This window comes from Sciurus carolinensis, chromosome 5 (genome assembly GCF_902686445.1).
Source record: "Sciurus carolinensis chromosome 5, mSciCar1.2, whole genome shotgun sequence".
NCBI classification, from domain to species: domain Eukaryota; kingdom Metazoa; phylum Chordata; class Mammalia; order Rodentia; family Sciuridae; genus Sciurus; species Sciurus carolinensis.
The window spans coordinates 168,947,127-169,091,305 of NC_062217.1; the positions used below are offsets into that span (position 1 = coordinate 168,947,127).

At 49.8% G+C, this 144,179-nt stretch overlaps 1 protein-coding gene across 1 annotated transcript; it reads right to left on the bottom strand.

Annotated features, from left to right (window-relative positions):
• Nucleotides 1–8,544: 8,544 nt before the first annotated feature.
• On the bottom strand, nt 8,545–118,440 carry Cpxm2 (carboxypeptidase X, M14 family member 2). The gene is made up of 14 exons (XM_047554543.1): nt 117,992–118,440; nt 108,719–108,817; nt 94,360–94,469; nt 76,291–76,430; nt 48,871–48,955; nt 47,820–47,970; nt 36,985–37,073; nt 29,546–29,669; nt 28,086–28,282; nt 26,943–27,122; nt 21,293–21,590; nt 17,404–17,543; nt 15,467–15,566; nt 8,545–9,895 (listed from the first exon to the last, which is right to left on the bottom strand). Exons 1-14 carry the CDS (start codon nt 118,302–118,304, stop codon nt 9,642–9,644), a joined length of 2,280 nt encoding a protein of 759 aa, XP_047410499.1. The 5' UTR covers nt 118,305–118,440; the 3' UTR covers nt 8,545–9,641.
• Nucleotides 118,441–144,179: the final 25,739 nt, after the last annotated feature.

Below are 144,179 nucleotides of genomic sequence, written 5' to 3' on the forward strand. Positions count from 1 at the left end.
TAGTTTGATTTTTTTCCCTACTATTCTCTCGACACTCAATACAGAACATCTGTAACCAGATGTGTGAGGGTTTTCCCCCAACCAAATAATTCTGCGATACCTGCTGGGCCTCTGTTGTTTGGAAGTCCCCAAAAAGCTCATATGTTGAAGTCTTGGTCCCCAGCTGATGGCCCCACTGGGAGCTGCTGGACCTTTTAGCAGGTGGGGCCTAGTGGAAGGAAGTTGGGTCTTTCTCTGGCTTCCTAGCCATCATGGTGCCGGCAGCTGTGCTCCAGCCCAGGATCCCCACTGTGATCCTCACCTCCCTGCAGGCCCAAAGCAATGGGGCCAAGCAGCCATGAAGCGAAACCTCTGAAACCACGAGCTGAAATAAGTCTTTCCTACTTTTAAGTTGTTGATCTCAGGTGTTTTGCACAGCGATGGAAGGCCAACTGACACTTTCCTACCGTTTAATTTAATTCTCACACTATCTACCTGAAGACAGCACCAGGTCCCATGGGTGAGTGCTCAGTCCTACAAGAAGGCTCACTTCAGATGCCAACCCCACACAGTAGGTTGCCCACGACTTGTGTCCAACATGGCTGCAAAGCAGAGGTTCCCAGAACCTCCTTCTGGGGTCAATTAATTTGTGAGAGTGGTTCACAGAACTCAGACAAGCCCCTTTATTTCCTGGTTTATATGTTGCTAAGGGCCACGTGGCAGAGCAGATGAGCAGGTAAGGAGGTGCCCAGGGAGAGGCCTAGGAAGACCTGGGCACAGATGCCTGGGTCCCTGTGGCCTCAGGGTGCGCCAGCCTCCTGGCACAGGGGTCGTTCCCCACCAGGAGGCTGAACTCTGAACTCTGGCTTTCAGAGGTTTTTATAGTGGCCTCATGGGGAAGGCATGAGCCGTACCACAGTTCCCCACCCTGGTTTTGCTTTCTGTCATTGTCCTCTCCACACCAACCATGTTCTGAGAATACTGAGTGAAAAATCCAAGAAATAAATAATATGTTCTGAGTAATTTTATTAAAATATATTGCTATGATTATTGTTTTCTTATTATTGTTAATTTTCCTGTGCCTAATCTATAAATTAAACTCTATCATAAAAACATATATAGAGAGGGGCTGTACGATCTGTTCTTACAGCCTCCAAAGATCAGTGGGGTTAGTGCAGTACCCAACCCCCAGCTCCTCTCCCCTTGCCGGAGAATGTGCTGGTGCTGAAAGCTCTAAGCTGCTGTCAGGGCTTGGTCTTTCTGGTGACTTGCCCATCCTGCCCAAGAGTCACCTCAGTAGAATAAAAGGTGCCCCTAACCCCCAAGGAATTAGGAGCTCTGTGTCAGCACCTGGGGACGGAGACCACAGAGCTCCTAATTCCTAATCGCGGTATCACAATATTGTTCCCACAAACACACCCAGGGTCCTGTTATTAAAGATGAAGGTTTGTGAGGTACGACCCTGGGTGGGGTTCCCCAGAGCAGCTCCTGGGATAAGGATTTGTGGGAAAGGGATTATGGGAAGTGAGTTCGCAAAAACCTGGTAGGAGAGTGGCCATCTTGGATTAGGGAAGGAAGAGGTCAAGCAGAGGCTTGATCCAAGCAAAGTCTCACCAAGGGTAACCTTGACTTAGCCCCCCGGAGACTGCAGGGACAGTGTTGGCCATGTCCCAGAAACACCCTGACCCAGGAGGGAGGGAGTTGGAGGTTTCGCCTGCGCACGCCCAACTCTTGGTGCTGGGATGCGCCAGGAAACAGCACTCTGCACGCACGGGATGAATAAGCCCCAGGGCCTCGGCAGCCCGGACTAGAGGCTACTACTGGGAGCAGAGCTCACCTCTGAACAGTCCTGCCTGTCCACTTGTCAATGTTGAACAATTCAAATAAGAGGTTTATGCCCCCCGGGATGAATGACAGCTCTTTGGTATTTGGACCTGGGTGTTTTTGTGAAGAGTGGATAAAATGTAAAGAAGAATCTGTCAGCTCTCTATGGGAGACATGTCCAGGTGTCTGTGGACATTGACATTTATTCAGAAAGACATTTACCTTTTGGGGGGGTGTGTTTTCGGTGCTGAGAACGGAACCCAGGTCTTCATGCGCCAATGCTCTGTCACTCGGCTTACCCCAAGCTGCCCCTTCCATTGTGTATTTACTGTTCTCTAGTGTCCAGAGGTTATGAATAATATACATTTAAAAGCCTTTTAAATTAAGGAGGTTATCTTCTGATTGGTGTGTAGGGATAAACACAGAAATTAAATTTCCTAAAATTGTCAGAAAACAAGGACATTAACCTTCTGATACTTTAAATGTATCAACAAAGCTAACTTAGAAGTACTTTAGGTATCCACATAATTAAGGTAAATCTTTGGTAAATGAGATTAGTTGACTGGTTTGGATATGATAAAAACAGCAATGTCTTCTCTAATTAATGCTATAAATAATATGAGCAATATTTCATTCTACTATGTGTGCTTTTTCCTAAACTTACTCATATTTGCTGATCAAATAATGACATTAATCAGTTAATGTTTAAAGCTACAAAAAATAAATTTGTTTCCAACTAAACTGACTCATTATCCTGAGAAGCCCCATATTTCCATAGAAAATACATTTCATGACGTGTTGGCTTGAAGATAATTTCTAACATCTTGAAGCAATTTAAATCTTGGACTGATATTAAAGTGCATTGATTAATGGATCGTCATCAGATGCCCAGACCATTCCTTGGTAAGATGCATACCGAAGCATCAATTATTAAGCATAGACTGGAGTCTGTAGGCAGTTGCTCCTTATGTGTGTACGCTTTGGGTCATGTTCATGAACGTGTGGGGTTTTGCTACTTTTAGAGGTTCTATAGGGCGGGTAGGAACGTGGAGTTAGAAGGTTCAGGGAAATGACCAGCTCTGTCGGGCTGCTGAAATGCTGGCATGGGGTGGCAGTTCTCCACAAAGAGAACCCTCCCTGCAGTTTGCTCTAGGAAAAAGGGTTTACTTTGATCAAAATAATAACTGATGTAGTGGTTCTGACTGTACTAGACATTGGTGATACCAATACAACTGCGTATGTGCTTCTGGTCTTCAAGGACAAACCAAACAGTAGTTTTGTCCTAAAGTGACCTTTCTCAGAGTTTTAAAATTTTGAAATACGGTTGCATTTGAAATTTATGGAGGACTCAGGGAACTTTTGACTTTTGGATTATGACTATTAATGCTTTCTACATGGGAAACTGAAATTGAGAATTCAGTTTTTAAATATTTATTTATGGATGCATTTGAAGAGAACAACCATGAATGCTCCGCATGTTGATAACATCTTAGAATTATTATGAAATTACTCCTGGCCTCACAGAATCCCGTGACCTGTTCTCAAGCAGAGGGTCAGTTTATTCCAGAATATGCCGGCACCAAAGAAGGACCAGCTTGGATAGGGATTGTATTTGACTTGGCTTTTAATCTTGACCAGAACCTCTCCTGAGTCTCCTTGCTTGGGATGGATTTGTGTGGTTATTTGTGTACATTTAATAGGAATCTGCTCTCATCTTCACTAGGATATAATCAGAAAAATTGCTTATGCAACCACGGTTTTGCCTAGAATGCCTTATTTGAAAATTATTAGGTATGGCTCTATTTTAAAAAAGACAGCTCTATTGTAAATTTATGCAGTTTAAAGTATATAAATTTATACATTAAAAGTGTACAACTCCATGTTTTTTTTTTTTTAACCACAATCAACTTGGAATATTTACCCAAAGGAAACCCCTTGTGCTAAGTAGTCTGCACCTGCCCCAGTCTCCCCTTTGCCCTGGAGAGCCGTTGGCCTACTGTGATCCTGTGGCTTTGCCCACTCTGGACATTTCATAGAAATGGAACCATACAGCATGTGGCCCTCCGTGATGAAATTCTTTTGCTCGGCTTGATGCTTCCCAGCTTCACCGGGTGGCTGAGGTGACAGCATTCCACTGCAGGACGGCCACATCTTGTTTATCCAGAGCACGGTGCTGCTGGGTTGTTGTCTGCTGTGAACTGGGTTTTGAGGTCACGGCGTCCGGCTCTCCAGTGTGCACCCCGGGGTAGAGCTGTGGGTCTCCAGGCGCCTCCATGGTTAACATGAGGAGACGCTGCCTGTCCCTCTAAAGCAGCCGCCCTCTTCTGGAACTACAGCCCATTTCGCTTCTAGGTCACTTCAGTGCTATAAGTTCTCAGTGTTTAAATTAGATCACCCTCAACTGAACCCACACAACCACCCCCAAAGTCAGGGGTGACTGCGTGCACTTTGGAGATGGGGAGTCAGTCCTGGGAGGATGATATCGCTTGCTCAAAGTTGCTCAGATGGAGAAGAGGCCTGGGGTTCGAGCAGATCCATCCTTTTGCTCTCAACCCACTGACCCCCGAGCAGTGCGGGGACTGGTGGGCTTCTTCCTTCTCTGATCACCTGGGACTGCCTCTCTTCAAGGCCTCTGTCTCCTCCCCAGGCTTCCCTGTGAGGTCAGTTATTCTGCCCATTTTACACATGAGAAAACTGAGGGTCATAACTCACCCTCGGTGGTGCAGGAGCAAAGCAGGGCTGGGACTTGAACCCAGATCCCCTAGTCCCAAGGATGAGACCCTCAAACACCTGACTTCATAGAAGGCCACTCCAAAGACCTGGGGGCAAGTGAGGTTGGTGGAGCGTGGACTCCCGGGATGGACCCACACTTCAGGCCCTCCCCGTTCAGGCCTGCTCCAGAGCGGCTGCAGGCAGCGCCAGGAAGAGGCCTTCTCCACAGATCCCAGCAAATGCACCAGGCACAGTGTCCCACAACCCAGCACCAATGAGCACTGAGCGGGCCACTGTCCCCTTCCACGCCAGGTGGTGCTCACAACACTGCCGGTATGCAGCTGACCTCCCGACACTTGGGAGGTAGACGGGGCAGTGAGGGATGCAGAAGCTGCACCTCTGTGAGTGTCACCAACGGAAACCCAAGAGGGGCAGGCAGGCGGCATATCACTAGCTATCAGGTGGTCCCACCCTGACAGGGAGCCGTGACGCGGGAATGGGGTCAATCAGCTTCTTCAGGGCTTTGCTGCGTGTTGAACCAGCTCCTGGCTTGTTTCCTGCACACGCCTAGCCAACAAGGGCTCCTTCCTCCTTCCTATCATTTCCAGAAGGGGCATGTGGCTCACAAGGCTCTCTCTCTGCCTGAAAATCCGGGCTCTGCAGGCCATGATGTCAACCCAGGGCCGTCAGGACCTAATTACAGCTTCCCAGGCTGGCAGCTGTCCTGCCAGGAGTGGAACATGCCCCTGGGTGCACCCCAGCTCTGCCAGGGGCTCAGTCTTCATGCTCTCACCCAGAGTTGGACCTAAAGGCCAAGGGTGGAAACACAGGCATGCCTGCTCCCAGCCCTTCCCATACCCAGAGCACAGGGCTAATCAACCCAGCCATCTTCCTCACCGAGCCAGGACTCTGCCTCAGGATCCTTCTGAGTAACGAGGCCTGACAACCGTCCTGCAAGAGGAGACCCGGCGGCTATGCTTGCAGTCACTGATCTCAGAAGGGCCCTCAGCTCTAACGAAGACCCTCTGCTCTCCTCTGCACACACCAGAAGGGACTGGAAGATTCTTCAACCCATCGGTTTCCATTCTTAGATGTTTATTTTCCTGATTTTCTCTGGACTCTCTGTGCCTGGGACAACCTGGGGATGTGACGGGAGATGCAGTCAGCAGGAAGAGCCACCATGGCCTCAGAGGAGGTCAGCCCGGAACCCAGAGCTCAGATGGAAGAACCAGTCTCTGTAGCCCCCTGACCAGTCCTGCTGGATTGTGGCTTTGTGGGTAGCGGCCACCCCCACTGTTGTGACTGCCCACTGGGTATGGGGACACCAACCCAAAATGGTATAGAAACCCAAGCTTCTCCAGGCAGGGCGTGTCACCCAGAAACAATCCCAAACCTGCAAATCTGGGATGCCTTTCTGGGCTTGCCATGCAGATACCACTAGAATCCAATGTCACTCACACCCATCGTGACTGTATACATTAACCATGTGCTGTGGCTCCACCGTTCTTTGCAACATCCCTTTGTGCAAGGATTGAGTACTCCTGGGACTTCCTGTGAAAGACTGTGTCCCAAACTCATAGAAAATGAGCTGTGATCATTGAACAGTTCTGATGTGAGCTTCTGTTTCACGCAGCCCCTCAAAACCCTTCAGCCGTACATGCCTGTGATCCCAGCAACTCAGGAGGCCAAGGCAGGAGGATCACAAGTTCAAAGTCAGCCTCAGTAACTCAGTGAGGCCCTAAGTAACTTAGTGAGACCCTGTCTCAAAATAAAAAGTAAAAAGGGCTGGGGATGGGGCTCAGTGGTTAAATGTCCCCGGATTTAATCCCTGGTACCAAAAAAACAATCTCAGCATCAAACAGGTGGAAGTCAAAGGGCAGTGTAGCCGGTTGGGACTTGAGTGGGGAATACAGATGGCAAACAATACAGATTCTCTGCAGAAGCAGCGGCATTGGCTGATCTTATCCTGTAAAAAGACATCTGAAACAAAATGCCCTCCATCTCCTGAATGGTTAGGGTTTGTACTCAGTGAAGTCCAAGATTTGCTTCTAAAAGTGAAGACTCAAGAGGTAAAAACATGTTCAATAAATTCAAATGACACTTTCAATATTTTTTTTCGGGCAGGTACCAGGAATTGAACTCAGGAGCACTCGACCACTGAGCCACAGGTCAGCCCTATTTGGCATTTTAGTTAGAGACAGGGTCTCACTGAGTTGCTTAGTGCCTTACCGTGGCTGAGGCTGGCTTTAAACTCATGATCCTCCTGCTGCAGCCTCCCAAGTCACTGGGATCACAGGTGTGCGCCACTGCGTCGGGCGTCAGCTTTCAATTTCTAAAGTCACATTTTCTTAACTTGTAAGGGAATCTTAAAAACAATGGCACTGTGCACACAGAGTGTCCCACACACATTCACTGACACCTGCTGTGAGCAAGGCACTGTGTGGAGGACACTCAGGACGTCGCTGCTCCTGCCCTTGGGAACCCAGACCTGGCTGGAGGTCTGAGTTTCCAATGCTTCATTACCGAAGGCTGTTCTGAAGGACTCCAGGCAAGAGGGGCGGAGGGACTGCTGACTCCCAGGGACAACCCACAATTCGGCAGACCTTCCTGGCTCCGCCTTGCTTCCAGACCCAGGGCAGAGAGGCCGGCAGGGGGCAACTCCTCTGAGAGGTGCTGAGGGCGGATTTGTTCAGGGCACGAAGGTCCTGAGAGGGAGGAAGCTGCCTGGGAGAGTCCGGGGCACCGTCCTGGAGGATCATTCTGCCTGAAAAGCAGAGGAGGCAAGTGGGAGCAAAGCTGCAGGAACCGGGCCCAGGGAGCTGGTCTGGGCCTGAAGGCCTTGTGCGGAGCCACTGTGCATGGAGAGGCCCAGAGAGGCGACTCCTGACTCCTGCAGAGCAGAGCTTTGGGACCCATGGCTTCGGGCTCTGCCAGAAACCACCAGCATCACCTCTAGCCTGACCTTTGAGCCGGGGTTTCACTTTGCAGGAGCCAATGAGAGACACAGTGACTTCCTGACCCGAGACCACAGGCCCAAGGACAGTGCCAGCCCTGGAAGCCAGAGCTTCTGCTTAGCGCCCGTGGCCCCTGAGGAAGGAGGACTGCAGGGAGGATGGGCGACTGCATGAACACTGGCGACCGCAAGGTGGCCCTGCACGTTGCAGAGCTAAACCCTGATCATGACACTGAGACCCGGCAGCCCCCAGTGCCAGGTCTCGGCTTCCAGGTCCGGCAGGGGAGAGACTCGACACATCCTCCATTCCTGAGCAAATGTGGAACTGTCGACCTTCTGGACTGCAGGGGCGGGTGACAATTTCAGATGCTTTGTAGCAGCACCGTCCAGCTCTAATGCTGAGGGGTAAGATTTTTTTTACCATGGGCTGAACTGAGAACTTCGTGGCCCAATATGTAGCCTGCAGCCACAAATGGCTACGGAAGGTTAAATTTAGATTAACTAGAAGTAAATAATACTAGAAAATCCTATTCCTCAGTTTCACCAGCCAGCGTTCAAGTAGCCCACGTGGGGCTAGTGGCTACTGCGCCGGCTAGCACAGAACAGAACTTTTCCACCATCTCAGAGAGGTCCGTCAGACACCACGGGTTTATAGCAGGAGTCAACTATATCCCAGCCTGTGGGTCAAATCCAGCCACCACATGTTTTGGTAAATACGTTCACAGGACCACAGCCACACCCAATCATTGACGTATGTGCACGTCGGAGCTGAGCAGTTATGGCAGAGACCACAGAGCTCGAGAACTCATCCGTTATCAGAAGTTGCTGAGTCCCGGCGCAGATTGTCACGAAGCCGCATGAGGGTCTTTACTGTAGAGACCCTCTCTGGCATCTCCAGGAGGCACTGGGGTGTACTGGTCACTTGTCTGTCCTGGGAAGAGGACAGGGAGCTGTCAGTGCCGTTGCTAAGTTTTACAGGGGCCCAGGCACCTCTTCTAGGATGACCAACCTCAGAGACAGGCAACAGCAGTAGCACATGGGTGGCCACAAGATCACTCGGAAAAGGCACAGAAGACTCTTATCATTTGCTTTCTTTATTTTTTCCCATTCTTCCCAGATCAATGAGGCAGCAACACCAATAAAAAGGAAGACACAGCGGTTTTCTTGCTGGTTCCTGATAACCCTCCCAACCTGATGTTGCATGGGTAATCCCCAGGGTTTCTCACGGACTTCAGTCCCATGTGGAAGACCTGCATTCCACACATCAGAAACGACTCCCACCCTGACAGCTCAGCTCGGGAGCACTCGCTGCACAAGACGGTTGACAGCTGGAGTAGAGCAAGGCCGGCAGGTCGACCTCCTCCTAGCTAATTCCAGGTCCCAGCAGGCACAGAGGAGACCCAGGCTAACTCATCTGGCCCCTTTGGAAGGCCAGCACCTGTGGTTCTCCCCACCCGAACACAGACCCCCATGGCTACTGGGCCAGCAGGGAGCTGGGGGCTCCAGGGGCCCAGCGTGCTCGTGACAAGCCCAGAGCTGCCTGCTTCCCAGCAAGCACTCCCGAGTTGTGGCTGCTTCTTTCCCCTTTGGTGGACACAATCCTTTGCTGAGAAGGATACTGGCCTGACCCCCGAGGCCCACTGATGCTCACTTGGTAATGTCCCTATTGTCATCGGAGTGCAGCATTTATTTGTAGCAGCTCAGCATATCCTGGGGCCAGTCAGAGAAGGTGGGTTCTCTCAGGGTGCCCAAGGGCATCTTGAGTGGTAGCACTGGGGACAGCTCTGGGAGGGCTGCAGTATCAGCAGTGCCAATCGCAAATGCAGGGGAACCTGCTGTCACGCAAGTGGGGAAGCCCATCCCCTCCATGTGTAGCCGGAGGGCCTGACCCTGGAGCTGCTCCCTCAGCTTCCGGGGTGAACTTGCTGAACTCTGCTCCCCACCAGCCTTTCTTTGCTGCTCTGTCCAAGATATGTGGGTAAAATGGGAACAAAGGAAAGAAAACATCCTAAGCCTCCAGCGGCGGACCAACCTTGCAGCACACGCGCTCCCAGGCGCTTCTTGAATTACAGAGAAAACGACGTGAGCGCGTCCTCTACAGAGCTACTACTGGGGTGGGCCTCCTCGGCAAGCGTCTGCAAGCGTCTGGGACGCGTCTCACGTGTCCAGAGGGTCACCCGTGCTGTCGCCTCTTTCTGCCCCTCAGCCTCAGCCGCCTGGCAGGCAGGTTGACAGGCTGCTTCCCGAACTTCTCCATGATCTCCCTGATCCTGGCCAAGTTGGTCTTACTGAGTGTGAAGTCGCAGCGCGTGGCCCCCATGTCGTAGCCGACCATGCAGGTCTTGGTGGAGGTGGTAAAGCCCTCGGCCTTGGCAGTGACCACATACTCGCCAGGGTTCAGGAGGCGCCAGTAATCCCCATCGCTGGCTGTGAAAAGAAACCGGGGGCTCAGAGCAGTTCTCTATCAACACAAATGCCACCAGCCTATTCCAAGACGGTCCCTGGCAGCCAGCCTCTGAGACCCGCCGTGGAACCTGAGCTGCCGCAGAGCAAGTCCTTAATGTGTTCTGGAAGCCAAGACGCTTCCCTCTTTTAGAAGCTGCCATAATGGGTTTAACAGGAAGGGGATTGGGGTACAGGATCCCCTTAGAGATCCTGAACACTTCTTTCTCTGTGGCAGTACAAGCCATTCATTATGAATTTGAACTCAGTGTGCCCTCACCACAAAACACCACCGGGCTCCTGATTCCTCGGCATGGCTACGAATACAAAACATCAATGTCTAAAAGGGAGAGAAGAGGAAAGGACTACCCCAGGAGGCAGGTACCCCCGGAGGAGGGCCTGGTACCTGCCACCACTCCACAGCCCTGGTTCCATGGCCAGGGCTGAGAGGGCCGAGAGAGACAGAGCCACCATGAGGCACAGATGTCCTGAGCTGAGAGGCTGAGGCTGGACCCCAGGGGAATCCCCTGATCCAGTTATGCCACTGGCCACTCACCCAGCTGGTACCTCATTGACCAGGGTCCACTCTTGGCTTCCTGTGCCTTAGAACAGCCTTGGGCAGGGGTCAGCTTAGGCCTCAACGGGTCCCTGTGAGCACCCGCAGTACTGTTGACTTCCCATATCCACCTGCGTGAGCTCAGGTGGCATCTGGCCCTGTTTCCTCATGTCTCTTCATCCCATTCGGTGAGGATGGATCTCCCCGGGGGACTGGGCAGAGAGCCAAAGAGTGAGACACACGCTCGGAAGGATGCTCCAGCCCAGCAAGGAGCCGAGACGGGGCGGGAGGCTGCTCTCACCTCCAAGGACACTGTTGGTGAGGGAGAGGCAAGGGGATGGGGGACATGTGGAGCAGGAGCTTGCTTCTCTCAACCCAGGAAGTGGGGGAACCAGAGACGCCTTGCGGGGGACCTGCCTGAGCTCAGCGCCGGAACAGCCCCAGGGATCCCTCATCTGCGGAAGATCCAGGAAGGCATTCTGTTTTGTAGAAATCCCTGCACTTCCACAAAAGGAAGACCAGGGCACGCTCTGGGGAACTGGGGAGCCACCTCCCTCCTGTGCTGCAGGGGGGCACCTGGTCTCCCTCACGGAGCCACCGTGCAGCAGACTGTATGCACCTGCCGCAACAAACACCCTGCGATCCATCTTCCAGAGAAGCTGTGCTCCAGAGAGCTCACTGCACGGCCCAGCGTCCTAATGACTGGGATCTAAGGTGGATTCAAACCTGGTGCTGCCAGGTGTTCCATACGTACGCATGACTTGTCAACTTAGTCCTCGATCGAATCCAGCCTTTGTTCTCAGAGCTGTAGACTGGGTGTCCCAGGAGCGAGATCCGCTAGTGACTAGCTGTGTGACCTCATGCAGAAGAGTTCACCTCTCTGAGCATCAAATGATGGCATGTAGGAAAGGGACTGACCCTGCAGCCTCCACCGGGAGTGGCCTGGAGGGTTTGAGGAGTCAGCGCCAGCCCTGTCTTTCTACGGCATTCCTGGGGAGTCCCTGGCGTCTCCTGCCTCACAGCCTCTAAGGTGTTCCCACCAGGCTGGAGGCTCCTTGGGAGGCCTGACCTCAGCCCAGAAGCTACGTCTGTGCAACAGGGAGATCAGACAAGCAGGTAGGGACTGGGAGACAGGGCCCTGTCACCGAGAAGTCCCCATTCACGGTAGAGCTAAGCACTCGGCAAAGCCCCACTCAGGCCTGGGGCCCGGCCCACCTCATTGCCTGCCACTGCCCACAGCCGCCACTCCACCACACACAGCTGCTCTTTGTTCCTGGACTCTGGACTCTGAATCTTTGCATCGACCTTCCCCCAGCTGCAATGCTATTCCCGGCTCTCTGCATTTCCCCCTTTCCTGGCACTGGTTGGGTCTGCATTGAACTCTAGTCTTCCCCTCACCCTCACTGCAGGTCTCTGTGGGAAGGCACACTCCCCGGGAGAGGAGCCCCCCTTCCTTTTGTTCTGCAACATTTCCAGCTGGCACCTAGTAGGTGCTCAATAAGACACGCCGGAAGACCGAATGGAATTATCAGGACAATCAGAACAAGAAGTGTTGACTCTGTACTTTCTGAAACCTGATCTGCCTGATTTCTCCTCGGCCAGCGGAAGCTCCTGGCTGGGGTTCCCCCACCTTATCCCCGGGGCTCTGTTATTTCTGCTTCTACCCCTGACAACCAGAAATTATCATATTCTTGACGAAATGTAGGGCACAGCAGGCAGGTCCCTGTCCTGCTGAGTGATCAGCTGGTGTTCCGGGGTGAACACTCCAAGCAGCCACAGTGGAGGGGGATGCCGAGTGACATGCTCAGCATTTATGGACAGCAGGGGCAGCCCAGGTCTTGGGCAGGTCCATCCACTAGGAGGTCAGGTTGTTATCAACCAATAAAGACAGTCCACAGTGGAATTCCAAGTCAGGTGTTTAGCAACACGTTCACAGGCATCGAAAGCATCCCCAGGAGTTGGCTCCCTGCAGAATTCTGGTTAATATTTATTTGTTTTATGCAAAATCCTCCGGAAATAAAACTTGTCAGGTCGAATAAGCCTCAGACAGAAATCAAGGCAAATTCAGAGCTTTTGTTGAGCACCAAAAGACTCAGAGACCAATAAAATAAGGAGCCACGTGTTAAGTATGGAACACGCCTGTCAGGAGAACACACTGGGAAATTGCTGATGGGGGAATAAAGGGAAAGAGAAGCACTTCCCATTAGCTCATCCAAACTGCCTCCTCGATTACAGGGGCTTGAAACTCAGAGCCCATTAGGCAGAGCGCTCTCATCTAGGCTTATGGGACCCCAGGGCCTCTTTCCCTCCCACTCAGTTGAAAACCCTGGTGTCTTCTCACATTGCTACCAGGCACTAAATAGTCCAAGGAATGATCCAGACTCCTTTATGCATCACTGTTTTACAGGAGCTCTTAAGTAATATTTAAGATGCAAATCCTATGCAGGACCAGATCGAACAGGCTGCCTTCATTCCTAAGGATCACCAGCATCCCCACGGTCTGCAGCACCTTACGGTCCTCAGTCCACATTTGCTGAATTAACAGAGGAACGAACCAACGCCGGTGCCCCCGCAGGCTGCTGTGTGCAGAACTCCATGCAAGGCGGCGTGAAGCCTCAGGATCAACAGCTATCAGATCAGGACACACGGTAAAAATGTTCCCAAATATTGAGTGTAGAAATTGGGAACTAAATGGGAAGAATGCATTCACGGCACAACACAACCGTCTGCCATGCTGTGGTGTTCTCGTCTAATCATCCATCTAAATAACGCACTGAACTCATGGCCGGGGTGGGCCTCCGCCTGTCCTCCTCCTGTGTCCAGAGTCTCTGTCTCCTGGCAGGTGGAATGGGACCATGTGCTGGAGCTCGGGGTCTGTGGACAGCTGTGATCAGTGAGGACGGCCAGCGGGGGTTCTAGGAAGGCGCTCGGGGTGGGCAGCCTCAGAGCTGGGCTCCCTCCCAGCTCCACCCTCACTGCGCAACCCTGGAAGAGGCAAGGCTCCTCCTCTTCATTCATTCCTTGGGGAATAGTTACTGAGCGCTGGTGGCCAGGCAGCGTGCCCGGGATGCACCAAGGAACAGTTGGGGATTCAGCCCTTGTGTAGGTTAGGGCAGAAACGACTGTTGAATCGTACGTGGGAGGAAGACGTTCCCAGACAAAGCTGGGTGCTTGGAGGGACCATGGGGTGGTCGGGCAGGTGCTCAGTGCTAGGTCGTGTGGTCACAGCTGGCGGCCTTAAGTGGTGACGTCTGAGTAGCCTGGACGGGGATGAGGGAGGGCTCCCAGGGAAGAGAGTCCAGGAGGAAGGAGGGGCTATGGCGATGACCCTGACATGGGCTCCGTCCACAGGAAATGGCGAGTGGCTGGGAAGGAGCTCATCACCCCTGCTTGCCAGGGACTGGGGGTTCCCGGAACCCGGCGTCTCCAGTTTTAAACTGAGGTCTCCTGGGGGATGATGGAGCTCTAAACCCAAGGCCTGTGGGAGCACCGTCCTTCCACATCACCTTCAGGCCGGGAGGCACCCAGGCAGCAGCCCGTCCCCGTGTGGACGCTCCGGCCCACCCTGGAGTAGCAACCTGAGTGCAAACCCAGCTCACCTCTTGAACCCCCATGGGGCCAATTAGCCTCTTGGAGCTTCTGCTTTTCGCCTGAACAGGGGAAAGAATGGGCTAGCTCCCTCAAAGGGCTAACGCGAGAAAGAAGAGAGAAAAGATGCACGAATGTTCTCGGGGAGTGGGGAACAGGTCACACCAGACAGCACCACATCACTGCTGCGACTGAGTGACCCGGGACCGTGGGACAGTCTTTTGCTCTCCTGAGGCTGTGTGGCCACACCGTGAATGCATTTGAAAGTGTGAAGTTAGGAGGGAGCAATAGTGCACACCTGTAATACTAGTGGCTCCAGAGGCTGAGGCAGGAGGATCGCAAATTCAAAGCCAGCCTCAGCAGCTTAGCGAGGCCCTAGGTAGTTTATCAGGACCCTGTTTCAAAATAAAAAATAAAAAAGGGCTCATGGTTGAGCACTCCTGGCAGGCAGGTTCAATCCCAAGAACCAAAAAAAGAAAAAAAGTGTGAGGTTATTTTGATATTTTAGGAACTGGAGACCAAGTTTGTAAGACTCTGGGTATTACCAGAGAATTGGAATAAGATTTCAGCATTGCCTTTTAGAGATCAACTTCTGGCCCTTGGATTATCCAATGTTCTGGAATTTTCTACCCTCCACTCAAGTGGAGGTCAAGAGTTAACATGCCAGCCCCTTTGCCGTTCAGGAGGTGGGAGCTGGGTCTCCCTGCTGCATTTTTCCATGTGCCTCTTTTCCTCATCTAGCAACAGCACTGGGAAGACGGGAGCATTGTGAGGAATGAGTAAATCAATCCACACAAAGCCATGAAGAGTGTCTGCGGGCAGGAGATGCCAAAAACAGCATGCCGGCTCATGGAGAGCCTCCGCTTCACATCAGAGACACTGGAATCTCCTGAAGCGTGTTTGATGACTTCCCGTGGAGCAACAGAAAAACTGCATCCTCTCTGGATCTGCAGTCAAGGCCAGGTCCTAACGCTGCCCACCCCGCCGCTCCCTTGAGGCCGTTCCCTCTGATGGCTCCACCCCAGCCCCACCAAATCCCCGTGAGCAGGAACACCCAAGTCTACAGCTTCTCCTTCTCAGGGCTCCTCCTGCCTGGCCTGGGTGCTAAGTTGCCTGCGCAGGTAATGACCCGGGCCCTGGGAAGGGCAGGGCTCTGCTGCTTCCCCAACCTCTCAGAAACTTCCACTGCAGCCAGAAGCTGAAGGGCTGCTCCAAGCCCATCTGGGGAAGTCAGAAGCAGAGGCAGAAAATCTGCTCCTGGGGGGTCACTTAGGAAGGTGGACGAAGGAGACTAATTCAGTTCTGAGAAAGGGGTTTCTGGCACTTGGGTCATGATTAGAACTGAAGTAAAACACTTCAAGAACACAAGTTATTTCTTACTGAGTGACGGTTTTATAGAAACGTGCTCTTACCTGTTCGGACGTCATGGTTAACACCTTCTACAGAGATGATGGCATTTGGAATTCCTTTTCCGTGTAAATCTCTCACCAGGCCTTTGATACCGCGATGAACCTGCTCAAACATGGTGAGACACAGTGAGGTCACCACCAGCTCTGCACGCTCCAACACAAGGAAGTGGCCCAAATCTCCAGGCAGCCTGTTCCGTGCCAAGCAAGCAGGCTCACAGCACCAGGTTCGCTCAAAGGTCCCTGGCTCTGCATGGACTTGGTGCATTTTCCTGCACTCCATTTAGGGGTCGATGCACCAGAAAGTTTCCCATTGAACTGCAAACATTCCAGAGACTTAAAAAACATCCAGATCTGAGATTTCATAAAAATATACCCCAAACTAAAATTTAATGTTGACATGGCACATTTACTTGGATTTCCCCGGGCTCTGTGGAATTAATGACGAAGAGTCAGAGAGGAAAGAAAAGAATCAAGGCCCTTCTAAAAATGACCACTGCTCGTGGGCACTTCTGCTCATCAGCTGTGTCAGGAGACACACATCAGCTCCTGCCTTGGTCTCCCCAGGTGTAGAATGGGGTGATGATCCCAGGTGACATGCCCTCGTTTCCAGCAACATTCTTTACACATATGGCTGTGCCTGGCATCTTATCCATGGGAGGCACTTTGGCTAAGTCAGATCATTGCTTCAGAATGACGTGTTGCTGCGGTCAAGTCACGATGACAAAGGGGAAGGCACCACCCCTCACGACTCCCCAGGTGGGGGCAGAACGGGTCTTCACGACCTCCCAAGAGGGCAGACTGGTTCACGCGCTCTGTGCTGGGGAGCTGACGGGGCTGTGCTGAAGCTCCTGGGGCCTCATGGGGCAGATGCAGAGGTTAGCTCCAGGTGACCACCTCTGCCACCTGCAGAGGTGCAACCACAGGCACCAGGAAGCTGACTCCTCCACAACAACCCACGGGAGGGCATCTCCGTGCAGCCTCAGGATCTTCCTTCCCCTAGGGGGTAAAGTGGCGTGGCCTCATGGTAAGCTGGCGGAGGCCTGAGGCTCGAGGTGCGTTCTGGCTCATCCCCCTGACCCCTAGGTCGTCTGCTCCTTCGTGGGGCTCTTTATTATGCAGCTAGTCTTAGCATTAAACCAGAACTGGCTAACTCATTAGTGCCACCACGTGGGTGTGTCTTGAGAACTCGAGGCAGGGAAGGTGTCCAAGGGCCCAGTGAAGACACAGGGCCTCACCAGTTGGCCGTGGGACTTTGGCTGGCCTTGGTAAAAGTGCTTCCAGGCATCTCACGCTGCTCCCGGCAACAGTGACTCTGAAGGCCCAAGGGTGTCATGGGCTGCCCTGGAGCCTCCGAAGTTCATCCTGTGAAGCTGAGTGCCTCAGAATGTGGCCATTCGGAGACAGGGCCTTCAAAAGGCAATTACGTTCAAATGAAGCCATGGGTCCTACTCCAGTGGGACTGATGTGTCGACAAGGGGAGATCTGGACACACAGATGCTCATGAGGAGGGACCTCATGAAGAGGCAGCAAGAGGGCGGCCATCTGCAGGCCACGGAGAGCAGCGTCAGAGGAAACCAACCCCATGAGCCCTGCTCTTGGGCTTCCGGCTTCAGAACTATGAGAGAACAGTCTGCTCCTGGAGCCGCCGGTCTGTGGTATTTTCTCATGGCAAAAGCAAACTCAGACGTGGGAAGCGGCACAGTGGCTCAGACAATATCACCCGCTCCCTGCAGATGGTGCAGAGCGTGGCTCTGGCCAGTGTGCCATCAGCGGGTGGAGGAGCCGCCGCTGGCTTGGAGCGTTCTCCCGTGGTTCTGGCCGAGTGCAGACAGACCAAGGTTCTGGGCAGCACTGTGGCCGGCCAGGATGAGGACCTGGGCCTGAAGCACTAACCCAGCCCACTCCCCAGCTGCCCCATCCCAGCCACGCCCCCCGCATACCTGCTCCAGGAACACGATCAGGGACTCCCGGTTGTTCTCCCACTCCTCGGGCAGCTCGCTCTCGTGCGGGAACTTATCGCAGCCCACGTAGATAGACAGCTCGAAGCAGTTCGTGTGCAGGTAACTGAAGTCGTTCAGACCTGCCAAGCCAATGGACATTCACTGAACAATGCTCCTGGTGGCGGGAATGTTCCCACGCACTAGGAAGCCGTCGTTAGACCCAGAGGCGTCAAGGGTCCACCACAGACCAACGCCTGCAGGATGGCAGACGTCCGCGGTCTGGGGAGACTGGGAAGGACGTGGAGGAGTGGCCCGGGGAGGGGGGGCATGGTGGCAAGAGGCGTCATCCACAAAGGAAGGGCTGAAATAGGTGCTCTTTAAGTATTTAACGTAGTTTAACACTCCGTGTTTGGAATGATGCTATCGTTAATTAACACGATGGGGTTTTGAAGTGTTGGACTGAGTTTATAGCTATGCTGACCTCAGCTTCAGCTCGCTTCCTACTCTGTTTCTTAAAGTTGGCATAATTCCATGCCATGTTTTGCTGAGTGCCTTCTGTCACCTAGGGCCTGCCCAAAGCCCCCTGCGTCCCCTAGAGTGGTCACCGCACTCCCTCCACTCGAGCGCAGCAGAGGCACATTTTTACACATAAGAAAATTGAGGCCACAAATGATAAGAATCAGATCTAGAAGGTGGGCTGGGAAGGGCCGGCGAGGGGGTGTGAGCCCAGGACTGCTTGGTGATGGCCCTTCCTCTCATCTCTGGACAACATGTCACTTCTTGTGGACTGTGGGGCAATCAGGCACACCCAGCAAGCCCCAAGCAGAAACCCCCACATCCGGCAGGACCACAGCACGCCCAAATGGGGACTCTGCGTGCGCTTTCCGGGCCTGCTACTGCTGCAAAGCACCACCGTTCAGCTTATGATGGACTGGAACTCACTCCCCGTAGCCCCAGAGGTTGGAAGAGTGAAATCAAGTGCTGTGCTCCGGGAAAGCCTCCGGGTGCGCCCCTTCCTGCCTCTTCTGCTCTTGGTGGCCCAGGTATTCCCTGGCTTGGGGCGGCTTCCCCATCTACGCCTTGTCTCCACATGGTCTTCTCCTCTGTCCCTCCTAAGGACACTTCTCATTGGTTTTACAGCCCACCTGGGTGACCCAGGATGACCCCTTCTTGAGACCCTTAATGTGATCATAACTTCAAAGACCATCATCCCAATAAGGTGACATTCACGGGGGGATGGGGAGGAGGACCAGAGAAGCCACTGCCCTACCCAATATTTGTGCAAAAGTCACTCTTTACCAGCTTCTGGTTCCAGTCACCCAGAAGCCAGCAGCAATGGGCTTTGGACGCCGCTTGTGATGAAGGAAGGGAGAGCAGGAGGGGGCGGATGGGCGCGGCGTCGTCAGTGAGCGGAAGCCCCTCACCGGGGCCTGGTCTGGCTGCCGGAAGCTGGCTCGGTGCCTGGTCAACTCATTCAGGCACATCCGCAGAGGGACTGCAGAGGGCATGGGCCCCGGGTGGCGCCCCCTCAGGTAGGCACAGCTCTCCGCCCCAGGGGCTAGATTCCTCAGGCCACATGGAAGAGTCTGTTGCCACCCTCTCGGTCTGGCTGGTACCGACATGAGGTGATAAGGAGACGTTCTGCAAGTGTCTCTAAAGCACGGGGAGCCTGAGCAGTAGGATGAGAAAGCAGAACTCGGAGGAGCTCAGGCGGGGCCGGCTTCGCTGCCACCCAGGGTGAAGCCCTGCCGAGAATGGCTCCAGTGGCCAGCGAGTGCACAGCGATGAGGAGCTGCAGCACCACCAGGCAGCGCCTGTCACGCCTCAGTCCCAGCTGGGCCCAGGACATTCCCCGGTGTTCTCGGACTGGACTCTCCCAGCCGCCAGCCGCTTGGGGCACAAGAGGCCACGTGCTCCTCAGAGGTTTGTGTGCCTCCCCCTGGAGGACAGGGTGCAGGGACCGCAGGCCTGGCACAGGCAGCCCACTTCTGTCACGGTGGAGCTCCATGCACGCCGTGCCCACGGTGGCACTTTGAGTTTACCGACAAGTGCACTGCGGAGGGAGGCACCAGACAACAAGACGGAGGGGCGCGAAGGAAAGGGGAATCCTGACTCGTTACTCTTTAGAGGACAGGCTGCAGACTGCACCGCACTGTGGAGGGAGAATGAGGAAAGAGGCCCAAGCCACCGTGTGGCTCTGCCACCAAGTCCCGGGGACAACGCGAGATACAACTGAGAGAGAATCACACCCCGATCTGCTGTGTCCGCAACCAGTGAATAGCCCCCCCAAAATACACCCATTGCACGAAAGGTTTTGTAGGTAGGCTTTTGGGGCTAAAACTGAACATGTGACATGTGTCTTGCCACTAAGAAATTTTCTTGATAGAGAGGGATTTACAGTTTTAAAAATTTCATATGAGGGGCTGGGGAGATATCGCAGTCGGTAGAGTGCTTGCCTTGTAAGCACAAGGCCCTGGGTTCGATCCCTAGCACCCCCAAAAAAAAATTTCATATGAGGCAGAAATCACGGCGGAGACGACAGGAAAGACCTCCACTTGGTCTATAGTCAGGAGAAAGTCGGGAGGGAGGCTTTCTGTGTTTTAAAATGACATGGGAACATGTGTTCCTACTTTTTTTCTGAGAGAGGAAACATACATGAAAAGTGTGTGAAGGCTGAATTTCAAAGTGAAATATTAAAGTTCACACTGAGCAGAGAATAAGAAGATCAGCAGAGATTTCACAGTGCACCTGCCCTGACAGAGGAAATGGCAGGGATGGCAACGCACCCTGAGGGTTCCGAGAAGCCAGACACTGAGCACCCCACATCCCCACCTCCTACGTTCCACAGGGAGACTTTGCCACCACTAGCAACATCATCATGCCAATTTTACTAAAGGAAAAGTATAGGGGTTCAGAGAGGTAAACTAACTTGCTCACAGTCACAAAGCATCTCAGAGAGAGAAAAAAATTTGAATCCAGGTCTCTCTGATATAGAGTATTATTCAAAGTCATCATTGGCTTAACCAACCCTCACAAAGTCAAGGAAATAAGCAATAAGCACTATGCTGGGGTCTTGCAATCCAACCCAGGGGACCTTAGGGAATACATCATCGTATCCCTCTGGATTAGGAGGCTTGGCTGAGCACAGCCAGAGTCAGGAAACGAAACAGGAATCGCCCGTGTGGACCGTGGGGTTTCGTGGCTCCAAGCAGTTCTCCAGGTTTCTGGCGGCGGCGTCTCCTGCCTGCTGGACTCTAGGAGCAGCCCCTTGGGGTCCCCACTCTGCACACAGCCTGCTTTGACCACGTGCAGTGGTGAGTCTGGGCGGCCAGGCCTGCTGGCCTCCCGTGGACAGATGTGGCCTCTGCCACCCAGGACCTGCCCGTGCAGCCCACTCACTCCACACCTGAGTGTGGGATCACCGCCCAGCCCCTTCATGGGTTCTCAGCAAGCCCCAAACCAGAGTGGCTCTGGGTGACAAGCCCCAGCTTTGTGCCGGTGCCAGCACACTCTGCTCCTCATGGGGTTTTCTTTGGGGTCCAACATCACCGCTAAATCCGCTTTTGCCCATCTGTGATCCTGTAACGTCTGCACAGCTCAGTGGCCAAGAGCAAGGTCAAACAGACCCCAACTCACCCCTTTCCGGCTTGGGCAGATCCCCGCCAGCTCCAAGGCCCAGTTATCTCGCTTATAAAAGGAGGGAGAACCACCTCCAAGACCCAGCCCCCTGGGGGGGGCCATGCCAAGCCTACTGCCGCAGCTGTCACTGGCCACGGCACTGAGCTTGACCAGAGGAGCGGCTGGGGGGAGACCCCCTGCCGGTCCTGCTGGGCCCGCTGTGGTGAGAGCTCGGCCTGGCAACGCCCGGCGGGGCCCCCCTGAGACTTACTTCCGGCGACGGTGTGCCAGGAGGCCCCGTTGACGGTGCCCTCCTCCTTCTGGAAGTCCTCCGCATGGCACACCCTCCTCCGGGCGTCAGTCATGAGGCGGTGCGTGGAGGCGTAGGAGTAGGCCAGCCAGCGGAACACGTGGTCGTCGGGCGTGGGGCTGTGCTCCTGGGTCTTCCACGGGGAGCGCACCATGTCGTAGGGGTAGGCCACCACCAGCTCGCCCCCCTGCAGGTTGCCGCCCAGCACAAAGGGGATCTTCTCCATCCAGGCGATGACCGCTCTGGTCTCCACGGCCACCTGTGAGCATGGAGAACCCACCGGGAACATAAGACGGAGACTGCTTCACCCCCCGCTTCAGGACAGGGACTTGTCTTTTAAAAAAAGCAGCCATTTCCTGGAATAATCTTAGCAATAGTTAGAATTTCAAAATCTATCCTGGGAAACCTGGACTTGTGGAAATAGTAGATTAAGAAAAAAAAATGGGAAGCCGGGGAAGTGTCTGATTTCCATTGGTAGGAATATCAAAGAATATCCATTAATATCGAAGTTACTATCAAAGAAGGCAGAGTGACATTCACTCCAACACCACCGAATCACTCGCGGGCAGCACGCTCACCCAGGCCTGCCAACCGCACCAGAGACACAGAAGCCAGACCTAAACTCCGGCACCCCCAAGCGTGGCCGCGCCCCGGCCCAGGGGTCTGCAGTCTCTCTCTGCAGAGGGCCAGAGAGTTAATATTTTAGACGTTGTGGACATCAGAGGTTCTGGCACAATTATTCAGCTGTGGCCTGCAGCAAAGAATCACAGACAAAAGGCAATGTGCACCCGCACAACGCCATTTTCCACGGCAGCCCCGGTGGCTCTGGCTCCGCTGAGGCCCGCCAACCTGCTCTGTCTGGGCGAGGTCAGCCTCAGGCCACTCCAGCTGCCAGGAGGTGCAGGGGATGCCTGCGTGACATCACGGGACACAATGCGGCACCCAGACCACAGAACACGCCACAGAGAACGTGGTGGCTCGCAATCCAGCCGTTACAGACAACGGACTCACAGGGAAACCCCACAGCTTAAGGAGACTCGCAAAGACTTACAAACCCATGAAACCCAGAGCTTCACGTGAACCTTGATTTAAGCAAGCTGAGGGGTTAGGTGGGATGAGAGGGTGAAGGAGGAAGAGACAGACCGAGAGAGGAGGATGGAGGAAGAGAGGAAGAGAGGGAGAGAGGGAGAAAGAGAATTCACTGGCCAGTAAAACAGGGGAAATGTGAGCACTGGCCAGTAAATATTAGTAATTTATTTGACATAATGGTAATATTTATGGCACTTTATTTCTCATTATCATTTAGTTTACATAGGCATGGTAATATGGCTTTGAAAAAGAGTCCCTATTTTTTACAGATGGCTGTTGAAAAATCAATACATGATTGACACAATCCCTGGGACTCACTTCAGTCAGAGGGCAGAAGAGGACGGGGTGAAGGTGTAGACGAGACCTGAACTGCCAAGTGGCACCTGAGGGGCTTTACGACTCTCTCAGCGGTGCATGCTGCATAAGTGTGTCGTCATTACTGCAGCACTGTGGACTGAACCCAGGCCTCGTGCACGCTAGGCTAGCACTGAGCTACATTCCCAGCCTTTTTATTTTTAATTTTGAGACAGGACCATGCTAAATTGCTGAGGCTGGCCTTGACCTTATGATCCTCCTGCCCCAACCTCCTGAGTCCCTGGGATCACAGGCTTGCGACACTGCACCTGGCAATGTTTAACATATTTTTGTGAAAAAAAAAAAAAAAAAGGTGAAGAAAAAAGAAAGCCAACTGTCACTATTAAAGCTGGAAAGTTTGATACGGTCAAATACTGCTAAGTGAATCGAATATCTAAGATAAAATACTCATCCCTATGAAGATCATTTCAGCAAGATAAAATTGATCAAGACAAAGAATAAACATTGGCAATGATTTAACTGTGCAGGATAGAAAACTGACTAGGGATGGGGCGCCCTTGCTAGGTTGCATTAAGCTTTGATTTTGGATTTAAATCCAGCAGGGGCCCTGGACTGGGGGAATCATGGAACTGGGTAGTCATCAGTCCTGGTCCCTGTCGTGAACCCATTGCTAACCCAAGACCTGGAGCTCACCCACCTGCTGCATCCCACTCGGAGTGCACAGCCTCCTGATATGGCCCTACTCTCTCTGCTTCATCCCATCTGGAAATATCTAAAGAGATGGTATTTGGTTTCATTTGCTTTTGATCTAAAGAAAAGGCGGGGACCAACCATGCGGACGGTTGTTTTCTGCACGCTGTTTCCACTCAGCTCATGTTTCTACTACTCAGCCCTGAGGTTGAGTAAAGCTGTGCTTCAGTCTTTTCCACGTCAGCGTGAAGACCTCATTTATGTATGCGCATGATGGTGGCATTAAGTAGTTTTCAATCCTTTGTTGTAATGATCAGTGTGCTTTGACCTCTCCTGCACTGTCTCCTGACACGTGCTGAGATTTCTCTTGCCTGTGTCACAAGCAGTGGAATTATATGCAGCACCCCAGGATGTCCAAATTGTCCCGTTTTACAAGGTAATCAAGCTCGTTCCCGAAGTCGTGACACTCACCAACAAGGTATGGTACCCAGTGTCCCCATCCGGTCTGACATCGGGGTGTTGCTGACCTTCTTATTTTTGCTGGTTGACGGAGGTGCAAGGTTCTCTCATCCACCCTTCCCTGTGCCCGTGAGACGGAACACCTTTGTGCTCACCAGTCTCCCGTCTCCTCCTCTGTGAACTGCCTCCCTTGTCTCTTCTGAGTCGCTTACAGTTTCTTGTTACTCTTTATATATTTTTAAAAATTCTAGCTCTTTTCAGCAATACAATTTGCAAATAACATCTTCCAAGTTGCAGCTCATCCTTATAGTTCATTAAATCTTTGGATGAGTAGACTTTCTCATTTTGATGTAGTTGAATTTATTAATCTTTTATTTTATGATTATGGTTGTGTACATCTTGCTTAAAATAGGCTTTCTCACCCTAAAAGCTAATCATGTGTATCCAAAGGTTTACTGAGACTTTACTGTGAATTATTGTCAAATTTTATCAAATGCTCATTTCTACAGACAAATCACTTCATATTTTTGTTCTTTATCATTTCATTAACTTGGATTTCATGTTATCTTAAATTAGTTGATTTTTGACCTTTCTTCTTTTGCAATAAATTCATTTAAAGGTACGTGTTTCTTTAAAGCACTATTTTGGGCTGCACTCTGCAAATTTTGATATGGAATGTTTTTGTTACCATTTTTCTAAATATGTTTTTAGTTACCAGGATGATTTTTTTTCCTCTGACCCATTATTTAGAAGATTTTAAAACTTTTTTAATACACAGTAATGTTTTCATTCACCTTATCATTGCCTCCCTGTTTAGGTGTAAGGTGGTGATATTGTTTGTCTAAGTTCTATTCTCTGAAATTCTTGAGATTTCCTTCATAGCTCCATTCACCCTCAATTTTTGAAAATGTTCCCAGATTATTGAGAATATTCTCCAATTGTTGGTTGTGGAATTCTAATGGGTTTTTTACATCAAGCCTGTTGGTCTCGTTAACTAAATCTTACTATTAATGATTTCTTATCTCTAATCTGTCCATAATTGAAAGAGAATAGTGATGATGTGTACTTCCCCTGTATTTCCAGAGAATGAGAAGCTTAGGAAACTAAATTCCAGGCTTAAAGCAAAGTTGGAACTCTGGGGAGCTTAGCCTGTTTGTGCTGAAGTAATGGGGCATCTCTATGGCCTCGGTGGGTGGGGTGATAGGGATGAGAGCTGGCAACCAAGTTCCAATTTTGATCCAAGAGTTCCCAAAATATAATGTCACTTGAATTCTCAAGTTTGCCAGGTCAAGATGTTTGTTGGAAAGAAAAAGCAAACCAACTGGGTTGGACCAGAAACCATGAGAAAGGATTCAGAAGACCCAGAGTCCAATCCCATCCCAGCATCAGTCTCCGTCAGTGGACTCTGCTTCCGGGGACCTGATCGGCACTGGGCTGTAGGGCACTGAGTGAGATCGCACGCTGACTTTCCACCAGTAAGTGGCCCCGTGCGCAGTGCTGCCTGGGCTGGGGCTCGAGGTGGCTCAGACAGCCGCCCCAGCATCTCCTGGACTAGCCTGCAGCATGCTGCCGAAACTGCAGCTTCCCCAAGGGGTAGATGCCATGTGCAGAGAAACTCTGCCCAGTGAGATTTCAGCAGAAATGTGTAGGGATTCTAGGAAGGCTTCCTACAGGAAACCAAGCTACCTGAGGTGGGGACCATTAAAAAAAAAAAGAAAAAACAGTCAAAAACTTTCTCTCCTCTTCCTTCACAGCCATGATGGTCTCAGTACCAGCTGCCAACTTGGATTATGACCTTAAGAATAAAAGTCATATGCCACCATGGTAGAGACAGAAGACAGATGAATGCTGGGTACCTGATCATGGGGTTTTTATCTGGCCACCCCAGCCCTCTGCCTTCAGGGTCCTGTTATGTGCAGGTGCCTTGTAGTTGAACCTAATAGTAACTCAGGTACCTATCCATCAAGGCAGACCTGGAGAAGGACGTAGGAGATCCAAGAATAAGGGAAAGGAAGTGGGTTTGTGATGGGCTGACAGATCTGACTCCACGAGAATGTTCTAGGCCAGACTCTAAGGGAAATGACTAAACAGACTCCATTTTGCTCTGAGACTCCATGCCATGTAGGAAATAAGCTTCTCCCATGGGAACACCCCACCTCTGTACCCATCATTAGTTCCTTGGTGTGATTAATAATATACAATGGCAACTCCTATGTAGTAAAGAATTGCTCTCTTTTGATCCCTATTGCTCCTAAACAATATACCATGTGAACAGTGATTGTGTGGATATTAGTAACCATTCTTTAGTTTGTGGCTAGGTAAGGGTCATTTTGACCCACTTTCCCCTCTGTCGATGATCTCATGATGTTAATGTGTAATTTCAAATCATAGCAACAGACACTTATGATTGATGTGATTTTTGGTATAAGAACCCCTATAACCCTGTGGTCGGGGCTGTTCTCCCAATAGCCATTTTTTGGGGCATTGTGTGAGACAGTCAGCTGGCCGGCTTAATAAAGACTCTCAAATCTGGACTTCCCAGTGGTGATGGGTCTGTTTTTAAGTTGCACCCCATAACAGGTTACCACAGGGCACTCCGATGCACAGTGATTTCATGAGAACACATTTGTGAAACAGGAACTAAGAAATCTGGAAATGACATTTCTCACCCAATTTCATTTTTCTTTTCAAAGATGTGACACATGTGATAAATCCCCAGGGACTTATTCAAATAAAATCGGAAGCATCGTCAAGCATTCACCATGCATAATGTCATGGAAGTAAGACTGATGGCGAGGACCATGACAACAGCGACCAGCTGGTACGGTTTAGAAGGTGGGCTGTGTTTTGTGCAGCACTGTGTGGTTGGGAAGAAATACAATTAAGTGGTTTTTACGAGGAATCTCCCGAGTACTGATTCTGAGGTGGCGTTTCCTAGCATGCTCCCCTGCTTTTGGAGACAGCATGGAGAACGCGGCTGGTAAAAGCCAGGCCTCTGCCATGGCAGGGTGTCCTCTGGCCACCCGCTACTCAGCAGGTCAGGGATATTTTTACTCACTGTGGCATTTTCAGACAGAAACCACTCAGGAATGGCAACGTAGTGATTGGGAACTTTCCTGGGGACGCTCTGCCGATCCTCTGCCTCCCAGAGCAGCGTGTTTAAATCTGGGAAGTTGTTGTTGATGTCAATCCCGTCGTGGGTCCAGCGTCCCAGGGACCAGCCTCCCAGCTCTGAGCCCTGAGAGGAGATTCAGAATGTGACCCGAAGACTACAGGAAACCCTGCAGCACCCGCCATCGGAGACGCTCCTGTGTCTACCTCCACCCCAGTGTGTCTCGAAGCCCCTGGACGCTCTCTGACTGAAAGACGGCATCGCAGGAGAATACTGAAAACCTGCTGCTGGCATTTGATAGGTGATGGTGGATAACAGCAAAATCCGCCCCCACAGGGCACCCAGAGAACCATCCTGCCACCTGGCGGGGCCTGAGAGGATGAGACCCCTCCTCCAGCTCCTCCCCCTCTCCTACACAGCTCGGCGGAACCTCTGAGGGACCACCAACCTAGGATTCCACCCTGCAGGTCCCCCAAGACTGGCACAGTGTGCACTTGTTCTCCCGCCCTGCCCGCCATCCCCACTTCCCATGGAGCACAGCAAGCCCCCACCAACTGTCTGCACCGCTGGTCAGAACCGAAGCTCTGGGTCTAACGTCTGCGTTTGACAGGTGTCCTTGTTCATATGGCTGCCCACTTTATTCCCAGATACCATGGTAAATCCCTGTGGCCATGCGACATAATGTCGGCGTTCTAAGTAGAGCCAGCACATATTTACACACACACATATGTTTACATATACCAATGACTGACGAAAATTCCGCATTGTAGTTAGGACATGAAGCCTAAATAACTTCTCAGAATAATAAAAACTTCTCTCCTTATGGGCTGCAGAGAGGATCAAGGTGATGAGCACGGTTAGCACCGGCTTCAGGGCGTGGTCACTGTCTTCTGTCATTATCGTCCTATATATATAATCATCGTGCTCACTCTGCCCAGTTTCTGGGCATGTCCCTCTTTCAGGGTCATCGTGGTTTGCATCCCCCATAAACCTGTGGCTTCTCAGCCACAGCAGGAAGGCACCAATGAAAAGCCTCCCAAGGGGGGATGCCCCTGAGCTGGTGGCCGCGCCCTGGGCTGGCCCCCTTACCCCCTCGTAGGCCTTCTCATAGCCGTCAGGGTTGAGGGAGGGCACGATGTGGATCCGGGTCTCCTCCACCAGGCGGACGATGCGCGGGTTCTGGGCCAAGTACTCCTGGCACAGGAACTGCAGCAGCAGCAGTAGCAGCTCGCGGCCCAACACCTCGTTGCCGTGGGCGCCCGCGATGTAGTGGAACTCCGGCTCCCCTTCGGAGAGAGAGGCACAGCGGGGCTGGCGAGTGCGGCCCAGGGCGCCTGTCCCGACTCTGAACCATAGACCCAGTCTGTTCTTTCCAACCTCCAAAATCATAGGGGGACAACTTTTAAAGTCCCAAGTAGTCAGGGATGTAGGCAAAGGCAGAAAAATCCCGGACGACCCAGCCACGGGCAGTCCTGTCCGCCCTCACTAGGTTTACTGTTTACAAGTCACAGGGACTGTATTATCCTTTAGGGAGGAAGTTGTTTTCCTTAAAGGAACATCCCATTGTCTTACAAGGACACAAAGGTGAAGGGACACAGCAGGAAAGAGCCCTGTACCACTGGCAAAGGGCTGAGCATTTTCTCTTTTAAAGCTCGGTTTCCAAAATATGAGGGGTGCTGTGGTTTAATTGTGTCTCCCCAAAATTCATGTTGGAACTAAGAGCCACATGATAGTATTCAGAGATGGGGCTGCAGCTGATTAGGGATTTGCACCCTTTAAAAGGGCCCGAAGGAATCAGCAAGGCCCCTTTCCCCTCAGGCTTCTGCCCTGAGAGGACATGGCAAGGAGGAGCCTTGAGAGAAACAGGCCCCCCCCAAACACTGAATCTGCTGGCACCCTGATCTTGGTCACCCAGCTTCCAGAACTGTGAGAAATAGAATCCTGTTGCTTGTATATGATCCAGTCTCTGGGATTTTGCAATAGCAGATGAATAGATGCAGACATGAGGCCATCTGTGCTGGGCAGAGCTGACACTTCTCCGTCCCTTAATGTGATCTACCAGCAGAGCTGGCATCTACAGTTTAAAAGAAACCTCCTGAGATTCAGCTGAAGGCTAAGGTTGAGTGAATCCCACCATCTCTGCACCTGAATGTCAGTGGATTTCTAAGGAGCTCTCAGATTTACCAAAAAGGAGTCCAGAGAAGCCACTCAACTTGCAGGGTCTCAGGATGGGGAGCAGCTGAATGGACGTGGCTGGGGGCGGGAATGGTGAAAGAGAGGACTGACATATGAAGAGGGACTTGAGCCGCCAATGTGCAGCATTTTCTCCTGGAAGAGCAGACCCGCCACTTTCTCTGTTGTAAAAGGCCTCAAAGGAGAACAGGACTAGGCCTGGACTCTAGGGAGCAAAGGAAGGGACGTCCAGCAGCCCATGTCACAGGACGGGAGGCTCACAGGCCTCCAATCTGTCCTCGAGGGGCAGTGTTCTCCCTGCTGCCTGAGGCGGCACATGGATAAGGCCCACCGCCACCACCCCAGGGGCTCCTCACCGACTTCATGCTCGCCAGGGTGGTCGGAGATCTCCACAGCGTAGAGCTTCAGGCCCTGGTGGCTTTTGCCGATGTTGTAGATCCTGGTGATGTTGGGGCACATTTCATTCACGACCTTCATCAACTGAAAGACAAAGTCAATGGTTTCAAGTAACGATCGGGCAGAGTCCCAATAGGACATCCAGTTCCTGCTCCCCAAACCGCCCTGGAGGATGCTCCTCCCCACAGCGGGGCTGCTGCCTCTGCCCAGCTGCCCTTCTGATGCTGACACCCACCTTTCCTGCCAGCACCTGCCCTGGGGTCATCTCCTCTAAGGAGATGCTCCTGGCCATCGCCCACCCGGCCCTGGACTCTGAGCACCCTTCGCTGTGGTACCACCTTCTGCTGAGGTCTCAATGCTCATGTCTCCCAAATGCATATGTTGAGGCCACCAGAGCCACAGTGTCCAGAGGTGAAGCTGTTAGGGGTGATCAGGTCACAGGGAACAGATCAGTGACCGTGTAACTTGGGGAGCTCGCTTGCTCCTCCTGCCGTGTGGGGACACGGGGCGCGGCCGTGCCTGTGAGCTACGGGGCGAAGCCTTGCAGACAGCAGCTCTGCGAGGGCCTTCCTCCAGACCCACCGCCTCCCTCCCGCACGCAGGCAGCAAATCCCTGTTGTTCAGCGGCAGCACACTCGTGGTATCTGCGTTATGGCGAGCCTATGAGCAAAGACGTCTTCCCTGGCTGTGGCCGTCACCTCCTTGAATGGGGCTGTCTCCTCCCTCGAGGTGGATGTTACCTCCCTCAATTGTGTTTGTTCACTTCCTGGTTGTGCATGTCACCTCCCAGGATGTGGTGGTCACTTCTCTGTTTGTGACTGTCACCTCCCTGGCTGTGGCTGTCACCTCCCTGGTTGTTCATCCCTTTTGTTATTGACTCCTTGATTGTGGTCATTACTCTTTCACTGTGATTTTTCTGCTCTTTTAATAAATATCCTTGGACATCAGTTGTCCACATAAATATCTCCTGAATACGATTTCTCATAATTTATGTACACCTGCGCTAGGCTGCAGGCACACTCCCTGCCCGCCCTCCTGAGCTGGCTGAGAGCACCCCCTCCTGTGAGTGCTGAGTGAGGACATGTGACAGGTGTCCCCAGGTAAGGGCGCAAAGCAGCGGCAGCAATGGAAGTGAGGTCCTGAAGTCCGTCTGCGCTGCCTTCTGGATCATGCCTTTAGAGTCAGCCCGTCAGACTGACAGCTGGGGTCGGCAAGGACGACACAAGTGCCAGAGGAGTAACCAGGCCCTGCAGCCTCGGGAGCGAGCGACCCCTGCTGGGGAGGACAGAGACACCCTCTCCCTAGAGGCTGCCTGGTCTCACACCACTGAACGAGGGCCTGCAGGTTAGCTCTGAAGTGGCTTTGATTTGCTGGGTTGGTTAAACCTGTTTAGCCGTCCCAAGGGCAAGAAGCCCTGATTCGAAGGACACTGTCCACTCACTTAACGCTTCTTGAGGAGCCCGCTCCCTGCCAGGCATCTGCCAGCCCCAGCACTCAAGGTGGAGGCTCGACTCTCCGTGGCACAGCTCAGGACCCTGCGCTAACGGCAGGAAGGATGTTCAGGTGCGCCAGAGCAGGAAGGAAGCCGTCCCAGCCAGGGCGGTTGGCAGGCAGGCGCCATTAGGAAGGGCTCTACCTTTCTGAGTAAGAACAGAGGAGAGGCATGGTGCCACGGACAGCAGGGGCCTAGGCACTTGAACGATCTTTCAAAAAATCCTCCATTGACGGTCCTTATACACTGTAAATAAACCACGCTGCAACTCTCGTGGTGGCTGAAATCTGTTCAAACTGGAAGATGGATATTACAGGGTTTATGATGTGGGGCGGTTGCCATGCTGTGTGCCTAGGCACCCTCCTAACACCCTCCTAACACAGCATTCTGCCACAACCAGGCAGAGCAGGTGGAGGAGCATTCCTGAGGGGCGGAGAGATATGTCATCACTACCGTGACTTCTGTGACACCTGCAAGGGGTGAAGGTGCTCCCTGGTTAGGAGTTCAGGGTCTAATTCTCTCGCTGATCCTGGGGAAGTGCACTCTACTCTGCGGTGACTCACTTTGTGTCACAATATTCGGTCGAGAGAAAGCCAATGACTAAAGACTCTTGTTTGCAAGACAGCTGAGGCAGAGCCTGCCACACAGGTAGGAATGACATGCGAGGGAAGTGCATGAACATCCCAGGGCACCACACGTAGGCGGCACCAAAAATGACTACAAGAAAGAGCAATCACATCCCTGCCAAAGGAAGGAAGAGAGCAAGACTGTTATTTCACCATCAAGGTCACCAGGTGAGGAAGAGAAGGCAGAAGAGATTGCCCCCATTCTGAAGATAAGCAGACTGAGGCTCAGAGAGACACAGTTATCTGCCCTGAGTCACTGAGCTGGTGTGGGTGGAGCTTTGTGTTCTTAGGGCTCTCTCTTTCTGCAGCCTGCCCACAAAGGTGCACAAAAACAAAGATAACTTGCATATCCCTGTTGCCCATTTCACCTGGCGCACACTGCAACCTCCTGAAGGACGGCCTCCTTTGAAGCCCAGTGTGCTAGTCTTTCTCGGCCACCACCCTAGATCTCAATGGGTCCTCAGCCTGTGAGCCACTGTCTAGGGTCCAGGTGGGTGACTAGCCTGCAGACACAGAGTCAGGCAGTCCAGCCCTGACTAGGCAACCGGGGCCAGTGTTTGGCACAGGCCTAGCTGCCCTTCAGTGGTACCTTCCTCCCCCGTTCAATCAGCCACAGCAGCAATGTCTGCAGGTACTGGAGGCCATGACCTTGACCATCTTCGCTCAGGATGTGCACTTAGGCCATCGGTCCTCAGAACCAGCCCTCCATGACCTTAGCCCTGCTGTAAATCTACTCCAGACACTTTCCCTCCAGGGGCACAGTGTCAGCTGTTAAATGAACTTCAAGCCACTGTGTCACACCAGCAAAAGCAGCTTTCTCTCAGTGCAACGTGACACTGGAAGAGTCTTCTGTAAGGCCTCCTACAGCTCTCTGCACAGTGAACGCTGGAGTACCAGGAAGCACTTCTTCCATGGCCGCCAGGGCCATGTACGGGGGGTGGTCCACCCTGCTCCTCCCAGTAACACGACAGAAGTCCTGCATTCAACCACTTCCTCCCGAAAAGGCCCAGATCCTCTTTTTCAGAACCTGGGCCTCTGTGGTACATGTGTGGGTCCTGATGAAGAGAGGGAGTGGGGTTTTCATCAGAGTCCAGGGCACGCATCTCAGTAGGGTGAGGACACGGGTCCTCCAGGTCTAAAAAAATCTAAGGTATCACGATGCCTTGTGGCCGCCAAAGCTCTACCTACCTGGAAAAAGTTTCTTTCTTAGAATTTAATGGACTGGAGGGGAGAGTGAGTAGGGAAAAAAGGATTGAATGGCCCCGAGGGAGGAGCTATAGAAAGGCAGGTGGAGGAACATCACGTTAGCAGCAGGTTTGCAGGACCTCTTCGCTGGTGGAACCGCCTTCGCAGTCTGGGCTCCCCTGCTTCCCTCCTCTCCTGGAGGAGATGGAACAAAGAACCTCTTTTCTATAAAGCCAATTTCTTAAAACGTATCAGATGAGTTCAGGAGCATTCAGGTGGTATGGCTGTAGACTCTTGACACATATCAGAAGGAAATGAGTCATGGAGATGGTAAAATTAAACACACAGTGGGACTTCCCATGAACTTTGTCACATTCATTAAAAGTCAGGAGATATCCAAAGGCTCCAGAGCAGGAAAGGTACTAAGAAGCTGACGCGGTCCTCCTCAGACCTCACAGTAAGACTGCAATTACTGCTAGCTCAGAAGGAAGAGGTCAATGGTCCAATTGAACTGGCAAAAATGTGACTGTCTTCTGATCAAAACGATATGAATTCTGTGAACACAAGTTGAAACACTGGATAGATATAGGGTGCTATAGTATGAATGTGTATAGACCCCAAAATTCATCAGCTGGAGCCGAAGATCCAGTGAGATGGTGTATAGGGATGGGGCCTTTAGGGGGTGTCCTAATGAATGGATTTGATATCCTTTAAAAAGGTCTGGAGGGAACTAGCTAGGTCCTTTCACCCTTCCACCTTCCACCACAGGAATACAGAGCAACAATATGCCATCTTGGAAGTGGACAACAGCATCTATCAGACACCAGATCTGCAGGTGCCTTGACCTTGAACTTCTAGGCTCCAGAACTATGACAAGTGAACTTCTGTTGTTTGTAAATTACCCACTCTCTGGTCTTTTGTTATCATTAGTATGAATAGACTGAGACATGGGGGAAAATGAACACTGCTGGTTCTTCAGTGCAGAGTTTGAGAAGGATTTATCTACAGGGTCACGTTTGATGCTGATACACAGTGTTTGTGAAAATAAGGCAGAAGAGAAAAAGTTCTCTTTTATCGTCTTCATTTGCCTGGGAAACAGACACTGTCCCTGGTCCAACGGGAAAGGAATTCCACAGAGAGGGAAGAGGGAGAGAATCACCGTGGGAGGACTTGGGTGTGTCTGGACTCACAGGCCTGACTCCCTGCCACCATCACCTCCCCCAGGGTCAGGCTCAGCAAGGAGCAGGTGGGCACACTCAGCTGCTGTCCTTTCAGACTGATGCCCCTAGCCATCAGCTGCCCTGGATAGCAACACCAGTAGCTGGCTGCCCTTAACTTCTGTCTACCTGTACCATACCCTCTACAGATCAGCCAAGCAACCAGGAGGTCCTGAGCATTTGGGACCTGGTAACACTGTACCCCAAACAAGTCAAGTTAGACCTAGTCCTCAAAATCACTTCTTTTCTGGGAAAGCACTCCACTTTCTCACGGGACAAGGACAGAGTCCTCTCTCCCCAGTTCACTCCACCAGGTGGCCGCAGACTAGCCAGTTGGCCTCAGAGATGCCTCCCCCATTTTCCTCCATGCCCAGGAGGTCCCTGTCCTGGGGACCCCAGTGGCTCTTGTTCATCTTCTCTCCACACAGAGAAGAGGCACAGGCCTGCTCACTGCCACAGGACCGGGCTCACTGCCTAGCACACTGCCCCCCGTTTCAGACACACTCCGAGCTTTCCCACCTCCACACCCCTGCTCTTGCTGCCCTCTCTACCAGGCATGCCCTTCCTTCTGCTCCTGCCTGGCCACATACCCTGGCCACATACCCTGGACAGCAGCCAGCCCCAGCCATAGGCAACTGGACCTGTCACTCCTGCCTCCTGCACATCATGGATTATGATGGACTGGCAGGGCCTCTGCCCTCATGGTTGCAGATGAGGGGGACAACATATTTGTGAACAAATATCGGCTAAGTGATGGTAAACTGTGACAGGCTCGGCAGGTCCTCCGCCTTCTCTGGCACAGCTCTCCCACTCTGCCTCCCCCTCCTCCCCACACCTCTGCTCCCCCCCGCCCCCCGTCTGCACCTCCCTGGGCCTGGGCAGTGCTCCTGAGTCTGTAGGATAAGCTGACCATTCTCGCCGAGGCAGAGGGATTTCTGTGGTAACCAGCAGAGGCCACGTGGGGATTGCTAAGCTGCTGGCTTCTCCCCATCCCCAGAGCCGGGAATCCAAGCGGCGAGTCACACTCAGAAACACACCTAAGGATGGAGAGCTACACCCTGGATGGTCTCCAGTTGAGCACCACTGGGCAGGGGGCCTTAGAGGACGCAGTCAGTGTCCCCTGAGGCAGCTGACTGTCCTCGTAGTGGCTTTGACACCCAAGTGACAGTGACCTTGCTTGATGAAGGCTGCTCTAGAGCTGTCCTTGCAAGAGGTGCCCCATAGTCCATGTGGGCCGACTACTTAAAGACACCAATACTCACGCCTGGTGCAGCATGCTGCCTTTTAAGTACACTTAGATTTATGGCTCTTGACATTAATTACACCAACTAAATTGACATTTGCTCACTTCTGGGCTCAATGGGATGTCCCGAGATGTCTAGAAAGCAATGCTGGGTTAATCCACAGTGTCCCTGTGATGGAATGGGGGGCAGAGTCATATAGACACCCCAAGAACACGGAGCTGCAGGCGTGAGTCATGGACCTCAAGTCCCGGCACATTATCTCCGCTTCTGAGGAGCAAGACAGCAAGAGAAGGCTCAGCACATCCCACCTCCAAGTGAGTGCTGACAGGCGTCCAAAAGCTGCCTGTCAAGTTAAATGACACTGGACTGCCAGGGCGTGCTCATTCATGGGACTGGGGCTCAGCCCAGAGGCTCCAAGCTAAGACCCATCTTCCACATTGCCCCCCTCCACGTTTGTTTGAAGGTGTCTGGCCCCTTCCCTCTGCTCCTACAAGACCTCCTTTGAGCCACAGCAATTTGACTGAGTGAATCCCTGTTCTATAAATATATTCTACAGAACATTCCTGCGTGTTCTGACTCTTCAAACAGATTCTTGGATATCCAAGGATTCCGTGTCTGCTCACGACCCCTCGTGCTTCCTAGCACATGCCTGGGGCAGATGTGGAACAGGATTCAGAGGCAACACACTTAGCACAGGGGGCTGCCTTTACCTTCTTGTAGTTAGTGGGTGGCCCTACCCCCTTCCTCAGCCAGCATGCACAGGCTGCCATCGCCCAGACCCACTGGGCCTCTGTGACTCAATCTGGGGAAATCTCTGACTGTCTTTGCCTGCCAACTGCACTCAGGATAAAAGGTGTCATGCAGAAGCTCTGAGGCTTGGCTATGCGGCACAAGTACAAGGCCAGTTTTTAAAAACCCAGATCCCCAGGTCCTTCTCCTGAGTTCTGCTTTACTTGGTCCAAAGTGAGTTCAGGCAAATGTTTTTTATAAATTTCCCCAGGTGACTATAACAGGCAACCAAGATAGAGACTGAGAATCTGCCTAACACAAGGAAATGCTGTGTAGTGTCTTGGAGAGTCGGTTTCCCATGTGTGAGAAAGGATAACCACAGTCCTACCCTCCTGGGGTGTTAGGAGGACTGAACGCAGTGACATTGGCCAGCACTGGACTCAACAGAGACCAGGCCCGTGTGAAGGCTTCCTGTGAACAGCAGGGTCGTTCACGTCCTCTCTCTTCTTTGACCCTGCACATGACTGATTTCCTTCAATCCCTGAGCTGGCTCGCACACACAGTGGTTCCTAGGAACTAGAGTATTAAATGAGAAAGGTCTGCATTTCAGTCCTGTTTCAACCACGTGCAGTGGGAGAACCTTCCTCTGGTCACTGAACCCCAGAGAGGCCCCTCCGTCTTGAAGCCACAAGCACTTGGTGTGCTTTCCACAGCCCAAAGGAACCATTCGGGTTTCAGTCTCTTGAGCAAGAACCTAATTTCTTTAAAAACATATATGAAGTGCTTATGGCATTGGCTCTGTGGCTCTTTGACAAACCCCAAGCTCTGTTCTTTTTTTGTTTTGTTTTGTTTTTTGAAGTGCTGGAGATGGAACCCAGGGCCTCCCACCTGTGTTCCGGGTCTTACCTGCCGCATTTCCTTATAGTTGTGGTGCTTAAAATCCAGGTCATCGGTGGTGGTCATTTCATTCCTTCGGTGATAATAGTTATTAGGATCTGGGGACAGAGATGACCGTGAGTTCATTCACATCGTTCTGTTACTGTGGCATCCCTGTTAGGGCCTGATTCATGCAGGCATCATGGGGACTGCAAGGCCTTCCCACCCAGTCCAGCCTCTAGCTTCTAACCTTCCTCAGAGGTGACAGAACCAAGACGCAGGAAGCCAGGTAGGAGTTGGAATTACCCAGTGGCTAGGAGTGTGGAGCCACAGTGCCTAAGACCAAATCTTCTCTTCTATTTATGTGTTGTGTGATCTTGAGCAAGACACTTGGACAGTCTTTGCCTTAGTTTTCCACCCATAAACAGGGAATAGAGTGGTACCTGCCTCAGCAGTCTACTGTTATGTGCCTAGCAAATAGTCACCCTAAACAAATAGATGTGACATCAACGTCATGTGCAATGCAGAGACTTTACTACGTGTGTGGATGCTGTTGGCCTCTTGGTGGGGACACATTCCTTTAGGTCTTCCTAACAGAAACCCTACATTTGGAAATCCTTCTTCCCACCTCTAGAAAACTCAGGGCCCCAGCTCCAGGGTCAGGCCATCAGAGCACAGCACCCTCGCTACTCAAATTGCTCCAGAAGCACTTGGGCATAGAGGAGGAGAGAAAGTACACAGAAGCACATCACCCGCTACTGAAATGGGCCTCTGACCACAAGAGGAACTAGCCCTAGGAGGACCTCAGGGACAGGGACCACCAGGAGCAAAAGACAGAGAGAAGCCCAACTACATCAAGAGCTACTGAGCAACCAGTCCAGCACCTGGCCTTCCTTGGGACTTCCATTCACAAGACACAGAATTGCCAGAAGACTGAAGTCAGTGGGTTCCTGCCGTGCGAGCAGAAGTCCCCTGGTATTAACCAAGGTGACCCTGAGGAGTAGGGTTTGGGCTTGGGAAGGGTATGCTGGCTCTTCACTTGATTCCCTTCCAGAAGAATATATTGACTTTTAACCCTTCAATTCTTTAAGCTTGTATTCTTTATATCATTATAAAACCAAAGGACACACAGGAAGAACAGCACACGGAGGAGGAAGAGCAAGGAGGACACAGGAAGGAGGGACCCTCAGTTGGTGCTGAGGTCCTTCTCCTCATCCAATAATGAGTAAAAAGGAGGGTCATTGCCCCTGGTGGCATCTCTAACTGGAAGATGCAGCCAGAAATTACACCAGCACCAGCTGCCCCGACATGGAGAACATGGGGGGCTTTGGAAGGTTGACCTACAACCCTAGGAAACATGCAAGCAGCCTGAGAGCCACAGCAGCTTGGCTTGATGCAAGTAGTTCCTAGGCCATTCTGGAGGCAGAGCAGGGGTGGGTGGTGGAAGAACTGGCACTTGTTCCCTCAGGTGGCAGGGTGAGCCCTATCTGTGCCCCAAATGTGCAGCACTGGCTCCTTGTCAGACTTTTCAGAACCAGCCCTGACCTGCTGAGTCAGAACCGCACTTTAACAAACGCCAGCTGACTCTGTAGGCTGGAGTCTAAGAGACGCTAGCATGCCGGCCTGGGGTGGAGGCATCAGCACATGCTCCACCCGCCCGGCCAGCTGAGCCGGCCCAGTGCCCTTGACTTCAGACAGCTTCACCCTTCAGAACTGAGGTCACCTGCCACAAGGTAAGAATCACATATGGACCCAAACACTGAAAATACAATTTTAAATCTTCACAGAAAGTTTTCCAGTAGTATAATTAGGTAGAAGTAACTGAGGAGAAAAGGGAGTATCTCTAGGAGGGCAAGCTGGCATACTGGCCAGACAAGAATAGAAGAGCTTAGCGAGACGCCCACTCATTTCTCCAGCACTTTCCTTTGGGGAGTGGGCTGACCACACCTCTGGCAAGCTGCCTTCCTTTTGAATTCCAGACCTGCAGATTTCAAAGCAAATGGAAAGCATATTTTTCACATTCATTTACACTGAACTTACCCAGTCATTTACACTGAACTTAACCAGTGCTGTGTGCTGAGAGCTATTCAACACCCCCGCCCCAGTCTCTGGGGCCTCTTTCCAAAGGACTTGAAAGCCCCTTTTGTTTTCTAACACAAGTTCTGCCTTCAAGGTTGTGAAAAGGATTGAAGAAAAACTGGGAGCCTTAAGTACAAAAGAACTCTGTGTCTGGCAATATTCTCCCTTCCTTAAGACTAATCAGTTTGCAGAAGAGTTCAGGTACATGTTCCAGAACTGTCTCAAAACCACGGGTGGTTAGCACAACTTTCAGTTTCCCTATTTTGAACAAATACTTATTCCTTGCCCATTTGTTCTGACTGGCCAAGGTTTTTACTGAGGGTCTCCTAGGAGCCCCTCATTTGGAATTGGGCTGCACACACAGAAATTAACCTCTGTGGACAAAAGAATTCCTTTCTCCTATGGGTTCAGAGGCAACTGCCCTGTCATGTGACTCAGGCCAGCCCATGAACAGACTGTGGCTCTGGCCACAGTCATTGGTTTGAGTGGCCCCAGAAGTCACTCTGGGCCACCAGAAGACTCCTACCCCAGAGCTGTAGGAGTCTCTCCTACTGGAGTCACTCTGAAGAGAGGATGAGCTCGGGTTGTCAGTGGTCACCTGTCTGTCTGCCAGAGAGTGAGCGAGGCCTGACCCCACAAGGAGGCCCTCAGATAGTAGACCTACCCTGTCCTGAAGCCGAAGCCAGACCTGCCCCTGGGATTTCAGATCAGCCCAGCTCTTCTCTTAAGCTAGCTGGAGCAGCAAAGCCACAGCTGCCTCAGTCTACAAGCCCACTGTCTCAGGCAGAGCTTTGGCAAGTCAACCTCCTGTCTCCTTCCGTGTGGTACGTCCCATATGCCGAAAACCAGCTAATTCCTCAGAGACACCCTAGTTATAGGGACAAACTCCAGACATGGTGCCTAAAGCCATCTTCCTTACTAAACTCCCCAAATACTCTGTTCCACAGATTCTGCTGACTGAGACACCCTCTCTGACACAGGTGCTGGTTTACCTAGGGCTGTCCTAGTTAATAAACTGAAAACCCCCTCTATCCCAGACAACTGGGATGGGTGGTCACCCCATCTAATCAAACAGCTCTAGGCAGCAGATCTCCCTTTACAGTTTAATTGTGCAGCTTAAAGGCTTAACTCTCAAAGCAGATGCACGCATACAGATGCTTTCTGATTAAACAATTAACTGTTAATTCACTGGCCCATTGTTCCCTACTCAATGATCACAGTAAATGGGAGCAACCTCGTGACCCCATCTTCGGCTGGATCTGGCCAGCATCCAGCTAATGCCAGTGCTTGATGTGGCTTTCATCTTGGAGAGAAAGGCCTTCCCCAGCTTCATTTGGTTGTTAGTGAACACTGCTTCGTGCCCAGCCTGCACACCATGCTGGCAGCACTCAAGGGTGCGAGATGCAAGTCCTGATGGCAAGGGGCTCCCTCATGGCTCGGGATGGGCAAAAGCAACCAGAGACACTCGTACTCAAATGGGTGAAGGCTGCGTCCTGCTTCCGGAAGGATATGAGAGGGAGTGAGATGACAGGCTGGGGGAAGAAGGGGGTGGGGGGGGAGAGAGAGAGAGAGAGAGGAGAGAGAGAGAGAGAGAGAGAGAGAGAGGAGAGAGAGAGAGGAGGGGGGAGAGAGAGGGAGGAGGGGGGGAGAGAGAGAGAAACAGCAGGCTCAGCTGCCTTCCCTTGAACTTCAGGCAGCTGCTCTGTGGCTTCCAGCAGCTGGGGCAGGAATCCACGCAGACCTGACAAGTCATTTCACATTCCCATGACAGGACCTCGAGCTTGCTGACCACCAGGAGAAAATGAAGACGGTGATGGGAAGGGACAGGGTCAGGCCTGGAACGGGAGATGCTGGAAAGGCAGGAAGTGGACCTGGTAGAACCAGAACCCCAGCCCTCCTGCCAGCGCCAGCACCCACACCAGTCAAAGCTGGGTGCTTCCAGGTCCCCAGTCGAGCACCAGCTCACTGCACAGGGCTGGAATTAGGAAAGAAAGAGGCCCAGGTCAGAGCCCAGCGCTGCAAACAAGGGGATGGCCAGACTCCTGACTGCGGTGCTCTGGGCTTGCTGCTTTCAGCGGGGACCCTGGCTGAGAGGGTGGGTGCTCAGTCAGAAGTGAGCGGCCTTCTCTGCTGCAAGGGTGCTCCCCTGCCATCAGGAGTCTCTGGGCTCCCGATTCCTTTGACAGGCTGTGTCCAGAAGACAAATCCAGAGAGATGGCATGGAGGGATGAGGGGACAACAGGGATGGGGAGGTTACCAAGGCTCAGAGTGATTTTAGGGGGCTATGACAAAGTTGTGGAACTAGAAACTAGAAAGCCAGCGTGTTGTGAATTACTGAATGGTGCTTTATTTCTTTTGCTGGGTTTTGATCTTTAATTTTTGATTAACATGTGCTAACTGATATCAATGGGATTCAGTGTGCTCTTTCCACCATTTTTCTTGAGATAGTTGCCACGGTGGTCTCATAGCTGGGCTCAAGCAATAAATCCTCCCACCTCAGCCTCCTGAGTGGCTGGGATGGCGGGCATGCGTCGCTGTACCCAGCTCGGTGTGGAATCTCCTGATCAGGCCACCCGCCCTTCCCAACCTCTGCTAGACACTATTCTAGGTTGACGTTGAACTGTACACTTCAAAATGTTGTGTGAATTCCACTCAAAAAAAAAAAAATGAGAATTCTGGCCTGGTGCCCCCCTGAGGACCGAGGAGAAGGCCGAGGGGCACAGCCACGTCAGGTCTTTCTTTACCTGCCACGAGGCCAGCCGCTCACCCAGGGGAGTCTCACACTACGGAAGCCCCATTGGTCCAGGCCTCATCTGATCACTCTGATGTCAAGGCCATTCCTAGAGAGCAGGGTCCTAAGAACCCAGGGGCTGAGGACCCACAGGAGAGTCACCCTGGCTGGGCTCACCAGGCAGCTGCACATCATTCACGTTTACTGGCACCTGATGCTTCCACTGCATGTGACCCCTGCCACACGGCTTCTCCAGGAAACCTCCACCCCCTTGGCCACTGCTGCTCTGCAGACAGCGGGGACCACGAAGGACAGTTTTTAAGAGTGTCAACAGTGAGATGACACCTTTACTTAAAGTCAGAAAGGGCAAGCTGCCTTCTGCCACAGGAAGGACGGGCTGCTGCCGACAGGGTCAGACCCCTGAATCCAGAGGGCCCAGCGGGCAGGTAGGTGGGCTCCTCACTGCCTCGCTGAGCTCTGAGCTGGAGACAGCACCTGGGCCAGTCTGATCTCAGGCTCCCGGGAGCCTCGGACCAGGCGCTCAGCAGCGGAACGAGAGGGTGAGTCAGCGAATGGACAATCGAGATTCTAATCTAAATACTTAGGAAAGGCCAGTTATGGAAGAGACACACTTTCTAAGGCCCAGGAGGCCTTCGGGGGCTGCCTGGTACTGTGTGACCTCCAGGGCAGAGCAGAGGGTGGGGACAGGGAGGAGGGGTGGTCCATCACAGCCACACCCCCCTCGGGTGCAGGGCGTGATAAAGCCATCCTCTGTCCGTCAGTGTGCCTGTCCTGCGACTGCCCCAGCAAGGTGCCACGCAGCAGGTGGCCTATGGCAGAGAGGTGCTGCTGCAGATCTGAGGGTCAGAGGAGCAGGACACGTGCTCCAAGGCTCCAGGGGAAGGTCCTTCCTCCCTCTTCCCAGGGTGGGGTGGCTGTCGTCCCACGGCCCCCCTCTGCCTCCATCTCCATGTGGCCTTCTCCCTATGTGCCTCTGCCTCTCTGTTCTCTTAGGACACGGTCATTGGATCCAAGGCCCAGCCCGCCCCCAGGACCTCACCGTAACAGATTCCATCTATGGATACTATTTCTAAGTAAGGTCACATCTGAGCCTCTGGGTGGACCTGAGCACTGGGGGACACTGTTCAGCCCAGTCAGAGCCCTGTCCCAAAGCCCACTGAGAGGCTGAGAACCCCGTCGTTCTGAAGTGCGTTGCTTCTGCAGAGAGGTGGGCTTCCTGCTGCAGCAGTCAAGCCAGGTCCAGGGTTGAGCATGAGACAGGAGGGAAATCTGCTGTTCTCACAAGGCCTGGCCTCAACCCCAAGTGGCAGAGTCCTCTGCTCAAGGGGAGACCAGAAAGGGAGGCCCTCCCATGCTCTGTGCTGGAAAAGCAAGGGTTTGTTCCCATCTACAAGTCACACAAGACAGAAATAAAACCAGAACAGGACTAAAGGGGCTGGGACCCACCCAGGGATGCTGACGTGGGGGATGGGTCAGCAGAGGGCAAACTGGACAAACCAAGGGCAGAAAGAGGGAAGAAGGGGGAGTGAGGAAAACAAAACTGCCCAAGCGTGTCCCCAGTGTGGGGCCCTCTGCAAACACCGTCCCCTCACGCCACGCTGTCCCCCCACCCCACGCCATCTCTGCGCAGGGGTCGGAAGAGCCACCAAAGGGACAGCAGCTCCCCCTGCATTGCAGGGAGCAGCAGAGTCCTCACGGAACTCGTGGCCTTGTAAGGCACAGTGCCGGATAGCTGGGAAGGGAGAATCCCAGACACCACGCGCCCACCCTCCCGCCACCGGCCAGCCCCCTCCCAGACTCCCAAGAGACACAAGGCCGAAGGAAGACAGAGACAGGAAGTGTCGGAAACTGGAGAAGGTCATGTGAGGAGAGCAGTCCTGGGGCCAGGGCAGCCGGAGGAAGGGGCCAGCACCACGGTCTCTGCAGGGATGCGGAGGAACCTCAGGAAGAGGAGGGTGGAGGCTGGGTCCCTGCAGCTTCACGGTGCACGTGATCGAAGTCCTTTGATCCCCCATATCTTCTGCCACACTTCCTGGTGCACATCAGCATCGGTGACAGAATCTAGACTATGGCAGGGGAGGTCCAAGGCGACCAGAGCAGAGCCGAGAGACTCAGGAGAATGAGACTCCGGAGGTGGAAGGCAGTCAGGCAGCCGCCCCAGGAAGCCCCAGAAATACTAGGGAAGGAGGGAGGTGGGGCTGGGGGCTTCTGTAGGGACTGGGATGAGGGCTCGAGTTGCTTCATTTGGTGGTTGTGAGGAAGGGTGGCCCCAGAAGTTGAAGGGCTTCGTCACAGTCCCCAAGGGAAGGCACTGCCTCCTCTCATGGAGAAGGGGAGGAGGGAGGAAGCAGCGCTTATTCCCACGAGTTGCCTGAGGCCACAGCTGCCGAGGAGGAGATTTGAACCCAGATCAGATCTAAGCCAGAACTCATGCCCTGCTCAGCACCAGGTTTCCCTGGAAGGGACAGGAAATCATTCCTTGGCAAGCAGGAAGGATGAAAGGGGATGGCAGTTGGTGCCCAGCAAGCCCAGCAAGCTCTTCTGTGATGATGATCCCAAAGATCCACAAAGAGAGGCCCAAAGTGAGGGAGATAACAGGCACCTTCACGCCATCACCTAATCCATGACTTTTCAGAAGGCCAAGTCAAGGGCCTCAGTTAATGAGGATCTCCTTGACCTAAGAGGGCACTCAGACTAGGGACCCAGCTTTGTAAAGAAAAGACGGGGGTAGCAAAGCAAATTGATTTATAGTTTCTGCACCTACGATGATCTAACAGAGCTAAAGCCCATTTCCCCCCAAAATTTACACATACTGATGGGAGGGGCTGGTGGGCCATGAATGTAGCTCACTGGGCAGGTGGTGGCCCTGCCATTCAAATACCTTCTCAGCAACTCGTGACCTAATCAACATAGACTGATGTCCACACTGGGAGGGAGGAGATACAACTCTTGACTGGACCTGATCAGCCCAGGGAACGCCTCTTGGGCACTGCCCTTTGCTAGGAGGACAGTAAGCTCCTTCCCACAGACCTCTGTAGGCCTCACCATTAGGTTCTCAGAGTCCAATCTAAGAACCCTGGATACCTCAGCACCAAGCAGCAGAACAGGTACTCAGACCTGGCGGCCTGTAAGAGGAAGTGGGAGGAGTGACAACTGTCCCCAAAGGTGTCAAAGGCTCACTCCTATACTAGAAGTTGCTGGGCAGCAGTGGGGGTGCCAGTGTTCATCTCCCAACCCCAAAGGTCATTTCCCAGGACTCCGGGCACGACCCTATAGCCTATGGGAAGTCTCGTGCAAAGCTCACTAGGTCCTATTAAGAACCAGGCAGCGTGCCCTGCAGTGCTGTTCACAACAGCAAAACACCCAAAACACCTAGTCTAAGTGCCTTGAAGTCAGCAGGCATATATATGTCTTTACCTGAATTCTTCATTTCCAGCTTTTAACCAGTATAGGTTTTTAGTTCTAAATGGACATTTCCACTCAACTTGGGGAAGAGAAATTTCTTTGACTTTTTAAAATTAATAACAATCATCTTATTTTGATTTCTTATTTCTGATTGGGGTAAAATCCACGTCCTACCTCCCATAGGGACCACGCTTTAGATGCAGAACTCAGAGCGCCACCCACACTCACCCTGAGCAGCCGTCACCGCCAACCTTCTCCAGAACGTTTTTCATCTGGCAAACCTGAAACTCTAAACCCACGCAACTACAACTCCCCATTTTCTTCTACTTCTGAGCTTGAAAAATCCTATTAATAGTCCACGGTCTATGGTAATGCACTTTCCAGCTCAAAGATTTCTGGAAACATTCACCAGGTCTTAAAAAGCAACCGGCACCTCCAAGCCCGCCTCCTCCAGAGGCCTCACAGGAAGAGGAGAAGGGAGGGCACGGTTGGAACCAGAATGGAGGCAAGTACATTTTTCATAAGAAGAATTCCAGGAAAAGCAGGATCGGCATCTGCATTTAGACCTCAAGGTCACCTTGGGTTTGGGGAGCTGCATTGTCTGGACAACTCTGGCTTCAGCCTTGCTAACTTTCATGAAGACATCTTGTCTGCACAGGGGTGAAGGGAGGCTCATTTTGGACCTCTGTGCCACCCTGGTCCTTGGACCTGACCACCACCAGGCAGCATGTGGGAATACTAGTGCACCTCTGGACAGAGTGCTAAGTAACTTCTAGAAGACAAATGGCCCTAAATATTTAGGGGGTGGAGAGCAGAACCATGCCGAGGCCGTACTTGAGAGCCACGCAGATCTCACAAGGCAACTGTCTCTCTGAGCGTTTCAACAGCCCCCAGGACCTATCTTCAAACACACACCAAGAATAACTTCACAGGGAAATATTTATTTCATGAGACTCGAACAGGCTGCTCTCTGCCCTTTGCCAACAACAGATGAATTCCTGCCTGCAGAGAAGAAGCATGACCCTTCACTTTCAAGCAGGCAGACTGCGACTGTGCTGAACAAGACTCCCGGGTTCGTATAGCAGCCATGACTCTCTGCAGAAGCCTGCTGACTACGGTACCTTCAGACACACTGGGCCTGGCAGGTCCCAGATGGCAGCAGGCTGGACCTGCCTCAGTGCCCAGTTCCAACACGAACCAGCCACAGAAGGAGGCGTGAGTCTCAAATCAGGCAGCCTCACTCCACGTCAGCCTTGAAAATGTGCACATCCTTTGTAAGGGTAACCCCACTCTCAGCAATCCTAGGAACTGATTGTGGACATGTAACATGGAACAATGACAGAGAAATAAGGAAGCTCACTGCGGGCTGTTTACAGAATCAAAACACCGGAGACAACCAAACTCAGTTCTCCAAGGAGAGTGAAATCACGGATGTCTCCGTGGACTAGGACAGAAAGCATCCATAAGACAGAGGGTCTCTGGCAGTTTTAGTGACATGAGAAAAGTAGATGCAAACAATTATAAAACAAAATATCTGACGTGAAGGAAATTAAGTAGGTACACACACCAACTTGTATTCTAAAAATCCATGGTTGCCAAAGCAAGGTCGTAGAAACTATGGGATTGGGAGAAAAACAGTAAAGTGACATTAGACATACTTTGAAACCATGGTAAAAGTGCGCTCCTGGCAGGGGTGGGGTCACGATGGAAATCGCATCAGAGCATAAGAGGGACTGGGGATCCAGAGGGAGCCGGGTCCAACTCACACCTGCAAGATCAAGTGCAGGGAGGCTCCCTGGAGGAGAAGCCTGGGAGAGGAGTCCTGGCTCTGCCCCTGCTCCTTCTGACGTGGGACAGACAGGAATGAAACGTTCCTGCCAGCTGCCCTTCCCTGGAGACGTCTGGTCAGGACGAAGGTCCCTCAGCACATGAGCCAATAACCTGTGGAAGCCAGACCAGACCAGCCTGTCCCAAGCAGACACTAGCAGGGACCCAGACAGCACATGAGTCCTCACCCTAGGGTCACACCCAAATACCATCATGTAGAAATAGGGGCAAGAAAACAACAGACCAGAGCAAGTGGCCCAAGGCTTGGGCACCCAGTGAAGCTCTTGGAGCGAGACCACGTCAATGATGGAGTCTAAAGTGAACCTCTGCCACTCCTGCCCTGCCCCTTCTACTAGAAGAGTGGGATCTGCAGAGACAAATGAACTTGGCCTCCCAGACTTACTTTGTGCAGTGCTAGGGATGGAACCCAGGGCCTTGTACATGCTCACAAGCGCCCTATAGCTGAGTTGTGCCCCAACACCCCAGAACTCCTTCATAGTGTTTCTGCTCACCCTTGAGTGGTGGGGCGGGGTGGATTTTCAACCTTGAAATATGCACAACAGGGAAAACCACACTTGGCAAGAGACCTTGCCATCCCCCATGTTCATGATGCTTCTTGGCAGCATAATGGGAAATTTTTATTTTCTTTTTGGCTCACCTGTATTTCCAAAATATTCTAAATAGACACATCTTTTCTTTTAGACACAAGAAAACAGTTGTGTGGCTTGTGTCACTCACCTCAGCTGGCTCCTGTGTGGTGTCAGCCTCCTGCCCTGCAGGAGGAGTAGGTGGGTGGACTCACCTGGCAATGGGCAGCCCAGGATCTCCATCCTCAGACAGATGCTGCCTTTGTCAAACCAGGACCGCGGGTTGATGCGGATGTGGCGGGCCACCATGGGGACCGGCAGCTCGTTGAGCACAGGGGTCTCCTTTTCACTGTTTCCTTCGAATATCTATTTATGCTCAAGGGGGAAAGGAGAGTCTTGTAGGGTTTGATCGTCAGGGGTGAGAGAGTCAGCAGTTCACGCATTCGGCAAGAGGCTGGGGAGAAACGCCTAATGGGTGCTGGGCGTGGAGGGGAAGGGAGAAGAACTCAGGTCCCGGGAAGCTGCCATTAACTGGGGCCTGGGCAGAACCTGTTTTCTGTAGGATGATCTACCAACGTCAGGGCAAAGGGACACCACAGAGCTTTGGATTTCAGCAGAAGAGGACCAGGTAAAGCTGTGGGGAAGCAGTTTTATCTGACCTGGCATGGGAGAAAGATATTATCTCTGGGGGGCTTGGAATCATCTAGAGAAAAGACACAGTCATGGGTAGAGAAGCTGGTGATGGGGTTCACAGGTGGACGAAGAGCTGGCGCCCTTCCACCAGAACGCAGGGGTGCTGGCGTGGGGTGAGAACGAGAAAGAAGGCAGAAAGGAGGCTGCGGCAGCGCGTGAGATCACGGGCATCGTGCTGGGAATACGCCCTGGAGGATCTCAGCGTGACTGCGATGGGATCAGAGACCCAGGGCTGGAAAAAGTCACAGAGCTAAAGATCAAGGTCATCAGAAAGAGTCAGGAAACTCATAACTGAACACGGCTTCCCCTCCAAGCTGTCCCTCCAGGGCTGGCCTGGGAGTGGGTCAGAGGCTGAGTTCAGAGCCCTGTGCCAGCACCCAAGCAGGATTCCACGTTGCCCCAGAGCTGGGCCACTTGGTGCTGAGCTTCGGGGCATGAAAGGGGGTCACTGTCCATCGACTATCAGGATTGGCTGGAGTTGACACAGAAATGGCAAGTCCCAGGGGACTGGGCATATCACGTCTCTCCGTGGGGCCCCACATGGTCAGCGCCAAGGGCGAAGAAGAGACTCACCACGTCTCCAGATGCGTTCTTGACAGTGACCCACGTGTGGCTGTCATTGCTCACCATGACCTTATAGGATGTCACCCAGTCACTCCTAGAGAGAACAAAGCATCATTGGAACTACACACGCTAAACGTTTACCTCTTCCACAAGGGGTTGCTGAAGTAAGAGAGCAGATACACTCTTCCCAGCACTGGGCCAGACCCTGGTTCCATGACAGGCTGTGAGACCTCGACCAGGTGACTGACCCATCCATAACACTGGCTATTCACCCCTGGGATGGGACTCGGGAGTACCTACCTTCAGGGATTCCGGGAGCAGGGAGTAGTTTAGTACCCTCTAACGTGGGACCACTCCCAGTCCCAGGGGCACTCAGCACTGATCACGCACATAGCAGTGCATTTAACAGTGACATCACACACAGGAGGAGCTTGGGAAAAGACACAAACTGCTCTAGAAATTTCATTCGGGAAACTGACTTGGGAATGTAACAAACCAAATCCCGCCAACTGCAAACCTAACAGCTTGGATCTCTGAGAGACACTGGTCTCTCTCTGGCTGTCCTGGTCACACAGATAGTCCCCGCCTAGCAAGAATCCAGAGGCAGCCAGACCCTTGTGACCAAGTCCCACTGCCCCGACATCACTTGGGACAAAGCAGCCGTAATCAGATTTCCCAGAGCGAAGCTCAATGTGAGGGACTCGGCAAAAAACAGAGCAGAGGTTGCCTGTGGAGAGAGCATTTCCCACCTCAGTTTTCATGCTGTTAGTTCTCAGCAGTCTGGAAAGCCTCCCTCTGTGCTCACCCGCTCTCATTTCTTACATATGCTCACTAAGCTCCCCTTCCCAGTTTTCTAGGAAACTCTGCCCGCTGAACTGCTTGAAATCCTTTCCCTGCTGTGAAGACCGCTTGGTCCTGGGGTCCAGAGCTATCAAGGTTCTGAGCTTCCAGTGCGAGGCAGGAGTGCCCAGTGCGTCCACTCAGGAACAGCAGCGGGTGTGTTCATTCTGGTGCAATCGCCGGGCGTGGCATCAAAGCTCTCGGGAGCTTTCACGCATGCTTGAAAACACCTGCCTCTGTCACTTTCTCCCCTCTTCCCGGCTCCCCAGCTGCATCCAGATACCTGCAGGCAGCCAGAATGTGCCCAGCAACACAGAATGTGCTCCACCCACGGCTGCAGTGGTCACAGCACACGTGCCCGTCGTAAAGCACCGCGGCGAGGGCCGTGCCCCTTGCCCGGAAGGTCACCCTCCTCCCGATAGCAGCCTGTTGCTCCCATTCACATCATTCCCAACAACTCGAGGCTGCGAGGCTGCGAGGCTGCGGAGGCTGCGAGGCTGCGGAGGCTGCAGAGGCTGCGGAGGCTGTGGTTCCTCTCTGGCTAATTCAGGAAACCCCTCGGGCAAAAGAAACACAAACCACAAAGGGGGGTAGAAAGAAAAATCAAGATAAATTCCCCGAAGAAAACAAGAGGGAGGGGAAAAAGGAAATGAAAGCCAAGTAACAGTTTCTCAAACTTAAAAAATCCACCTATGAACAAAGCTGCACTCACGTTTGAATAGCCAGCACCGGACTCTGCCCTAGACCTCTGGTCTCAACTGCAGAGCGACGTCACATCCTGCCTGTCGGGCCCTGCACTTGGTGTCTGGGTGACACCTCGGCGCTAACCCTCCCAAGGCCACTGCGCCTTTCTGCCACCACACACCAAGCCAGAGGACCACCAGGTCCTGCCTTAGGGAAAATAGTGCCGCCGCCCGGCAGGGCAGAGTCCCGCGCCATCCTCGGCATCCGGCCCCCACCACTATATTCAGTCCGTCACAATGGTCGGCTCTACCCCCCACATCTTTGCAGAAGGCTCACAACTCTGTCCCACCTCCATCGTCACCAACCCAGCCCATTCTCTCGAGCTAAGGCTATTAGGGTTGCCTCTAAATGGTCTCCTGGAATCTAAACTGCTCCCCAGTGTATCCCAGAGCCAGAGGCTTACTTTTCTAGTGAACTTCCATGTCACCTTCTGCTTAAAATACCTCTTACTTTAAGCACTGGGCATTTTAACAGTAGGTATACCCTTATTTTATTATGAAGACCAAAATCTTTACCATGTCTACAAGGCTCTGGCTTGCCTCTTATTTGTTGTGTTTTCTCCTTCAACTCCCTACATCAATACACACTCTGCTGCCTCAGGGCCTTTGCATATACTTTTTCATCTCTCTCAACTCCTCCTCCCATCTGCCTCTGAATTGTTCAGATATCAAACTTTATTGAAAAGCCTGTCCTGACCTACAATCTAGCCAATTTTCTATTGTATGTTCTTTTCTTTCATAGTTTGAGTTTATAATTTTAAACTCCTATCTGGCATTGTCTGATAGTGTCCTTTATCCCCCCACTGGAGTCCAAGCAGCTGACAGATAGAGGAAGGAGAGACCATGGTGCTCTGGAGGCCACACTAGGAAGCCGAGCACATGGTGAGGGCCGGCGGGGCAGAGCCAGGCCTGGTGGGCTTTGTAGGCCATCTGGTGGGAGCAGAACTTCTCTGCCAAGTAGCAGGAGCTCCCCCTCCCTGAAGGCCACCAAGCAGCATGGCCCAAAGTACCTGATGCCAACTAGAAAGTCTCCTCTGCCTCCTCAAGTTGCACTGTAATAGGATGCTCGCTATTCAGAGCTTAGTGTTCCCTGCTTCCTCTGTAACCCCCCCTTTCTGGACTAGGACCCCAGCTGAGGTGAACACGACCAGAGAGGGGTCTTCCTGCCCCAGGTCCATGAGGCTTTGCTCACTTTGACTCAGACTCTGTCTAACCATCATCATCCTGCCACGCTGGGGGGCAGCCCAGGGCTCATGTGCGCCAGGCAAGTACCCGTCCTGAGCCACGGCCAGCCTGCCATCTCACACGGTCCGCAGTACTACCTATCACCATGTTTTTCTTTTCATTCTCAGTGCTTTCTAGTATCTTCTCTGAGCAGAAACCCCAACTCATCAGCCCATTTGATTGCCAGTGAGGATCTGCATCGTTTTTGGTTTGAACTATAAAGAGCAGTGTTCCTGGGAATATTTTTGCCTGTGTTTTTTGGCAAATGTATACAAAATTCTGTTTGGTGTATAATTGGAAGAACAATTTCTGGTCACTGAGTCATAGGATGGATGTCTATTTACATATATATGTTCAGCTGCAATAGATTTCCAAATTAATGGGAGCTGTTTGCACTCAGGCCCCCAATATGTGAGAGTCCCCGCTGCTCCAGGTTCTTGTCAACACTTGGCACTGTCTTTCTCCTTCATCTCTGCCATTCTGGTGGGGGCATCCTGATCTCTTTGGAGCTTTTAAATGAACTACCTGGCAACTAACGAAGCTCAACGTTTAGTAGGTCTTGGCATTTGAGTAACATCTGCGAGGGGCTTACGTTTCCACCTTTCTCCAGTTAAGTTATCCACCTTTTCTGTACAGATTTTCAAGAATTCTTCACTACATTCTAGATGTGAGCTTTTTGATTGAACATGTGCTGAAAGTATTGTCTTCAGTTTCTTCCTTTTCATTCACCTTTTTAGTATCCTTTGATAAAAAGATTTTCTTAATATTAGCCAGTGCACCATTTTTCTTCATTATTTTTAGCATTTGTGCCTTTTCAATAAAATTTTGCCTACTCCCATATCATAAGATGTTCACTTATGTTTTCTGTTGAAAGCTTCATTGCTTTATCTTTCACATTTACTTCTATAACCCATCTGAAGTTGACTATCATAGGGTGTGAGGTAGGGGTTAGGATGCACTGTTCTCCATATGGCTTTCCAGTTAACTCAGGTGATGCACATGATGATTTTACCACTGCGCCTCTGTGGCACTGTTATTATAAATCACAGGACCATTTATGTGTGGGTAAGTTTCTAGACCCTCTATCCTGTTCCATTGATCTATTCCTTTTTAAATATATTTTTTAGATGTTGATAGACCTTGATTTTATTCATTTATTTATATGTGGTGCTGAGAATTGAACCCAGTGCCTCACACATGCTAGGTAAGTGCTCTACCACTGAGCCACAACCCCAGCCCCTATTCCCTATCTTATCCAAAACCAGCCTTCCTTTAATTTCTACAGATTTATAACATATTTTAATAGCTTTCAGTGTGTTTTCCCCTTTGTTTTTCAATGTTACCTCTCCTTGGCCCTCCCATACAAATTTTAGAATCAGCATGTTAACTTCCACAACAAAGTCTCCTGGGATTTTAATTGGAATGACATGACACTGAGTATAGATATGAGCTTCTTGTATCTTTACATCTTTACAATATTAACTCTTCTAATCCATAAACATGGTATATTCATCTATTTATTTACGTTGATTGCCAGATTTGCTATCTTTAATCTTAAGTAGTTGACTTTTCAATGATTTTGAAGATGATATTACTTTAAATTTTATTTTCAATTCGTTTGTTGCCAGTGTATAGATATATAAAGGCTTTTTGTATCTAGCTATTTTGCTAATTCATTAATTAATTCCAATAGTTTGCAGATCCCTTTGGATGTTTTATGGATGTGATTATGTCATCCAAAAGTAATGGCAGTTCTGTTTATTTCCAATCATTAGGTCTTCAATTTCTTTTTCTTGCTTTAATATACTTGCTAAGACTTCCAGTTGAATGCTGAAAAGAATGGTAATAATGGACATCTCTGCCTTCTTCCTTTGAATGAAGGAAAGATTTTAATATTTCACCATCAAACAAGACCCATGTTTACAAACTACTGGTTGTGGCATTTAGTAAATGTACTATAAGAATATGAGTAGGGAAACGAATTCTAGCCTTTTTAGCTCTAGTCCAGTTTTATTCTCTACTAACTATATGAACTTGACAAGCCACCTGGTCCTCTGAAAATAATAGCTAGCAGGAGACTGTGTGTTCATTTTTAAACTAAGAGGTGTTACAGTAGAAGACTAAGACCTCAGGCTCAGAGGTCAAGAAGCGCAAACCTGAATTCCAGTCCTTCCATTTACTGCCCTGTGTGAGTCATGTGGCTTCTGAGCTGCAGCTGTAAGAAAAGATGACCACTCTACCTTCTTCTCTGTAAATGAAGATGAACTGAAGCAGCAGGGTCCGAGCTCAGTGCCAGATGCACAGTCTCTCTAGAGGAGCTTAGCAAGAAGGATCCCCTCCTACTCAGCACACTGTGGAGTGCCAGGCCGGCCCTCGGGGTGACAGTTTGAACTGCTGCCAACCAGATGTGTCCTTGGTGCTCCCAGGGACAGGGGCTCCCAGGGAATGGACCTTCAGCTTGACCCTTCACGCCCTCATAATGGGAAGGATCTGTCAGAGCCATAAAGAAATTAAGAATGAATTGTCTTAATTAAAATAATGATACTGCAGGGTGAGGGAAGAGACACCTGCCCATCGATGGGACTGCCTGTGCCTTCCACACCAGAAGGCTAGAGCCACAGGGCCGTGAGTCCTGCTCCCAGCCCTGCGGCCACCGTGAACCGGACATTTCCAGAGTGTGCCTCCGAGCTGTGGCGAGGCCCGCGTGGAGTCTGGCACCCGCGCAGAGGCAAGGAGGAGGCGAGGTAGGCCAGCCGTGAAAGCGGCCTATCTTATTCCATTGTTGGGGCACATCCATTGTTGTCAGAGAGCCAGTCCTGAAGACTGGAGCCACGATGTCCCTGCTTTTTGGTCTCCTAATCCTTAGGGAAGGCTTGAAATTCATAGCACTTCTGTGGCTTTCTTTCCATTTCCCTCAGAGAGATTATTCTGCATCACAAAGCCACCTTGATATTCAATCCTCGGTCACTAAAGACTTTGGCTCGAAGCCCCACAGTCCATGCAAAGCAGCCCTGGTCAGAGGCTTCTGGAGAGCAGACAGGCGGGCTGGTGCTGCTCTGGGCCACAGCCAGCTCCATCCCTTAAGAAACGAGAAAAGAAAACACCCTGTGGGCCACTATCACACTGCCCCCTCCAGCCTCCCTTCAAATCAGGGAATCAGAGGAGTGGGCCCCAAAGAAGAAGTGGGAACCCGCTGAGATCTGACTGCCTGGTGTAGATCTGGAGCCCACAGAAACAGTAACGCCCCCCCACACCCCCAAGACGGCCCACAGAAGGCTCACCCTAAAGCCAGCACGTGCTTCCGCCAGGAAGGCAAGTCTCCAACCAGGGCGTGTGCAGGGCCCGGTCAGGACCTGAGGCAAAGAGCAGACAGCAAGGGGCCAATGGAGCGCCCAGCTGCCGGGAGCCAGATGTCTAGCCAAAGACTGGACACAAAACTGTTTCCAGGAGCCGCCACGGCGCAAAAGCAGAATCGTAACAGGAGTGCCTATCTGGTTCCTGAGAAGCACCCACTAGGCTCTCCCAGGCTGAGGTCGGGGAAGAGCCGGCAATCTTAAAACATCACTAAACACACAAGAAAACATCCTGTGAGAAAGCAGCAGCAGAAGCAAAGAGCAACCCACTTAGATCCCAAAGAACTTCAGACGAGGAAGCGATGGCAAACGTATTTTTAATTTCCTTTATGGAAGATGCACACAGTACAGATACTCCCCCACTTATAATGGGGTCACGTCCCCACAAACCCACGGTAAGTCATAAGCACCTTACATACAGGTTCTAACCTACTGCACATCATGGCATAGCAACTCGGCACTCGGGGGCCACAGGGGCAGGGCTGACTGGGAGCCACAGCATCAAGGGAGAGCTTCATTCCAGCCAGGAAGACAGAGATTCAAAGTGTGGCCTCACCTGCACCCGCACCGCCTCGGCAGCCCTGGGGGACCCTGGCTCGGTGGCAGGCGGGATCGGCGTGCTGATTGTGTTGTGATGCTTAACGCCTCACATGTAGATTATGCCCATTCTTTTGTATTCATCGAATATTACAGAAGGAGAAAGAGGAAGCACTTATTTGAATGTTGTATAAGATGCTGACATGCAAGAGAGTACCCCAGTTCTCTCTTGTGAAACGTCTATGTGAAGATGTCACGCTTATCTCTCAAAGACAGACTTTAAGAGAAATAAATAAATCTTACATAACTTCTTATATACAATTTTTCTCTCCTTGAAAGAACACTTACACTAACATTTCCTAGTACTAATTCAAGTGGCGCGTTAGTCTTCAAAATGCCTCTGCCTACCTGGTCCTTCTTCAACTTAGAAAAACATGCCACGTTCCTCATTAGGGACGTGGTTGCTCGCTGGCTTGGAGGGAGGAAAGGGCTGGGTCACTTCTATTCCTCTACCTAAAGGTCCCAGTCTCTCCTCTGGTCTTTGTCAAACTTCTCTTGTCCCTTGGTTCTAGGTAGAAGACGTCAGCACCCCAGCTCCGGCTCGCGCTCCCGGGGTGCGCAAGCTCTAAAGCCGCGCTCAAGGCCCTTCTCGCCACAAGTGCTCACACTCCAAACCTGCAGGCAGTGCTTCTCAGTCATCGGCAAGCAATCTCCTTCTTTTTTTTTTTTTTTTTCTTGGTACTGGGGATTGAACCCAGGACCTTGTGCTTGCGAGGCAAGCACCCTACCCACTGAGCCATATCCCCAGCCCTGCAATCTCCTTTTCTACAAACGCAGTGGGGCTGATGCATCCTCACAAAAACAGTTACTGAACGTAGCAAAGGGAACCCAGAAAGCATCGAGTAAACATGGAGTCCGGATCTTAATGAGTTTCTCTAAGGATGGTTTGGTAACATCACTGTCTTCAATAACCAGAAAGGAGAGCCTCAACTATCTGAGGGTGTGCGGAAACATGGTAGTAGCCCTGCCTATGGGCCCACTTTGGTTGTATCTGTATGGGACACTGTGGGTGTTCGGCCCTGTTGTTTTCAAATCACCTTTCCACTTCCGCCCTTCTACGTGGTCACACTTGAAGCAGCTCTTGCACACAGCATGACCTTGCACCTTGCCAGAGGAGGGCATCTGATAGAAATCTGGACAATCACAGTCGACTGGCCAACACTGGACACCTGATCCAAACGGGGCCAAGACATGATTGCCTGGGATTCTGGATTCGAGAGTAAGAGGTGGCTGTATCATAAGCTGCAGCCCTTGGGTGCTAAGGGCAATTCCCTTCCTCATCCTGTGGCTGGAGATGCAGGGGCCACTCTACAGAGTGGAGGCGTCCAGAGAACTTGGATGCTGGGACCCAGTTACACCTGAAGAGTCTGAGCCCACCTCTCTTCCTGCCCCGAAGCCTGCTGATACCCCAGGGTATTTCAAGATGGGCCTTGTAACTTTCAGACAAGGAAGTCCTCCTGCTGCTGAACCGTAACCGAAGGTTCAGGGTCCTCAGGTGTGCGACCTGCTAAGCCTGAGTGAGACAACTTAGGAACTCAAGTCTGGCGGCTGCAAGTTGTGGCTGTACGGGGACAAAGCAGCCAAGTCATCGCCACCTGCATCTCACAACAACACAGCAAAGGCCGGGATGCCGGAGCAGGTTGGCTGCATCTTGTGGCCTCAGTATGGTGCTTACCACAGGGAGAGAGGCTCTGGTCTAGGTGTGCAACTGGAGGCAGGCAGACAATAGCAAAGGAAGTGGGCAGTGTGGCTGGGCAGCTCCTGGTCCCCCATGGAGAATCAGAGCCACTGAGACTGGAGGAAAGCGTGGGTCTTAGGAAACAGAGACTGCTACCAGGGTAATGGGAAGAGCTCTGAGAAGAGCAGTGAAGCCTGCTCCCCAAATCCCTCCCCGTGCTCAACTGACTTTCAGCAAAACTGGGTCCAGCATGCAGGCAGACCAGCATGAGCGCCCCACCTGACCACGGGCGGTGGTGTAGCTGCGGTGAGATCCGGGGACTCCCGTTCAGCTCTGGGGCTCAGGAATGCAGCAGGGAAGACCTAGTCTCGGCCTTTGTCTTTTCTCATATGCCTTCTTCTCTTTCCTTGAAAGAGGGACTACTACTACTTTCTAATAATTCAAATAGAAATCCAGTCCCATGTGCTTCCACAGGCAGGACCCTACTTCCTCTAAGAACGAGCCATGGCGTCGTGAAGGATCATCCACAGCACATGTTCAGATGGGGTGAACACATTCCTTCTCTTCGCCCAGGGGTCCTTCACTTAATCACACTGGCAGAGTCCCTCTTGCCATGTAAGGTCACCTATCACAGATTCTGGGATTGGGACGGGCTAGTCTTGTGGGAGGACATCTTCTACCTTAGGACCTTCACTATGATTCTGGCTTCACCCTTGGGCCCTCCAGAACCCCTTTTCTCCTGACCCAGCCATGAGGGTCCAGGCCTGTCCTGCCAGCCCAGTCACAACAGGACAATACTCTGGTTCCCCAATTTCAGTCAATAAATAAGAACCTTAGGTCTTCGCCAGAAAACCACAGCCAGAGAAAACTACATCACTCCACCCCCAACCACCACTCGGCTCCCTCCTAAAGTATCACTAGAGTTCAATGAAAAAAAGAAAATTCCGTCCCATCTGACAACTCATGACTGACTTCGCAACCCACTTACTGTAATTAAAATTCCTCGCTATTTCTCTAGACACCTGGCTCCTTCTACAGGGGCAGAAGCTGTGTTCCTGGAAGAGGTGATCCACTCTTCACCCAGAGGCAGTCCAACTGGCAGAACTGATGGGACATAGTGTCGGCCACTGCAGACTCTGGAAACTCTTGCAGTTCCAGCCCAGCTCCCTGGGTTCTCTGGGCACTCGGCAATCATGCAGGTGTAGCCCACGGCACTGGGGAATGCCCTGGGCTATGTGCCCTTTGGGAAGAGAATGTTTCTGCCCCCAGGGGACATTTGCAGGGTCTGGGGCCATTTCTGATTGCTACAACTATGTGGCTGAATAGGACTACCACTGGGTGGGGAGCATCACCTGGATAGAGACCAAGGATGCTGCTAAATGTCCCAAAACACACAGGAACAATCACCACAGCAAAGGATTACCCACCCCAAAGTGCCAACAGTGCTGAGGTTGAGACACCCGATTCTCAACCCTTCAAATAACAAGATGGGTATTCTCCACTGGGTTTGCACAAAACTGTTTTGAGGGAAGGGGAAGGTCACCTGCAATTTATCAGTGTGGAAACTAAGGTACAGCATTGTCAGGGACTATGGCACTTTAACTACCAGAGTGGACATCAGATAATGCAGACTTCTTCAACACGCTCCTGTTGATTTGCCTAAAAGAACAGGAATGACTCGGAACTAGGTATGTGACCAGTGAAGAAGATGCCAATGAGACCAGTTTTTCAGAATATGGCTCAGCTACCTGGCAGACACATGCAATGAACAGCTGTTCAGTGAACAGAAACTGGTTCTTCCAAAATATTTGAAGACAATATATTTTCAAATGTTTGGACGCCCCTGCACAAGGCAAACCTGTTCCTCTCTTACCTTTGGCCTGTCTTTGCAAACAGCCTGGCAAGCAGCTCAGATCTGGCTCATATTACCCTAGAAGCCACTATATTGACTCATGTTATGGTTTGGATATAAGGTGTCCCCCAAAGTTCATGTGTGAGACAATGCAAGAAGGTTTGGAGGAGAAATGATTAGGTTATGAGAGACTTAACTCAATCTGTGAATTAATCACCCAGTGGGATTGAGTGGTAACTAAAAGCAGGGGGTGTGTGGCTAGAGGTGGGGCATTGGGGTGGTGTGGCTTTGTATCTGGCAGGTGAAGTCTCTCTGTCTGCTTTCTGATCATCACGTGAGCTGCTTCCCTCTGCCACACTCCTCCACCATGCTGTTCAGCCTCACCTGGAGCCCTGAGGAATGGAGCCGGCTGTTTATGGACTGAGACCTCTGAATCCTGAGCCCACAAATAAACTTTTCCTCTCTACAGTTGTGGTGGTCGCATCTTTTGGTCACAGCAGTGAAAAAGGTGACTAAAACAACTCATGACCAATGTTTGTCAAAACCAGGGACAGGGAGTGGGCCAGGCACTGGGCAGTGACCCTGGGCACAGGGAGTTTACAGGCTACTGGGGAAGCAGAAGTTGCATAATTAATCATGCAATTAATTATTGAACTGCCATTGTGATATTGTTCAAAGGAGAAACCCACAAGGCTTGTAAATAGAGGCAGGGGCTGCCTTCGTCCAGGGCTGCCTTCGTCCAGGGCTGGCTGGGGAAGGCGCTCCCGGAGAGGCAGTACTGAAACGCAAAGAGCAAGCAGGAGTGACTAGGTGAGGACTGGTTCCATTTTAAGACATGAAGAAAAAAAAACTAATGATGTTTAAAAGGTAAATAATAATAATTCTATAAAAGGCAGGAGAAAATAGAGCAGAGGTTAATATTAAGAACAATAACACAATATACATAGAATTTCCTAGAACTGAAAAGTACGAGTTCCTGTATTTCAAGGTCACATCCAGCGCCAACGATAATAAAGTACAATATTGTGTGGGTTTTAGCAGAAGGGATATAAAAATAATTCTAAAAACTTCACAGAGGAAGAATAATTCTTAGGTTCTTAGTAAGTATGTGTCCTCAGACAACTACATCGTTAACACTGAAGATAAAGAAGCAATGGAAAAATGCTTCGACTTTAAGAGGTAACTGCATATCTTTCTGGCATAATGAAAATGTTCTGAAATTGATCGCGTGATGATTGCACAATCTTGTGAATATGCTAAAAACCACTAAATCATGCCCTTTAAGTGGGTGACAGTAGGGTATGGAATTATACTTTAGTGAAGCTGCTAAAAGTTCTTAGGGAAACTGTTTCCAAAGTACCAATCAAGGGTGAGACCAACAAAATCACATTTTCACTCGAGGAACCCAAAATATTACCTCCAATGCTCTATTTCTAGAAGATTCATAGAACCAAAATAAAGGGGACCACGGAGAGATGAGAGATCTAAGAAACAGAGTGTAACTCAGGAAAGTGGGAGAGAGATCCCAGGGAAAGAGGAAGGGCAAGGGCTCATGGCTGCCCAGGAACCACACAAGCTCAGAGGCCGGCAGGGCCCAGGAGGCCCCAGGAGGGACTGCAAGAGTGATGTGATGGCCCATAGGTGGTCAGCCACCTGTGCGTGGCTCCTCCCACACCACAGGAGACTCTCGAGTCAATCAGAAAACTTTGGAATGAATTAGTGAGAGGAACCAAGAAAACCATTTAAAAAGTTATTACCTGCAGTAAAAGAAAAAACAAACTAATGATATTTAATAGGTAAATAATAATGATTCTCTAAAAGGAGAAAAAATGAGTTATAGTACAACATGCGACCTGGCTGTAAATAATAAATATCCCAATGATGACCGTGACATAAGAACTGAGTGCTGATTTTCACAAAAGTTTTAATGTAGGTCCTTTGGAAGGATGGGATGAGAGAGAGGGAGAATATGAGAAGGTGCTGGATACAGGTCCATAGGAGACTTCAGTCCTCACCTTTCATAGCAGAGTGTCAGCGGACAACTGATTTAAAAGATTAAGAAAGAGCACTGACAGCATTTTATTTAGAAATGTGGGGATTAAGAAAAAATAAAACAGAATAAGGGTTTGCAGCAGCTTCCCCAGAGATCTGGAAAAGGGACAGAGGGGCATGAGAAGGAACTGCTATTCATAATTGTCATTAGTGATATTGGATTTTTTAAAACTGCAAAATAATTTTTAATTAAAAGATAAACCCACATTTTTCTCATTTCTGCTTCACTCCTCTGACACTTTTTCAATTCTTCCACTCATTTCAAGGTCTTTTTCTTCCAACGCATGCAAGAATTGAGGCCAATTTATATGTGTTACAAATTCAAAGCAGGACTAAAAAACGGAATTTCTTCCTTCCTTGTAAGAGCTCACATTTTACTAGCTACTGAGAGGTCATCAGTGGAACTTTATGAGAACAACTGGAAGCGCGCGGCCTCTCTCCCCGCTGGGCGCCCAGGCCCTGAAGCGCTGCCCATGGCCTACTCTGCTGGCTGCAGGAATGTTATACTTTAGATGAACTGCAAAGAAAAACTCGAGAACAGAAGGTATTTTAAAAGAATAAAAGCAAAGGCTTCTGTGAAACTTAGCAAAGAGTTTACTAGCAAAAACACTAGGAAAACCACGGGTTCCATTGCTCCTTCAACCTGGATGGAAGCTAGCACCTTACGAAAGAGAGATCATGGTAGAAATAGGAAGCTTCCTAGCAGGCACGAAAGACGGAATCAAGTGAGCAACATGCAGACCCTGAGAGCTGCCTGCCCTTGAGCCTGGCTGCAGAGCTGGAGGGAGCCGTACCCCTGCTGCGGACGGCTGCTATGCTGGAGGGCCTCCTGCGAAGGCCAGCACGGGACTCAGATGTGCTCCGGCCCACACTAACCAGGCCACTCTGGCAGGTGTAGCTCCTTGTACCAAGCGGACAGATCCTAACTTCCAGAGGTGTTGGGGGGGAAAGATGACCAGCACTTGCCATGATGGTGGCTCAGGACAGGCTAACTGTTCTCATCATGACCATTCTGTAATGAAACATGCCGTCTTCCAGCATCTTCCAGCCCTGCGTGGCAGGAAGCAAGGACTCAGGTATTCAACTGACAGCTGCTTCTCCAGGACCAGAGGGAGGAACCCGGCCAATGCAGAACGGGCACCTGAAGGAAGCAGGTCTTCTCCTGGCTGAGCCTCCTTTTCCTTCAAGTCAAAATTAACAGACAAGGTTTGGAAATTTCTAATGCGATGGCTGAAGGTGTACCAGAAATTCTAAGACCAGAAGTTTTGGGGTAGAGGATGGTGAGGGGAAAGTTCTCATCTTCTAGACCTTGATGACCTCTGTGACTTGATGACTTGGGATGGACTTCATAAAACTGGGATGCCCCTGGCTAGATGTCACAGGCCTCTCACACCACAGCTCCACCAGACACACAGTGTGCACACACTCCACAGAGGAGCGAGAGAAACAATGCCAGCAAAATGCCAGAGTTGTCTTGGTCCACACACTGGGGCTTCCCCATGTGCTAATCTTTGTACCACCAAGTTCCAGCAGCCAAATGGGAGACGGGCTGACTGGGTTGCATACAGCAGGCCTCAGAGGAAGTACATGACCCCCATTCTCTCTGCCTTTTCCTCTCCACTCAGTTTGGCCAAATGCTCCTCTCAGAAGTACTCCCTGCACAGTTATTTACATCTTCGTGCAAAAGAAACAAAAACAAGGTAAGAAACCAACAGGCCTTCACCTCACAGCACTTCGCCAAGTCAGCAGCTGCCCCTTCACCTCTGCTTGTGATGACGCATCCATCTGTCCTGGTCCCTATAAGCAAAAGGCAGCAGCTGAACCCTTTGGAACTACCTTCACCTTGGTTGGAAGTGGGGTCCAGTTGGTGCTGGCACAGAGGTGGGGCACCTCATTAGCTACGTGGGTATTTGCACGAGGATTCTTGTTGGGTTTAGTGGTGTTCTGGCACCACGTTGCTTGGGTTTTGTAAGGTCTGTTCAAATAGGCTCCCTGACGTTCAGTGCACAGTGTGAGGTTTTCACAATGGTGTGTCACTGTGCAGGTGGCTTTTCTCTGGCGAGTGTAAGGTTTCCTTACACTCTTCAGCAGCATCTGATGTGAACATCCTCAGGGACAGTCACTTGCACCACCTGCTTCATGGATTGCTAGTAATCAGGGCCACCAGAGTGCAAATCCAAACCCCTACTGGATGCTGACTATGCAGCAGACAGGGTTCCGACTACTTTCCTTGCTTTATTCCATTTAAAGAACACTACAAGGCCTACAATGTTGCTCCCACTTTACAGATCAGGCCACTGAAGCACATGAAACCAAGTAATCACATGGAGTTCCTCAAAAGCCTTCCCCACTCAATTCTTGTGACTCTCCAGGGACAGAGAAGATGCCACCTGGCAAGATTATTGTTATTATTATTATTATCTCCTCTGCAAGATGATGCTGAGCACAGAAAGTTTAAGAGAAGTTCCTAATACGGTCAGAGGTAGAAGGGGTCTCGATTGTTATTAACACACTATTAACAGTGGAAGAAGGGAAGGGCAGCTTAGAAATATTAAAGCTGATAAATTAAGTAGTGGAGACAGGAAAATTTAACGACGCAAAGGTAAACAGTAAGAAAGGCCATTCATCAGCTAAAATGGGAGGGGGAGGGGATGGGATATGAAGAATGACATCAATTTAATCACTGTTCACAGGGGGTTAAAAGTATCTGAAGAAATATTGCAGTAGCAGCGTTCTGTAAAGTTAGAGTCATAACTTCATGGCTATAAAATTAGAAACACATAACACATAAATTGTAACCTTAATTATCAGAGCAAACACAATCCTATTGTTATGCACAAGAACACACAAAGTGATTTAGAAAAGTTCAACCAGGGTGTGGAGGAAGCAGAAATCAGCAAAGGTGAGAAGGCCAAGGAGGCCATCAGAAAACCTGAAGGTTGGGCTGGGGATGTAGCTCAGTTGGTAGAGTGCTTGCCTCACAAGCACAAGGCCCTGGGTTCAATCCCCAGCCCTGTAAGGGGGAGGGGGGGGGGATCTGAAGGTAGAATCCAGAAAGGAAGAAAGAAAACAGTATCAAACCAGACCCAGAAAGGGGCTGTGTGATCCAAAGACAGAGCTCACCAGGCACCCAGGGCCCTGGACACGGTGCACGAGGTACAGAGCCAACCTTAATGGAAAGTTACAGGGAGAACGAGGGAGAGAAACTCCCCAGGCTGTGGAGTGTAAATGTGTGGAAGAGACAAAGTAGCAAAGGAGGCGAACCCAATTATTGCCCAGAAAGTTTTGTGATCTGAAAACAAAAATAGTCTTTCCTTTCAACATTCATAAGGCAGTTGCAAAAACTGTTCCTGTTTTAGGTCGCAGAAGAAACTTCCAAAACATCGAGAAAAGAGACATAACATCCTCTGAGACAATGAGGAATGTATACAATTAAAAATCCCAAAACCTCCTGCCCCAGGAAATGCAGAGCAAGCTCTTGATCTTTGACTAAAGAGAAATCCAAAATTAAAATTAGGGAACATTTGTAAGTCACTGATTCATGAGAACCAACAGGGTAGACTAAAGTGGGCTTCAGCAATCTCACTACTTTACACACATCTGTGCGGAAGGGGAGAGAAAAGCAAGTGAATGACACACTCAACTCAGGAAGCTACTAGAACAAGTAAATAAAGAATACAAAAGGAGGAAATTAATTTTTTAAGAAAGAATTTAATGAAATTAAGAACAGAAAAAAGCAAAATAAATAATTTCGAGAAATGTTTGTCCTTCAAGAAAGAGGAAAACATGATACAATAGATAAACCATTAAGTCAACCAATCAAGAAAAAAATAGAGAAGCAAAATAACTAAAATAAAAATAATAAAGGAAAAAGCACAAATACCTGAAATTAAAATAATCAAGACAAAGTAATTACTGATGAGAAAAAATATAAAAAATCTCTAAGAGACAATTTTGTTAAATCAAAAACCCACTTGAAAATACAAATTTACTGGGACAATAGAATCTGTCAAAGTTGACCACAGAAGAGATTGAAAATCTAAATGGTTTTAAGTTATGGTGGTGCACACCTATAAACCCAGCAGCTCAGGAGGCTGAGGCAGGAGGATTGAGTTCAAAGCCAGCCTCAACAACTTAGGGAGGCCCTGAGCAACTTAGCAAGGCCCTGAGCAATTTAGTGAGATCCTATCTCTAAATAAAAATATAAAAAGAGCTGGGGATGTGGCTCAGTGGTTAAATGCCTCTGGGTCAATCCCTGATACACACACAAAAAAAAAAAAAAAAAAAAAAAAACCAGGATGGAAGAGAGTTCCCACAGGCCCACTGAAATCTCACACCTGCATGTATTCAGAGCATAGAAAACAAAGGAACCTTCCCTTGTGGGGTAGATTTAATATCACAAACCAACAAAGACTGCCCACAAGAAAGAATCCTTTATCCTAATGTTATATATGAACACAGAAGCAGACATCCTAATATAAAATGGGAGTAAATAATAATATTTACTTTAAAAAATGAAGTACTTAGATGTGAATCCAACAATACACATACAGGGCTAATGTGCTCAACATGATAAAACTCTGAGGCAAGAAATCCAAGATTTAAATAAATAAATAAAATACCCTGTGTGCTCAGTTTCAAGAAGTAACACAGAAAAAAGGTCAATTCTCTCTAAATTGACAGACAGGTTAATGCAATTCTTCCAAAAATCCCAGTAAGAGTTTTTGTTTTGTTTTGTTGTTTTTTTTCAGATACAAACAAGATTATTCAAAAATCGATGCAGAAAGGTAAAGGATCTGGAGTAGCTAAAACAATTTTGAAAAAGAATAAAGTTGGAGAAATTAGTCTACTGAATTTAAGACCGTATGTAGCTCAGTCATCAAGACCATGTGTACCTGGGTTTGATTCCCAGCATCACAAAAAAGAAAGAAGAGAAAAAAGACTGAGTGGTTTGTGGAAGGGACAGACACACATCTGGGGAGCAGAAGAATCCAAAGGGAATGAACTCAAATGTGGTTAAGTGACTGTCAGCAAAGGCACAGGCCACTGAGTGGGGGCAGAGTCCTTCTGTGTGGACTTCCTAAGTGTGACATGAACCTGGAGAGACTGATGATGTCAACCATGCAAAAACTCAAAACTTCTGTGCAGCAAGTTACCGGATGCAAAGGGACAAGAGAGGGGATTAGCAGGGGAAGAGAAGTAGCTGAAATCCCAAAGAACTAATTTTGGGGGGACACAAGGTAAGATCTGAGACACCGCCAGAGGGCCACCACACTGGAGTCCCACAGCCTCATCTCACAAGGAAGAGGTCACCCCACATCTGTGCAAGCAGCCACCATCACCTCCAACCATCACCACAGGCGCATCACCGACATGGCCAACGGGCAAAGCCGTCAAGCACAGGTGGAGCAGGCTTGCCTGGAAATCCAAACTCTGAAACTCAGAGCACCAACATTTGTGACCTCACAAATGGAAATCACAAATGGAAGCCCCCCACCTAAGCTCGCGTGATGGGTCACGGTCAAAACACAAGCATCTAAAAATTTATGAGATTGTCTTCCAGTTGTGTGCTCAAGGGGCAGATGAGACAAATGGATTTCATGTTTAGACCTGAGTCCCATTACCAAGACAGCTCATCATGTCTGTACAAATACTCAAAAAACAAACAAACAAAAAATCCAAAACACTTCTGGTCCCAAGCACAGATAAGGGGCACTTGGTCTGCCACAAAATCACCACCAGCCCTCGGCCCGGGTGGTGACAGCACTGGGCGTTGCCCACTTTCACACAGAAGCAGGGGAAGCTAGGCCAAGTCCCCCTCGGTTAGAAGGAGGGGGCATCCCAGGCTCTCACCTTAGCAGGCCAGCTCGCTGTTGGAACCGGGAGGAAGCTGGCGGCTCCCTCTCCCATCCATCACCCCAACAAGGCGCCGTTCCAGCAGCCTGGCAGGCTCCAGTCTTGCTGAAGGCCAAGTTATAACTTTGGACAGAAATACTGATCCCAAGAGGTCCAGACCCGCCTTTAGCAGCTTCTGGAGATGACATGTAAAAAGGAAAGTCCTATCTTTCATCTACAGTAAGCAGAGGCAAGAACACAGTGTACTCATTGCGCCTGTCTGTCCATCTGTCTGTCTCTCCCCACTCTTACCCTCTCCCCCTTCTCTGCTGGAACAACACTTGACAGCTAAATAGTTCTGCCACATCTTCAGGACAGCCAAATGCTGGACACTGTGTGAAACATCAGCTCACTGATTTATTGGATTTTTCTCTTTGGGCTAGTTACCATGGCTTTCCGAGACAGCAGGAGGGAATGCCATAAATGTAGAAATGGTATCTATTTTCCATTACCTCCAGTAAAAACGTCTACCAGGGAAACAAGAGGGGAAATGCCACTTTTGGAGCCAGGGTGCAATAAATCTGGGTGAACGGTAAAGCACTAAGACCCACTATAGAGAATGGAAAGTAAGAAGGCATGTAAACCCCCACCCCAATCTGGAAAAGGCACCTGGGGGGCCAGGAGGAAAGGAACCAAAGAAAGGCCCATCTGAACGCTACAGAACAGAGCAGAGGGCTGGCCCTCATCCTGCTCGCCTGGCAGGCACTGCCCCCGGCCAGAGAGTGCCAAGGTGGCGCGGCCTGCTCGAAGAGCCCGGGGCTGGGCTGGACTTGCAATGTCCACGGGGCTGAGCTGGCACTTTGCATTTGTAGGCATGCTGGTTTTCTACTCTGCTGCAGACTTATGGTTTAAGTAGCACAAATCTGTCCCCTCACAGTTCTGGGGGTTAGAGCCCTAGCATCAAGGTGTCAGCAGAGCTGCATTTGTTCTGGAGGCCATAGGGAGAATCTGTTTCCTTGTCACCGCCCCTTCCTCCGTCTTCCAAGCCAGCAGCAGGGAAGGTCATTTCTCTGGCTTTCCCTTCTGCCTCCCTCTGCATTTAAAGGCCCTCAGGATTACATGGGGCTCATCTGTATGGTCCAGGATCCCCCCTGTGTAGGTCAGCCGGTCAGCAGCCTCCTCATGCCCCTTGACTGCAAACCTGTATAGTCACAGGTTCCAGGAATCAGGACACTGACAGCGTGGGGAGGGGTCTTGCCCTGCTGACTGCACTTCCCTTCCTCTGCAAAAATCACATTCTTTGACGGCACCCGTGTGAAGGATTCACATCCTCATGTTTCCTTCAACCTAAGAGTTAATTTTTTTTTCTTCTGACTTTAAAAGAAATTAAATATTTCATGAGCTCCTGAAGGTCTCATGGCCTCAGGCACCATAACTGCTGCTCAAGGGCCCCAGCCTCAGATGCACTCAGATGAAGTCCACGCAGTCCCGGCACCGGCCTCCACATTTGCTCAGCCTGTGGCAGGAGAGCAGACCCTGAGTGCTAGCTGAGAGGTGGGGAGGGGGAGGGACCAGAGGACGAGGATTTTCACTGTGGCAAAGCAGGTTAGAATATGTTACTTAGGCTTTCTAACCCTTGGTTTTCTCATCCATACAATGGGGACAGAAAAGGCCCTCCCTGGCAGGTTGCAGGGGTCTCTATGGAAGGTAGCACAGGCAATGAGCCCAGCAGCCCTGGTCAGAGCCAGTGTGTCTTTATTTAAAGAAATTTCCCATCCACCAATGTGTTTCAAAGAAATGCAGATGTGTGGTAGGATATTTTCACACAATGTCAGACTCAGCTTCTCGGTGGTCACATGATACAGTTCTAAAGTCTCCTAGGAGAGGCGCTGGCCACACTGGCGGACCCTCCTAGGGATGCCTGGGGAGGGGCTCCAGGCTGAGCTGCTGGGCAAGGAGCAGCGCCAGCTCATGGTCTCAGGCCTCCCATCCGCCGCCCCTCCAGCAGAGCACAAGGCAGTTCCTCTCAGCCCAGGAAGGTGAGAAGACTTCCTGGGCCACCCACCTTCCTGGGGCTGCTGGCAGCTGCCTTCTAATTAAGGTCACTGAGAACAGAGGACACGCACTTCAGGTTGGCTGGAGAGAAGAAAGAAGGACATTGGGGTGTGAACGGGACTCTCCTCCAGTGGGAGGGAGTCTTAAGAAAATCACAGCAGCAGCAGCAGGGCACTCGCTGTGTGCCAAGGAAGGACGACCTAAGCCAGGTGACATGAATTCACTTGCTCAGTCCCCGTGACACGAAGCAAATAGCATTGTTACTATCCTGTGTTACAAATGAAGAAACTGAGGCACAGAAAGGTCAGAAACCTGTCCCAGGACATGCAGCTCAGTAGGTCTGGAATCTGTCTCAGTCTGGGCTCTAACTTCAGGGGAGCCCTGGTCAACAGAGAGCCAAGGATCAGAGCTGCCTCCCAACAGGGAATAGTTGCTTCCTCTCCTCCCCATCAGGGACGGATTATGGGTTGGCTGGCATCTCGAGGAGGGAGGGTCAGCAGGGGCTGCTGATGCAGACCTGCTCTGGGCAGGTTGCTAATCTAGCGCTAGAGATTTGGAGGAAAACGAGTCACCTGCTCCTCAGGAGTAGCACCAATGCAGATGCAAATCAAATGGCCTAATAGAGGCAGAGGACTCAGAGCAACTGAGAGTGGGTTTTAGGACGTGGTCAAGGAAAGCTCCTGGGTGCAGAGAGGGTGAGTCCTCAGGCAGACAGCAAGGCCACCCAGAGACCCCCAGCAGGAGCATGCTTGGTGCATATGGGGAAGGAAAAGGAGGCTTCTGGCTCCATGTGCAATGAGCAAAGGAAGCGAGGCCACACAGGGCCTGTGGCCAAGCCCAAGCTGACCAGAGAGGTGGCTTCTGCAAGGAGGCCTCCCCATCAAGAAAAAGAAGAAAGAAAAGGCAGGGGCACCCAGCAACCCTCCAGAGGGCCTCCCGGGGAATCCAAAGGCGGGGTGCCCAGAAACTATCCAGAGGCTTTTCCAGGGAATCAGGCTGGGGCACAAAGCCCCTGAATAAAGCAGGGTGAACCAGGCCACCCAGGAACGAGCTCTGCGATTGTTTCCACTTCACGCCTGGTATCATCGCAGAGCTCGCTCCTCAGAATCCACGAGGGAGCCATGGACGCCACTTGAGAGAGGACTATTTGATTTCAAGTAACTATCTCCGCACAGCTGAAATTCAACACAAGATCAAGAAATGGCTGCGTGCCTGACCTTGTCACTGAACTTGAAGATTTTTCGTTAAAATCCATTTCCTGACAAACTGCCATTCAGAGCGACAGTTCCTCATGAGGCTACAGAGGAGTTTGGAAACACCCCTCTCCCCAGCCCCCACAGGTGCCAAACTCTTCATCTCGCTGTTCAGGGAGGAGACGCAGGTGACAGTTGTGCAAACACGCCCCCTCTCCCAGGAAGACACTGAGCCTCCCGCTGAGCCCTGCTTCCTGAGCTCCCGCCCTGGCTCTGGAGCCCCTTCTCCCTGCACCTTGGCACCCAGACCCAGCCTGGAGGTTGACCCAGAAGCAAAGGCCGGGATGGGTCCTCAGGAGCAGAACCAGGATACAGGTGAGCGCTGCTCAGGGTGGAAGTGGTGTTTGGGGAGATCCCTGTCGGTCCCCGGCCTGGGCCAACGTCCTCCAGCTGCCCATCTGCCTCAGCCTCTTGTCACCCTCTCTTTTCCTTCTGCTACAGCCCCACTGTCCGTTCGCAGCCCCCTCAGCTCTCTGCAGGGTGAACCAGGCCACCCAGGAACAAGCTCTGCCGCTGTTTCCACTTCAGGCATCATCCCAGAGCTCGCTGGTCCAGCCTCCCCACAGAGCCTCCCAGCAGGGCAAGCATGGAACAGCAACCCTGCAGCCTCCAGGACCCAGATGTCCTTTCCGGCCTTCTGCTCACTCCGTAAGCCACTGGCACCCTGACTCTGATCATCACCTCACTGCCTCATGGAGTCTTCAAATTGGTGTCCGTCCTCCGAATTCGAGCCTCCATCATGTCTTAAGTCCTATCTCTCCCGGGGGGTTCCGCGAACCTGACTCCTGGCTCCAACTCCTGCACCCCATCCCTCCCCTCCCAATCCAGGTCATGTTCTAAAGCACCTCAGTGCCTTCCTCCCCTGCAACTGCCATCAAGTTGGACCCCTGAGGGCATGAACCACCAAGAGAGCCCAGGACAAGGACAAGTCTAGTACACTCTCTAGAACCCGCTGAGCCTCTCTGCAATGAAGGAACTCCCTGTGCTTTTCCTTGACATGGATCTTACTCTCCTACATCTCCACTCCCTAAACCTGCCCCTCTCTGAGGACCCACCTCTGCCTTCTCTAGGACTGTAAAACCCCAGGCCCTGGGCCCCCTCGCACTTGCTTCCCTGCCTGGACTGCCTCAGGGAACCAGGACCCCCCCCCCACCCAGGGCAAGTCCTCCACTGTGGGGCGTCAGCCTCTGGGCCTCTCCTACACCTGCACCATCATGGACCCCACTCGGTTCCAGGCCCACGTCTGCTCTCAACCCGACACACCCTCCAGGCTGTGGATGGCGGTCTCACTGGGGAAGGCAACTTGCCTTTCCTGACCGTCGTCCTTCTGACTTGGGTACCTCAGCTTTCTCAAAGAAGCCTCTCTCAGAGTCTCTGCTGAGTGTTCCCCTTCAAACGGCACCAGATTCCTGGGGCTCCGCCAAGTCTTGCCTCCTCGTATTCTTGGGCACAAAGCCTGGCTCCTGGCAGGGGCTCCCTGTCCTCCCTAACCAGCCCAACTACTTCTTACAAATTCAGCAATTAGCCAGCCTTCCTCGGCCTCTGCCGTACAAACCCACGGCATGCTTGCTAGACGGTGAGATTGTTCTGCCTATTAAACAGTTAAAATGGAAAGCATTTGGCTATTTTAAGTTGCCTTTATTTATTCCAAGTTCTTAGAAGCATCTACACACCTCAAGCAGATTAATTAACTTTTCAATCATCTCCCTGGTTATAACTGTACCTCTCATACACTTAATAAACTTTCTGTCATTGGGGAAATAAAAGATTGGCTTTTATTAGTATACTAACATTTCACTCAAGTGCAATGCAGTGGAAGGATAATTTATATTGGTGAAAAATATAAATTATTCAATGTCATTAAAACAATTGCATTTTATTGCTTTCAAGTAGAATTAATGATTTGAAAAATATTAAAACTGAAATTGTATACTAGTCAACTTGGCCATGAATTGGCTGGTCATAGGACTATGGTGGCCAAGACTCAAAACCTCGCTGCATCCCTGACTAAGGGTCTGGTGGCAGCTCCTGTCTGTCTCAAGTCATTGGCACCAACAGGGGCTGAACTGGAAGCTCCCTGCAGACAAGACCGCTTTGTGCTCACACTGTAGCCCTGATGCTTAGTACAGAGCGCTCAATAGACATCACATGAATTAATTCATAAACACATAAAGAGGATTTCTGGAAGAAATATTATGGGTGTTCACTTAAAAATACCAACCATGAAAGTCCTATAAGTGAAAAGGATCACCAATATTTTTACATATATGTTGGAACTCTATTTGTAAAGTGCTTCTGTATATGAATGACCAGCAAGAAACCATTTCAAACAGCCACATCCATTGAGGAAATGCCAAAGGGCCAGCAACCCCTTTCCTTTCCATGTCTAAGAATATTACCGATCAAAATGCAGCACTCTTTGAGAATGGAGTCTGTTCTGCACACTTATCTAGAAAAATAAAACTCAAATCCCAACTCTGGTACTGCTTGCCTTGGTTTGAATCCCACCACTGCCCAGGCTTGCAGAACTGGGATGTGGCACGGGGTATCTGGTGGCGTGGCCGCGATTTTCACCTGCACGGAGGCCTCTCAGCTGTCTGGTATGCTTTCATACAGACGCCAGCATGGATCTGTCTTTCAGAGGTGTTCCTGTGGCAAGGAGAGAGGAGGACCAGGCAGGCAACACTCCACCACCCAGAGATCCACCCAGAGCAGCCTCACCTATCTGTAGTTTCTAAATATTTCCAAGAAAGATCTTATTTGAGAAAAGGATCTGTGGCTAAAAATAAAACTGGAAATCCACTGTTGTATATAAACCCAGAGAGGTGTTCAGGGAAGAACCTACCATACACTGAGTGCTTACGTGCTGGGTAATTTTAAAACGCTGTAATTCCATCTAACTCTCATCACATCTTGATGAGATAAACAATGATCATCCCTTTTTAGAGAACAGAAAACTGAGGCTTGGAGAAGGGAAACCTCATAACCAGCAAGAGCCATGATATGATTCCAAATCTGTGAGTTCTGTAGACCAGCCATCTCTCAAGTCTCCCTCATCCTTCTCTTTGAGTCCCCTGCTTCTGCCCCCTTACCTCTGAAGCCTGATCTCAGTCATTCACAGTCACGGGTCAACCCATTACCATTCAGTGTGAATGAACCTTCGTGAATTCACTTCATGCTGCCATTCATGCATTAGAGTCATTTATAGAGCACCTAATAGATGCCTGGGACCAGAGAGGGTCCCACGGATGCAGAAAATCACGTACAGCCACTGCCATCAAGGGACTCACTGCCCAGTGGGGAAAGAAACAGACACCAATGACCAGGAACATTAACACTGATGCTATCTGCTGGCAGCAGTGTGGGGACAGGACTTGGGGTGACAGAAAGAGGAACGACTGCTTCCTTTTCACTATCAGTATTTAGTGGTATCTATTATTGACCGGCTTTCTGGTCCTGCTGGAATAGTCCTGTTGCCTCTGGCATTATTCACGCTCCTGGGAGAAAACAGCTGGGTGCCACCATGTCCCTTGACTACTCACTCAGTCCACGCTGGAAGCACTGCTATTCCATGAGGTAAGACATGCTGGGATGCAGCAGACTCCTTCTTTCCATGATCCCTGAAGGATAATTCAACTTGAAATACATTTAGACGCTTTAAAAACTCTAACTCTGAAAAGAAATTCTATGCCTTGCCGTCCCCTTGGATGTTTATGTTCTGGCTAAACCAAAGAAAGATAACGTCCCACCACCTGCCTTGCCTGCCCCAGGGCCCCTGTGCGTCCAGTTGAAATGGAACATGAGCACTATCCCTACCCTGCCCTTATTTTCTAATCCAATAACCCGACCACTGGATCTCCAGTGACAGTGGCCAGACAGGTTAATATCCATTCACGAAAGTGAAAATCCCTGTCTTGTCCCTGCGGAGAATCTCAAACCAGACTTTCTTTCCAAATTTCCATTTTCCCTGAGCAATCCAACTTCAGTGACCCCTCCCCCCTCAAAGACTCTTGCCTTTCAGAATCTGAACGGTAAAAGTAATGACCCTGGCAATAAGCCACCAAGGAGAGCAAAATCCAAGCTGCAGGACAAAAGCTGGCACACAGCACCTACTCAAGGAGCCGCCAAAAGCAGAGCGAAGGAGAAGCGTCCACAAGGCAACACAGATATGCCACCAAATGCTGTCCAAACACACCGATGATTCCAGCTCTGGAAACTGGTTTGAAGGAGATAATTCAAACAGAGAAAAAGTATGGAAATGCTCTTTGCAATATGATACGCGACAGCAGAAAATTGGGACGGTGATCAAGGACAGGCTGAGTAAATTACAGGCCATTAACAATGATCATTATGAATCCCGAGTCACAGCCTGAAAGATGTTGCCGAGATATTCAGTTAAAAATAACACAATTGGAGATGCAATACGATGGCCACATGTAAAAAAATCTGTTTACATGACAGTGGGATCCGGGATAATGCTTTAAAATGCTGCTCAATGCTACCATATCATCTGTAAAATAAAAAGAAATCAAGAGGAAAACAGGTGGTGAGTCATTGCCTGACAATTGCCTCTGTGTGATAGAAGGGCCCCTTTGCAGGGACAATGACAGGTGGTTAAGTGTGACTATAGAGACCAGGTTCAGCTCTTTTGTCCTGGTTTATTTATTAATGTTGACCTCTCCAGAAGTTAATCTCGCCCGCAAGTTACGGCCTGATCTCCTGTGGCTGCCAAAAGGTAGTGAGTAAATACCGCAGGATGTCAAGAAACAGAGCTGGAGAGTTCAGCAGGCACGTGTGAGGGAGGGGCTGCTGCCAGAGCTAGAGGGTGCGCATCTGTGTCCTCGACATCAGAACAGGCAGCACTCTCACTTAAATTCTGGAAGTGTGTAAGTCCTGTTGGCCCTTCCAAAGCCAGGCACGCCCAAGTCCCTGCAGGCCTCTGTCCACGGGGCTGCCACTGAACTCCTACAGTGGCAGCTGTGCCCCCACCTCCACAGCTAGCCCAGGGCTGGGTGGAAGGGGAGGGTAGATTGTCTCACATGTGTTTGTCATAAAATATGCATGACATAAAACGTACCATCTTAACCATTTATAAGTGTGGAATCCATGGCACTAAGTACCTTCCCAGTGATTGGCAACTGCTGCCATTTCGCCCTCCCCACGTGACACACTGTACACTTGGCCCCCCACCCCCCACTTCCCAGCCCCTGGCAGTCACCATTGCACTTCTGTTGCCTCGCATCCTACCATGCTGGGTCCTCGTGTGAGTGGAACTGTACGCTCCCTGTTCTTTTGTGACTCATTAATCACTTTTAGCATCACGTCCCTGAGGTCCATCCACATGCAGCATGTGTCTGAATTTCCTTCCTCTAAGCTGAACGCAGCTCCACTGCAGGGACGTATCGGGGGATGGAGGGCTTCCAGGGCTGCAGACGCTTCTCTTGGGATTACCATCAGGTCACGCTTGCACTGCCCCCGCCTTGACCCCAAGTTCAATTCTGAGAAACGGCCTCGCATCTCACTTGGGCCTCACACCAGGTCACGCTCACTGGTACTATTGCTCGAGTATTCCTTCACTTGTAAGCTGTCAAGGCTTCTAGTCCTTCTTCTCAGAGTCTGGATGGTTCATATCCTGCATCCTAGGACAAGCATGTCCAGAGTTCTCACCTGGGGCTGTGCTTGTTCACCTGTCTGGATGCCAAGATCATGCCATGGATCCAAGATGGCAGCCACTTGACTATGGCTTTGGACGGTACCTTTGCTGCTCTATCCTACGTTCCAAGTGGATCCTGCTCTCTGTTCCTGTACATGGAAAGGTGTCTTTCTAGAAGATGGACCTCTGCCTTACCCATTGCCCAATATCTCGCTCCAGCTTCCCATCTGTCCAAACCCTTCAACAATGAACTGCAGACACAGAGCCCCAGAAGCACAAGTGCAGGCCACTTACAGCCAGAGTGAGTTCCGTCCCTGCGTGATGACCCCTGTGAATCTGGTCAGGCGCCTGGCGTCCACTTCAATCCACTGATGAAGGTCGTTCCTACCTGCGCACCACGCCCCGTCGTAAAAATCATTTTCATTAATGCCTGCCTGGAAAGAAAAGAGGGTGTGCTTCAGAAAGATCCAGACTGAAGAATATTAAGACACACATTTTCCCAAGACTGAGAGGAGGGAGGGGGCATGGGAGAAAATGAGCACGGGGAGAAGAAGCACAGCTCTTGTGCCCTCGAGTCCTATTCTAAGTCATAAAAGGGAGTTGCTCATATTAATAAGTTGGAAATGTCTCCATGTGCTGTGTCCTCTTCTTGCCCAGTGTGAAAGATGAAATTTAATGAGTTCTCCTATTACTCATTCATCCAACACACAAAAACCATCTCCCACACCCCAGCCCACACACGCCAGGTGCTGGGGAATCAAAGGTGAATCACTCTGTCCCAGAACCTCACCATCCAGGAGGCAGGAAGAGATGAAAACAGATAAGTCAGAACACAGTGGGGCAGGTGTGATTCCAGGAATAGGGACAAAATGCTGTCAAGCGTTAAGGCTAGCACGCTGAATCTCAGGAGACCACACAGGAAGCCTCAGGGAGCAGGGTACTTGAGCTGGGTGCTGAGCTGGGGGCTGAGAGTGCTTAACTAGTGAATATCTGTCTGGTAGTGACTGACTTATTTGACGTGTTCAGTACCAGTTACTATTATTACCAAAAATTCTTTGGCTCTGACTTTCCAAGGTGGTGAAGTTTCCCTACATTATCACTATTTGAAGAGATGAGACCTGGACCAATAAATAAATAAATTTATAAAGGACACTTAGGACACAGGAAGTATCCAGGTTTACTAAGACGCTTTCTGCACTGATCCTGTTTCTCCTTGGCCATTTCTCAAGGACATTACGAAATGAGAAGTCTGGATGGTAGAAGGACAGGCCAGCTCATCCTCCCGACCTCAATTCCAAGTCTCTACATGGCCTGACTTTCAATGGCAGCAGAAATGTGCAGCTCACTGTACAGTGACAACAGACTAAGATGGCCAAGGGTTCCCCGCAGCTCACGTGAGCCTTGTATCAGGACCACCCGCAGTCTGTGCAGTCCCAGGCCACCCTGAAGCCAATCTCAAAGAACTGAGGGCCAATGCTAGAATACAAACAGATCCTGGCACCTTCCATGAGGGTGAGCGTAAGAAGCCATCAGTCAACAGAAACCCACCCCCTCCATAACTAGATGGCCTCAGAGACGTCCGGGAGGACCCGGAAGTGCTGCAGCTTCTGCCTTCGAGAACCATCAGAGGAAGGCCACTCTCATCACGTGCCTGTCACCAATTCTTCTGTGTGCTTTGTGACGCGTTAATTCCTAGGAAGCGGTGGTGCCTCTACTCAGCAAAGCATCTCAGTTCCCAGCCCGTCAGCCAGCAAGGAGGCCTGGAATCTAGCCGGAGGGCTGTAATTAGTCCACCGCTTCCTTTCTGCATCGGGAGGCAATTACCCTCCTAATGACAGAGATTTGTAACACATTAATGACCTACAATATCACAACTCGTCTCCTCTCACGAAGCCCTAATATGCACTTACTGTTTGTTGTGACTCCCCTGTCCTCGTCCACCACAGGCAAGATTGCAGCTTAGAATGGTCCCCGTTCATTTAGTAAAGCAGACCTTCACTATGCCTCCACCGTACATCAAGTCCCAGCCCAGGCAACAGGGGCATAAAGATGAGAAACGTGTGCGGTCCTGTCCTCTGGTGCTCAGGATTGGCAGATGAAGTAGTCTACCATAGTGCAATCTTAAAATCAGCCATCACCAGGAACAGGGTCTCTGAGGTCCCACCACCTGGTCAGTCATGAATCCTAACTTAGCCACTTAAATGCTGTATAAACTCAGGCCACTGACCCCAAATTATGCCTAGGTTTCCCCCTCTGTCCGTGTGGAAGCCATGATCATTTTTCCCTGAGGATGTTTGTTGTGCTTACAACAGGGTCCGGCACATAGGGTGGATTCACAGTTTGTACTCCATAAACATTACTTATGGAAATATTTAAGGCAATGGAAACTCACTTAGCACTGGTAAAATGTGGAAATGTGGATGGCTTATGAATTTTTTCAAGTTTCACAAAATTACAGGGAATTGTGCAACTCATTCCAGTTAACTTCTGCCATTATTTTCTACAACTTCAAACACACAGAACAGAAGTATACAAAACTTGAAGAAAAAGGAGACCCATAACCTTAAAGTCCTCACAGGAGTCCAATGCCACCCCCCTGGGGTGTTTGGAAACATCTGAAATCATTTTTGTCTGTCACTATGGGGAATGGGGGTGGTCCCTGCATCTACTGGGTAGAAGCCAGAGATGCTTGTTGAACATTCTACAGTCACATCCTACAGTGCACAGGAAAACTGGCATAGTGATGAACAGCCTGGCCTAAATATCAGTGAGGCCAAGGTTGTATAATCCCAGCCTAAGGCAAAGTCAGCCAGCACAGAGCTGACCCGCGGCTTGAGATGTTTACCCTACGGAATCCCAGAAGTCTAGAGGAGCTATCCTCAAGCTATTAAACCAACATCTACTGACCAGGATTTGCAATTAAATTTAAGGTCTCTGGTTTGCCAGCCGGGAGATTTTGCTTCTGCTGCCAATCTCAGTTCGTCCTGAACACACCAGTCAATTAAATGTAGTACAGTGTCAGAGGAATGGTGAGCCATGCCTGAAGATGACTCACTGGAAGATGACAGCCACCTCTGCAAAATCAATTACTGAATTTAAAGGACAAGCACCTGGGAGAATTCAGTGGAAGAGGACGTACCAGCCCCAGAGATGTCACCAAATTGTACCACAGTGCCACATGCAATATTTATAAGATGCCTCTGAGAAACCAGGAAGAAAGCACATTCGCCCTTTCTAGTTAATAATACAGAGAAATACCTGAAAATTTTAGGAGAAATTTTAATTGAAAGTTGTTGAAATAAAAGGTTTGATGCCTTAAAGGATAAGCTCATCTTGAAAATGTTGCTAGCACCGTGTGATTCATTCCACTACAGTAGCAAATCAACTGAGGAGTAATGTAATTTTCTCAAGGCAACTAAGTCATGTGCATCATTTCTTTACCTTAAAGAATGAATGCACCCCAAAGAGTCCATTTTATGTAAGATAAATATGGCAATTACTAATACCATAACCAAGAGAAAACCTGATATTATCTATTTAAAAATCAATCAAATTGAATTTCTCTGGTTCAAGAGGATAGAGGAAACATCTTATTTTTTTCTGTGTTCTTTTCTCAAGTGTCCTCCCAAAGAAAAGAAGATACAGAAGTAGAATCTCAAACTCTGATAAAAAAAAATAGAAGGCATTTATGAGTCCTAAATTACACTGCGTGACTATCTGAAATCACACAGAAGATCCTGGATGACTCCAGAAGAGAAGGAAATGTAAACCTCAGAGGAAATGTAAACCACAGAGAAGCAAGCCACCTAAACCTAGAAAAGCTCAGAACTTGCATTTCAAGGTGTCTTAGAAGGTGATCTGGGACTGTAAAAGGGGATTGCTTTCTAATGCATATAAGAACAATTAGAGCCCCACATCCTTACTCTCACTCCACAAAGAATCTAAATTTTTTTCCTAATAAAAAGCAAACAACAGAAGCTCTGGACTTGGGTGTACTAGGCACAGAGGAGGGCAGGGAGTCTCTGAAGGTCTCAGTGGTTTCAGTATATTGACAGCAAAATGCACCAGCTCCCTCCCCCCATTCAGCTGGAGAACACTATGCAGCCAAGTTTATAACAGGAAAAAATTAATGAAAATGTGAGAGAAGGTAGATGAAAACTTCAAAGAAACTATACTTCGTGTCTCCAGAAAGAACATCTTGCCTGCATAAAATAAAAATAGAAAGAAAAAGCAATGAACAAGAAAGAGCTCTTGGAAATTAAGAATGTAAAGGCTAAATATTTTAAACAGTTGGTCAAAAGCTAGAAAGAGAAAATTGGAAAAATCTCAAAAAAATAAACACAAAAATAGACAATAGGATAAAAGTACAGAAAGCAGAGGAAAAAAATCAAGAATCTTAGAGGGGAAAAATGTGCCAAATAAAAACTGTAAGATTATTTCCCATATCTGAAAGGTTTAAGTCTCAAAAATGCTAACAAAAGAGTATAGCACACCATTCTGATGTCAAAACATCAGAAATAAAGGGAAAATTCTAAAAGCTACCAAAGAAACAAGTAATAAAGCAAATACATGTAAAACTAAAGAAGAATAAAGATGGTACCAGAAGTCTCAACAGCAGCATCTGAAGCTGCAAGATTGGAGAGACCATGCCTTCAAATTTTTGAATTCTCAGAAAGATTTTTCACCCTAGAATTTTATGTTCAACCAAACTATCAATCATGATGGTAAAATAGATTCACGGATCCTTAAAACTTTCTCTCTCCTGCACCATTTCCATGAAGCTACTCAAGGATGCACTCCAGAGAAATAAGGCAGAACAGGAAAGAAGAATCAACGGGATCCAGAAGTAAAGAGCTCCAAACTAGGACAGTTCTCAGAAGGATGGTGAAGGACGTCCCAAGGCAAGAGCTATCTATGCAGAAGACGCAGCAAGCAACCAGAATGCAGCAGGCAAGGGCTCCTGGAAGGATGTCTACAGAAACATGAAAGATAAAAGCAGGACTAAAACTACCCAACATGCTTGGTCTTACAGAAAATTATATTGAAGGGTGTTTTACAGACCCAGTCATGTCATAGGATATGGGGAGGAGATCTTTTAAAAATCAGGGTGATCCTAGAAACACATAATATCAATAAATATGAAATAAATTTTCTAGGCTCAAAGGTGTAATACTTCTTGGTTCAGTAAAGAGTTGTATTTATACAGTTATAATAATGAAAATCTTAAATGTGAATCTACCCAAATACTGAGACACGATGTAACTGGAAGTGTTAAAGAGGGGCAAGGGGATGATGAACTTATTGCCTCATCTTGCATGACAAGAATCCAAAAGACAGACAAAAATTCACATATTATTACATGTCGATCTGTACATTTTCAAAATAAAGATTAAAATTCCCAAAGAAATAACACCTCTAAAGCAGTTGTCCCATACACAGAGCCCGAAGGCTATCATAGGCGGCATAGAATGGGGAATGCATTGACAGGAGACCAGTTTTTTGTTACATCGTTTCAACACTTGGATTTCTTTGACTTTTTTCTAAAAAAACTGATAAAAATGTTTTTTAATTTCAGAAAGCAAAAGGAAAGGGAAACATAGATATCCAGTGTGGCAGACAGGAAGCCTTTTGTTTTTCTTTGACTTTTCAAGGTGTCTAGAGAGAACCTACTGTGTGCTAGGCATTATGCAAGGTATTTTGCTGTATCATATGTTTAGAAAACGGTGCATCCCAAACTCCTCTGCTTTGGTGAAGCCATTGATCTGCACTGTTCATATTTCATTATCATGAGAAGCAATACAAAAACATCTGGAAGCAAATTAAAAACTCATATCCAAGTGAATGTAACTCTTTAGCAATTCTAAGGTAATTGACTTACAGCTGCTACTCTGCAGATGTAGCCCAGGGCTATCTAGACAGAAACAGAATAAAATGATCATTATTTTAAAATATTTTTGAGAAAAAAAGTTTAGAAGCAATGGCTAAAACTTTATAGGTTACTAACAAGATATCACTTTTAAGGGCAGGGTTACTTAAAAATGTTAGATGTGACTTCTGATTAGTACAGTTAAGTAAGTAATCTGCCATCAAATGGCCATAATGGCATCTGAATGTCTGCCTTCCATAAATCTCTGTGATAAACCTATAAAACTGATCAGATACAAACCAGTTGATCCTTCTGCAAATTAGCAAAACACCTTGTCCCAATTTAGACCTAAATCATCAATAAAGTCAGATAAAAAGAAATACTCATTGGTTTTTATAGATATTTTTAAAACCCAAAACCAGTTTTCTTAATTATATCCTTGCACTAGCCCAGAAAACCAGTATACATCCAGAGTTTGAAATTAAAAATGCTAAAAAACGAAATCCATTACTACACCACAAACCATTTATTAATTATTTTAAGAAAGGAAACATGAAGACAGAAATATACTAATTGAAAAAAAAACTAAAGAATATTTTCACAACATTTCTAATTAAATTCAACTTAAATCAGAAAAACATTTTAGCCATTAAAATTGAGTATCTGTGGAATAAGTTTAATTCTCAAAATAAATCATCGTTGTTTCATTTGTCAGCAATCCACATAAAGACCAGATTCCTGGCACTCCATAGAGACAGCTCAGTGTGGAATTCCCCTTGAAGTCCACGAGTCCCAGTTCAAGACCTGGTTCTACAGCTCATGTCTGAGTATCTCCCATTGCACTGGCCTGTCCATAAACTAGGGACAGCAATGGAATCTCCGTGGTAGGACTGCTGGGGTCATGACACCATTCACATGTAAAACTCCCCACAGGACCTGGCACAAATAAGCACCCAAGAAATGGAAGCCCTTGTGGGTACAGGTGCGATTCATCTTATTATAGGTACACACCTGCTATGGCCTGTGACCACATTCATTTTATGATAAATCTATGTTTCCTTCTATTACGGTGAATTTAGTCCTTTGACAGATATGCGCTGAGTCATCAATTCTTCTTATTCTATTTTTACTGCTTCTTTTAACTTTGGGGGTTTTCAATTTTTTTTTTTCTTTTTTAGCTTTCGTTTTATTTTATCAATTGACATGTTAACTTTACTTTGCTCTAAGTGCAAATGACCTCTGGAGATTTTAGATTTTTCTATCTTTTAGTGGTTGATTTAGTGACCATCAACCTTTTATGTAGCATAGTTAATTCTGTATTTTTTAAATTACCTTTTAACTTCCTACCAAAGACAGTGAAATTATTTCTACTTCCTGTTGCCTCTCCTTTTACCTCTTCATCATCTCATTTCATTCATTACATTATTCTTAACATTCATTTTTATATACTTTTTAATTTTAATCAACACATAGTAACTACACAGGTTTGTGGGGTCCAGAGGGACATTTTAGTATCTATACACAATATGCAAGGATCAGATCTGGGGAACTGGCATATTTAAAACTTCATATATCATTTCTTTGTGCTGGGAACATGAAAAATCCTCTCGAGCAGCTATTTTGAAAGAGTCAGTTAATGGTTGAAAACCACAGTCATCCTTCACTGCTACAGACCATCAGAAGTTATTCCTCGCATCTGGCAGCAAGCCTCCTGTGCCGGGTAACCACCCACTCTCCATCTCTTCTCTTTCCCACTCCTCTCCCAGGCTCCCATAACCATGATTCTACTCTTTACTTCTTCAACCTCAACTTTTTAGCTTCCAAATGAGCAAGAACATATAGCCTTTGTCTTTGGGTGCCTGACTCATTTCACTCAACCCAACATCCTCTGGTTCTATCCATGTTGCTGAAAATGACAGGATTCCATTCTTTTTATGGCTGAATAATATTCCACTGAGTATATACCACATTTCTCTATCCATTCATCTGTTGATGGAACTCAGGTTGATTCCATCTCTTGGCTGTGGTGAATAGTTCCACAACAAGCAGGAGAGCACAGATGTCTCCTAGATAAGCTGGTTTTGGTGCCTACAGAATGTGCATCTAGCAATGGGACCACTAGATCAGACAGTTGTTCTATTTCTAGTTTTTGGAGGAATCTCCGTGCTGTTTTCCATAACACCTGCACCAACAGTGGATGAGAATCCCCCTTGTCTGCATTTGTTAATGCTTACCTTTTCCATAACACTCACTCTGACTGAGGTGAGTCCTGTCTCTCTGCAGTCTTGATTTGCATTTCCCTGCTGATGAATAATGTTGAGCATGTTTCAGGCACATGCTGGCCATTGTGGGTCTTCCTCTGAGAAATGTCTACTCAGGCCGCTCACTCAGTTTTTAATTGGACTATTTGTTTTGAGGTTTTTGTTTGTTGTTTTGCTTTTGTTTTGCTGCTGAGTTGCTTGAGATTCTTATATTTTCCTGAAATTAATCCCTTTTTGAATGAATAGTTTGTAAGTATTTTTGATTATCTCTTCACTTTTGAAGGATCTCTTTGCTGTACAGAAGCTTTTTAATTTGATATAAACTCATTTGTCAATTTTTGGTTTTGTTGCCTATGCTATTAGGGTCATAGCCAAAATTGTCTTTGCCCAGACCAATGGTCCTAAATTATTTCCCCTGTATTTTCTTCTAGTGGCTTCACAGTACCAGGTCTTACATTTAAGCCTTTGATTCTTTTCAGTTGATTTTCATATCTGGTAAAAGATAAAGGTCTAGTTTCTTTCTTCTGTATATACATATCCAGCTTTTCCCATTTATTAAAGAGGTTTTCCTTCAATACATATGTTCTTGCTGTTTCAAATATGTAAATATGTGAAGCTAGAGGTACTGTATTCCATTCCAGTGGTCTAGGTGTCTTGAATATTAATTTTTAAAAGTCTGAATGAGATGTAGTTCTTTGGTTTATCAGCTATTTGTGAAGTTTTCATTGGGTTTGTAAATATACACAAGTCCTGGGTGTGTAGGTCCACATGCACCCAGATAACCACACCCAGACCAGGTGAACCTGGTGACAGCAGCCTCCCTGGGGCCTTGCCCAGAGAGCACCGCCCTCAGAGGAAACCACCACTGTGACGTCTCTCGTGCTAGACTGATTTTCCTGTAATGCGTGTGTAAAGGAAGCCGACCTTGATGTTGCCTTTGCACCTGCCTTCTTTGCTCAGAGCTCCTGGGAGGTCCAGCCACAGGACCACAAGCAGCACAAATGGGCTCCTTTCACTGTGGTGCGGTGCTTCGTTGTGTGCACGTCCGAATGGCTTTCCATTTCCCCTGGGTGGGCGCGTGGCTGCTTCCATTTGAGCGTTATCATGAATGAAGCGGCCACGGACACAGTCAGTCTGCACACAGGTGAGTGCGCTTCCGTTTGGTCACAAGGGTGATATGTCAGGCCAAAGAGAATCTTCAACCTCGGCAGATACTGCCAAGACCATCTCCAGAGCGGCGGCGCTATCGACACTGCCGTGCGGATCAAAGGCCCCGCGCTCTGCGTCTTTCAACACGGTATGGTCCCTTTCTTCAGGGCTGCCCTGGTGCCTGTGCATCAGACACCTCACTGGGGTCGAAGTCTGTTAGTACTTGATGACTGAAGTTGGACGGCACCTGGTCGTAGGTTCCTCGGCCGAGACACTGCTCCACAGCCACAGCACGCTCCAGGCCCCGTCTGCTCAAATGTGTCACGCTCCCGCACCACAGGGCCTTTCTGCATGCTCTTCCTTTTGGCTAGAACGTTCTTCTCTCCCTTCTCCTGACCCCTCTCTGATAAACACTTCTAATCCTGCTTCAGGTTAGCCCAAGTTCTCCAACCCAGGAGAGTCTTCCAGGCTCCACTCTGGACTTCAGAACCACAGTGCTGAATCACATCCCGCCCCCAAGATCTGCATAAACCCCAACCTCTGGACCTTCAGAATGCGACCTCATTTAGAAATAGGACTGTTACAGAATGGATAAAGAAAACGGGGTACATAGACACAATGAAGTTTTATTCAGTTATAAAGAAAAATGAAATCATGTCACTGGCAGGAAAATGGATGGGCCTTAAGAACAAAAGAGGCCAAACCCAGAAAGTTGAGGTGGTGTGCTTGCCTCCTACGTGGAAGCTAGAGAGGAAAAAGGAAAGAAGAGGTTGGAAGGGATCTCGTGAAAATCAAAAGATGGGTAGAGTAAAGGGACCAGGGGGAGGAGGGGAAGAGGAAAAGGGGAAATACTGGGGAAAGATATTGGCCACATTATATTATTAGATTGTGTACATGCACACACACACACACACACACACACACACAGAGGTCACAACTAACCCCATCATTGTGTTTAACTATAAATCACTAATAAAAATATGGACGAAAAGAAATAAGGCTGATATAGAATAGTTAAGATGAGGTCAGACAGGTGGGCACTGGATGCAACAGGGCTGGTGTCTTTGAAGGAGAAACCTGGACACAGAGACAGACACACATGGAAGGAAGCCAGGCAGAGGCTCAGGTGACCCGAGGCAGAGGGTGGGGTGGGCACCTGAAAGGAAGGACCACCAGGGAACCTGAGGCCACCAGAGCTGGAAAGGCAAACGGGGACCACTTCCAGGCTCTGGGGAAAGAGCGCTCTGCCGCTGCGTTCAGGCCCCGGCCTGCAGGACTGAGGGAACACACTGCTGCGTTCTGACACGCTGCCTGGGGCATCTTGCTAGGGCAGCCCCAGGACACCAATGCACATGTCCTCTCCTTCTGTTACAGATTAGAATCAGGACTTGGCTAAGGAGAAGTTTTAGCGACCTGTCTCCCCTTAGGTGATGAGCTGCAGGTCACACAACAGCAGACACGTCCTTGACTCTTCGGGTCGCTTTGTCCCCTGTCCAAACCTCGTCTGTCTCCTCATCGGAAACTCCTGCTTCCAAAACACCCTCGATCCAGCCACGGGTCATCAGCTATGTCACCCTTGTCTTGGCCCGAGCCACCATCATGACCTGTGGGGCACTGAGGTCATCCCCAACAGGCCTCGCTGCTTGGACACTACCTGCTGTGAAGCCACAGTCACGGGGCTGGTCCCGCTCCCAGGAAAGCCAGGGCACGCCACTCCTGTGCTCAAACCCTGGGAGTCTCTGCCAGTGGACTTCAGAGTAAAAGACAGCAGTGGCCTCCTTGCCCAACTGCCATGACCAGGAGACAGCTGGCCAGCTGACTGGCATGTGGCTGGGCCACTGACCCAGAGGGCCCAGTCCCACAGGACCCCATTCTGATGGCCCTGGGTGGTCACAGCAGCGAGCAGACACACATTCTCCGTGGTGCAACTGCTGAGCTCCCTCGGACATGTGGGACCATGCAAGGACATGGGCCCAGGAGGCACGAGGGGCAGCTCAAGCCCGTGGTCAGGGAGCTAAGTCCGATGAGAGGCCATGATCTGGGGAGGAAGCTGGACCACCCCCAGGGGCTGGGGAGCACTGGGTTTCTCTGTAGCCAGAAAACGTGTTTGAGTCCCAGCTTTGCACTTGGTGGCCGTGGGAGAGGATGGTTCCTTAGCCTCTGACTTCGGCTTCCTCATCTCTAAAATGGAGCTTTTCCTCTGAGGATGTTGAAGACTAAATGAAATATGAATTCCATGACACATTAAAGGAAAGCAGAAGTGGAAAGGACTACCCTGGGTCCCCTCACAGTCCATGACCACAGGTCAGGGCTCTGGTGGCTCTGGCCCCTCGGACCTCTGCTGCGCCGTCCCGGCAGCTCCTGTGTTCACAGCGGAAGTTTCTTGAGAAACAAAAGCAATACACTATCATCCTTTTGGTAAACACACATTTTTAATTTTCCAAGGAAGTCCTGATTTTAAACATTTGGTCCTGCTATTCTCATAAAAATTCAAATAGCAAAAATTCCAGTGTTTTGGCACCCAAACTGTCTCCCAAGACGGTCGCTTGAAGCCAGATGCAGAACAAAGCCCTTTTGTCGGAATGAGAGCAACATTCCTTGACTCAAAAACCATCACCATTGCTTTGCCCCTACAGCACCCTGCACCTGCTAGCCCCTCCGAAGGACCTGCTGAGACACAGCAAGGTTTGTGCAGCCAGCAACCAAAGCTGGAGGCTAAGCTCAGAGACTCCGGAAGGTCGGAAGGTATAGGCAGGCTTCAGGGTCAAGGACTTGGGACAGGGTCCAGCGTCAGGCAGGCATGGAACCTGCAGGGGTGAAGTCTGAGAAAATGAGCTCCAGCTTCCTCCCACCAGGTGAGACACGGCCTCCTCCTTGGCCAGGGTGGGGCCCCAGGTGCAGAGGGTCATGTGTGGGATGTGACCGGGCACATAAACTTTGATACCAAGATAAACCTCGAGTGGTTTCATATTCTAAAACCAAGTTCCTGTCTTCCCAGGTGGGGGCACCCAGGAAGCCCCAGGTAAGCACTGTATTCAAGTCTTATACCTCACTTCAGGTACAAGAGGATCAGAATGCTGGAATTGGGTCCCAACACCAGCGAGCAGGTGCTCTGTAGATGTCCCTCAATGGAAGGACCAGAGAGAAGCCATGCTCATTCCAGGGCTGGAGGGGAGAGGGTCCTATTATATCCAGATGGCTTAGGAAAGGGAACAAGGGTGAGCTTCTCTCAAGGGCCAAACTGAGCCACCTCTGACAGTCAAGAAGTGGGCCACCAGTGTCCAATGTCACAGCCAGGCACAAATAACAGCAGAGCCAACTGGAGGGTGAGTGTGGGTACCACCTTCTATCTTGGGACTGTACACACTGGCCCTTTCCTCCTGGCTCTGACCTGAGAATCGGCTTCCTTCCGTCCTCCGCCGTAGGCAGGGACCACAGCAGTACCTGCCCCCAGGCACCTGCTCTCAGGGTCCATTTTCTTCTGCGCATGGCTCAGGCTCACCTTACCATAACTCTGAAGACTTACAAGTGAGATAGAAACCCAGGCCTTCGAAACAGCCAAGGCTTGAAGCCCAGCGCCCTCCAGCTAAGGAACCATCCAGCACCCTAACTGTGTGGGATGCTGCCTCTGAACCCCCTTCCTTAAATTATGAGCATGGCAAATTTCTCAGGGTCCTCAGAGGATGCTCTGGGGATGGGACAGGTGAAGTGCTGCCATTAGACAAACCATCTAAATACCAGGCTAGCTCTTAAGACTAACTACAGCAATTTAAAGGTAATAGTCAGCGTGCTCTCCTGGAGACTCCAAATATTAAGTTCTAATCTGTCTTTGGCTTCCAGAGCAGAGGAGACCACTGATGTTTTCTAAGTGAGATCAAGCCTCAGGACTGAGTATAGCAGGGTCCTGGGTACACTGGAAGAGTAATCAGAGGAAGAGGGCAGTCTTTGCTTTCCTGTTGCCTGCCTCTGTCCTCAAATTCCTGGAATATCTATCTGGTTCCGATGTCCAGGTCAAGCGTAGACACTGGTTTCTTCTCTAAGTTTATATTAATACAATAATGTAAGTAAAAGTCTACTTGGAAAAAAGGAAGCTGTACACTGAACTGTGAGGATTCTTTCAAAGTCCTCTGCTTAAAATGAGGGCAAAAGAGGCAGGTGCTTCTGCTACACCATGGCAGATGCATTCCAGTAAAAGGTCACAGTCTGTAATACCTTGCACAAAAAAACCAAGTTCATGGAGAAAACCAAGTTCTAGCCAGATCATTCAGATATCGATGCAGCTCCATGATCAAAAGACTAGAAAACAATTAATTCTAAAAAGGTTAGCACAGTTAAGATAGGTTGAACTGCTAAAAAAAAATTAATGCAGCTGCATGGTAGGATCTGACCTTAGATAAGCAAATGAACAGCACAGGCAGATGCAAGCAGGCAGAAAGTAGAGTGGAGCTGCTGAGCTGCAGAGGCAAGGACGACACTCACAAAGGGACCAAGCAATGAGGCAGCACGTGGCCACTCTGAGACAGGAGGAACAGGAGGCCAGGAGCACCCTGCAGGACCACACTCCCTACAGCCTCCACATTTGCCCAGGCTGGTGCACTCCGTGGTCAGGGGCTGGGACCTGGTCCCACCAACATTACTGCACAGTGGCCCTCCTGCTGAGTCAACCAAGCACAAATCAAAACCCTTCAGAATCAGGATTTGTGTTGGTGCTAAACATGATGATATTTCTTACCATCACTCCTTAAACCATGCAGAATATCAACTATGTACACAGCATTTACACTATATTAGGTCTTGCAAGTCATCTACAGATGATTTTAAATATATAGGAGGATGTGGTAGGTTACATGCAAACACTGTCATTATTTTAGATAAGGAACTTGAGCAGCTGTGGATTTTGGTTTCCAGGAGGTTAGGGGCTGGAACCAAACCCCCACCGATGTGAAAGGATGGCTATACTGGCAAAAATCACACATGAGTCAATGTTTCTATGTGTCATGACAGCATTCCTGCATCTGCCAATCACATAGAAGGAAGTGTGCAAGTGACAGCTGACCCGCCTCCTTCTAGACATCTCCACCGTAGCTGTGGAACCCATGAGTACTGCAGCAACTGTCCAGAGCCCCTCTGAAGCACATGTGCAGACCCTGAGCTGACAGTGTAGGAAGATCCAAGAAAGCAGGATGCACATTATTGGCAAGAGGTTCATCACCTGGCAAGGGGACAGATGAGTAAATCTACATGAGCTCCCTGTCAGAAAAGGGAGAGGAACACAGCCAATCCATCATTCCAGATGTTGTAGCTAGAACACCCCAGCTGCCAACGTGGGAGGCAGCTTTATAGCACTGTCAGGGGCAACAAATTGAGGTTTCAAGCTGCTGGGATTCATAATCCACCTCTCCTGGGAAATCCGAGCTGAGTCACTGGAGCTCTCTGTCTGTTTTATGCAAGACAGAGGGAATAATAATGACCCTTGTCCCTCCTGTTGAATAATAAATGGAGCCACGTGTGTAAGGCACTGAGCCCAGTGTGGACACCTCTCAGGGTCTGCTCTCCCTCTGCCACCGACCCAAGCTCCTGAAAGGTGGGCAGTCAGCAGGGACCTTCTTCCTTGTGCTTTCTGTGCCTGGCCAGAGGAGGCACTCTGAAACAGTCCCCTGAGGGACAATTCTCTCTCTTCATTCCTCTTTGTCCTCACAATACCAGGAAGGCAGCAGAGTCAGAGGTGGGACCTGCACTTTCCCGACTGTGAACCGAGTCTCCAAGGAGGCGCGCACCTCACTGAACCCCTCAGCCGACTGGAACCTCCCAGCCTGTGACTGTGTGCGCCAGCCTAGACCGTGGCCACTGCGTGCCCAGAGAGCACTGGGTCAGCTCAGGACTGTACTCAACCTGCTCGCAGCCTGCAGCGCTAGAATATGCATTTAAATATGACTTCTAATTCTGACACCTTGCTGTTTCTCGCACTTAAAATCCCATTAGCTTGACACGCCTACAAAATACTCATATGTGAGACAAGATGTAGTTATTTTTAAGTTGCATTTGAAACCGTTATGTGTGGGGAGAGGTATTTTTGGAGTTGACTTTAATTGTGCACCTGCAGCAGCGGAATCACGAAGCTTAGGGAGCTGACTCTGGGAGGCACAAACCCCAAGCGGGGGCCTGACCTAGTCTACTTGCTGTGGGGTCCAAGTCAAAGCCTGCTGCAAGCCCATCTCCACACTCTGAGGTCCACGCCAGTTAGCAAAGGTGGTGACCAGAGGAGGAGGGATGGCCGGCCCCGCCCTGGTCATTAGAGCAGCACATTCACACTTGAAGAGCAGGTCTCAAGATATTCTTGGGTAGAGACATCAGGGAAAAGAATATACCACTGAAGAGAAAAATTCCCATAAAGACAAACGTGATTTCCAGGCACCCCGACAGATGGCTGGGGAGTAGGCTCTGCTGGCAGGCTCATGGTCAGGAGCCTGGTTGCTCCCTGGACTCTGCCTCCCATGGGTAAAGGACAAAGGAGGTGGTAAGATGGCCAGGAAGTAAGGACAGGCCAGCCGTCCACCAGGGCCCAGCGAAGCAGGCAGTGAACAAACACTGTCCCCACCGGCCACATTCTCTGTGCTCCTTTGTGCTGCAAGTGCTGTTTTGGGCATGTGGAGAGAGAGGAGCAGAAGACCAGGTCACTCTCACAAGGGGCTTCCACTCAAGGGGGACAGCTCAGGTAACATCCAGGGAAACGAGTAAAGGAGCATTCAGAGAGGCAGCACCACGCAGAGGAACCAAGAGGGCTCTCACCCAGGGCCCAGCTGGGAGTTTGTTCAAAGAGCAGCGGGAGCCACCAGGGGTGTTCAGCAGAGGAACGAGGTGACCCAGCAAATGCTCCTGAATTGTCATCCCCAGTGTCACTGCTCAGTCAACCCTGCGGTTGCTCAGGAGGCTTATTTTTCTGATGAGGCAACTGAGGCTCAGAGACATGAGGTGATTGCTCCAAGGGTCTTGGAAGGGTCTCAGCATGGAGAAACATCCAAAACAAGTTCAAACTCTTGCTGCCACGCTCTGTCATCTAGTCCCACCTGGAAGGACTCAGTACACCCCCTTCTCACTCCACACCCTACAAGTTTAGGATCAAGAGGGCCTTGCCATTGTTGACAGACAGCATGTGTAAACATGAACTCTCTTATTTAGAGGATAACTTCATTTATAGAGAAAGCATTGAGGTCATCAGATGATAGCCCCCTTGTCAATGCACAAAAGAGCCCTGGGCTTCCATGTGGACCTAGCCCTGCTTGGGCCTGACTATGGCTCTTCTCTGGAGGACCCTAGGGTGCCTGGAACACTCAGGGATTGACAGCAGAAACTTCTGGTCAAACTCTTTTGAGAGTTCATGTGTACAACAGAGGAGTTTTTTGCAGTTTCCAGTTGTACATATCCAAATGTTTCTTAACAGCTTTTTAAAAAAAGAGTATTTGAAAACCCATCCGGATGGGGTCAAGCCTGGGACCTGGGGTGGGAGAGTAGAAGTTCGGCTCAGAAAACCTGGAGCGAGCCCCTGCACTCCCTGGGAAAGGGGCCTCCAGCACAGCAGTGAAACCTAGCACACTTACAATGACGGTGGGGGTCCACGCTGCCACTTAGAAGCCATTAGCCTGAGTGTAGCAGGGACAGAAGGACCACCTGCCTCCGCAGAGTGAGTCAGTGCATGTGCACAAAGGGTCTGGAAACTGCACACGGTTACAGAGCAGAGGGGAAAGAGAAATAAAATACGGCACAGGAGAGAGCAGCACGAGGCAGGACAGGTCAAACGCCAGGTTGAGAAGGGCTGGTCAGCAGGAGCCAGGTCGGGGAACAGCCCCGGAGAGAGTGGCTAAAATAACGTCCCCCAAGAGGCCCACATCCCAGGGCACATGTCAGGCCACGTGGCAAAGGGGCATGGAGACTACAGATGGAATTCAGGTTGCACAGGTGAGGAGATGGCCCTGGGGCATCAGGGGGCAGTGGCATCTACAGGGTCCTCTAAAATGAAACGGGGGACTGGGGTTGCAGCTCAGTGGCACAGCGCTCACCTAGCATGTGTGAGGTACTGGCTTTGATCCTCACACCACATTAAAATAAATACATAGAATAAAGGTATTGTGTCCATCTATGACTAAAAAGAATCTTATAAAATGAAACAGAAAAGAGAACCAGAAAGAGGGCAGCACCAAAGGACTCAGCCGCCCTGCCGGCTGTGAAGGAGGCAAGGCCGCAAGCCAGGAGCAGGACCGCCTCTAGGGGCTGGATGAGGGGAGGAAACAACTGCTCCCTGGAGCCCCCAAGAAGGAAGCGACCCCATCCACACCTTGACTTAGCCCAGTGAGACCTCCAGCCGCCAGACTGTGAAAGAGTGTGTGTCGTCTTAAGGGGTCATGTTTATACCGAGTTGTCACAGCGGTGACGGGAAACCCACACCACGGATCAGCAGGGATTCCTACTGTGTGGCATGTGCAGGCCGAGGGGCTCCAGGAAGAAGAACCGTCTGAGGAAGAGTCTGGGGTCAAGACTGTGAGGCGTGCAGAGTGTGTGGGGACAGTCACTAGAGAGGGACCCTTGACAGCATTGAGGGCCAAGGTCACAGTGCCCCCGGAGCCTCAGGGAGAAGGCCAGGTGTGATGTACCCAGCCCCAGGAAGCACTAGGATTTGAACAACCTGGAGGAGGCCAACAGGGTGGAGAGGAGAAACTGGCAGGAGCCAAGGAGGACCAGCGCCACAGGCTCCCCGGGCCACCCCTCGCCATGAGCAGGCCCCAGGCCTTTCTCGCTCTGCTCCTACCCCTCCCAGGTGGAGGGCGTGTGGACGGGACACGTTGAAGAGGGAGGCAGACCCACCTGGGTCTAGGTGCCAGTGACCTCAGTTATACTAAAGGCGGGCTTTGAAGAAGACACATCCTCTCTGCACAGTGAGATTTACGCGGCAAGGCCCGGGTTTGTCCTGAGAGCCCGGCTAACACGTTCTCAATGCCAAGCACCGTATCCAACCCACACTCAGTGAACCCTGGCGTGTCTGTGACCAGAGCGGGCAGCAGTGCGAGCAGAAGGCCCCCGAAGGTCTGGTACCTGGATGTTGAGCCTCCCTCGATGCGCTCCCAGGCCATAGCGCTTCACTGTGGAGGCGTGGAGCTGGAAGTCCGTGATCTTTAAGGTCTCCAGACCAAGAGGTGGGCAACCTGGAAACAACGAGGCTTGTTAGGAACAAGGCCTGATGCGGCCAAGAAATGTTTCTGGTTTTCCAAAGGTGGCCATATGCTTTTCCTTTCCCCATGACCCCCAGCCGCCGGCACACCCGTGTTTCCAGACAGATATGGTCAATGCAACTGTCAACGCTCTTGCCTCTCGCCAGCACCTGCTTTCTGGTGCGTAGGCTCTGTATTCCTTCTCTACTGCTGTCCTTGCTGCTGTCTGAGGCTGCTCCCAATTAGGGGCCCTTCCACAAGGTGACTCAGTCAGGGAGAGAATTGGGTAACAATTTCAGAACCATCCCATGGTTGAGCTGTGCAAATTAATCAGAAGCTGTTGATTTTGCTTCAGTAACTCTGGCCTCTACAGTGAGCATGCTAATGAAGATTCCTTCCATAAATAGAAAGAATCTATTGTCTTCTGTTCTTGGCAAAACTGACAACTTTGAGAACAGCTACTAAGTACAGTTCGCCCCTAGAATAAACACCAGTGCTTGGGCAGGCCCCTGGTCGCCTTCTAAGTTCAGCCATTGTGCCTATGCAGAGAAGCACTAACCAATGGGGCCGAGTCGCAGGCCTGGTGGCTGACATCTTGCCAGGCTCTCCAGCCACCTGAGACCAGCAGATTTTTCCTGATGAAACTCCTCTTGGATGTACAGGCATCCTACATCCCCTGGGGTGCCCTGGGATTCCAGGACACCTCCTTCTCACTGCTTGAACCTGGTGTTCTCACCTATAGTCCTGCCACTGTGCTAGAATCCAAGTCTCCAAGTAACACCTCCGCCTTAGCATCTGACTTGGAGAAAGCCACAAAACCCCCAAGAAGAAGTGAACAAACCTATCTCTACCAGAATTACTAGACAACCCCAAATGCAGTGGGGTAAATGCAAACAGTCATGTGGGTGATCACTGAGGAGGTGCCCAGGATCCTGGGGCACCCCAGGAGTCATGGGGCATCTGTCTATCCAGGACAACCCTCCACAGGGAAAAGGCTGCTGGTCTCAGGAGGCTGGAGCACCTGGCGAGACAACAGCCGGCAGGTGCTGTACAGCCACTTGCCAGCAGGACCCCAGACACTACTGGGCCTTCCCCTGAGTTCTCAGAAAAGGAAACCAAGGCCCCGAGAGCTGAGGCCATCACCAGAGACAAGGCTGCAGGCAGCAGAGCTGGAGAGCAGAGGGTCTCAGCCCCAGGCTGACACGTGATGCCATGGGGAGGAGGCTTCCGGGACCAGGAACTGTTCATTAGCCCAGGTCCCTGCCATGTGGAGGAGCAGGAGCCAGCAGGTGAGGTGCTGCGTGTCCCCACGGGACACCGCAGGAGCACAGGGCAGCTTCGGGTGAGCACTGGTGCTCTGAATGGCGCCGAGAGCGACCTGCAGCAAGGGGTGTGGGAGGGGGAGGGAGAGGGGGAGGGGCAGGGCGACACGTGGGGTGGGGGGTCCTACAGGGAACCCGGAGGGAGGCACCTAGGAAGTGAAGGGCCACGGGAACGGGGCCACGCAGTGAACAGCAGCCCTCATAGCAAGTGGGACCAGGCGCACAGTGCAGGGGTGCCGTGCAGTGAGCCAGAGAGAGACCGCGCAATGCGGATGCCCAAGCAGCAAGTACCCATCACCACCAAGGCTGACCTCTCAGAGGGTAATCTGGTCACCCCAGCCACTCCCTCACTAGGCTTGGGCTTCCTCCTCAGGCTAGAGGCTATGTGGGTCTGGTGGACGTAGCAAGTTCTTAGTTCCAAATGTTAACCAAGCACTTCAGAGGTGGGGCTCTGGGGAAGCGACAGGGTTACCAGGGCTCTGACCTCGTTGGTGGATTGACCCGTGGATGGATTCTTAGCTGAATGGACCCCTGGGAGGGGTACAAAGTGCAGGTGAGAGCTGGCGGAAGGGAGTGGGTCTGGAGGCGTGACCTTGGAGACTATATCTTACCCCAGCTTCTCCCTCCCTCTGGGCTTCCCAGTGACCATGAGGCAAGCACTTGCCTCCACCACATCCTCCCACCATGATGTCCTGCCTCACCTCGGGCCCAGAATCAACAAAGCTGAAAATGGGCTGAAACTGAAGCAAAATAAATCTTTCCTCCCTTAAGTTGTTTTTCTCAGGAGTTTTGTCATAGCACAGGAAAGCTAGCTAACACGAAGCAGCAGCCTACTCTACCCTCTTGGGGATCCAGCAGCCCCAGAGCTTGGTCCCTGAGCCCAAGTAATAAGCCCACATCCCTCCCTCTACCCAAGGGACATTCAGGATGAGGGATGCTTTCTCTGCGGTGTTGCATGACTCTCTGGGCTCTCCTACCCCAAAGGTCCCTGGTCAGAACTCAGGGCAAGGTCTGGTGGTCAAGCACATTGACGCACCGAGGACATGGGACTCCCTGCCCCACAGAGCCAGGCTGACTCTGGTTCTCCCCCTAGAGGTTGCTGTCCCACTGCCCCTACTCTCCCCTGCTGCTCTGCCCTGCTCCTGGCTCCCTGGCCTTCCACTTGCCACTGGGCCTCAGCTTGTCCTTCTGCAGACCATCAGTGCCCAGGAACAACCAGCCTGCGCTGAGAGGTCCCACCTGCTGGCTGATGCGAGGTTCTGAGCTGGTGTCTCGCGGGCTGGAGAAGCCACTCTTCATCTCCGCTCTGCCACTGTGCTTTCGGATCCCAACAGACAGGGGTGTTTCAGATCCAGACAGGGAAGAAGACACTGGCTCTGTCCCTCCAGATCCAGGTGCTCATTATAGCTCTACAGCATTCCCACCTAACCAAGCATCAGAAATACTAAAAGAATCTACCATGATTGTAATGAATGACTTCAGAGTCACACTGGAAGTCTTATATCCACCAGTTCCTCCTTCTTAGCAAAAAAACTGAGCAAATTCCATCCCTTTATCCAGCTAAGCAACTTCCATTTATATTGATTATATCAATTATATGGTCAGACAGACAGACAAGCAGGTACACAGATAGACAACCAGCCAGATGAACAGATTATAGATTATGTATATATATAATAACACACACACACACACACACACACACACACACACACACACACGCCACACAGCTGGCAGCGCTGAGAACTGCCACATCTGACAAATGTCCACTCTCATCCTCCTTGACAATGGAGTCACTGCATAAACCAGAAGTCCACCCACTCCATCCACAGTATGTCTGGTGGCCCCTTTGCTGGGGAGCCAGGTAAACACACACGGACCTCGCCAGCTGTAGATGTCCTCTTGTGTGAACGAGCACTGTGACTCGGTTGCTTTTTTTTTTTTCTTCCTTATTAGAAGATGCTATCTTTAGATCATCTACTTTGGGATGGAAGCCTTGTCATGGAACGCCATTTAGAAGCATCTAGAAATGATGCACACTGAGAGAACAAAGTGTCCTTGAAAGGCAAAGTTTCTGACCCCCAGGGGTTAGTGAGGCTCCTTTGGTTAAGAAACCAGCAATGGCGAGTTTAGGTTGGAGGAGTGACTGGAGGAACAGAGAGCAGAAGGTGCACAGAGGAATGGGTGACAGTTGCAGATCAGAGCTCGAGAGCTCTCGTCATCCAGACAGCAGGAACCTCCCAGCCAGGGCCGCCCAGGAGAGGAATGACCCCAGCGGTGTTTCCAAGCCCACATCAACCTGTTCAATCTCCAGCCATCCCCTAGGCACCACCCAGCGCGGGCCTGCTTCGCCCAGCCAGCCGCATCCACCTGGAACGAGGATGCTGTCAGCAAGGAAGGGCTGCCGAGAGGCCAGTGTGGGACAGGTGTGCGAACCGGCCTGTCCAGCCCTGGGGGCCAGCAAGACCAAGAGCAGGCCTATTCCAGCTGTGGCGTGCGGGTCCTCCAGCTCTTGCTGACCAACCCCCAAAGGGTCCACAGCTCCTCACTTTCCCTCCTCCCAACTCTTTCTTGGGTGTTGGATTCTGTGCTCTGGCTTCTGTCTCTTCTCACATAGCCCTGGTCACTCAGTGGCCCTCTCTGAGCCCCAGCCTCTCCTGTCTCCTCAGTACAGGGCCTGCAGGGCGCTCGCTCTGGACAGCTCCCCACTCTGCCCCCACCTGCTTCTCGTGACAGGGAGTCTGTCTTCTCCCCTTCCTTCTCAAACACACCTTCCTTCCTCGCTTGGACCTCTCTCCACAGCCCCTGGCGGAGGGAGCTTTTCCTGCCCTGCAGCACAGGTCTGCCACTCTCAGACACACCCTGAGTGCTCCCTCCCCTTCCCTTCAGCAGTTCGCACTGGACATCCACAGCCCCTTCCAGGCTAGCGGGAACTGAAGTGTGCACACCAAGCTGCGGTCAGCCCCACTGTGGGCTGGCTTCATAGGGACCTGCCAGCCCTAGCAGCCTCGGGCGCCCAGGGCTGCTGCTGGTCCCTGTGGTGACATCTCCAGGACTTTGGGCTGCACTCTGGACTTCAGACTCCAGACACAATGGGGACAGCGGCGAACACAGCACAACTCCAAAGGCTGTTTCTTTGGGGCAACGGCAGCCACGCAAAATCCACAGCAAGGATGAACGGGCTCCAAGGACACTCCCCTGTCTTCAAAACCAGAAATACAGGAGGACAGAGGAGACAAAGGGCATCCCCAGCTGGCCCCACTGTGACTTCTGGGAGAGGACCAAGGGCAGTCATCAAACTAACAAGACTTCTCAATGGCCGTTCACGCACCAAGGCTTGAGGAAAAATAAATTAGAATCTGGGCTTCACGGCCCACCAGCTATCAGCTCACAGGCAGGCTATTCAGGGTATTTCAGACATAAATGCTCAGAAAGCTCCCCGCCCCCCACACCACAAGCACGGACCCCCTGAGAACCGCTGGGATAACGTGCCAGAGACAAGTGACACATAGGCACATAACCCTGGGGACAGCAAGATGCGAGAACCCTGCCAGCCAAAGACTCTAAACACAACACAGAGTTGGAACAAGAACTTAGAATTCCTTTGGTTTTAAATTCTCAAAGAAACCTCTGGTCCTTGTCCAAGGACCTGTCAATCACTATACTGCCTTTCAACAATGAGGACTCTCCGTCAGCCTCCAGGACACAATGCTGAGGAAGACAGGTGCATTCACGGTCAAGCAGAATGAAGGAGAAAAACATGCTTCAAAGCAAGTTCAACACCTGTGAGCAGAAAGCAAAAACAAGTCTTTGACGGAACTGTAACGTATTTATATTATGATGTCCAGCCACGTGATGGTTACTAGGCTTAAAGAACACTTGAAATAAATGGGGGTCTCATTCACAGCAATGCACCCCTCATCAGTGCTCTGATAAGCTCCCAGCTGGGCTGCAGGGCCCCTTGCCTGCTACCAGGACCCGGATCTCCAGGGGATCTGGGCCAGCAGGACCACCACACTATCCTCAGGCAAGCTCCCCATCACCTAGAAAAACAAGCGCTCATGTCTTTTACCATCAAATCACGTTCCCATTGCTTCTAGGAAGAAAAAGGCTCTAATCCTGAGAAGCATGTGGGTGAGCAGAACACGGGGAAAGGTGTGAATAAACATTTCGGGAATATATTAATTAAAGATCTGAGAACTGTCACAGTCTGGAGGAAAAGAGAGTGACAGTCATCAAAGATGAGCATACATTCTTTTAAAGCAAGCGGGGCTCTCAGAACACCCACGCCGAGTGGGGTGCAATCCCCCAACCCTGGGCTCTGTTCCTTGGGAGGTGAGGATGGGTCCCTGCCTCACCCCCACCCACCCATGCTTCATTAGATCTGTCCCTTGCTAGCATCCCCTGCACTGCAGACACTTTGCAAACTGGGTATCACCATTCAGGTGGACATCCATTAGTCCTCATGGTCCTTATCACCATGTAAACTACCCTGCATGCACACAGGTTCCTGAGCCAGCTAGGCATGTGCATCATCTTTAATACCAGGGAGGACTTTGTGACCCGGAAGTTACAAGGCACAGTCAGAACATGGCATGTAAGTCGTGAATGGGGGCACTAATTCCAACACTCCACCCCCAACATCCCAACTCTGTAGGGTGTAGACGGGTTGGCGGGAAAGCTGTTGTACGAGGGTCGAGTCATTCATAAGAATGAATCTTCCTAATGGCCATGAGACATGACATACCATTCATTCCCACAGGAACAAACAGAAACTCAGGGAGGCTAAGCCCAGCTAAGCAGCTACTAAGTGTCTGAGTTAGAAGCTGAAAATCAAGTGTGACAGAAGAGGCCAAATATCTTTATGCCACCTCTGTTCGACTTGAAGACTCCAAACTAGACTACAGATGCCAGTTGCTCAGTTGGTGTTTGGGTCACACCAGGAAAGGGGGCTGAAGCTAGGACAGTTGTCACCAAATTGGCAGAGAGGGTCCTAGTCCTTGCAGCCCGCTGTGGTTGCCTGCTGGAAACAGAGTGGGGAATTTTTAAGGGCAGGGACCAGGGGACAGGCTCCAGAGACAACTCCCAGCCCTCCGGAACTTTGTTTTCGTTGTTGCCTATAAATGGAAGAGCTTTGACTTATGGGATTCTTTCCTTTGCCTTTCTGAACTTGACATTCCCTCTGGATGAGAAGCAGGGAGGCAGCTTCCTGGTGCCTGAGACCATGTTGAGTGGCGCCCGCTGGTCTCTGACGCCCCGGACTCGAGCCTGGCACGGGCCTCTCAAGTCTTGGGAAATCTCTGAGTTAGTCTTGCTGTTAATTTTAATGAAAATACATGAATGTAAAAGGAAATTTTATCACTAGACGATAACATAGGAGAAGTCTTCAAGACCTTAGGGGAGGCAAGAAATATTTAAATGAAGAAAAAAGCACTAATCATAAAACATTAATGATTTTTTAAATTTAAAATTCACATTTTGAATTTTTAAGACCATCTTTTATTCAAAAGACATCATTGCTAGAGTGAAAAGGTAAGCCAAGGAGCAGGAGAAGAAACTTGCAATGCATATATCCAACCAAGAACTCATATCTGCAGCATTTTTCTAGGAAAAGCAAATAAACAAAGAACCCTCATATAAATGAGTAACTTGACAAAAGATGAGAATTCACAAAAACATCAGCTGATGACAAGGAAGCATTAGCCATTAGTCATCAGGAAAATGCAAACTAAGACCACCGTGGGCTATCAGTACAAATAAAATCTTGAAAACTGATAATCAAATGCCACCTCCAAAGGAAAGAAGCAACTGGACTCTCCTTCACTGCTGGTGGGAATGTTAAATGGTATAATCAATTAGAAAAAAGCTCTAGCAGTACTTACTAAAGATGAATACTCATACCCTAGGATCCAGCAATTCCACTGGAGGAATACCCCACAAAAACACATTCACACATGCACTGGAAGACCTGCACAAAAATGATCCTAACTGTGCCCTTTGTATTAGCCCCAAACCAAAGACAACCCCAACACCCATCAATATGAAAAGGAAGGAAAAACACAGTTCTGTGATAGAATACCATAATCAAGGCACCGCCGTCGGGATGAATCTCAAAAACACAAAGCCGCGCAAAGAAGTTGGCTCTAGAGTACACCAAGTTCCACCAAGCAAGTCATCTCCAAGGGTGGAGATCTTTGAGGAGGAACCAGGAGTGTCAGGTTGGGGCAGCGGGAGACCCCAGAGGTTCTGCAAGTGCCCTCTCCTCCTTCTGAGCCATAGTTTAATGGAGCATTCACACCATGTGTGGATGGGGTCTGCGACAATCCAAACGGCTATGACAATTCAGTTCTAGGACGATTCTGTATGATTTCTGTACTTTTCTGTATACATGTTAGACTTCACCAAATTTTTAAAAAGGGCTTAGCTTTTCCTGACTACAACACTGTGCTGATTCCAGACTAAGTTTTTAATCCAATTCAGGAGGCATGAAAGAGAACTATGCTGAACATAAACAAATAAACAAAAAAGCCTATCTGAAAAGTTAACATACTGTATGATTCCATATGTCTAATTGTCTTAAAACAAAAACAAAAAAAAATTATGAAGAAGAAAACAGATCAGTGCTTGCCAGGAGTTAGGGACTGGGTGAGGGACATCGTACAGCTACAAAGCAGCAGCACCAAGATGCTTTGGCGGGACAGTAGTCTTCCCCTGAACCTGCGCACACCTGCACACGAGGAGCTGATGAAGTCAGAGCATACTCTGGGGCTTGCACCAACGCCGATTTCTCAACTTTGTCCTTGTACCACAGTTATGCAAAATATCAGCGCTGATCAGGAGAGTAAAGACTGCCTGGGATTCTTCTCTCTGAACATCTTTTTGCAACTTCCTGGGTTCTATAATTATTTCAGGGGGACAAAAAAGTTGTGTGTGTGTTTAAAGAGAATTTAAAAGGAAAAACTTTCTCACACTATGTTCAGGATTATTTAATATATCTCATAAAACCACCAGCGTTCACAGACTTTGGGGAATTCTTGTTTAAAAATTTTCAACCTCTCCCAAACTTGCCCAAAAAAACACATGAAGAAACAAAATAGGAAAGTCTCCCGACAACGCTTCAACCCAATACCAGATGTGGACTAATAGTCACCACGTGTGAGTCAGATGGAGATAGTTAAGGGGAAAACAGGGTTTCCCAAAGGAGGGACAAAAAAGCCTTTCATCCCTCTTTTACTGTGTGTGCCTCCAGCAAATCCAGGGTCTGCAGCAACTAGAAAATTAGACACTGTCTATGAAGCACACATGTGGCTTTCTGGAATGGCCAGGAGCTTACCTCTCCACCCAGGCAACTTTCTATAACTATCCGCCTCAGAAATTCTCAGAAAACAGCTGAACAGAAAGTAGGGGGAAGGCAATGCCTACAAGAGGAGACAAGGAGAACACCGTAACACCAAACACAGGTCATTACCGTTTTCCCAGAGTCCCATCAGAACAGCGTGTCTAAGTCAGCAGTGGAAAATGAACTTGGCATCTCAGAAGAAAACCAGTGGAAAGATAAAAGCCTGCTAGAAGGGTCTGTGCTGTACTGGGGACTGGGTTGGGGGTGGACCTGGTCAACATGTGTAGATCTGAGAAAAGGCTTAGCCCGCCCCCTGATGGAGAAAATCTGGATCTTGCTGCATTCGAAAATGAGTAAAGTGTGCAGTCATGGGGAATAAAAATGTCCCAAAAGAAGATGAAAAGGGTGCACCAGCCAAAGGACTGCAAAAACAATGTGCTCTGAAAATGATTTGCTGTAATAGCCTGAAAATACTTTTCCCAGAAATTATTCTTCTTAACTATAACCCAAGAGACACGGCCTTTACTTAAAAACAATAACAAAAATGATACAATGAAGTTAAAAAATAAAAAGGTACAATAGGTGTTTAAATATTTAAAATGAGGACACGTGAAGAAAACTAAATATGTAAAGGTAGAAATTAAACCCAAAAGGAAAAATCTATTCTTTTTGAAAAAAATGAAATCTTTACCAAAGAAGCAAACAAAAATAAACAAAGGATTTAAGAAATGGAAAGAAAAAACAAAATTGTCATTATTTAGCATATATTATGATTTTGCACCAAAATCCTAAATAATGTATTTTTTATAAGTAGTAACAGTTGAGTAAGGTTGCTGGATATAAAACCAACATACAAAAATCAACTATATGTCTGTATCCTAGCAATAATGAGTTGGAATTAAAATTAAAAGCATCATATAATAGCAATTATCTGAGAATACATCTATTAAAATATGTGTATGACCTGTAGAAAAAACAATTATGAGGAATAGTAAAGAAAATTTAGCAACTGAAGAGATATACCATGTTCATGGATTAGAAGATTCGATGTTGTAAATATGTTTATTCTCTCCAAATTTATTTGTGAAATCAATGAAATTTTAACCAGAATTTCAAGAGAGCTTTTGTAGAAATCGCCTAGATGGCATAAATGTATGTGTGTGTGGTTGTACACAGATGTGCACACAATGGGTCAAAAATAACCAAAAGAAGAAGAAGCAGGAGGAGAGGAAGAAGAGGAGGAAAAAGGAAGAAGAGAGGGGAGAAGAACAAGGAGAAGAGAGGAGGGAAGAGGAGTAAAACTCTACCAGATATCAATATTTGTTAAAAAGCTTTAGCAATAAAGAGAGTGAGGTATTTCAAACATGAGTAGAAAAATGAAGTAATGAACCTGTAACAGTCATGTTTAAATGGACACTTAATATCCAGCAGACAGAGGCAGCACTGTGGAGAATCATCCTCCTGTTGGAATATTACCTTGTTCCATTGATGTTGCTCAACCAGCATACCACAGACTACGTGGTTTATAAGCAACAGAAATTTATTCTCACAGTTATGGAGGTTGGAAAGTCCAAGACCAAGCCACCAGCAGATTGAGTGTCCAGGAAAGGCCTGTTTTCTGATTCACAGACAGTAGTCATTTTCTCCCTGCATTCACACTGGTGGAAGGAGTAGGGAGCTTTGGGGATCTCTTTTATAAAGGAACTAATCCCACTCATGAGAACTTGTCCTTCAAGACTTATCACACCCCAAAAGCCCACCTTCAAACACGTAGACTCCCTAGAGAACAAAACCTTCTCGTGACACTCGTGTGCTACCAAGACAGCAGAGCTCTGTCTCCTGAGCCTGGATCCGGAAAGAACACCTAAGTTCTTGTCCATCCTGAACACTGAGGTGCTAGTTCTGGCACAATGCATGTGTCCAATAAACAGGTGTACCATTCTTGTCAAGTGCTGCTACCAATAGTGTGTGCACCGCGAGACAAGTCTTTCAGAGCCTTGCACTTGAGCATTCACTCTCTCTTAGAATCAAAGAGCCACACGTAGTAATCACTATGAGACAATGAGAAAAAGGCACAGAAGTGTGAAAAAGAGATGTGCCAGGGAGGTCTTTCTGGAGTCAGCATTTGCCAAACACTCATTCTAACGTAGGGACTAGCAAACCACAACCTTCAGGAGAGCCAGACAGGGCCTACCCTCTTGTTTTGATGGCCCATGAGATAAGAATAAAAAAATTTTTTAAGGGTTACATTTTAGGTGGTTATATAAGTTCTTACATAATGTCCTCAATTTTGCCTCTTAACCAATAACATATTTACAAGTTGATATTTTATAAAAGTTCTCTGATCTCTCTTCCAAGGAACACACAAAAAAATCCCAAGATGGCAATCAAAATCAGCAAACATTTGCTGAGGGCTTAGTGTGTCTTGTGTCTGCTACACTCAGCAGACATGGTATAATCTTCACAGGATGCCACTAAAAGGGATGTTATCACCACTTTACAGAGGAGGAAACTGAGCCATAGCTAAGTTAATAACATCCAGAGTCTCACAGCCAAGAAGTGTAAAACCCAATCCCAAAGCTGTCCTCTCAACCACCTGCTCAGCCACTGGTCCAAGTCCCTAGAGAAAGGATGCATGAGCAGAGGCTTAAATCACAGGACATCTGTGAGAAACACACTTCCATCTGGCTGGAAAAAGAGAAGCAGAGGCCAGAAATGGGTCCAGTCATTGCCAAGTAGGAAATCATTTTGCAAGTTATACATGGTAAATGGCATGGCACATGGTAATTTCACTACAACGCTGTTGATAGTAGCAAAAAATTGGAAACAATCTAAATGTCCATCATTGGATGATTAAATGATGTACTATTCAATTGGTGGAACACTAAACAATCAAGGATATTCTTTATCTCTGTTGTATTAGTCAGCTATTGCTGTGTAACAAACAATTAAAAACTCTTAATGGCACACAATAAGCATTTCTTTCTCAGGTGTCTTGCTGATCAACTGGGCTCAGCTCAAATGCTCTAGTCTACGGGTTGGACCCACATCTGTTCCACTCACTGCTCAGTCTCCTTGAACCAGTGACCTAAGTGTGTGCATTTGGAAATAAGCAAAACCTCTTAAGCCCTTGGCTCAGTACTTGCACATGGTCACTTCTCCTCATACTACTGGCCTAAACAAGCCCATGGACCAGCCCAAAGTCAAGGGGTTTTTGCCTCTTAAGAAGGGAACTGAAAATTACATGACAAAGAGTGTGGACATGGAGGTTAAGTAAACCAATAATTTAACCGACCTTGTATATTATTACAGAACAACATCTAGAATGCAAATGGAGCCCTGACACAGGGGATGTTGCTCCTTAGTTAGAGTGACAGCAGATTCCTATTCTCTCCACAACACAAAAGATCCCCAAGTGACTTCCACAAACGAGACAAATCCTTCAATGCCATCCACCACACAACTTGATGTGGTCAAGATCTGCTCCAGCAACTAACTGCCCTGCATGTCATGTAGTGGACATCTGCACTGTCCACCACCTTGAACTTGATGTAGTGGCCATCTGCACTGCCCTGACCTTCTGCTACACCTCCATCAAGGCCCCCTAGTATGACCGGAGGAGATGCTAAGAGGAGGTGGACTCTGTCCTGAGAATGCCCAGCTGTGTGCCTGAGACCCCGCCATGCTCAGCACCCCACAGGTGCTGCTGCCTGACTCCAGGCCAGTTCCTAACGGCCATGCCACCTGCCCACACCCCACGGCACCCCGTCCGGCTCTTTCACAGCTGCGTATCAGGGACCTCCCAGTTGCTCTTCCCCTCCCTGGTTCTCCTCAATCTTATTTTTTTTAACAGAAGAATTTTCACACATAGGACATCAGAGCCACGGTGGCTGCCTTTCAAGTGAGTGAGCCCATCCTAACAGAACCTTGAGGCCAAGTCAGGAGAATAACCCCGAATGAGCCAGGGCCAGGGGTGAGGTGGCAGAAAAGGAGGCAACGTCAGGTCAGTGAGAGAGAGAGGGAGAAAGAGAATGAGAGAAAACGGGCCTTCGAAAATCTCTCTGAAGCTGTCTCCCCAAATTTTAACAACTTCCAATTCTGAGAATGAAGAACTAAGATCATTCAGCCCAATCCTTTTGGTGAAGCTGCTAAAGCATCTGCACCAAATATATTTGAAAGCATTAAGAATGAACAAGGTAGTGAAGAAGGACCCCGCCCAGCTCGAACAGCAACCAGAACCCAGGGCACGATTAAGGCCAGCGCTCAAAGCCTCCCCAGTCCTGTGGCATTTGTGATCCTGAAGGACAATGGGTGCTTTACCAACCCGCTTGGATAGAAGGACAAAAAGTCAACACCCAAGGCCACTCAAGCTGAGGCCCAGCACCACCCAGTTAGTTAAGACTCCAAAGGGCCCAGCATCTGGTAAAGCCCAGAAACACACACAGCCCCCAGGTCACACGGGTCCTCAATACAGCCTCCGATAGACTAGTTCTCTTCGTGGGCAGGGGCACAGAGCCACCTGCCCACTTCATGATGAAATATACTTTTTCTTTGGTAGGTGATTGCAGAAGTCCATTCATTACTGACTTCTGTTTGTATGTTGGAATGTTAGTCCTACCTGTGATTTCTTTGATGGTGGGTTCTTGGACTCACAGTTCCAAATCCCACATTGTGCTTGGGGGGACATGCAATTCCCTCTGTGACTGTTTACTGTGTGACACAGTTTACAGGTTCACATAGCAGCTGAAAGTGAGTCCTGTCTCTGTGAGATGCTCTGCTTACTTTAAGCAGCAATATTGCTAAGCAAATGTCTAGCATCAGAGAACTTTGGGTTCAAATCTGTTTTGTCAACTGTAAGCTGCATAACACAAGTCTCATTTTCTTCATTTGCAAAATATGGATAACAACAATAATAATAACACCCTCAATGCTCAGAGGGGCACTCGGAGATGTCAAATACTAGGCCACGTACCTGGCAGTTACTTAAGTATTTAACAAACGCTGCTATTACTAGTATCAGCAGAAAGGTGATACTGGATATCATAGTTTAAAATAATAGTAATGGAATAGTTAATTATAATAAATACTCAGCTAGCAGACCAGAGTTTGACCATGAGTCTAAAACTAACTCCTTCAAACACCCTAAGCTAAGTAATTACAGGACTGATGTTTTCACACAGTGCAAGATGCCAGGCCTAGCACAGCATACTTTCAAAACAGAAGACTTGATCTCTGATTCCAGGGGCCCCTGGGTCAGGCTGGGAGGTAAGAAGTGCAATCAGGGCTGTGGGCAGGTAAGAGGTCCCACAAGAAAGGAAGTGATGTCTTGGGGAGGAGGAAGGGGCGGGATGGCCCAAAGGCCCCGGGAGATTCAGAAATAACTTGCATGAACTGATTGGGAAAGTCCGGCTGGGAGCTAAGGTGTGAGTGTTCTCACCCCTGCACGGTGGCTAAGAAGGCATGGCAGGCCCTGGCAGCGCCCCTGGGGCTCAGGGCATCTGAGGTCGTGCTGCAGCACCCAGGGCCCGTGCCTGCCCTGCACAGGCAGCCGATGGGTGGGGCTCTCCGAGGGGCTCACTTACTCTCTCTGACAGCTTCTCCAGGCGCAGGGACACTGTGGTCATCACTGGCAGCCTTGTCAGGACCCTTGCTTCTCCTGCCTTTTCTGTTGCTATTTTTACCTAAAAAGAGAAAAAAGAGAAAGATTCCTTTACTTCACGTGTCAGACCCACCTTGGGGTGTCAGAGCTCACTGTCCTCTCCTGCATGTCAGCCATCTTCAGCTCTGTGCCCCTGTCCCCAGACACGGGGCATCTTGTAGTTAAAGGAAAAAAAGCATGTTAAACACGCTTCTGATAAAAGCGACACACACCTGCCTGTCATTATTATTATAAGACTGAAAAATGCTCTTGACCTTCTCTGAGGCCCAAACACAGCCCACAGCTGCTGGAGCTGGAAGGGGAAGCCTGGGGTCCTGACTCCAGCGTTTTCCCGCACACAGAGCTTCTCCCACTAAATCTCTCCAAGGCCCTGGCTTGGGAACCTGCAGGTAATGATGCTGCCCATCAATTGGAAGGTCACCTTGCCGAGGCCCAAGAAGCCCGCCGGCTACGCTCCTACTTCTCCTCGCCCTGAGCTCCCCGCCGATCCAGACGGCTGCCTGGCATCCTTCAGCTCGTGCCTCCACCCGCCAGAACCTGGCACGTGCTCTTCAGCCTCCTGGGGTGCCCTGCCCTTCACTCTTGAACTAGTTAGCTCTGCCCACCCTGCAAGTCTCAGTGTTGGCCTCGTCTCCTTAAGCTGGCTTTCCTGACCTCTCCGTCTGAATCTAATCCTCCTTTGATGGGCTCTGTAGCCTCCGTCAGGGTCCAGCTGCCTCTAGGCAGAGCCTAATGCAGGAGTTTGAGGGCAGGCAAGGTACCGAGGACCAGAGGGAGGGAGAGAAGCAGGGTGAGGCCAGGAAGGCGGTCCAGCAAGCAAGGCTGTGGTCTCAGCCTGAGACTGGCTCAGCTGGTCACCCAGGGGCTCTGGAGCAGAAAACACACACACAGTTGTCCCCACCTAAGACGAGGGGCTGCCATCTGGGAGATGCAGCCTTCCACGAGAATTTCTCCAGAGACGGGAAGAGCTGTGAGCAACCGAAGGCCAGCCTCCCAGTCCCCGGGGGTGGCGTACATTGTGGGGGGAAAACAACCTGGGGGCTCCAGCAGCCTCTTGCACAGCTCCACACACCTGTCCGGGTGCATCAGCACAGTGGCACTGTGACGAGTCTGCTCAGAAGGGCAGGGGCTGCATCTGGCTCTGCTCACTGCTCCATTGCCAGAGTCGGGGGCATGGCAGGCTGCGATGAGTGAATGAGTGAGATGCTCAATTACTCAGGAATAAGAGTCCGGTGCTTTAAAGAGACTTTCAACTGCAGCTTGTAATACCAAAACAGCTTGGGGCTTGTGCCAATTAATGAAGCCCATGTCAGATTTCTAGTCACCTGCTTCCCAAAAAGGGTTTCTTGTTTTCTTACTACCCTAGATCTTGAAGAATGCCAAGGTGCATTGGGTCTAGCCAAGGGAAGTCCCCTTTGGTCATATTCTCGGGTGATGCCCACTGGGAACAGCTTTCATTTCTCATGTAAGCTGAAACAAATCACAAAATTAAGTGTCCTTGTCAGTGTCTAGAAGCCAGAAAACTGATACTTCATAAAGGCTGGGAGAGGACCAACCCAGAGACCTGACCACACCAACATTTGCTCAGTGCCCTTGCTGCAGCAATGGGCGGGACTATCAAGGCCAAGGTCCACCACAGACAAGACGGCCACTTCCAGAAGAGCCTGACAGGCAGAGGGCAAAAAAGACCTTGGTTATCCAGGAAAACCAGCATCACAGCTGTTGGGGCGCTGAGTCTGCTGTGGGGAGATGAGGTGTTCTACCAAGAAATAAAGGGCTACAAGATATGACCAACTTGTGGGGAACGGGGTCCTCAGTGGAGTGGCAAACAGCACTGACATCGCCGCTGGGTGGAGACTGGCAGTGGCCAGGAGCACCATCCTGAGGGCCTGGCTCCAGTGTGGGGTCCCGACCCATCTGCTCTGCACGGCCAGCATGTCCAGGAACCTGCCTTACCTCACCTGGGCTCCCTCTTCAGCAGAAGACACAGTGCCGCCACAGAGCAAGCTCCCAGATGGAACCAAGCCATGTGAGTGACCTGCGGTCACCCCCAAACAAAAGAAGGTTTCTCTCTTTTCATGGCCCACGTCTTGCCTGAGCCCCACACACCACAAGGCACTGTTCCAGTGGCTCACAGCTAACACTTGTGGTGATTCACGATTCACGAGGCATGCCCGCAGTGACACTGGCCCTCATCGACCCACAGAGGGCAGGAAGGGTCACTCACAGAGCCAGGAGGGGACAGAGCAGGAGACTGACTCCAGACCTGAGCCCTTCCCAAAGGGATTGGGCTCCCTTCCGTAGTCCCCTCCTAGCATATGAGAAGAAGGGCCACATATGGTCTCTACAGATGAAAGGAGAAGTGAGGTGGAAACAGTGCTTGGAGAAGGAGCCAGAATCAAATCAACATCTCCATCTGGGCTGCGTGACAAGACAGAATTCCTTAAAAGTAGCAAGCTGAAGTGCCAGTGCAGGCCACATGTTCTATTCTGGTCTACAGTGATAAATATACTTCATCTGGCTTAATAGAAAACTATTTCCCCCTCTCTACACAAGGAGCTTACAGTAGCAACCCCAGAAACTGAAAATTCCTTTGCTTTGCCATTTCCCAGGAAATTCCAGTCCCCCAGGGCTCTGCATCCCTCTGAAGGAGGGACCTGGCCCAGGGCTCTGAGGCCCCTGCCGGCTTCTTGTTAAGGAACTCACTTGAGGAGAAAAACTCAACCAAATGGGTTCTCGGGAGCTCCCCAGAAATGCAGCCTGAAGGCCTCAGGACAGACAATAATCAGAGCCTTCCTACTGACTGCAAAGGGGCAGCCCTGCAGGGCCCCTCCCACAGCGAGGGCCAGGGGACTTGGCAGGTGTACGGACACAGCCTTGAGGACAGTGGCTAGATATTCCTGCTCCACATGGACGTGCATACAGGAAAGAGGGCAGGATACAGAGGGAACGGCCTTGGGCTCCATTCCTTTCTGAGGACAGGCAGTTCCCAGAGGAAACGAGAATCCCCAGGTGGCTCAGTGGCTGAAGGGTGTGTTTCCTTCCACTCATCGGTGATCTCTGTGTCTGGCAGGGAGCGGAGGCTGGGGACATAGAGGCTCCGGTGGAATTTCCCAAGTACGTTTTATCAGGACCAGACCAAACCCAGGCAATCGGGCAGCCAACCACGCAGCCCCTCCCACACTCCTCTCACTCTGCCTCTCTGCCGTGTCGTCCCTGAGAACTAGCCTGGGTGGCCCTGCCCCCAGGGGCCAGACTGTCATGCAGGAGACTGTCCTCCAGGCCCAGGGCTTGAGGGACAGTGGGGTCACCTGTGACCACAGCGCCTTTGTGACCACCGCCACTCCCACCCTCTATGCAGTCAGCAGCCCCTTCCTGACTCATGACCAGATGGGGCTCCTTACTTTTAATTTAAGGAGGCACAAGCAGGAGGTAGGCATAGGCGAGCACGTGCGGGCACTGCCTGTCTCCATTTGGGCTCCACCTAGAACAGAGCTGGAGACAGGAAGTCCTGGAGAGCAGGACTTATCTGGGAGGTGATTTTAGGCATCACAGTGAACAGACAATGGGGAACAGGGGGAAAGACACACTAACAACCCAGGGGGTGGCTGGCAGGACCTGAGGAACAGGGGAGGGGTGCCACTGAGCTGCCCTCCAGAGCCTGGCAGGCTGGACACACATCACACACATCACACCTCCCCTGCAAGCGTGAGGGTATCAGCGTCTCCACAGTGAGGAATCAAGGTTTGGAAACATCACAGGCCCTCTCAGTGGCAGAGCCAGACTCTGATGCCAGTTACCTGGATCCGGGATCACCTCACATGCTTTGCAAGGAACAGGTATTCCATACAAATATGCAACATCAGAGGTTCAAATTTAAAGGTGTTCTATCGTCCTGTGATGCCCAAGCATAGCCAGTTGGTGCCAGCCAGGTGGGGACGCAGTCCTTTCCCAGAGCCAGCCAGAGAAACCCTAATTCATGGGTTTCATGATCACAGAGCAGCAGCCACAGTGGCAGGGACCTAAGCAGGCCACAGGGGCTAAACCTGTTATTGCTCGCAATGCCAAGACTGGGAGTTCAAGGTCCCCAGCCCCGGAGGGACATCCAAAGGATGCTCCACCTCCATCCAGGCTCCAGGGCCAGGCTGCCTTCACCCCAGCACTGACGGCACTAACCACCATGAAATCTGGGAGCCACGGACCTTGAGGCACACAGGGAAACATGCTGGCTATTTTTAGGAACCACAGCATGCAAGCCAGCTTCCCCAACCCTGGAAGGGTCCCCCACCCTTTATTATCCAAGCCTGAGTCCTTATATCTGGAACCATGGGCACAGGCAGGAGGGACTGTGCCAGCGCCGAGTTGACTTTGGAAAGCACTTTGGAAAGGGCGGTGGTGCCTTCGAAAGCTGATTTTTCTTTTTTTTTTTCAAACAGGTCCTTTCCCTGGAGTCTTGTAGGAAGTTACCCTGGACAAAACGCATTTCGGATCTAACTCACAGTGAGCCTGGAGGTTGGACTGTTAGTTGTCTGGGTGCTGTAATAGCATCATGGTGATACCGAAATATTTACAAACACGTTCTCCTAATCCTCACACCCCAGCTTCGCCCCAGAGAAGACATTTCCATCCAAAGGCCGAACAGTACAATGCCGGGGAAGAGAAGCAGACAAGCTGAGAAGGGAAGCCCCTCCTCCCACCAGCAGCAGCGCCTGCAGCAGAAAGGCCTTTGTCGACCATCACACGCGCTCAGATAACAGCTCTGGCTCTTTCCCCCGCAGCTGAGACACGGCACAGTACAAAATGCAGACTGGATGGTTCTGGGCACAGACACGCCAGCAAACATGGCTCGTTGCCCACTCTGCAAATTCCGTGGGCTCAGGACGACGGTGGCAGTGCGGGTTTGTGCGTATGCTAACGGCCATGCAGCCTCCCGGGGGCCTAAAGAAAACCGCAAGCAAAGGGACAAGCAGGAACCCAATGTAAATGCTGCATATCTGAGCCTCCTTCTCAGCCATGGTGCCCTGGAGGGGAAAAAATCTTCCCATCATTTTTTCGGAGTCTTGTTTATTATTTTGCTTCTTATTGCTAAGTGGAAGGGTGAGTTATGTAACTATGGTTTATTACTCTGTGCCATCTTATTCTCTAAAAGGAGTGAGGCCACTAACCAAAGTCATGAATTTGGAGATGTCAATCAAAGCAGGCACACCCCAAATCCACTGGCCTGTCCACCATGCAGACCTTCGTCTTACTCTTCATCCTGGGACCATGCCGACCAGGATCCTGAGGCTCCCACCTTGAGCCCCAAAGCATTCCAGCCGCAGGGATCTGGAAACCGTGAAGTTCAACTCGAAGCAGCTGAATAAACAGAACTAGAGAGAAGTGGGCTGTCAAGTCTGTATGAAGAAGAACATTCTAGCAACCAGTACTGTTCACCCAGTGAGCCAGCAGCCTGGAGGTGGTGAGGTCCACCTGCAGAAGGTGTGCACAGGGACTGCACATTCCCCGTCAGAGTCCTGCCAGAGAGCAATCCTCACTCGATGACCATTTAGGCTCCTCCAAGTTCTAACATTCAGGAGTGAGCTGAGGCTCACAAGGAAGACCTCAGAAATTCTACGATACCAAAGTCCACCACAAACTCAAAAAGAAAGATTCCATGGTCCCACATCCTCAAGGGAACACGTACACACAAGCATAGTAAAAACATGTGAAATGCGACATTTGGTTAACGGTACTTTCAAATGTCAATTTCCTGGTTTTCATATTGTACACAGCAGAGTCTCTCAACCCCCTGGGGACGTTTGGCAAGGTCTAGAGACATCCATGGCTGTGACAATGACAACTGGGGGAAGGTGCTACTGGCACCCAGTGGGTCGAGGCCAAAGATGCTGCTCAACATCCCCCAACACAGGGGCACCAACCTCCTCAGACCTGCACACAGTGGTCCAAGATGTCACGGTTGCCGCAGCAACCTTAGCTACAGTTAGCTAAGGTTTATCCTTGGTGGAAACTGCGGGTGGGGATGTGGGACCTTACTGTGATACTTTTGCAATGTCCTGTCAGTCTGTAATTCTTTTTAACTAAAAGTTTTAAAAAATGTTTTCAAAGACTTCATTCCATTCTGGGTATCGGGGTTCTCCTCATGGAAAACATGGTACAAGTGGAGTAAACCTTATTCAAAATGCCTGGAGCAGGAAGTGTTTCATGCTTTGGAATTTCTCGAATTTTAGAATATTTGCATATGTTCCAATATCCAATATCCAATATTTGCATATATATTCCAAGATGTGATATCTTGGAATTGGGACTCAAATCTGAACACAATGTTCATTCATGTTCAGACACTTTATACACATAGCCTGCAGGTAATTTTACACTTATTTTTAATAGTTTTGTATATGAACCAGTTTCATGGTGTGGAAGTTTCCCTGGTGGCACCTCAGTGCCCAGCCTGTGCTTGGTACCCAGCATGCAGGACTTTACCCTGCGGGCTGGCCCCGTGTTCCTTCCTCAGTAAGAACCTTTCCAAGACAAGATGACAGCCTGCTTACAAAACAGCCCACTGAAGAGATGAACGTGCCTCTGGCATCCTGAGACGTGTCCACGTCAAGACACCACTAGAAGGGGGAACAACTGTTTCCTAGCACAGTTTAACTGTACAAAACTGACTCCCTTAATCTAGATTGTTCCTAAACCTGTCTCTCCCACTACTCGAGGTCCGGGTCTACTGTGCAAACACCAAAATTTTTAAAAATAAAAATATAAAACCTAGGCACTAAATAAAAGTGTGAGATAAGTGTCACAACACCTGGATGACCCTAGTGCAGAGAAGCTCTAAAAAGTCCAACATAATTCATTTGAATGAGCAGAAAGCTTGGAAGCAGTTCACTGGCAGGACAACTTCTTCAGACATTCTGGAATTCTCCAGGGCCTGTTTTGGGGCTGGGGAAGCCTGTTAGGTGGATGCCAGAGACACATTTCTTGCAGGAACTGGGGCTGCTATCCAATAGAATAAACGGCTTCTTGCCCCACAATCTCTATCTCCAAGATGGTTTTCCAAAAGCAAAATGACCTATTGCAAATCAAGGTGCACCTTGATTTCTCCTTCAGAGACCCCATTCCAAGGCCAGCAAGTGCTATGCTCAAAGGACAAAGGAGAGCCACCTCCTCATCTGAGTCCACAGACACATCAGCCCGTGGACACTGATGAGGGCAGGCTGTGACTTTCTGAGCTATTTTCTTAAGTGGAGGCAGCTGCCTCAGGATTGATGGCTAATCATAGTGAGATCCCCCAAAAACAAACTGGCTCACTAGGCAGGCCCTAAACATCAGCATTGCCCAAGCTCCCTTATTTATTTATTTATTTGACACCCCATACTTTTACCTCTAATTATTTTCTCCAAGTCCTCCAATTTCTTTGAGGTCCCAGAGCGTAGGGGACAGGTTGTCCTATGCTTTCTATCCCTAGGGTCTCCCCAGCACCTGGTGCTAGGCTGGTTCTTAGGAAGCATCTATGGAATGAAAGAAGGGCTCCTAGGAGGGTGAGCACACCTGTAAGCTGCAGGTGTGCTGGAAACTACAGTCGGAAGGCTTTTGCAGCCATGGACAGAGTAAAGGCAGCAACAGGTGCTACTCTTCCTATCTGCAGGTGACGAAGTTGAGGCTCTGGAAGCAGAGCCAGAAGCTCCAGATCCCCAAGTTAGTGAGCCCACGACCCGGCTGGTAAGCAGTATGCAGCTTCATCCACCTTTCCCCTACCACCACCCCAGGGACTACAAGCAGCTAGCCATGCCAAGCACATAGCAGAGAGAAAAGACAACAATTCATGCAAATTTTACTCCAACCATCAAACCAAACAGGCCTGAGTACCTAGCACAGGAGAAGGGCTTTCAAATCTCCCAAGTCAGCAAGTGACATTGAGCAAGTTACTTCAACTGCCAGTGCTGCCAGTTCCTCATCAGTAAGTTAGCAAGGACAGCTACCCTCCAGAGTCACAGAAGAACTACACGAGAAGGGTGCACATACAGACCAGTCACAGTCAACATCCTACAAGTGGGAGGCTCTGTCCACGAACGTTAGCAGCCACTGTGACTTTTACACATCTTAATTCCCAGCACTCTCTGGAAACAGTGGGAAATCTGGATGGTTCAGTTCATGGTCGCACAACTCACAGAACTACCTGTGTATGTGTAAAGAGGGTGCTTACACAGGGACACTCTCTCAAGAGTGCCCCAACCACCCCTTCCCTGCTACCCTTACTGGTGACTTCCAGGAGCAGTTTAACCAAACAAAGATGTCAACTTCTATGCCCGGAGCTCTGTGACAGTGTCCCTGTGCCTCAAGAAAGGCTATTGCAAGGCCAGAGAACCTGGCTGCAACCCTGATCATTCCCCACTGCCGAAATACTAAGACTGCAGCGTGTGCAATGAGCAAGGACCACTGGAAGGAACGAGTAAGAGAAAGTCCCCTTCGCAAGGTTAGTGGAATAAAGCAAGTAAAAGTCATTTCCCGGGACAGGGCTGGCAAAAGCAGGGCGGATCTGAGAAGGGTGTGAGGGATGGATGTAAAATGGCCCACCACAGGCCGCCAGCCACCACAGAGCTTTCCAGGTCTCAGGCAGCCTGGCCTCCCCACCGTGGTACACCTGGGGCACTGGGTCCTGAGCCACACGGGGTCCCCACTGAGGCTGTATGGGCCATCTTACCCCAAGGGCCAGAGGATTCAAGGGACCCACTGACAAGAGGAGGGAGGGCCTGAGAGGGACACAGGCTGGGTAAAGGCCCTCTGGCAGAGCTTTCCACAGAGGGCCATCTGCCAAAACAGGCCAATCATTCACATGGCCAAAAAGGAAATTCACTCTCAAGAAAACGCTGCCTATGTAGCCTGAGGAAGAAGGCAGAGCAGGAGAAAGTGCCCAGCAGAAAGATCCTTTGCCCCTCAGGAATGTCAGCTTGGGGGCACAAGGGTCCTGGCTCCCTGGGGCAGCTTCCCAACTGCTGAGCTTTCCCCACCTAAAGAGGCAGAGCTGGAGTGAGCGTTGCCGCAGCTCAGTGTGGGGACCACGGAGCACAGGGAGGCAGATGCAGTCCCCACGGAGGCGTGGGCACCACAGGAGGTGGGCTGGGAGCCAGTGTCCCAGTGTCCCCTACAGGCCAGCGATGGCGGTCGCCTCTTCGGGCCGCCCAGCGCAAAAAGTTACCTGGTGGTGGCGGAGGCGACTCTGCGGCTAACTTTTCCCTTTGGGGCGCTTTCTTGGGCTTGGTGGCCCTGGTGGGCGGCCTGGGTTGGGGCGGGCGCGGCTCCCGCTCCTCCTCCCGGGGCCCCTCGGGCAGCGGCGGCGAGAAGGGCTCGGGTTCGGGCTCCCGGCGCTGGACGCGGGGCCCCCGGCTCCAGAGCTCCTGCACGTAATAGTCGGGGTCCTCGAGGGTCGCGCCCTGGGCTCCGACCCCAGCCAGGGCCACAGCCAGGAGCGCCAGGGCCAACGCGGGCGAGGCGGCCCCCGGGCGGGCCATGCCCGCTACGCCCCGCGCCCTGGGCTGGGTCCCTGTGACCGGAGCGCCGGCGGGCGGCGGGAGGACGAGGCGCGGGGCAGGGGCGCGGGCGCTGCAGCGGGCGCCGGGCGCGGGAGGCGGCGGCCGGACGGGTGTGACCGGCCCTCCGGGCGGGGCTGGGCCGGGCGGGCGCGGGGCGGGCGCAGGGGCTCGGCCCGCCTCCCTCCGCCCCGCCGACCCGCGGCCCGCCGCGCCGGCAGGTGTTGGAGCTCCTGCCCGCCTGGGACTGCCCCCGACCTTTCCCTTCCCCACGCTGGCCAGCGCGCTGGGCACCCCTTTCCCCTGGAGTCCCGAGTTCCCAAGTTAGAAGGCAACCTCCAGGCACCTGGTCTAGTCCTTCCTTTTACAGGTGGAGAAACGTGACCCTAGAGATCAGACCTGCCCCAAGTGCTGATGCAGCTAGAGCCAAGCTGAAGCCCGGCCTGCCGCCCTTCCGCCCCACCCCGGCCCGCCCCTCGCACCAGAACTGCATTCCCACCGCCAGGACATTCAGGAGCCGTGAATGAGGAATTCCAGAGGTCCCCAGGAACCTGGGATAAACCTCCCTCTGGGCAGGGCCTAGTGACCCTAGAGGACTGTTGCTCTCTCCCATGTGACTGTGATTCTGCTGGAGAGAGAATGGAGTCACCCCAAGGCCACCATGCCAGAGCCATAGAGGACATTTGTTAGTCCTGAGAGCAAGCCTACCTAGAGCGCCCTGCCCTGCCTCCCTTCCAGAATGTGCCTCCCACCTTGGACAACTGTGTGCAGGTTTTTCCTATGTGGAAAGGGACCCCACAGTCCTTTGACTTCTACTCTCCAGACTTGGGGTGTTTGGGGAACCCAGAACTGCTTGGGGTTTCTATTCATACCCAAAAAAAATTCCAACAAACTTAGTGACTTAAAATAACACTGGCTTATTACCTGGAAACTCTGCAGGCAGCAGCCTGACTCCTGTGTCTCTGGTTGAAGTCCAGGGTGGGCAGGGATGGGGTCCTCTGAGGAGCTCTGGAGGAGACTCTGCCTCTGAGCCCACGCAGGGTAGCTGAAGCCAGTCAGTTCTGGCCTTTGTTGTACAGGGGTCCTGTTTGCTTGCTGGCTATGGAGGCCAGACTTCAGTGCTGTTGACTGTATCCCTTCCAGGGCTTTCCACAGCTCCTAGAGGACGGTCATATCCCTGCGTCTGGGTCTGAGTCTGAGGGCCAGTACTGGCACCTCAAATCCACCCCGCAGCTTCAAATCTTCCACTACTACCAAATCTTTCTTCCTTGCAGTTGGAGAAAAATCTTCATTTTAAAGGGCTTATGTGATTAGAGGGGCCCTCTAGTAACCCAGGACCACCACCCTCTCCAGAGGTGCTGATTTTAATCTGTCTGCACTGCCCATTCTGTAACTTAGTCACAGGTTCTAGGGATTCAGGTACAGACATCTTTGTTGCCTGCTACAGGGAAAAATGACCCTATAGCCCTGGGTTCAGTTCTCACCTCCCTAGTCCCTTCTGGCCTGAGATGTGATTCCAAAATGCCACTGAGCTGAATCTGGACACCAGGGCAAGACCTCCACCTTCCCCTTGGAGTGTGGAGAGTCACATTTCTGAGCCCCACAGTGGGCAGGGCTTGGACCAGGACAGTGCCATCTTTGCCTGGGCCCCTCTTGCCATCCCTTTTTCCTTCATTACTCCCACCTAAGTCACCCAACCAGGCCCTTTTGGGGGTCAGTCTTCTGGGTTTCCAGGTCAAAGTCCAAAGCAGATTGGGCAGAGTGAGAGGGGAAGGCTGCAGACTGAGGCAGGGCCTGCTTGGAAGCATCAAGATTCTTGGACCTGGCTGTCAAACCTCCAGGACATTCTGGAATGGAACCACCAGAGTGAGAGGGGAGGAGAGTCCTCCCCCTGCCCTGGTGTTCCAAGAAGCCTGGATGGGCAGGATTCCACCTGCTCTCCTCCATGATGTGTCCCCAGAGCTCACTCACAGGAGCTGTTTTATCCGAAGCCAGCTACTCCAGACAACAGGACAGGTCAGCATGGGGCTTCAGTGGAAAACAGAAAGGGACTCCAGCAATGAGCCACACACCTGGAGGTCCCAGCTAGCCTGGCAGCCCTCACCAGAAGGGGCTGCAGAGATTGTCCAGGACAAGGGTATGCCCTGGACCACCTCATCAGAGCCGCCAGGGCTTGCTAAGCATGCAGACAGATCCCAGGCCCACCCAGACCTAGAGAACCTCCCAGGGGTGGGCTCAGGCACTCCCGCACCAATAAAACGCCTCAGCTGCACAGAGTTGCATTTTACAAGGAGGCTGAGGGCCCAGACCCACCCCAGGTCACCAAGGTCAAGAGGAAACCCTGCTTCGTCCGGTAGTTAGAGTCAGGCTGAGTAAATCTTGGCAGCCCCAAATCCATGAGTTCCAAAAACATTGTGCTGCTTTCCTGGCACTTCTAAGGTAAATAATAGACGCCAAACCTGTACTGCAGTGTCTGGGAAGCATCCAGAGAATGTCCCCAAGTGTGATTCTCAGCACATCCCTGGAATCAGGAAACAGTCCTACTCATGGCTGTTCTTCTTGCTAATGTGTGCTTGTTTGTTTTCCCTGGAGAGACACATAATTAAAGCAAGCAGAACAAACAGAACGAGAATTGATTGCAGCATGGAGATTCTCCCAGAACTGCAGTCCATGGCAGTTTCTAGAGCGCCCTTTGTCTACCTCTCTCTGGGGCTGCATACCTGGAGTTTTGTGGGAACAGAGTTCAGGAAGTGTAGGAAGAGAGGGTGGCAAAGCTGAGCTCGATCCTGGTCTCCAAGCCTCTTTCTCCAGCCCAACTTCTACCTGGCTGCCTGGGAAGGGCACTGCATTCTTCTGCTTCCCCAGCGAAGCCTCCTCAGGTCACCTTTGTGTCCCATCTGTCCTTTAGCCTCTGCTGTAGTTCACTTATGGAAAGTCCCAGGGCCTCTTATGGAACATTATTCTTCAACCCACCTCCTCCCCTGTTCCCACTTCCACTCTTTTAGTTGGACATTCAGAACTGAGAGGTTATTGGTGTACTGCTCACTGGGGTGTCCCTGCTCCCACCAGCTCTGGCTTGCAGTTCACCCTGCACTCACAGTTCCCACTACTCTCCAGGTACACATCACCCCAGAGCCCATGCAATCTCTCTGCTTCTCTCCCCTTCCAGTGGGCAAAGATGGTAATGCGTACTCTTCATGGCCTCCTGTGCAGCACTTATAAGCTCTTTTTAAACTAGTGATTATTATAATCTACTAATTTTATATCCCCCAAGAAACCAATAGAGTTTAAGAAGAAATCCTCAGTAACTCCTTGTTGCATGGTGGCTAAGGTCTTCCGTGGCATCAAAGAGTGATCCTTTTTTTGACCTCTTTGCTCCCAACCTAATAATGGGTCTGTTTAACTTTAGTCTTGAACCCTACCCAAAGGGCCATGAGCATCTCTTCAAAGCCTAAGTGAGCTTGGTAAAATGCTGAGGATTCTTGGAGGAGAGTCATGCTGTAAAACTAGACACTCGCACTGGGAGCAGCAGCTGGGCAGAAGAAAACCAAAATGGCAGCCTGGATCCCCAGTTTCTTAGTTCCTAAAACAGCGTTCATTACAAGCCAGCCATTGTTTGCTTCACTCGAGAATCCATTAATGCATTTCTGTTAAGCATGATAAGCCAGTGTTTGTCTGTTCATTCATCCTTTAGACTCGGGATGCTGTTAAGCCAGTTTCTGTTATACAACATAAATCTGCGCTTGTCAAATAATCCTCAAACACCTTACACAGCTAATAATTGTTCAAATATTTATGAGCCCCACAGAGGAGATTTATGTTAAGCTGCTTGACAAGGAACAAGAGCGTGTGCAGGTCCAAGGAACATTCTGTTGAAACAAATATTGCCAAGACATCAATACGTTGCACAGCGTTTTTCATAACGGACTTTCGCACCTGCTCATTTCCCTAATTATCCCTGAAGCTTTACACTTTCAGAGAGGGAATGAAAATGGAATTTTTTCGAAAGATTAGTAATTTGAAAAATTAGCTTCTATATAAAGAAAAATACACACTCAGGCACAACCATTTCTAAAAATACGGTCTAGAGATGGATGCTCGGAGAGAGACATCGAGTTGTTATGGCAACTATGATCACAATGGCGAAGCTGGAGGGTTTTCCTGTTCATTATTGCGTTGAGATGTGGTGGTTTAAATGGAGGCATCCTTTGTAAAGTCCTCAGCCTCATCACTATGTAATCACCCATCTCATACTCAATCTTCAGTGTGCTTATTCTTACTCCTGTGCCCCGGAGAGCTGACATCTTCTGACAAGCCATCTTAGCTCATGGGTCCCCCTTGTACCTCAGCTCCTCTCCTCGCCACAGTCTCTACTGGGATTTCATGTTCAGTTTGGTCTCTGGGGAGACTTGCTTGGGCATGAGCTAGTCCACTTGTAAATAAGAAGACTCTGTTAGGAAAGTTGATAAGAAACTACCCCAACAGACACATGGGGAGATGCTGAACTCAGAAGAGCAAGAGCCTACTGGGCATCCCAGGAAATCCAGAATTTCTTAGTCACCTACTATGTGCAGTGTTGCTTACAGCAGCATTGATGCTTCAACTCTGTGTTGACTTTTCTGTGTGCACCCCTGGGTCGCCAGCCCTTGCCTTCCTGTATGGGAGGCACCCCCTTGAGGACTGAGGGCCAGTGTCCTCTGGTTTCTGATGGGCATTGGCCAATGGGAGGTGCCAGTAAAAGTAGGAAGATGAGAGGAAGGAGAGGTTTGGGTATTTCTTCCCCTTGACCCCAACCTTTTCACATCCCTGCCCCAGGGGACCTGCTGGTGGCTGCATCTCTTCAGTGCCCTGGAGTCCTCTTTTCCAGCCCCAGCCTTGCAAGCCTGTGGGTGTAATGACTTCCTGCAGGCTGGAGCCTGCAGCCACTAGACTCTGGTACCTCAGTAGCCCCCATGAGTCCCCCTCATTGATGCCGTCCGGTGGAGTCAATTTGGCGCGGGAGACAAATAGCGAGGCTTCTGAATTCGGAACGGTTTATTGTAAATTCAGGAAACCCAGGGACTGGAACCTCGAACCCGGAACCTCCAACCTCAAACCTGGGGGCTCGAACTTCGAACCCCAGCGCTGGAGGAGAGTCGGCTTATATCCCCTCCAGGAGGTGAAGGGTAGGGCTGACGCCACTTATGCAAAGATTAGGCGAGGAGCCAGCTGCCCAATCATGGTAAAGGTCAAAACGAGCAGACACGATCAGGAACACTGGGGAACACCTGTGCACGCGTTGTGTGCGCGAACTTAATTGGATACGGCCAATGACAAATCACCTGGGTGTGCTTATGTTAATCAACCTCCTCACCACCGATGTGATCAAAGCAACCTCTGGCTGGCTGCGAGGCGCCCTCCCGGCGCAGTCCGCACAGCATAGCCCCCAACACCTCATCCCTGCCCACACCTCTGTACCTCAGTCATCTGTGTGTGCTGCTCTTTCCTGCTGGTCCCTGCTGACTGATAGTCTCCTCCCAAAGCCTGTGAGAAGAGAATAATTCCCTGTCTTGCGGCTGAGGAAACTAGAATAGTTAAGTCACTTCTGAAGGAACTTAATTAACAAGTCACAGGGTCGAATGAACCTCCGACTGTTTGTCTCCAGAACCTCAGCTCCACGGTGGATGCCGCAGTGTCAGGCCTAAGAATGTCAGCCCACCCACGGCCAAGATGCTTCAGGCAGAGCAGCAGAGTGAAGGTGGAGCATGCACCCTCACAGTGGTCACCATGGGGCTGGCTAGAGACCCCAGCACGGCGCCAGCCCCTCCTTCCAACAAGATTGCTTAAGGTCTAAGTCCTTCAAAGTTAAAAATTCTGGGGCTATTCCTGTTGTCCCTGAGTGCACAAACCCCAAGAGAAAAGAAACAATTATCCCTTTGGTGTCTCTATTTGCATGAAGAAGAACTCCATGTGAGACGCCAAGACACAAGGCCTAGGAAGATGCCACCCCTCTCTCCAGCCCTTCACTGCCACTTGCATGGAACAGCTATGGTCCAGCCCAGAATCGAAGAAAGGGTCAGGAAGGTCTGAAGCTCCAGCACATTACTCTGTGCCAGGGTCAGGGCTCTGCAGGGTCAGCAAGTGCCGCTGGTCTACCCATTTGGAGAGACCCAGGACTGGAAAAGAACAGCAGGCCTATAGTCCACAGTCACCTAAACCCCAACCAGGGGTCCCAGAGAAGACTCTGCGTTGGGGCCTCTGCTCTCTCCCACACCAACCACCCACTAAACCGACAGAATGGAAACTAAAAATATTCAAAGTATTGTGAGCCTAATAAATTTGAAAGTCTAATAAATTCCCAGAAAAAATAAAAATGTTAGGATTGACATGAGAAGAGAGAACCCAAATAGAATAATAATAAAGGAATTGAAATGGGAGTCAGCCAATCTCTGCAAAATGGATCTAAGTAATTTTCCAGGTGAATTTACCAAACTTAAAAAAGCTAAATTCCCATCTTATAGAAGTTGTATGTTTTTTTTCCTCAGAAATTGGAAGGATGAAACTTATTATCTTATCATTTTATTAGGCTAATGTGACCTTAATACTAAAACCAGAGAATGAAAATATCAGAAAATAATATAATAGGTTTATTTTGTTTTGAACATAGATGCAAAAAAATCTAAGTCAAATATTAACTAGCAACTAACTTTTTAAAAATAAGGTATACTCGAATAGGCCTTATTTTAGGAATATGAAGATGGTTCAACTATAGAAAATCTGTGTAATTCATCACATCAATAGACCAAAAGACTAAAATTATGTGATAATCTGAATCAATAATTAGTCTGAATCAGAAAAGTGTTTCATAAACTCCAACATCTATTTTGGAAAGAAACTTTTAGCAAACTATAAAAGAAAGGGAACTCTTGACCTGATAAGATTAGAAAATAAAAATTTATAGCAAACATAATAATTAGTTGAACAAACGATGAACTCTCTGGGAGACCTGATTTAAGGCCAGGATATCATTTCTGATCCTGGACATTATGGCCAAGGCTCATAGGGAAAGAAAAGGATACTGGGGGGGAAAAAGTATAAATTTCAGAAGAAAATAAAAATATCTTTAATTTACAGGTAAAACAATCAGGAAAAACAAATGAAAATATCAGACAAAATAAGACTTAGTTTTACAAGACTGGTTGATCAAATATAAACATTAAAAAATCAATGCCATTTCTCTAATACCAACACTAACCAACCGGAAAATGTAATAAAATGCAAGATCCATTCATAACATCAGCTAGCCTATGAGTTATTTTGGAGTTTATCTTACCAAGACTATAGAAGAAAGCAAGACTCCTATGGCAAGGCAATTTTGAAACTTTAGTCAATGTCATGGAAAATGTGTTGAACTATAAGAAAGATATCTCTTGCTCTCGAGTAGGACAACTGGCATAATAAAGATCCTCCCCAGCCATTGGGGAACCAATGGTTCCTCCCCAACCATTGGGTCTATGAATAAATTAACCATAAATAAAGTATATGCAATATACTCCATAAATAAAGTATATGCAATAAACATTCCAGGTTTTTTTTTTTTCAGGAACTTAATAAATGTACTCTGAAATGTATGAGGAAGAAAAATGTCCTCAAACAGCTGAAATAGTGTTGACTTACCCACTTAGGTATTAAGGCACATCATAAAGCCACATTTAAAAATAAAAAGGAGAAAGAGAGAGAAAGAGGGGGAGAGGGAGGGAGGAGGGAAAGGAAAAGAAAGGCAGGGAGAAAAGATGGAAGGAAGTTTTATTGCTCCAAAATAGGCTACGGCTTAATGCATCCAAAAGAGAACTAAGTGCAGAGTTCTGTGTCATATTTGGGGATAATACATTCATTATATGAGAACGATGAAAATCAAGGTAATTCTTTACTCTTTGGCCTTGAGAAACCCAAATCTATACAAAGAGAAGTAAAACTGGATCCGTACCTCACACCACACAGAAAGGTGAACTCCAGATGGTCTAAAGAATTAAACATGAAAAGGGAAAACATAAAGATAAAGAGGAAAATATTTTTGCATCCTAGAGATGGGGGGGACTTCTTAAATAAAATCTCTACAAAAAAGTGAATATCTGCAATACTTAAGGAAAAGAAAGAGGAGTCCCAGTAGAAAAATGGGCAAAGGCAATGAACAGGCAGAAGAGAAAACTGAAAAGGCTGATCCCTGAAAATGAGCTGCTCAAAGTTATTAGGAGCCAGAGAAAGGCACATTTAAATGAAGAGGTGTCATTAGCTACCAGCTGGGCAAGCGTCACAAGCTGGATGGCATCAGGTGTTGGTGAGGATAAGAGGAGCCCCCAGCACTGCTGGCAAGGCTACAAGAGTGTCCCATCGATCTGGAAAGCAGATACATGTCCCTCAACGAACCCCGCATTCACATTTGTCACCACTGGATGCTGGTGACAACCCTTCTGCATCTGCAGGTTCCACATCTACAGACTCAACCAACCTCAGGTCAAAAAATATTTGGAAAAAAAGTACTGCGTCTGTACTAAACATGAACACACTTTTTGTTGTCAGTGTACTCTAAACAATGCAGTATCACGACTGTTTGCAGAGCATTTGTGATGTATTAGGTAAAAATAACCTCGCATTTGGGAGGATGTGTACGTGTTCTGTGCAAATACTGTTCCTTTTATATAACAGACTTGAGTTTCCACAGTAGTATCCGCAGGGGCACTGGTTCCCTGTGAATGCCAAAGAATAACTGTGCCTGAATCAGAGAAAATGTCAGAGATCATGAACTCAATGAAAAAGAAAAATATACCTGAGATGCATTTTTTCCCACTAAAACGTTTGTGCCAATAGGGAATATTTGAATATTACATTAACTCAGGACACATCACTAAATAATTTCTACATGTTGCCATTCAATGACATAAGACTTAGGTTGATCAACATAACTGATTTTTTTTTCTTTTCCACTTCATTGAATATGCCAATCCATTTCTATGGCAGTATCTTCTAGAGTCAGCCCAAATTAATTACTGGGAAAAGCAGATTAATCATTTATTCTCCCACAACTTTCTGATTACCTCTAGGGAATGAGATACTTTACAGATAAACAAATAAATGTGTGTATTAGAATCAGGTGTAAAATGTCCTCTTGCCATTTAAGGACTGTGTTATGTAAATACCTCTATCCGGTAAGAAAAATAGGTTTCCCAACAGTGAAGCTACTATTACCTAAGATCATGATACTAAACATATATCAAAAAGGGAGACACAATCATTTACTACATCCAATTACACCTACCTTCAGGGGCACAGTGAGGAAAAACAATTTTCTAACATGTTGGCATCATTCCTTCGAACCTGGGTTTCACAGAGGACTTGGCCCAATGTTGTAAATCACTTCCTGAGCTCCAGTGTGCTTTGAGGGAATGAGGCTTCAAAGATGGAAACCTGGAGCAGCACAGAGGTTGTTTTCTTCCCACCCAAGCTCATTAATCCCTCCGTGTGCAAATGAAGGCAAGTCATCACATCGGTTAGTAAACTCTGTCACTAAGAATCCGTTTCTGTTTCTAAGAAGGTTAATGTTCAAAGTCCAAGATCTGATGCTTTGGGTATGCAACTGACGTCGGCAACTCTTGCTGCAGTCTGGATAAAATTTTACATCTTTTTCAAATCTAAGTGCGTTAGTCAGCTTTTCATTGCTGTGACCAAAATACCTGACAAGAACAACGAGGAAGAGGAAAACCATTTGGGGTTCAATCACTGGTTAGCAGATCGCACCACTCTGGGCCTGAGGTGAGGCAGAACATGGTGGAAAACTCTCCAGAGGAAAGCTGCTCATTTCATGGCAGCCAAGAAGCACAGAGAAAGTGCCCATGGAGGGTTGGGGAGATAGCTTAGTTGGTAGAGTGCTTGCCTTGCAAGCATAAGGCCCTGAGTTCAATCCCCAGCACCACAAGGGGGGGGGGAAGAAAGTGCCTATGGAGCCAGGAACTGAACAACCCCCACAGGCACTACCCCAGGGACCTACTTCCTCCAGCCGTGCCCCACTTGTCTGTGGTTACTACCCAGAAATCCATTCAAATTATTAATCCCTCAAATGGATTAATTCACTGATTAGGTCACAACTCTCATAATCTAATCATATCACTTCTGAACATTCCTGCATTGCTACATGAGTTTTGGGGGACACCTCATATCCAAACCGTAAGACTAAACTTTCCAAACTCCAGGAAAAAAATAGAAAGCATTTTTGTCCTTATTGTTTCCATTTTCCATCACAAGGATGAGTGGAGGTTGTTAAATATGGAATACTTAAATCTTATATTTTAATAAAGAAAAAATTCTGCATGGAGGTATGTAATCCAGTAGTGACCTGGTTGAGGACACACACAGGCAAGTGACAGGTCATCATACCAGCATGAGCATGAGGCCTGCCATCCTGATTCCACCCTGCCAACTAAGAGCCTTGAGCAGGGATGACTGCCAGGTGGAAGGACCCCATGACAACCTCATAGAGAATGATGGTGAGATTTTAATCAAATAATGCACATAACAGCTTGCATACATCTTGCCACAAAGTGACTTATTCTCTTTGGGCTACCATAACAAAATATCATAGGTTTGGTGACTTACAAACAGCAATAGTTTAATTCTGACAGTTCTGGAAGCCAGGAAGTCCATGATCAAGGCAGCAGCAGATTCAGAATGTGGTGAAGGCCCATTTCATAGATGGTGCCTACTTGCTGCATGCTCCTGTGGTGGAAGGGGCAAAAGAGCTCCGTCGGCCTGTTCATAAAGACATGAATCCCACTCACAATGGCACCTTCCTCTTGACCTAATCACCCCTCACTTCCTGACACCATCGCCTTGGGGGTGAGGAGTCCAACCTGGGCACATTCAGCCCACAGAGCATGGTAAGCACTCAACAAGGGTTTGCAGCTGCTGGTAACCCTCACTTCATTACTATTTGCCCTGTCAGTGTGAGGTGCAGATGGTCACTGCCACCTGGAGAAAGATCCCCTCCACACCATGCCCTTTCATTCTTTCCCTGTCACCACCCTGCCATTGAGGGTTGGCTGTGCCTACCTGGAGTGTTCTGAGCCCCTCCTCTCTCAGCAAACTCCTCCTTTGACTCAGAGCATGCCCTGCCAGCAGTGGGTGACGAGGTCTTGTGTCTCTAAGCCTGGGCTCCCCAGTTCCCTCCCTGTACATGGACCTCAGGTGGAGGCGGAGGACACGGAAGTGGTTCCTGCTCATGGATGGCTGCATCCTAGGCAGCAGGCATCTCTCCTGCATATAGAAGGTGCTCAGTGAGTGTGGTTGATGGCTGCTGAAAAGATTTTGAGAGCGGGGTCCAAAATCGAATTCCTCTCTTCATCCTGCTCAGGATCCCAGTGTTTGCATACAGTAGGTGCTCTATAAAAATTGTTCACAGAAATTGACTTTCCAGGTTTTCTGCCTGGACCGTGTTCCCTCTGAGTGCTCCCACTCCCAGCCGTTAGCTCAGCAGGGACCAAGGCCACCTGCCTCTCCTGCCCTGCTGCCCCTAGTCTCCCAACACAGCCCTCAGTTCCCTCTTGGCATCAGTACAATCTGCTCAGGGGCTGGGGCAGATCCTGCTGTTCCCGTGAGACCAGGATGTGGCCCTTCCTTGTCCCATAGTGTGGAGCCCTGACACTGAGGACCTGGGGAGTCCACAGTGCTCAGAATGTCCCTACTTGACACAGCCACTTGAAAATTTACAACAGGTTCTTGTTCTCCAAGAAGAAAAAGCTGGAGTCAGACCAATTAATTTTTTAAACAGCCAAGAGATCCAAATTAAGCTCGTTTCCAGGCACAGCTATTGTGTGACAGCAGTGGGGGATTTACTGAGAGGTTCTAAGAATTTCACTCTCCTATTGGTCCTTGCAGGGTCTCAGCATGATCAAAACCCCATCTCAGTGAATCAGCTTTGGAGAAAACAGTAGACGAGCTTCAGAAGCAAAACGAGAACAGCATAACCATTAACGTCAGAATACACTGCTTTCTTTTCCAAATGAAACAGCCTCCTCAGTTATTAGTTACATAAATAAAATGATTCTTATGTTCCAGGTCTCAAGGTTCATTTCCTCAGGGAGCCCTTTCCAGAAAATTCTATCTGGAGACTTCCCCTTCAGGGCCTCCCTGCCACCTTGAGGATGGTATCCATGCTCTGGCTCTGAGTCTCTATTCTATTGCACTAGCCATGCCTGCCTTCCTGCACCCTCTCCACCTGTCACTCACCAGCCACATCCAGGTGGAGTGAAGTCACACCACTCCATGGCTCCCCACACCCTTGCTCTCCCACCTCCCACTGCCAGTAGAGGACTCACCAGCTCCAGCCAACCCCTGCCTACTCCTCCCATCTCCCACTCCTGATTCCCACACCTGGCACATAGTATTCCAGAAATCCTCCTCAGACTTGTGGAGGGCATGTTGGCCAACGCTAGCAGACCATGTGCCGATCTCACTCTCTAAGCGTATGGCAACTCAGCCTCCTGGTGTGTACAATGGGACCCTCAGCCTGCTTGGTTCCCCCTCCTGGGAATGCTGCACAGATGTGAGGGCTGGTGCTAAGTAAAGTTAGCTGTGCCTCTGCCCGTCCACCCAGGCGCCTCCCGTGCAGGGGGTGGGGTTCCTTTCTTCCTTCAGACAGCTACGGGATCTAGATGGGTCTGCCAAATCACGTCCCAAACACCCCAGCCACATGTCATGTCTGCCCCAGCAGATCCTTCTGAGCTCCCGGACTCAAGTACATGACATCAGAGCAAAGCTTAAACTCAATCCAGAAGCTGCACCACATCATAAACATCAAACTGCAGATCCCCCACTGTGGGACACAGACCCAACAAAGGAATCATAAATAAGTACCACATCTTGTCCCATGTACCCTGAACAATCTAACTTGTCTCCAAAGGGATAGGGTGGGCGTCCAATGATAAGAAGTCTATGCAGGAAGCCTCTCCCATGGTCAGGAGTCAAGCTGCTCTCATACATTTTCTAGAAGAGAAGCAGGGTCCCAAACCACTGAGAACCAGAAGCAGGGAAAGCAGCCCAGAACGGTGCCAGGGAGAGCAGGGAGCACACCTGACTGCCCCCCATGAGGCCACCTCCCTGACCAGGACCAGCTCTGGTTCCCCAGGCGAAATGCCTGTTACCCATCTGGAGTCACTGTGGGGACTTAGGGGTTTCTGCCCTCCAGGTTGGTGCCGAGAGGCACCTGTAGGAGCCTGGGCAAGGTGTTTGAGTGCGTTTTCTAGGCAATCGGGTTCCAAGAGGGCTCCCTTTGGTCTGGAGTGTTTGCCAGAGGCTGCTGCCAGGTGGGGACACCTGCTTCTGTGGTAATTAACACTCATGCTGAAATGGAGAAGGTGGGTCTAATCACAATGGCTAGTTTTAAAGACCTCCTAATGGAAAACTCTTTTCCTTTCAAACCACACAGCTTTCAGTAATTGGAAGGGAGACCATTATTCAAGTCAGATTGTAATTTTTTCTCAGATTTCTGTGCTTTGTAAGATGTTATCATGAAAATGCATTTACTTGGGGATAACAACACTGAGGGCAAGCAGTGCCACCTGGGAGTCCTCAGGGTGTGTTACTCCCTCACTCAGGGGAGGGAGATGGTCTCACCATGCAGGTCCTCTACCCCCACCTCAAGGCCTGCACTGCCCTTCTGGGGATCGCCTGGTGAGGCAGAGCCCTCCTGTGCAGTATTCTCCTGGGACCAGGTGGCCCCTCTCCTCACCCCATCTCTTTGTCCCCAGCTCTCCAATGTAGCCTTGACCTCCTGGGAAGGTGATCCTCATTTGCATGCCTGTCTGCCTAGGAGGCTGCAACTTGAGACCCACACCAGGTTCCCAGGGACTGGCCCTGGTCTCTATTCAACCAGGGTCTCCATGAACTCTGGCATTGCTGAACAATTATTTTAAAATGTTTCTCTCATAATTTCCACCAGAGAGTCACTGATACCCTCCTCCAGGTTCACCATCAAATAGTGAGTACCTTCTTGGTGCCGAGAGGGACTGGAGCCTGCCAGGGACCATGCTGATGGACAGGGTCCTGGATGGCTCATCTCTGGCTTCACAGGGCTCACATCTAGTGTGGGGGAAACTGGTGCTGAATAAATAAGCCACGACCTTGACAAAACAAGCTGCTTTTGGTAAATACTTCAGAGCAAAAGAAGGGAAGAAGAGGGACCAGAAGGAAGGGAAAGAGGAAAAAGGAAGAAAAGGAGGAAGAAGAAAAGGAAAAGAGAGAAGAAATGGGGGGCAGGGAGGAGACGGGTCAGGAGCATGGGATCTGGGATTTGAGTGGAAAGTGAGGGTGCAGGCCACCCTGCCTGTCGGCCACCCTAGCCTCCATGGGAGGGATAGTGGTGGCTGGGGGTGGGCACAGGGACCATGAAGAAGGAAAGGAGGGGGTAGATTCCAGCCAGCTAGGAGGACAGAGTCTGCTGGAGTTGGGGGGAGTACTGTAGGTGGAGGAGGGAGGAGGAAACCTGGGGGGACAGGAGTAGGGGCCTTGCTTTGGAGTAACACTAGGAGGGAAAGGGTTTTGAGATCTCAGTTTGAGCAGCGACTGTTGACTAGAGGCTCCAGACCAAGTGCAGAAACCATCCTGTTTGCAGCTGAGCCAGGTCGCCTGCTGATTCCTTCACTGGTCACTCACTTAGCAAACACCTGGGCAGGCTGGGATCCTGCCTGGGGGGACTCAACCTGCAGCTGAGCAGGGAGACAGACATGCAAGTGAGATCCGCCTGATCCACCTGCCAGGGGCACCAGGAGCAGCTGCTGCAGGACCAGACAGCTGAGCAGGGCCTTCCAGAGCAGCTGGATTCGGACAGACTGTCCAGGTGTGCCGAGTTGACTGAGAGTCAAAACAGACAGAAGTCACTGACTGAGAGAGGTTCTGCAGCAAGGGAGCCGCGAGTCACGACTGGTGTGGATTGCATATGTTTACTAAAACTCAGCAAAGTGTACACTGCCCATCCATTTCACTATATGTAAATATCACTATCGGCAAATGATACCCTAAGCTAAAAAAAGAAAAAGATTTAAAATAGTAAACATAAAGTCGGGAAGTCTATCATTAGCTCTAAGTTTAAGTGAACATTTTCCTATGACCTAAAGTATTGCCTCTCCCTTTTAAGAGACAGGTCTGCCCTTTTGAAGCTGTGGTTTCAAGCTTTCTGCAGGACTCAGGCACATCCTGCCACCCAGTTCAGGCACTCTGGTCCCCCTGGGAGACCATACAAGAATAGGATCTGAGCATCACATGCATCACCTAAGGGACCCTCGCTTCCCTCTGCCCTGAGGTTCCAAGTCCAGGAAAGGATTCTGGGGAGCCTGGTGGAGACCATGCCTTCCTGCTCATGTCTCCCAGGCTGCAGGTAGGACTTGCCCTGCCGGGGCCTCTCACCTCGTGGATTCTGACTCTGTAAATTCACACCACATGCTACACTGGGCTTCCCTGTATTTTTTTTTAAATAACAAAGTTTGCCCAAGTACCAAATCTGTGTTGAGTAAGGTGATTAAGTGGTGCCATGCCCAGGAAGGGAAAGAGCTCTGGGATTGATGCTCTGCTGGGCTATACTGACAGACGGTAGCCCGAGGACCAGCCTCTTGCTACTGTCCCCCTGCCCTGTGCTTGCTTCTAATGCCTTCGTCCAGGCTGCCATCTGACATGTTTAATTGCTGGGCCATTTGAAGCCTCCAGATATTTCTTTCCATTGTTAGTAGTAAATCTTTGTTAACAAATCCCCAAAAGCGGAGGCTGACAGTCAGCCTTCAATGTCTAAAGTATGACTCAAATGGAAAGCCAATAAAAGCTCCCTAAGGGACGCCCTTCAACAAGTCATTCTGGTTGCATAGAATAATCCAGAGAGAAGGCAAGGCATGAGTGAAGAGCTACAACCCCTCTCTTCTTCCCTGTCATGGTTTTTGAAATTAGAGACCATGGAGGGATGACCCAGGGCTTCCCCGGTGCCCAGGGATGGTGTCAGTCATGGGGTCCCCCAGCAGGATGACCTAGGAAGCTTTGGGGGAGGTACCCCAAGGAGGATCTCATTCCAAGACCTGAGCCTTCGTCTGATGCATGAGAAACAAGGAAGCCTCCCAGCATAGTGTCCCCAGCCCCCACATCGCAGGCCTGCTAGGATCACAGTGACCTGCCTGCATCTGTGGGTGCAGCCCAGGCAGCTCCAGAGCCCACATGGCCAGTGCAGGTTAAGTGTGGAGCTTCACTCCACCACGGGCCACCGCTGCAGATGGAGCCTGGCAGTGAGCAGCTACACCACGTCCCGCTGAACCAGCCCCACCCTGCAGGCCGACCTGCAGGCCACTGCAGTTCCACGCTCAGCCTTTCATGGGCTCGCCAGACAGGCACCATGCCGAATGCCAGGGTTGGACCAAGGCTCTTTTAATCCTGCTTCCTCTAGGGCTGGGGATGGATTCTGTGTACCCATGATCTTAGATGGACTTGAATGACCAAGAGCTGACATCCAACCCGACCCAGCCCATCAGGTCCTAGCAGCCTTGACCAAACCTCACACCACACACTATAGATTCTGGGGGTGCACCACTGGCCCCTGCCTGGGAGACAGCCTGCAGGTGGTGGAGATCCCCCCACTCCACCCTGCTGGACCCCAGTTTTCTCCACCTCTCACCAGTCAGTCCTCAGCAGACCTCAGATACAAGCCACAGTTTAGCTCGGACTCATCAGTCACTGGACGTTACTGGCCCTGAGTTAGATGGTAATGGACAGAAGGTACAGGTAGTTTCTCATCCAACCACACCTAAACCTGATTTGTTGGCTTTGTACCCATTTCCCAGGACTGCTAGAGCAAAGTTCTACAAAGGCAGAAGCTTTAAACAACACAGATTTATTCTCTCGCAGGTCCAGAGGTCATCAATCTAAATTCAGGCGTCAACAGGGCCACCCGCCCTCCAAAGGTCCTAGGACCCTCCTTGCCTCTTCCAGTTCCAGGCCCCAGGGGCCCCTTACCTGCAGCCACATCCCTCCATTCTCTGCCTCACCCATGCCTGGCTTCTCCCTCGTGTGCCTGCTCTTTCCCACGGTGCTCTCCTGTGTCTGTGTCTATGTCCCACTTCCCTCTTCTAATATGGACAGCAGTCACCGATGACTTCATCTTAACTCCTTAAGTCACAAAGTCCTTAAGTCTCAACAGTCACTAAGTCGATTTTCAAATAAGATCTCATTCACAGGCACCAGGGGTTCAGAATTCAACATATCTCTGGGGTGGACACAAATCAGCCCCCAACTGACCTTCCGTCTCCTGCCATGCATCCAGTTTGCTGACTTCTTCATTCATTGATGTTTGCAGCAAGCATTTATTAAGTACCTGTTGTGACTCCCCCACCTTGCCAGGTGCCAGGGACTCCAGCTCTCAAGAGTTCATGGTGCAGGAGTGAGGGTTAGCAGGCAGCCACGATGAAGTGTGACTTGAGGACACCAGGTGGACTTCTGTCCCAGTCTTGGGACATTGATAAAATTTCTCAGAGGGAACAATGACAGAGTTGAGTCTGAGGCTGAGTCCTCGTTCAGCAGACAAGAAGGCCATGAATGGGAAGAGTTCCTGCCAAGAATTCAGGGATGAGAGAAGCCTCGAGTCTTCCAAAACCTCAGAAGTTTCTGCGAGGTGGAAGCAGACAGGAGGTAAGAGATGAGGCTGAAGAGTCACCGGGAGGCAGCTCCAGGTCTCACCAGACACTCACATGACACTCAAAAGTCATGGCATACCTGGGGCACCTCCAAGGACAGGTGCCACAGTGAGCAAGCAGCTCTACCTGCACCCAGTCAGCCTGCAGAGGAGGGGTTCCCGCGCACGTGGCATGGTCAAGGAAGTTGGGGCTCCCTGCGCTTACATCCCTCTCCCAGCTCCTCTGAGGCCCAGCAGAAGCTGGACTCTGGGCTCTACTTGAAAGCCTAGGCCCCAGTCTACAGACTGGTCCTTCCAAGATGTCACCCAGGGGCAAAGGAGGGGCTAGACTGGCGGCCACTCTGCGCTGGTGGGCCAGTGCTTATTTTCAGCTGTGTCACCATCTTGGGTTCTCACCCAGGTGAACTGCCAGGAACAGGAACAGGAACCCAAACACACACCCCCATCCGCTCCATCCAGTGAAGGGTTTCTGAAACAGGGACCCAACAGTACTCTGAGCCCTTACTGTCCGTCTGCTTTGCCGTTTTGACTCCCGCGAACTATTTATTTTTAAAAAGTCAATCAATCTCATTCCAGGCAACCATCTATGGGTCCCCTTTGTCTCTCTGATTTCAAAAAAATTCACTGTTTTGTGTTGTTTGTTTTGACAACAGACTGCACAGTATCAGGCAGGAACTGTCAACTCATTCCTCTCCATGGCCACACCCAGGACCCGGGAAATTCACTGACAGGTCTGGCAGTGCCAGTCTGCTGGACGGGTGCTGAGAGGTGTCACCGGATCCCAGGGCCCACCTCAGAAGAGACGAAGAGCTCCAAATCTGGATCGCTCTGACTTCTGTGGGGTCTCGGGCTCTCTGCCTTGATTTGATTCATGACTGTAGCATTTGGCAGATGTGTTCTTGGAAGATTCTGGATCAGTTGTGTGTACACATAAAATAAAAGATGCACCGAGGGTATTTTTAGCTGAACATGACTGATAGCTACGCTTATCAGGATGGGAGCAACCCTGGCCGTTTTAAGTCATACGGAGATGCGCCAGAGAAGTGGTGTCTTATCTAAATGCAGAGTTGCAGGATCAGTGGGGAGAAAAATCCTCAAACTCCAAGCAGCGTTTGGTGAATGGCAGGCTGGAATACATTTTCCCTCACTCCCTATTTCTTTTCCTAATAATTGTTTGAGTAGCGTTGGCTTGGAAGTGCTCTGGGATTATAAATGTGTTTATGTGGGTAGGCGGGTGTGTGTATACATCTGAGTGAATACACGTCTGCGCTCGATACCTTATTCCCACTAAGGGAGTTAAAGAGAACTAACAAAGCTACACAACCGAATTTTTTTTTTAAAGGATGAAGAAATCAGGACAAGGGAGATGGAAAGTGAAGAGTAAAAATAGAAGGAGAAATGTAGAGAGAAGGGAGCACGTGGGTGTGAAGACAGGAAAGAAAGAAAAGGGGGAGGAGGAGGAGGAGCCAGAAAGCCGGAGAGGAAGCGGTGAGCAACAGCTTCTGTTCCCATGGCGACCAGCAGTTCCAGGTCTGCAGAGATGAAGCTCTGGAAGGTGCTGCGGATGGACAGTTTAACCAGATGCTGTGGGCGTCCTTCCAAGAGTTGGTTCAGTGCAGGAGGTACCCACCCTCCCGTGCTCGGGAACTGGAAGCCGCCGCCAGCACACGAGCTACACAAGTCCCTGACAGCAAACCACGGCTACCACCAGGCCAGGAGTACCGGCTCCCTGGGGGTCTGGAGTGGCCTCCCAGGGGCAGGCAGTCATGTCTGCTGGTGGAATGTGGCAAGTTGCCAGGGGCTCTAGCCTGCCCTTGGATTGAGGGGCAAAAAAAAGTGAATGTGAAGGTCAAAACAGCTTCTGCCAAGGTCATCCGTGGACTCCGTGAAGACAGCATAACCGTCCACTTGGTATTCTCTCTGCAGTTTTAGGCACTTGGCCATGGCTTCCTCCCTACAATTGTCCCATCTTAGGCCCAGAAGGCCCCTCTGCCTTTCCCCAGCTGCCTGACCAGGCCTCCCTACCTTGCTGAGCCTCTGGATGCACATGCTGGTTAGTCCTGGCTCTTGGTCCCTTTCCTAGCTGTCCTTTCTCTCTAGGGGATGCCCTTTGCTCCTGTGCCTTAAATAGTGCTCATGCAGATGTGTCCCCACGTAACTCTCAGGCCCTAGCACCCTGAGCTCCTGGTCTGTCTGTCCAACACTTCCTGATACCTGCACTCAGATAATCACATCGGTGTCCCAAACTTAAGTCCAAAGGCAAACTCTGGATTTTTTCCCCAAAACTTGTTTTCCTCCTTTCAGTCAATGACATCTCCTATGCTCACTTATGCCAGAAACCAGGGGCTCAGCCTTAACTTCTCCCTCTACCACCGGGGCCCAGCCCTCATCTGCAGTTCTGGTCGCCTCAGCCTCCAGGATGGACCATGAACCTGTTTCCCTCTCTCACTCTAAAATCAGTCCCTCCCTCAGGTCACCGCTGTCTCCAGCCTGCCTTGCTCAGTGGCCTCCAAACTAGTCCCCCTCCCACTCTTGCTCACAGATGGTTTGTTCCCCGCATAGCATCCAGGGGACGAGCTCAAACAACTGGATCTGCAGGACCCCTGCTTTAACCCTTCCGACACTTGCCCTCGCAGAGTGAAATGCACTCTCCTTTCCCCGGGCTTTGGGGTGGCGCTGTCCCGGTCCTGTCCCCTCCGACAGCAGCTCTGGCTCCCTGCCCGCTCCTCCCGCACCAGCTTCTTTTGGTTTCTCAGACATGAGATGCTTTCCTGCCCTGGAGCCTTTGCACGGTTCCTCTGGCTGACTGCTCACTTCCTTGACTGCCGACCTTCCACATCCCTCCCGCGGCAGGTCATCCCACAGGTCATCCCTCGGACACCTCCTCCCACCTTGCATTCAAAAGAAGCTTCCCATGGTCTCCCGCTCAGCTACCCACTGTTTCCTCCCCAGCACTTGACCAATTGGCAAGTTTTTTTTATTAGCTTGTTGCCCATGTCTCACATCAACTGTAGGCCCCTGAGGACTGCCACTGATTTACCCACATTGTATCCCTAGGATCTGTCCAAAGCCACATTTACAAGTATTACTTGGAAAGAATCGAAGAAGATAACAGGGAGATTGAGAAAGTGTCCTGTGGACCTTCTAGTTCTGGGGCCCAGTTGTTCAGGACCTCGGCGTGCACCCCAGCTCTGGGGTCCCATCCAACACTTTTGGAGGTTTCCAGCAAAGCCCCTGTTGGCCTCAAGCAGTCCCCTACTCTGGAGGCTGGCACCTAGCACCTGAACCAGAGCCCCTTTGGTGCTCTCTGGGAAACCAGCCACCGGCCCTGGAAACTGGAGGGCCCCAGAGTACTTGGTGCAAGACTTGCTCTCTTACCAGGGATGGAGTTCAAAGCTCTTGGAGGAAAACAATCCTTGTGCAAACCCCAATTACTACAGGCAGGGAGACGGCTCAGTTGTCAGTCAATCCAGCCCTGAGTGTGCTTGAATTGTATCCAGAGGGTCAGGGGGAGACGTCAGTATGTGTGTGATTGGAAGTGGGACCCGTGGAGCAGGGGCTGGGAGTCCCGGGGTAGCGAAGTCACTCTGCGCTGATGAGCTACACACTAGATAAGGCTATGGATTGTTCCGGGCCTCTGTGGAGAGGCCAGAGTCATCAAATCACTCAGTTCAAAGTCCTGGTTCCTCTACCCCTATTCAGACACACCAAAGAGGAGTGGCAGGCAGACTCCTCCCCACTCTAGAGTCAGGCCCCACCCCCACATTCCTGCCCGCTGCAATCAGCTGCTCCTCCGAACCCTGCCAAGCACTCTCTTCTGAGTCTGCACTGATGACACAGCTCTCCATGATCCCCCTCTCAGAAGCACCTCCAGGGCAGGGGCCTTGGATCCCTCCCTCCCCCAACTCAGAGTCTGGCAAACAGCAGGCGTTAAATTAATGCTTGTTGCTTGTTAGTTTGATCGCCAGGATTCCTTCCAGCTCTCGGCTCAAGCTGCCTCCTGCCATTTGATTCTCCTCTTGATTCCAGTTGCTTGCTGGGCAGGGAGGGAGAGCAGCAGATGGAAAGATGGGGGCAGGAGGGGAGCAAGGATGGGGGTGCTGGGCCTGGTGTTCTTGAGATTGAGTGGGGCTGGTGGAGGCACAGATGCTCAGAAAGACCTTGAGGCAGAGGGAGAGCCGGAGGGTTGGAGACAGATCTATACAACCTCCAGCACGTCCGAGTCTCCCTGGAACACCCCTCCAGAGGCCTGGAGCGAAGATCCTTCATCCCCTCTCTAATTAAGGATCTGCTCTGACGGGCTTAGGCACAGGAAGGAAAGTTACAATGACTAACATTTTTAATGTCATTACAAATAATTAAATTACAGAGTCATTTCTTACACCCAGCTTGGACTTTTTTCAGCACTTTTCTTCAAAAGGAAATATCGCCAAGCCTTGGGGGTGTTGGCAAGTGCCACCCACCCAGCCTCTCTGGGGAGAGGGTTGTAATGGCTTCCCAATCCCCTGGAATTCTTCCTGCTCTTTTGTATGCGGAATAGTAGACATAATGCCTTGAATTTGAATGACACCTTCCTACCTCACCACCACATGCGCTCTCCCAACCTGAAGGATTACTAGCCCGTGGTGCAGAAGTAGGAATTTGAAAGCACCCCCCCCCAGGCCCTGAGCTTGGCATGCGTTATCATTTACATCCTTCAACACACTTTAGAGGTCTGAGTCAGGATTCAAATCCAGCAGTCTAAGAACACATAGGCTTAAAGACCATGCTGTATTTCTTGTTTGACAAACATTTACTGAGCTTCTACTGTGTGCCAAGCACGATACTGGCTGCTGGGATATAGTGGAGAAAGAGAGACAGATCCCTATTCTGGAGGGGATGACATTATAAGACTATGAAACACAGAACAAATGAGCTATGAAGAAATTAAAACAGGTGTTCAGCTGGTGATAGAAGAGTCAGGTGCTTCCTGAGGTGTTAAACGACAAGAAGATCCTCTTCACGGGAAAACATGGGGCAGAGTATTACAGAGAGCAGGAAGCACAGGGGTCTAAATATGTTCCCATTGTATGACTCAGTATTCCACTCCTGGATACCTGTTGTAAGGGAACTGGTCTTCAAAGAGAAACAGATACTTCCTGCTTATTTATAATAATGAAAACAAATAGAAATTACTTAAAATCCAGGAGAAAATATCAAGGAATCATGAAACACATATTTGCTGAAATGTTACACAGCCAAGAAAAATAAGGTGACAGACTTTGATTCTGGCTAAGAGGTACACCCCATCCTGCCTCTCCCACTGGTTACAACTAAAATTCCAGGGTAGAATATATAAAAACAGTGATGGGAGCATTCTGAGAAATAAATAATAACAGGGGGAGTGGGAGGGAAGTAAAAATTGAAAGACAGCATTGGGAGTCCTGGTTCCCCCCTCCCCCATATTTCCTAACTTAGAGGCAGGACAGCCAAATCCCAGAGGTATGCAGAGATGTGGCCAGAACAAGTTCCAGGAGAACCCTCTCTTTCTGGTAGAGAAGGAGAGAGGCATCCCCTGAGTGCAGGGTGTGGGGGTCCCCTGGGCTCTCTTTCTCTTCCTCTGGCTGTCCCTGGGGCAAGCCTCTGCCTTCAGCACCAGCTGAAGGTCCTTCAGCACCAGCTCCATGGCAGCCAGGCAAGCCTTAAATTTCCAAGAAAGATCTTTCCTCTGACCAGGGGAACTTGCAAAAATGGTCCTCGTGGTCCAAAGAGTGATGTGGGAAAGATGCCCGTTATTTATCTGTCTCGCTCTTATTTTTCTAAGCTGCCTTGTTCCAGGTAGACTCCATTACTACAGAAAGTATGTGAAAACATAAGAAGTTGGGGGAAAAAAAGCAATAACATTTCCAGCCAGAGCACCAAGGACTGGAAAGAATGGAAGAATCTAGAAGAGCAGGAAGCTAGAGAAAGAGCATCTTACCTTTGTGCTTGAAGGCTAGTCCCTGTGCTGTGTGTATATGGCACAAACAAAGCGAAATGCACCAGGCTACAGAACTTGACTTCAGTGTGACCCCCATCCCAGCCTTGATCCTGTGTGGTGTGTACACAAGACATATCCAAATAGCACCTCGAAGCTTTTGTAAATAAGGTTAACATTGTGACAGCAGCAGAAGATGAGTGTGGGACTTCTGTCTAACCCTAATCAGGGCAATTGCCTACTAAAACAAAACACAGTAAAGAAATCGACACTCACCAGAGGACTTTAACAGCACCCAGAATCCCATAAATATTCAAAATATTCCAGATAAGATCCAAAATTACTTAACATACAGAAACTACAGGCAAAAAATACCCAAGGGGAAAGATAAATCAATGCATGCCAAATAAAAGATGACCCAAACATTTGAATTATCAGACAAAGGGTTTGATGTAGGTTTGACAGTTCTATTTCATAAGTAAGGGGGGGTAGTCGGTGAGGCTCAGTGGTAGAGCACCTGCCTAGCAAGTGTATGGCTCTGGGGTCCACCCCCAGTATGAGAAGCAAAACGTAAGGGTGAACACTCTTGAAACAAATAGAAAGTTAAAAGTTCTCACCAAAGAAATAGAAACAATAAAAAGGACCAAATGGAAGTTTTAAAACTGAAAATTATAATAGAATGTTTTCAAAGAAATCACTAACTAGGGCCAATAACAGAATGTAGATGAAAAAGGAAGGAGTCAGTTAGTTTTAAGATAAGTCAATAGAAATTATCCAAAAATAGACAGAAAAAAATATTGGAAAAAATTAGACCCAATTCCTGTGGAATCACAGCAAAAGTCTAATATTGATGCCACAAGAGACCCACAAGAAGTAGGATGCAGAAGACATTTGAATAAATATCTTTAAACTTCTCCTGAATTAAGCAAGAGACATAAATTTACAAATTCAAAAAACTCAGCAAATCTTAAGTAAAATAAAGTCAGAGAAAACCCATGCCAAGTTATCACACTCAAACTGCTGAAAGCCAAAGATGAAGGGAAAATCTTGCAACTGTCAGAGAAAGAGGAGGCTTTAGGCATTGGAAGCCATGATTTGCATGACGGCAGATTTCTCACCAGAAACCATGGAGACCAGAAGACAGTTGAAAATTATTTTTAAAGTTCTCAGAGCCAAGAATCCTTTATCTTACAAAAATAATCTTCAGGAATGAAGGTGAAATTAAGATACACTCAGATAAAGGAAGACAAAGAAAATTTATCACCTGTAGTACATAAATTTAAAAATCAAAAAAATTATTTTCCTGAGGGGATGCAATAATTTTGAAAAATTCCTATGACCTAATATTTTTAAAAAACCATGATTCCAAATTTAAGACAGTATGATTGCAGTTATGTCCAAAAATTCTATTCAGAGAGGAAAAGCAAGATGAAAGTGAAATGAAGAAATGAAGTGTCATTTGTGACTTGTTCTAGTTAGAGAACTATCAGCAATTTTTCTCTTCATTTCTTATATTTTCTAAAATTTCAATGGATAATCCACTATTTTATAACATTAAAAAAGTACTTCTAGGGCTGGGGATCTAGCTCAGTTGGTAGAGTGCTTGTCTCGCATGCACAAGGCCCTGGGTTCGATCCCTAGCACCACAAAAAAAAAAAAAGAAAAGAAAAGAAAAGAAAAAAAAGTACTTCTAAATGTGTTGGTTAGTTGGGGGAAAGGGTAGAGTAACTCTCTGAATTTTAGTACAAAAAATAGCATGCTTAAGATTGAAGATTTCTGTGTAGAGAGGACAGGGGTGTGAGAGAGTGCTCACCAGATGAAGAAAGTGGCCAATTATTTCAGCTTTCATTCATTTTCTTGAAGTTCTAATTATCTGAGATAATTGGGATTTAGAAAAATAAAACCTAAAGTTCAAAATCATTACACATTACACATTTAGCCTGCCTGACAGTTCTCAACTCTGTTTACATAGAGAAAAAGGTCTCATCCTCCAAGATGCTAACAGTCACCTCCGCCCCACCATTAATAATGTCATCAACTGCAAAGGACAGAAAAAAAAAAAAAAAAAGCCTGCTAGCCTCAAATGACAGAAGCAGACCAAAAGCTTAAGGAACACTCTGTGCAGGAGATCAGGACAAGTGGCAGCCACCACCCAAGACATCATGTGTGAAGAGCACTCTCAGAGGTTCATGATGAGTTCAGGCTGCAC

Bases quoted from the DNA above. Each gene is read 5' to 3' on its own strand.
- Cpxm2 (XM_047554543.1), bottom strand. From the start codon at position 118,304: ATGGCCCGCCCGGGGGCCGCCTCGCCCGCGTTGGCCCTGGCGCTCCTG. The intron at 28,283-29,545 runs GTGAGGAGCCCC...CTCTCTCCGAAG, and splicing joins CCCTGGCGAGCATGAAGTCG to GGGAGCCGGAGTTCCACTAC. The intron at 21,591-26,942 runs GTGAGTAAAAAT...CCATGCTCACAG, and splicing joins TTCTGTCTGAAAATGCCACA to GTGGCCGTGGAGACCAGAGC.